The sequence below is a fragment of the Diabrotica virgifera genome, chromosome 4 (assembly GCF_917563875.1).
Source record: "Diabrotica virgifera virgifera chromosome 4, PGI_DIABVI_V3a".
Classification (NCBI taxonomy): Eukaryota; Metazoa; Arthropoda; class Insecta; order Coleoptera; family Chrysomelidae; genus Diabrotica; species Diabrotica virgifera.
Window position 1 is genome coordinate 250,479,687 of NC_065446.1, and position 124,831 is coordinate 250,604,517.

The 124,831-nt window shown below is 32.5% G+C and overlaps 6 protein-coding genes across 10 annotated transcripts; 4 read left to right on the forward strand and 2 right to left on the reverse strand.

Annotated features, from left to right (window-relative positions):
• The first annotated feature begins 2,765 nt into the window (after positions 1-2,765).
• LOC114326872 (protein HEXIM1) lies at positions 2,766-13,727 on the forward strand. 3 transcript variants are annotated; one of them, XR_007697628.1, is made up of 3 exons: positions 2,766-3,500; positions 10,318-13,260; positions 13,315-13,727. XR_007697628.1 is itself a non-coding variant. In XM_028275326.2 (2 exons), exons 1-2 carry the CDS (start codon positions 2,985-2,987, stop codon positions 10,618-10,620), a joined length of 819 nt encoding a protein of 272 aa, XP_028131127.1. In that variant the 5' UTR covers positions 2,766-2,984; the 3' UTR covers positions 10,621-13,727. The 3 variants fall into 3 exon arrangements, 1 of the variants encoding a protein (XP_028131127.1); XR_007697629.1 differs by having other exon boundaries at positions 10,318-13,233; XM_028275326.2 differs by having other exon boundaries at positions 10,318-13,727.
• A 22,125-nt stretch (positions 13,728-35,852) lies between these two features.
• On the reverse strand, positions 35,853-36,451 carry LOC126883370 (jerky protein-like). The gene has a single exon (XM_050648852.1). It carries the CDS (start codon positions 36,374-36,376, stop codon positions 35,906-35,908), a length of 471 nt encoding a protein of 156 aa, XP_050504809.1. The 5' UTR covers positions 36,377-36,451; the 3' UTR covers positions 35,853-35,905.
• Positions 36,452-38,257: 1,806 nt separating this feature from the next.
• On the reverse strand, positions 38,258-47,060 carry LOC114326871 (tRNA-specific adenosine deaminase 2). Of its 2 annotated transcripts, none has more exons than XM_028275325.2 (2): positions 46,748-47,053; positions 38,258-39,516 (listed from the first exon to the last, which is right to left on the reverse strand). In XM_028275325.2, exon 2 carries the CDS (start codon positions 38,953-38,955, stop codon positions 38,416-38,418), a length of 540 nt encoding a protein of 179 aa, XP_028131126.1. In that variant the 5' UTR covers positions 38,956-39,516; positions 46,748-47,053; the 3' UTR covers positions 38,258-38,415. The 2 variants fall into 2 exon arrangements, with proteins under 2 accessions (XP_028131126.1, XP_028131125.1); XM_028275324.2 differs by having other exon boundaries at positions 38,791-39,516; positions 46,071-47,060.
• A 1,438-nt stretch (positions 47,061-48,498) lies between these two features.
• Positions 48,499-58,674, forward strand: LOC114326870 (integrator complex subunit 11). The gene is made up of 3 exons (XM_028275323.2): positions 48,499-49,775; positions 54,769-55,114; positions 58,237-58,674. Exons 1-3 carry the CDS (start codon positions 48,725-48,727, stop codon positions 58,628-58,630), a joined length of 1,791 nt encoding a protein of 596 aa, XP_028131124.1. The 5' UTR covers positions 48,499-48,724; the 3' UTR covers positions 58,631-58,674.
• A 2,896-nt stretch (positions 58,675-61,570) lies between these two features.
• On the forward strand, positions 61,571-108,210 carry LOC114326867 (ATP-dependent RNA helicase Ddx1). Its single transcript, XM_050648846.1, has 13 exons — positions 61,571-61,718; positions 61,777-61,828; positions 69,513-69,697; positions 72,512-72,734; positions 72,816-73,032; positions 73,142-73,321; positions 78,193-78,385; positions 82,243-82,430; positions 84,843-85,062; positions 92,164-92,424; positions 95,916-96,031; positions 96,098-96,205; positions 105,681-108,210. Exons 1-13 carry the CDS (start codon positions 61,703-61,705, stop codon positions 105,924-105,926), a joined length of 2,205 nt encoding a protein of 734 aa, XP_050504803.1. The 5' UTR covers positions 61,571-61,702; the 3' UTR covers positions 105,927-108,210.
• Positions 108,211-111,802: 3,592 nt separating this feature from the next.
• LOC114326869 (uncharacterized) lies at positions 111,803-121,660 on the forward strand. 2 transcript variants are annotated; one of them, XM_028275322.2, is made up of 4 exons: positions 111,803-111,994; positions 112,060-112,454; positions 116,663-116,910; positions 121,246-121,660. In XM_028275322.2, exons 3-4 carry the CDS (start codon positions 116,673-116,675, stop codon positions 121,605-121,607), a joined length of 600 nt encoding a protein of 199 aa, XP_028131123.1. In that variant the 5' UTR covers positions 111,803-111,994; positions 112,060-112,454; positions 116,663-116,672; the 3' UTR covers positions 121,608-121,660. The 2 variants fall into 2 exon arrangements, with proteins under 2 accessions (XP_028131123.1, XP_050504808.1); XM_050648851.1 differs by lacking the exon at positions 111,803-111,994 and adding an exon at positions 114,942-114,978 and having other exon boundaries at positions 112,323-112,454.
• The last annotated feature ends 3,171 nt before the right edge of the window (positions 121,661-124,831 follow it).

Genomic DNA, 124,831 nt, shown 5'->3' on the forward strand with positions numbered 1-124,831 from the left:
GAATGGATCTAATAACCTTCAGTTATTTGCCATTTGCAGTGTTGCCATACTTTAATTGTTTGATTCTTGTATAATTCCAATCAATGGTATAATATACAAGAATAGTAAGATTAATATATAGAGATAGATTTATAATCTAAACAAAACTTATACAGTTTATCTTCATTTATCAGTTGATCTTCCTTTTTATAGCAGTGTTGGTTAACTTTGAATATAATCTACTGAATAATTTAAATTTCAATTAATGTCTTAACAGTAATCATTAATAAAAAGAAATTAAATTATCTTTTGATTTAAAAACATTTATACAGTTGATCTTTATTTATCTTTTTTTGTAACAATTTTAATGAACTTTGATTTAAAATGCCTCTTTTGAGTTTTTTCTATCCAGTATTTACACTGATATTGTACTATTTACTTTTCCAAACTTTATTTTTTTGGTGCTTCAAAACTATTGAAGCAGCTATTTTTAAATGTAACTTTATGTGACGTGGTTATGTTTGTGAAAAAATTGAGGATACGGCAACGGTGTCATATTATGTCAAGCTAGAACCCTGCCTGGCCAATCATAGGATAGGGATTAGATTAACCGTTAGAAGGAAATGTTAGGTTCTATTCATTCTACAAAAGATTATCAACTTTCTAATGCAAACGGAGACAGAGGAACAATTTGTACAGCTAAATACAATACTTCAGCAAAAACCAGATTTTAATCATTGCATAAGTGTTTTTATATAAGGTAGGAACTTAGGTATATTCTTTTATCTACGATTGTAGGTAAAAGAATTATCAAAATTTGGAGGAGAAGGAACATAAAAAGACGTCTTATTGTTTGTTAAACTTTAATAAAAAATTGTTTGATATATAGGTATGATAATAGGTATGTGTTTTTTCATTTTAAATGCAGATTTCATCTTTAAAAATTATGAGTAAATTTATATAAAATAATTTTAGACTTTTTTAACATCGTTTAATAGTAATTAAACGCCATGTTTAAAATTTCTGAAAACATTTTACATAATGCCCTAAAAAGGTTTGGTCGGAGGTTCCAAGGAGGTTTTGGACGACCGTTCCAAGGAGGTTTTAGTCGGACGTCCCCAGGAGAGTTCGGTCGGACGTCCTGGGCACGGATGATTTTGTAACATCGGACGTTCTCGGTACGTATCGAGGATTTCCCAGGACCTAAAACGTACGTCCTCAGGAGGTACGAATGTCCTAGTGGTACATCCCGGGTACGTCCCAGGGATGTACTTGTGCTGTTTGGGAATAATGAGCGGTAAGATCGTATTGACGTGGCTGTAAATGTGAGTGCGAGTAAGATGCACGATTGGACTGCCGGAATGGCATCTCTTTCGCACTCACATTTACAGCCGCGTCAATACGATCTTACCGCTCGTTATATTATTACTTAAAAATAGTAGCTTAGTAATAAAATAATGACAAACATTTCTTCAGGATCTTGTAGGGGGGGCGGGGCTTTAAACTTTGATTTAGTCACTTTCTGACTTTCATAATAATAACTTTTAACCGAGTTGTTAAGCCTTGAAAATCGCCATTTTTAGTTTTTTCAATTTTAAATTGCTTATAACTCGAAAAAGGTCAACTTTAGAAAAAAATTATAAGAGATATTTTTTGTCCTGAATGGTCCAAAAAATTTAAAAAAAATTAGTCCGGACCGACAAATATTAATTTTTGCAATTTGAACAAAAAAAATGTTCAAAAAAATTTGGACCACTTTTCACGTGGGCGACTTCTTGAACCTTATTCTGGGATGTCTCACGAATGTTATTATGCAAAAAAATCTCATGGGAATATTTTTTCCAACGAAATCGCCGTTTTCGCCTTGTCTAACACACATTCTATTTTTTACTATAGTAATAAAAAATAGCTAAAAATATGTTTTTTGTGTGCTTCAATAAAAAATGTTATACTTATAAAAAATAATAATATGATAATTTCTTTAACATTTTTTCCGTGATAAAAATAAACAAGAATGGTATCCCGTTTTGTCCAACTCTCCCCTACTGGTCAGTGGCGGATCTATGAGGGGGGAGAGAATAGGGAAAATTTCCCCCTTAGGAGGTCTAAAATTCATGAAACTTACATCGATAGACAGACAAATCCAATTCAATAAACTCGCTAGTTAGGAAAATTAAGAGAATTGAATCCTTATAAGTTATTATTTTGGTATGTCTTTTATGTAGTTTGGGCTTCTTAAGTCTTTTGGTTATTGGTGTTTCTTTGGAAGTTCCCTCCCCAAGGCAAGTCCCTTCAAATTACATTTCTAGATCCGCCACCGCCACTGCTACTGGTAAGTAAATATTTACACCTACGAAAAGAATGAGGACCGAAATAAGGTATGTTCGGTACAAGTATTTTTTTATACTTTCATACAAGTATAATTTAACAGCATATTTTTGGTATATGTGCATATAATATAAGTGTAATAAGTGCATATTTTAAAGTTTTTTTTAGTGAACATTTTGAAAGCTCTTATAATAGTGATCCGAAATTCGCTTATAAAGAACTGACTACGCCTCTGTAGGTATGTGCATTGTTTTCGTTATGAAAAGATTACATAATGAAACTTTTGAGATAACAATTTATAGGTAACGTTCTAAAAAATTGAAGGGATGCTCGTTTAATTTTTTTAAAGCTTAAACCTATTTATAACATAATAATTTTAGCTGTTTTGAGAGAAATGCATTGCAAATCAAAAATAAATACATAAATCATTTTTTGTGAAGAAATCTTTTCGAGTTATTTCGGTGGGGTTCCGAACCCCTTCCAATTCCTAAAGAGGGGTTCGATTGCAGCGCCCCTGTAGGAAAACAATAAACACTACTGCATTGAATTGAAAATGGCGATTTTGTCCAGGTTGTGTGCATTTCGTTTTCGATTATTACCGAGAGTGTTTCCCGACAACACACCGTAGTGTCTACGTAAAGTGAAAATTTGTGAAAAATCGTGCAACATATGCAAAAATGAGCGAGCTACATCCAAATTTGGTGGAAAATGATTTAGAAGCAAAAAGTGGTAAGCTTTTTCAAGATGACGTCGATCCTCCGAATGAACAGAGCACTGCGTGCGCATCCGATTCGACGACGAAAACAATCGAAGGTGAACTTCCGGCGAAAAAACGGAAAACGCGACGCGGGAAAACCAAACGAAGACATCCATATTTAAAAAATCCAAGAAAATCTAACAAATTAGTTAAACCCGAGGCTCCGCATAACAGCAATCAGTTTTTACTCGAAGATCATGCTATAGTGGACGATTTGGTTAAAAATTTGATGTCTCCAAATACGTTAAGAACAAGGGATTCTAGTTTTAGTGTTGATTCAGAGGGAGATTTTTATTCCTCACCAGATGATGAACAGCAGTTTTTAATTAAAGATTTTGATGACCAGTACGAAAGTTTACAAGCCGAAAGACTTCAAGGCATGTCAAAATCTGACCTAATAGCCGAGTATCTTGCACTTGAAAACAAGCTGGAACAAGTAAGTTACAATCACAAATTTTATCAATTACATACTAAACAGAATATCAGCAGTATCACATAATTATTAACACTTAAATATGTAATGTTTATCTACATATTTCATTGCATCTACAAGATATTATTAGCATGAGTGAATATGCCTTTTTTTGTGGCCCTTTGTGTACCTTTCTTTTTATAATTTATTAATTGAATATCTCATTGTGACAAAAGATTTCTTCATTTGTCATTACTTATTAGGAAATTCAAATTATCAAATAGTTTAGGCCAAAAATTATGCTTACTTATTTAATTTATTTTTTTCCTATTTGGGGGGTAAACACCAAACAATGGAAAAGGGTTGTGTATAGTAATACCAGCTATCTAAGAGACATTAATATTCAGCTCAGTGGGGTGCAATTGTTTGAGGTGTGGAATCTTCATGTTTTATGAACTGATCCCTTGTTTATGTAATTTCACACCTCGGAACAATAGCGCCCCACTGAGCTGAATATTAAGTCTTTTAGATAGATGGTACTACTATAACTGCCTTAAAATTTCAATACTTCTCTTAGGGCGTAGGCGCAAAATTTCGCGCCAATGTGGTTAAATGCATTCATTTTTTTCAAATCCTGAGAAAATAAGTACCTATTTTTGGAAAATTTAAATGCAGCATGAAAGATTGTATTATTACCGAGGGCCGAAAGTACCTGAAAACTTCTATGTTTATTTTAATAAGTTACAGGGGTGAAAAAAAAAGAGAAAATGTAGTGTGCTTTTTAATTTCAAATATCTCATTCAAAAGAAACTTTTTGGTTATTCTAAGGGACTTTCAGCCCTCAGCAATCATGTAATTTTTCATTCTGCATTTAAATTTTTCAAAAATATCTATTAGTTTTCTCAGGTTTCGAAAAAAATGAATGAATTTAAAACACATTGGCGCGAAATTTTGCGCCTATGCCCTTAAATAATTTTTTTCTTATAACATGGCATTTTATTTTGATTTATTTTTATTATTTTATTTCCTCAATGGTTTGATTGATTTTTATTGAGTAGAAGTTTATCTATTATTTTTTTTGTCTTTTCTGTAAAGGTAGTATTTTGTAGTAAATCTTATTTTTAAATTAGCTTATTTATTTTGTGACCATATCTGTTTTATATAGAATATTATAGACTATTTTCAGCCCTCATGAATCTCTGCATGTGGTAATTCTTGCCTAACTTATATTCCCTTTGTTTTTAAGTTTTAGATTTCTTCAATTTTTTATAAATTCATTAAATTAAACTACAATTATAGAACCCACATAGTTGTAATTTAGTTATTTAAAAATTTATTATACAAACATTTTGTTATCAAACTAGTGATTTTGCCTGTCGCCATGCGAAGGGGAATACAATCAATTACAGAAGGGGAATTACAGTCACTGCACTCAATTTTTTGTAACATCTTCCTATTTTATCATATCTCCTTCCAATTTTTTCTAACACCCTTCATTTTTTTCTGATTCCCTCAATTTTTTCTGGCACTCTCTCATTTTGTCTCATTTCTCTTCCTGTTATGTTTACACAATCTAATAACTCCTGAAGCCTCTGGAGACTATCGCATAAGATAACAGTGTCATGTCGTCAGCGTAAGATTATTATCAGTTCACAATTGGTTTTCACTCCAAAGTTTTTATCTTGAAAAACCTGTTCGGAAATTATATCCGAACAGATATTAAATAACAGCGGGAATAGAATGCATCCCTGTCTGACGCCTCTTTAAATGTAACATTCGTCAGTTAATCTCCCATTGACTCTTACGAAGTTTTCTATAATATGTAGATCTCTACCATCAAATTATTCAACCAGGGCTGTTAATTTTGGGACAATACTCTTTCAAACTTCTAAAACTTCGAAGGTAAGTTCAGATATTACAAAGTCAAACTCAACCTTTGCTTTGTCGATGTTGCTATACTTCTGGTTTTTGTATAAAAAGGATTAACACAGCCAATAATATCTACACCAAAAATAGTTGTAAGGAACTAACTATTTGTAAGGATACTGTCTAGTGTCATTTGGTGCCAGTTTCTCCCCATTTTTGCTTTGATGTCGTCTAGCCATCGTTTTTTATTAATTAATTAAATTAAACTACAATTATAGAACCCACATAGTTGTAATTTAGTTATTTAAAAATTTATTATACAAACATTTTATTATCAAACTAGTCTAGTGAAGTTCTTTGAGAAGATATTCGTGGCTAAAAATATATATATTTGTCTTAGCGGCCTACTCTATTTCTATATCCATGAAACCTAGGACAACACTTCACTATGCGTTTTCATTCTCGTCACATGTACGACCAGTTTCAATTCTTATCTGCTATCCCTTCACAATATCCACAGTGATTCCTGTTCGCCTTCTTCTGCAGTCTGTTTGAATCCACTCCTGGACAAAGGCCTCCCCATGAGTTCTCCATTCTTCTCTGTTTTGTGCCATTTGGTGCCAGTTTCTCCCCATTTTTGCTTTAATGTCGTCTAGCCATCGTTTTTTATTAATTAATTAAATTAAACTACAATTATAGAACCCACATAGTTGTAATTTAGTTATTTAAAAATTTATTATACAAACATTTTATTATCAAACTAGTGATTTTGCCTGTCGCCATGCGAAGGGGATTACAATCAATTACAGAAGGGGAATTACAGTCACTGCACTCAATTTTTTGTAACATCTTCCTATTATGTATATCATATCTCCTTCCAATTTTTTCTAACACCCTTCATTTTTTTCTGATTCCCTTAATTTTTTCTGGCACTTTCCATTTTGTCTGATACCTACACTCTCCATTTTTTTTGGCTGTTTTTTTTTTATATATTTCATTTATTTTATAACTCAATAAGGACTGGATTGATTGGGCTACTTTTGATATTGAAATAGTTGTAGAAGTCTAAGGAAGAAGATCTTTACAATATCCCATCAGATATCAAATTTTATTAGTTGTATAGGAAGTATGTAAAAAATGTGCTCCTTGCTCAAAAATATCTCTATTTTTGACAATATCGAACATTAATATACAGAAAATATGCTTATAATTAAAAATGATTTTACATTGTTTAACATTGTTTACTTACAATAATAAAAACTATTTTTCAACATTTTCTTTGTGATAAAGTTGAAAATTCAAGTTTGTGCATTAATGCAATACATTGTAATAATTATAAATTTAATGAAACAATTCTAAATACCATATTTAGATCAAACAAAGTGCCAAAAGCATGGATTTCACGGGGAATGTAAAAAGTAAATAGACCTGCAGTTAGCTGCAGTTTTAATGACGTAAATCTAAAGGAGTATACACCTAATATAACTGTGTATATGATAATTTTGTTCGTCCGCTATAACTTTTCCCATGCATCACGATTCATTTTTAAACAGATTAAGTCAAAACATAAAGTGAAACGTACGCCGATGTGTGTAGTATATAGTATACAGTATACAAAATGTATATACACATCGAAATTCGTTTCACTTTATGTTTTGACTTAATTTGTTTGAAAATGAATGAAGGCATGGGAAAAGTTTTAGCGGAAGAACAATAACATTGTTGTTTTTAGTATTTTCTTTACAATTTCATCATATTTTTTCACCTTTTAAACCTTCCTTGGACTTCTACAAATGTTTTAAAATCAAAATTAGCTAATTTGATTCAGTCATTCTGGAGCTGTTATAAAAAAGATATAACAAAATATCATTAAGAGGATCGGTACGTATTTTCGGCTGCAATGCTATTCAAATGGGGATTCATTTTTTTCAAATCCTGAGAAAACTAATAAGTATTTTTGAAAAATTTAAACGCAGAATGAAAGATTACGTTATTGGCGAGGGCCGAAAGTCCCTGAGAACTTCTATAATGTTTATTTTAATAAGTTACAGGGGTGAAAAAACTAAGAGAAAATTTAGTGTGATTTTTAATTTCAAATATCTCATTCAAAATAAACTTTTTATTTATTCTAAGGGACTTTCGGCCCTCGGTAATAATTTAGTCTTTCATTCTGCGTTTAAATTTTTCAAAAATATTTATTGGTTTTTTCAGGATTTGAAAAAAATGAACACAATGCCGTGGTAATATTTTCCAAATCTGTCTTTGTCTTACAACGCACTCAACCGAATATAATATTGTCAGCATATATTGTCAGTCAGACACTGACAATCAGTGACAATTTTAAATATTTGACATTGCATCGGGAATATTTTGAGAAATTGATTAAATATTATTGATATATAGTGTATTTGATAAATAATTGATTTAAGACGTGAACTTAATAAAAAGTTATTTATTGTGTATTATTTGTGGAAGATCCAAACAGAGAATACATCAGATATATCCTGTGATCCAAGTATTTTGTTGTTAGAGATGTTCAAAATTGTAAGCGTTCCAAACTAACAACATATTAAAAAATCACTTTAACACTTTTCCTCTTTTCTCGATTGATTATTAGTTTTTGTTGTACAAATAAATTATTACAATCACTGAAAACATAGTTAGTGAAAAAATTATCACATTTATTAACTGAATTAATAATTTGCAATTATAAAAATAACACTTATCCAAGAACATTCAAAAGCCATCTCTTTAAATTAATTATGACATTTTCAAGTAGAATGACATTCTAGTAATGTTTACATATCTACGCCAGTGTGAATTTTACTACACGTAATTTGCCGTGTAAAGACAGAAAAAGTAGGGATACACGTAAAATATTTGCGAATTATGTACCCATAGCCTTAAATGTCATTCAATGTTTACATATTGAAACCGCAGAAAATAGTAAATTAAAGCCTTATTCTAATTGGCAGTATCTAAGTCTGTTTACTATTTATTTATAAAAAGTGAAAATTGCTTTGTACAGTTGAACCCGTCATTACAAAAAGGGAATAAATCGCACTTTTTTCAGTATCATTTTTTTGTGCCATTTTATTTCTTGAAGCCTTTTACATGTTTGTCTGTGAAAAGAGCAAATCTTCATATACCACAAGTCAACATAAAAAGCAAACAAAAATTGAAGTCAGCTTGAAAATGGCACTAGTCTTGGACTTAAATACAAGTAAAGTATTTACGTAAAGTGCAACAAATGTTATGACATTCTGGGATATCTTCCTAATGGACCCCACAGAAACCTTATGGGAAATGGCTCTGAAACTTTGGGTTCTGGTAGTCCTTGATGTATAGAACAAAAAACTCAATGGGCACGTAGCTCCAAAAAATCATGGTTTTAAGATATAAGCCTCTAATCTAAAGTTATAGGTACAGTGAGGACATTTGAGTTGGAATAAGTTCATTTTCTCGAGAATGGGCGAGTCTGGAGATAAATTACGAATCAGGTCGATTTTTATTTTTAAATTATAATTTTTTGGCATATATGTCATACTAGTGACGTCATACATCTGGGCGTAATGACGCAATCGATGATTTTTCTAAATAAGAATAGGGGTCGTGTGATATCTCATTTGAAAGGTTATTGAATTCTCTATTCACTAGTATAAACATTAATATAATTATTTATACAGGGTGTCTAAAAATTTTTTTGAATTAAATTAATTGAGACAAAAAGAAGAATGTATATAATTTATTTAATTCAAAATACATTTTACTGCTGTCAGAAAACAGAAAAAGTATTAATTTGAAAAATAAACATCGCTTTTCGCTTAAATTACATATTCAAACTGCTAAGAGGTAGGTGGGTGGCAGCTTTAATATTGAATTTAAGCGAAAAACAATATTTATTTATCAAATAAACATTTTTTCCTGTTTTCAGCCAACAGTAAAATGTATTTCGAATTAAATAAATTATATATATTCTTCTTTTTGTCTCAATTAATTTAATTCAAAAACATTTTTGGGGCACCCTGTATAAATAATTATGTTAATTTTTATATTAGTGAATAGATAATTGAATAACCTTTCAAACGAGCCATCACACTACCCCTATTCTTAATTTAAAAAATCATCGAGTGCATCATCACACCCACATGCAACATAAGGAATCCCACCCAAGTTACTGAAATACTGTAGTTTTAATCTTGCTCGTCCCTTATTCTTTATTTTTCAAAAATCATTACAAACGAGTGAATTCCCTCCCGTTTGGAAAGTTAGTTTTATATCACCGATATTCAAGAATGGAGATAGAAGCGGGGTACAGAGCTACAGACCTATTAGTATCCTTAATACTATACCTAAACTATTCGAGAGTTTAATATGTGACAAAATTAAGCCTACTATACAAAATGTAATCATTGAACAACAGTATGGTTTTGTTATGGGGAGATCAACTGAAATAAACTTGTTAAATTATACCTCCTTCTTAAATGAAGCATTGGAAAGTAAACAACAGGTAGATGCGATTTATACAGATTTTTCCAAGGCATTCGATAGAGTCAACCATACGTTATTGTTACATAAGATCGAACAGTTGGGTTTCTCTGATCCTCTGCTTAGTTGGATTCGAAATTATCTATTAGATAGAAGGCAGATAGTTCGTATTAAGAATTATTTCTCTAATGAAATTATAGTTACATCGGGTGTACCTCAAGGCTTCCACTTAGGACCTATCCTTTTTAATTTATTTATAAATGGCATAAATAAAAGCTTCAATTTTGCTCAATTTCTTCTATTTTCTGATGACCTTAAATTATTTCACATAATTACCTCTGATTTACATAATTACCTCTGATAGGTAGGAGCGAAAGTATACTTAATAAACTAGGTGCTTGATGTCTGCCTTTTATTTCCATAAACATATATTCGAGCATTCAACCATCTCCTATTTTATATTAATTTGTTTTTTAATAATTTGTAGTTAACAAAAAGTCAGCAGAAAGAAGAAGACGATTCAGAAGATTCCAAACCTGATCTTAAGCAAGAAATAGAAAGACTCACCATGGAGAACGAACGTTTAAGGCGGGAGAATGATCTCCTACGAAATAAAGTGAACATAGAGTCTGATTCGGAGGACTCAGAAACTGATTCTAGTGATTCTTGTAGCAGTTCTTCGACATCCAGCAGCAACAGCTCCAGGAGTTCCAGCAGGTCTCGAAGCCCCATCACCAATATTGACTATAAGAAAACAAACGGCTTTACAAAGGAAGAGCCAGTGCCGTAGGTTACAAAACAATTCCCAGTGTTAATTTTGCTCATATTAAGACTTTATCTCTACGTTCAGCTCTTCCACATATGTTTTTATTAAATGTTTTATCTAAAATATTAATATAAATGATTGTTTTCTAAAAAAAATGAATGTCCATAATTTCAAAAATCAATTTTTATTATTCACTGCCAAATTTTAAAACTAAAATCGTTATACCTTGAAAATGGGCCTAGTAAATAATGTGAAAATCAGGATATGAAAAGTAAAACATACATTTACATCACAAGTTCAACATAGTTTTCACCCCTCTCTACGATTGTGACTTGGTCCATTACCTGATTAAAAGAAACCTATTGAAATTTTTTAATTACCACAGTTATGAAGGCGAAGATCTGAACATATAAGATTTAACACAGCGTTATATGCCATGCTTTCAATGAAACGCATAGGTACATATTTTATATTTCGGCAACAATGCTACTTTATTTCGTTAGTAGAGGCTGGGACAAGGTCATACTGAGTTCACCCATTGAGACGAAACGGTTTTCATTAGACTCAATTTTGCAGTTCAGTTCAGAACAATAAAAATGGTATTATCTGTAATATTAAAAAAAATCATTTATCATCAAAAAATATTCTGGTTGCTTTGCGTTTTATTTTGAAAGTTAATCTGGTGCTAATTATACAAAATCATTCAAACCTAAAAAGTAGTGTACCTAAAGATTTTTTAGAACGAAAGGTGCAATTTATGACACTGTTGAAATGAATGAACCACATTCCAGTAGTCAAATAGTTGGGAAAGCGTTACTTGAAGTCCCCTCTCCTTGATTTGCTACCTGAATGACCTTAGTGGATTCAGATATTTCTACACAATAGGGAACTTGCACATTTTTTTTAGTACATAATAATGTTCAGTTTTGTTTAAAAATGAGATTTCCAAAATTTCACGCTTTAAAAACTCATAATAACTTAGAAATACAAATTTAAAGTCTTCTGCGATATTGAAATGGTTCAAACGACCCGTGACGTCACATAGTTTAACTATATGGTTATATTTAGGTATATTCTTCTTCCCCTTCTTTAGTTTATTGGCCTCCACCTACTTGGGTATTTGGCCAGCTCATTGTTGTGGAATAAGGGAAAAATATTTATATTATTTATAATCGTATGTCATTGCATGTCATTTATCGTATGTCATTGTAATAATATATACCAGTTTGTTGAGATCGAAGTTTGATACAGTTTGTGAAGGAAAGGAAAGAAGGTTTACTATGGAAAATAAAACCATTTTGTAAAATTACAAGTTTTCTATGAATAGTTCAAACGATCAAAACACTTGTGACGTCACATAACTAACTCTATTTTCTACTGACGTTTATAATGTCTAGTTTAAAATTATATACAATTTTGTTTACTTTGTTGGTGCAAAATGTAAACATATAATCATATGACGTCACGACGCGTTTTTTGCTAGCTGCTTTAATTTTAATTCAGAATCGTCTTTAGGGGCCAAACGGAACACAAAAACAACTTTTTTATCTTTGATACATGTTTTAAATTATGTTTTATTGTGATTTATAACACTTTTTTCGAATTTAAAATTTTATGCAAGTTCCCTATTCGCGATGAAAAACGAAGTATCTGACCTCTGGTGGAATAAATTTAAACTACTATAAGTGGTATAAACAAACCAAAAAATTGTTGATTTGAATGTAATTTGGTCACTATTTAGAAATTTTTAGTAATTTTCAGCATTCTGACTACATTAAAATATTTTAAATCAAATCGGTATTGTTGTATTCCTCGATGAACGTTTGTTTATACCATTTATATCGGCCATTTTCCTGCATTCGACCTGCTCTCTACATTCCGTTTCAATCGCGAATTGTACCTCAACTAAATGACTTGGTGACCACCTTCTTCTGCCGAATTAAGCCCAATTGCTTTTTTCACGTCAAGTACAAAATGTATGGTGATCTTCAAGAAAGAGCCCAAAATTTAGAAGAACTTAGAGTAAAAATTACTGAAGTTTTGAGATCGATACCGCCAGTTTTAGAAATTCTCTTTACTTATATCGTATTGAAAGATCTTATTTTAGCTGTAACAGCGATCAAAAATTGATAAAGAATGAAATATTTAGTAAATTGAATCAATCTAATAGCGTGATACATTATCCTACTAGCGATAAATTAACAATAAAGTTTTTCCTTGATTTTTGATATTCATAACATGACAGCAGTGACCCTATTTATCAAAATAACAAGTAGGAGTGGCTATACTATGCAGCGTTGCCAAATGTTTATCTTATGTGTTCATTTCTTGGACTTCCAACTTCGTACATCAGGCCCAGGACTTACTGAGTGCTATTTGACACACACAATTATTGTCGTGTGTTGGGAGTTATTCTTCCACATTGACAATTTCTCGTGAATGAGCATATTTTTTATGTAGCTGTGTATAAGTCAAATATGATGTACTTTTTAAATTCAGAAAAAGACTGTTATTTTTATTTGTACTTAATTTTTAACTCGAAAAACTTATCCATTACTATGTATATTAGAAGATGCCACACTGGCGTGATATCAGTCACATGCCACACTGATGTGACATCAGGCAGATGCCACATTGGTGTGACATCAGGCAGATGCCACATTGGTGTGACATCAGGCAGATGCCACACCGGTGCGACATCAGACAGATGCCACACAGGTGTGACATCTTGTGGTTTTTCTCCTTCAGGCACAATACTTTTGCTATTTCTACACCAGCCTTCATTTTAAACTAAAAATATTTCACGTTAGTTATTTTTTTCCTATTTTCTATGCATTTTGTTACAATATATTGCAGATAAAGTACAAAATAATTTAAAATGAACTGTTTTGGAAGTATCAAAGGCAATATGGTTTGTTTAATGTTATAAATCACTGCTAAGTGACGTAATAGAATAGTTATCTTTAGCTGTTAGTGAATGTTTTAAATTTTTGGTATAATTGATATTTAGATGAGATTTCCAAAAATGAAATATTGTTACGTTTTTTATAATTTTTAATTTTTGTACATATTGAATATAAAAATACTTGATTTCTCTATATTAATTAATAAAGTTTTAGTATAATGAATAATGACTAATTATTGTTATACAGTGAGGAGGTTTGGGTTAGCATATTAGGTCTGGATCCCGCGTACCAAAAAAAGTTGATTAATAGCAAGCTGAAAATTTTTTAATAGCTTAACACTGAACACTGAAACAGGGGAAGTTTTAATTGTGGAACAGGTTACCGGTATTGATCATCAGACTACGAAAACGTCCCATGTATTTTGTCTGACAGAACTTCCAATTGATTTGTTACCCTCTCATTAAACTCTCATGCAAAAATCAGACTGCTATTTACCACCAACATAATTCCTGTCATTTGACATGTTCTACGTGTCGGACTTAGTAAAATGCCCAACATATCTGTCGGACAAACATTTTTTCATGTATGTATTATACAGAGTGTCCCAAAAGTAGTGGAACGGTCGAATATTTCGCGAACTAAACATCGGATCGAAAAAATGAAAAATACTTGTTCAATCATTTTCAAAAATCTATCCAATGACACCAAACACCAACCCCCACTACACCCCCTGGAGGTGGGGTGGCGGGTAACTTTAAAATCTCAAATGGAAACCCCTAGTTTTTCTTGCAGATTTGGATTCGTTACGTAAAAGTAAGCAACTTTTATTCAAGACATTTTTTCGAACTGTGGATAGATGGCGCTATAATTGGGAAAAACGATTTATCCTGATACCATAGGTAAATTATACAAACGGTCCAATATCTCGAGAAATACACTTCCAAATGAGAAACCAAAAAAAAAAGTTTTTAATACTTTTCGAAAACCTATCGAATAACACTAAACATGACCCTCCAACCCACCCCCTGGAGGTGGGATTGGGGGTAACTTTAAAATCATAAATAGCAACCCCCACTTTTTATTACAGATTCGGATTCGTAATGAAAAATTAAGCAACATTTATTCGAAACATTTTTTAGAATTGTTGATAGATTGCGCTTTAATTGGAAAAATACGATTTATCAGCGCCATCTATCAGCAATTTTAAAAAATGTTTCGAATAAATGTTGTTTAATTTTTCATGACGAATTCGAATCTGCAATAAAAAGTGGGGGTTGCTATTTAAGATTTTAAATTTACCCCCCACCCCATCTCCAGGGGGTGGGTTAGAGGGTCATGTTTGGTGTTTATCGATAGGTTTTCGAAAACTATTAAAAACCTATTTTTTGGTTTCTGATTTGGAAGTGTATTTCTCGAGATATTAGACCGTTTCTATAATTTACCTATGGTATCAGGAAAAATCGTTTTTTCCAATTGAAGCGCCATCTATCCACAGTTCGAAAAAATGTCTTGAATAAAAGTTGCTGACTTTTACGTAAAGAATCCAAATCTGCAAGAAAAACTAGGGGTTTCCATTTGAGATTTTAAAGTTACCCCCCACCCCACCTTCAGGGGGTGTAGTGGGGGTTGGTGTTTGGTGTCATTGGATAGATTTTTGAAAATGATTAAACACATATTTTTCAGTTTTTCGATACGATGTTTAGTTCGCGAAATATTCGACCGTTCCACTACTTTTGGGACACCCTATATAAAGTTTGCTATTGAATAAACTTAAAAAAACCTGCTAGTTTTCACAATCATAAACTTGTCAGGATGACACATTCCACAATTAAAACTTCCAGTGTTCCCATGCATCAAAGTTTGTCCGACTAGACACCCTTAAGCTATTAACAAATTTTCAGCTTGCTATTAATAAACTTTTTTTGGTACGCGGGATCCAGGCGTATATTGCTTTCTTAAAAAGATACAGCCATACAGTGAGAATTTTCAGAAATCCTTTTTAAAACATGAATAAACATGCAAAAATATTTATGTGTTAACTATAACTATGATCAGGTTTATACAAGCAATAGGTATACCTGATGTTGGTGCTATATTGGATTCCCTAAGCTTGGCAATTATATTGGCGAGTTGTTCACTGCCTTTGACTATATCGAGATAGTTCTTTGGCACTGCATATTTGTTTCCTTCCAATTCCTGTTTTTTTTTTGTGATTTTGATGGCCTTGGCCGAGCCAATTAGCCAGACATTTTGTTATTTTAAAAACAAACAAATTTGTTTTTTCAATCAGAGGAATTTTTTCTGTATTTTTAACTCTAAATACATAACAAACTAACATTACAATTATTATCTAAATAATACACTGTTTTGGTTGTAAATATTTTTTTTGTACATATATTTTTTTTATTTTATAATATCTTTAATTTGTTTTTTTTTTATTATTATTTTTTATTAATTGTTTTTTTTTACTACGCTAAGACATAAACCCGATTCAACATCTCGGAGGTTTACATCTTAGTTTTTTTTTCTTTTTTTTTTTTTGCTTTGTGCCCCTCGATTTAACGTTTCATAATAAGCCGAAGGTTTCTGTATCAGTCAACGAAAATGTCCTAGGTATGAAATTTTTCTTATTAAAATAGTCAATATTAGCTTCGTTGGTCTGCATCACTGTCCAGGTTATTCGAAGCATTATTTTTTGTAACCACATCTCAAATGCCTCTAGGTCATTTGATCAAATATCATAAATTTTGTCTTAAAAGCCTTCATTTTTAGACTCATCTCTCTTCCTGTCATGTTTACACAATCTAATAACTCTTGAAGCCTCTGGAGACTATCGCATAACATAACAGTGTTATTGTAAGCGTAAGACTATTATTATCAGATTATTATCAGTTCACAATTGCTTTTCACTCCAAAGTTTTTATCTTGAAAAGCCTGTTTGGAAATTATATCCGAACAGATATTAAATAACAGCGGGAATAGAATTCATCCCTGTCTGACGCCTCTTTAAATGTAACATTCGTCAGTTAATCTCCCATCGACTCTTGCGAAGTTTTCTATAATATGTAGATCTCTACCATCAAATTATTCAACCAGGGCTGTTAATTTTGGGAGAATACTCTTTCAAACTTCGAAGGTAAGTTCAGATATTACAAAGTCAAACTCAACCTTTGCTTTGTCGATACTTCTGGTTTTTGTATAAGTAGGATTAACACAGCCAATAGTATCTACACCAAAAATAGTGGTGTTTTTGTAAAGAACTAACTATTTGTAAGGATTTTATAGTCTTTGTACTTCGAAGTTCTTTAAGAAGATATTCGTGGCCAAAAATATATACAGAGTGTCCCCGAAAATAGTGCGTTCCTTTAAGGTATGGATATAATACACAATTTAGAACAAAAAAGTCATATAACATTTTGTTCTAAATTTAACCGTTTCCCAGAAAAAAATTACATTGTTCTCCATATAAGTGAATTTTTATTTTCATAAATTTGAATGACATGGCAACGTAGCCTAGAAGAACTTGCTGTGACTGTGGAAATTTAACCTAATAACCCCTTGTTTATTTACTTTGAGGTGTTATTTTTGGGGTTGTTGACATCGTAGGTACCTACCTGCAAAATAATGGATATTTGTTTGGTTGATATTTACATTATTTTACCTACCAGATGCAACTGACCTACAAACCTACTTTTTTAATCCGTAGATTTTTGAGTTGCGCGTTTTTGCCAGACTTAAATTTGCATATCAAAATGTATTTTCGTTTTTTGGTCAAACGAATCAATTTAGAAAAAAATATAAAACTTTACCTTTAAGGAACGCACTATTTTCGGGGACACCCTGTATATTTGTCTTAGCGGCCTACCCTATTTCTATATGCATGAAACCTAGGACAACACTTCACTATGCGTTTTCATTCTCGTCAAATGTACGACCAGTTTCAATTCTTATCTGCCATCCCTTCACAATATCCAGTGATTCCTGTTCTTCTTCTTCTTCAGTCTGTTTGAATCCACTTCTGGACAAAGGCCTCCCCATGAGTTCTCCATTCTTCTCTGTTTTGTGCCAGTTTCTCCCCGTTTGCTTTGATGCCGTCTAGCCATCGTTTTTGTGGTCTTCTACTACGACTGTACTCGCGTGGTCTCCAATATACAATGTTTCTCGTCCACCTTTCGATGTTTTGTCGTGCTACGTGTCCTACCCAGTTCCATTTCATTTGCGCAATTATTCCAATTACATAGCTCCTTACAGAGATACTCCTAACATGGCTCGTTCGACCACCCTCTGTGTCATTCTCAATCTATTAGCTGATACCTCTGTTAGTGCCGAATTTCTGTTCGGGCTGTTATAATTACACCAACATTGGGAATACTTTTCTTTCCATATTATATGCCTCACTGCTCATCAATAGGTTAATGTCTACCTCATTTGACGCAGAGTTTAATGTACTTAACAATTCTTGGACTTCTTTTTGATTGTCAGCACATCATCACCAAGGGGTAGGTGGTTTAATATTTTACTCAGACCAATATCAATCCTCTTTATCGACATTCGTCGACCACGTCTACTCCGAGGTCTTCTTTGATCTTTCTCTCCTGCTCCTACGAAATAGTTCGAACTATTTTTACCAATGCTTTTTCATTTTAGCATCAATTGGTGGCACTCTTAGACTTCCCTTATACAGGGTTGCGAAAAAGTGTGGCAACACGGTAATTTCTCGGAAACCGCTAGAACGATTTTTATAAATTTTGGTGGGTAAAGGTCTTCTAATGCGGCCGATACTATAGTGGTAATTACATTGTTGTCAAATCTTCCGTTTTTCTGGAAATCCAACGAACTTTCTTATTTAAAATGGAACACCCTGTATATTTTTTGCGTTTTAAAATCCTTAAGAAATACTGATTATTTTTCATGTAATATTTCCTATATCTAAATGCCAAAATTTCGGAGTTATTGTAACATTTATTAAAAAAAATTTTTAACAAATTATAAAAATCAATTTTTTCGGCCCGGGTAAACATTATTTTAGGCTCTTTGGATCATTGGGAACAAAAAAGGTCTTTTTTAATTTTCCTCTAAAGTTAATCGTTTCCGAGTTATACACAATTTAAAACTGAAAACAATGGAACAATGACGATTTTCTAGGTTCAAAAACTATTATTTTTGAAACAACGAAGTACCTAAATTCAAGTTAAAGCTTATTTTATCATCTACCGATAAGAAATTTGGTCTAATTTTATTCTAAAACATTGTTTTTTAGTTGTTAATGCAGCCCGATCGCGCGTCCTCACATATGTGCTTCATTAATAATTAAAAAAACAATGTTTTAAAATAAAAAAGGACCAAATTGCTTATCGGTAACTGACAAAATAAGCTTTTATCTTGAATTTAGACACTTCGTAGTTTCAAAAATAATATTTTTTACTTGTGTTTTTGAATCTAGAAAATCGTCTTTAATTTTTTTCAGTTTTAAATTGTTTATAACTCGGAAATGATTAACTTTAGAGGGAAATTAAAAAGACCTTTTTTGTTCCCAATGATCCAGAGAACCTAAAATAATGTCTACCCAGGCCGAAAAAATTGATTTTTATAATTTGTTAAAATTTTTTTTTAATAAATGTAGCAAAAACTTTGAAATTATGGCATAGAGGTATAGGGAATGTAACATGAAAAATAATCAGTATTTCTAAAGGAATTTAAAACGCAAAAAAATATATAGGGTGTTCTATTTAAAATAAGAAAGTTCATTAGATTTCCAGAAAAATGGAAAATTTGACAACAATGTAATTACCACTATAATATCGGCCCTATTTAAAGACCTTACCCAACAAAATTTATAAAAATCGTTCAAGCGGTTTTCGAGAAATTACTGTGTTGCCAGACTTTTTCGCAACCCTGTATACTCATTCTTAATTTTATCCTCTTGTCGTTCCACTCATCCATCTAAACATTCTTAATTACGCTACATGCATTCGTTGTTCCTCTTTCTTTTTAACTGTCCAATATTTCGTTTCATACATCATAGCTGGTCATATCGACTTAATATCCTAGCCGATATGACCAGCTTCTTATAATCATTTCACCAGTCAAACATATTTTTATTTGTATTGGTAAATCCATCTTCAAACGAACATTCCAAATACTCTGTTTTTGCCCTACTAAGTTTTAAACCTTTTTTTCTCAATAGCTTTTCTACACTGTTCGAGTTTTTGTTCTAAATCCCTCTCAGTCTTTCCTACTAATACTACATCACCAGCATACATTATCAAGGAGTGTTGTAGTTCCCCTGTTATCAGACCCCTTGGCCTTTGAGCCCCTTGCTTTCTTGTAGTTCACAAATATTGGATTAGTCGTTTTTGGTTTTTTCTACACGCCTTTTTATAATTAGGCAGTTCTCATTGGAATAATAAGCAGATTTGAAACCTTTTAGCCCTTGTTTTATAATGAATAGAGATATATACCATTAGAGATATTACATTTAGAGAATTTATTATTGACAAGAGTTTGTGGGTTTTGACTTTGGATGTTGTAATTAATGGATCATATTATGGAATAGTGGGTATTTATAGATCGCCAAGTGGTAGTATAAGTGAATTCATTGATGTATTTTTCAAGTGATGGATGATTATTATGAATCACATAGTAGTTGTAGTATAGTCATTGCTGGAGATTTCAACATACATTATGATAAAAATTGTCAGGGTAAAAGTAAATTGAAAGAATATATAGAAAATAATGGAATGCAGCAACTTGTAAATGAATATACAAGAATTTTTAAAGATTCAAAATCTATGATTGATCTTGTCATAAGTAATGACTATACGTTAACTGCTCATGTAGAAAAAAATTACATAATATCTGATCACTGTATTGTCCATGTGCTCAATAATAAAGTAACTAAAAGTGAAGTTATTGAAACAAAACAAATTCGTTCTAAAATAATATATGATAATATGGTAAACATGTTGATTGAAAAAGATTGGGCATATTCTTCGGTAAACATCGATGAAGTTACTGATACTTTCATCAATAATATCGTAGATGTTTTGAATAGAGTGTCACCAGTTAAAACTGTGGAAGTTAAGAACTTTGGTAATAAATGGTTTGACAACACTTGTAAATTGGCAGTTAAGAATAAAAATCTTGCTTATAAAAGATTTTTGTTTACAAACGATTGCGTAGATTGGAATAACTAAAATTGAAAGAAATAACTGTGTTAGAATTTTAAAACAAGTTAAAATTAGATTTTATGAGTCAAATATTGATAGGAATAGGGGTAATTCTAAACAAATGTGGAAACATCTCAAACAGTTAGTAGGAACTAATAAAACTATATCACAATTTCAAAGTCTTGAACATGAAGGTGTAACATATAGTGTAAATTTGGCAAACATATTAAATCAATATTATGTTGATAGTATTAAAGATATTATTGTAAGTTTTGACCAAAATAGTGATATTAATTTAAATTTGCACAGTTGTTTCATCTGATGTAAATTTTGAAACTTTTGAGAGAATATCACTAAACCAACTATATGATATAATCAAATTTCGATATAAAAAAAATAGTACGGATGAAGTAGGTCTTGATATTATCAAAAATCTATTTCATGTGTTAGGTTATCCTTTATTAAATTTAATTAATATGAGTTTAGAGAAGGGCCTGGTGCCCAAGCAATTTAAAATATCAACTATAGTTCCTGTTCCAAAAGTTCCTAATACTAATAAATATGCTCCCATTTTGTGAAAAAGTTTTAGAAATTGTGGTGTACAATCAGCTGATTAAATTTATTACTTCAAATAATATCCTGTATAATTACCAGTCTGGATTTAGAAATTCTCATTCATGTGAGACAGCATTACAATTAGTTGTCTCAGATATGAAAAGTATTTTAGATACGACAGGGGTCGGTATATGCGCAGTTTTTATAGATCTCAAAAGAGCATTTGAAACAATAGATCGTCATATACTTCTTTTGAAATTAAAGAAATATGGTTTTAACGGGACAGTTTTTAATTGGCTGGAAAATTATCTGTCAAATAGGTACCAAAGGACTAAATTAAATAGTGAAATGTCAAATCCACAGTTAAATGATATTGGTGTGCCTCAAGGCAGTGTACTTGGACCTCTACTTTTCATATTATACATTAATGATTTGGGAAACTTATTAAGCATTCATCTTTTTGCTGATGACACATTAATATATTTTTATGGGGAAGATTTTGTTGATGTAGTGGACACGATGAATCGTGAATTGCATTTATTAACTGAAAGATTTAAGTTAAACAAATTGAAAGTCAATGAGTTAAAATCCAAATACATGTTTATTGGTAATAATACTCTTTTCGGGAAATTCTTAAGTTTGGATGTTCACATTAAATTAAATAATGAAAAAATTGAAATGGTTCAGGAAATTAAGTATTTGGGATTCATATTGGATAGGGAACTAACTTTTAGTAAACATGTTGATTACATTTGCAGAAAGATAGGGAAAAAATAGGTTTTTTTCGAAGAGTATCACCATTTTTGACATTTCAAACTAAATTAACAATTTATAATTCGTTAATATTACCTCACTTTTTATATTGTTGTTCATTGATTTATACAGGATGTTCTAATTATTACAGGCTTCAAATTCTCCAAAATAAGGCTATGTGAGTAATATTGAGATGCAATCGATATACTCGAATTCAAGATATGCTGAAAAATTTAAATTGGTTAAAAGTTGAACATTTTATGTATGTCCAATCTATGACATTCTTATTTAAGATGGTAAACCATTTATTGCCTGAGTATTTGAACAGTCAGTTGGTCCCGATAGCAAATGTTCATGAGCATAGCACTAGAGCTGCAAATTCAATAAATTTTTATGTTAGAACAACCAACAAGTCCAGTTCAATGAAAAGCTTGTTTCATAAAGGAATTGTACAGTTCAATAATATACCTTATCACATTAAAAATAGCCATAATGCAACTATCTTTAAGAGATTATTAATCCATTATATTAAAACTAAGACCTAGAAACCAATTGGCAATGTTTGTTGTACTTCCAGTGTTTTTATTTTTATTTTATTTTCTCTTTTTTTTTTTGTTTATATATTGAATGTTTTTGATTAATTTAATTTGTCAATGCTTATTTCTTTATTTGTTTAGTCTCATGTTTTTAATTTTTGTAATACTTTATGATAATTATACAGCGCTCCTTGCCTTGACAATTCTTATGTAATTTGTACAGGTGTGGAGTGCAATGTTTTTGTTTTGTGTATTATCTATTATGATAAATAAATAAAAATATCTATCTATACAAAAGAACAAACGTTTGGGAACATTCATAAACTACGTCGTTGAAAAGGGGGAGGGGGTCTTTGCTTATTACGACAGGGGGGAGGGGGCCATGAGTGCACATCCGACGTCGTTTGATGTTCACGAATATAAAAAATATACCCTATTTTAGAATTAAAAAGAATTAGTAGGTAGGTATATTACTTTTATCGCATACTTTTCATTTCGTTTTTATCACTCACAGCCTTAATAATATTGCCAGCAGTTTTGTACAGAATAACAAACAATAAAACATTGTTCTATGTATTTAAACAAACGCTTCTGTACAGAACAACCTCTGGAAGCAATATTAAACTGTTCATTTATTTACTGAATACTCTGTGTGAAACAATTCTACAAGAATGAATAGAAATAAAATATTCTATTTTATTTAGTTACTTAGTACATTGTATTTATACTTAATAAAAGAAATAGTATTGAAATCAAAACAAAATAAGTATCAAGATTTATATGATGCAGTTGAGAAAGCATAGAAACTCCTATAAAGTATTGTCTTTTGTCCCAATAAAGCTAATTAGTTGTACAGTGAATTGAGAGAAAAAAGTACGCGGATATTAATGAGCTACATAGTAATACTGATTTGGATAAATTCGTAAATAAACTTTGATAGCTAACTTTAAAAAATCCAGAAATAATATGAAATTAAAAAAAAAACTAAAAAGGGGGGTCATGAGTTGCAATTGCGACGTCGGTATGAGGGGGGGTCACATGTAAACGACGCTTTACGACGGAAGGGGGGAGGGTAATAAAAAGTCCAAACATTTTACAACGTAGTTTATGGATGTTCCCTTTCTTATGATTTGTCTATCACCAAGTTCTCAGTGCAATTGTTAAAAAATAATTTAAAAAAGTTAATATATTATACTCAAAGAACGAAATAGATGACAGGAAATTGTTACATGAAATGTTATTGCTTACTAAAATAATAGTATAATTATAAAATTATAGAATTATACACGTAAAATTATAGTATAATTTTAGTCGCCACTGAAATTACTCCTCTTTCTCCTAAAATTTCGTAATGATCCAGGAACTTAGAAATGAATCACTGACAAACTATTTCTTTCTCTGATTATAGTAAGAAATCAAGTATTACTATAACATTTATTTTATTTTTTCATATTGATTTTTAGAAAAATGGACCAAAAATATTTTATCGAATTAAGTACTTAGGTGTTATAAATATTCGAATCGTATTTCTTCTTAAGACTGATTTTTAAAATTTAAAAACTTGTTGATGAATTTTTAGTTATATGTGGAAGACCTGAAATTTTTTATTACCAGTTTGTAAAATCCATTGCTTTCTAGTTGTACACCTAGAATTGCTTAATACATGTGTGGCAAGATAGCGAACAAAGGCAATTGCCATGAAGCTTTATTATTGTTTCGTATTTATGTGAAAATGAACTAAGTATATTATTTTAGGTTGAGATACTTTCAAAGATAACAAAAGTACAAGTCGACAGCAATATCTGACACCGCCAAAGTCAAACCGATCGAAAACTTTGGTTACGCGACGTTGTCAGATCAATCGGGTTTCAATGGTTTTCGGTTCTTCATTTGTTACCTAAACAAGTAAATTGATAGATTAAAAACAGTAAAATTTTTTTTTATTTAGCTAATGCCTCGACAACTAATGGCCATTGGCATGGTATGTACGGTGAATTTTTGCAGTTAGGTACCTACCTAGTGTCATGTGTAGTGTGTACGTTGAGGAAGTGTCTTGTACTTTGCAAAGTCGACGTCATTGTCTTTGGAAAGAGACGCTAATTGTATCCGAACGTCTGCGGTCCCTCCGGTGAGTACCGATCCCACAAGGACAGAAAGATTTTCATTTATTAATTTATAATAAACGAAAAATTTCTGACCCTGGTGAGATTCGAACTCACGACCATTCGGACCTTTCGATCCAAAGGTAGGCGCTCTTACCATTGAGCCACAGAGGGGGGGTTAACAGTAAAATTGATAACAATTCTATAATGCTTTTACATTTTTATTTTGAGTCAAAATATTAGCCATAAGTAACAGTGTATTTTGGTGAAATTCCAGTTGTCAATTATTTCAGTTAAATACTGCTTATTCCTCTTTATAAGAAATTCTGCTTGTTCATTGGCGGAATGATACCTCTATGGAAGGTTGTCACTCCATCTTTTGCGTGGTCGGCCGATATTCTTCTACCGGTTGGTGATTTATCTCTTGCTATTTTGACCACACGTGGTTATTCCATTCTTTTTTTTTCTATTTAGTGTCCATTCGTTTATACACTGTACGTTACATTGTCTTCTCTAATGTCTTCACTCTTCTTTCGACCTTTTAGCGTATTTCCTGTAATTCTTCTCAGTACTCTCATCTTTGCCGTTTCCAGTAGTCTTTGTGTTGTGTTTGTACCGGATCTTGTTTCTGATGCATGTCATTATTGGTCTTACACTGGCTATACTATAAATTCTTTACTTTTATCTCAGTGTTAATTTGACGTTTTTGCCATAATAGTGTTATTAGGGCATCCTGCTAGTACCTAAATTTGCTTTTTGCAATTGATTTCTCACTTCTTTGTCCAGGTCTCCGTAGCTGGACAGTGTAATTTCAAGGTATTTTATTTCCATTACTTGTTCAATCTGATACCATAAATTTCTATTTTACTTAATATGATGGTTCTTTACGGATTACTATTGTTTTGGTTTTCTGGACTATCTTCATCTTGGGCTATCAATACCTATTAGGTTGTCTGCGTAACAGTATTTTTACTTCTTTGTTTTCCATTCTGTATCCTTTTCCTTTGTTGACGCTTTTGATAATTGACACATGGTGAGCAGAGAGGGAATATGGCAAAGCTTGACAAATAAGTAAGTGGATATGGAACTGATCCAGAGTTTGTATTGCAATACCATAAATCAGGTAAGAACAGGCAATCTTATTTCCAGCAAATTTACGAATAACGACGGAGTCAGACAAGGAGGGGTATTGAGCCCCCACGTTTATCTGTGTAATAGACGAAGTAATTAAAAAGTGCTGGCCAAAAACAAAAAAATATACCATAGGATACAGAAACATACAACAAATAAAAATCGAAGCCTGTGTATTTGCAGATGATATTGTTATTGTGGCAAGAACTGAAAGAGCTCTGGAGGAGAACATAAGAATCTGCGACGCAGAATTAAAAAAGTACAATCTAATAATTAATATGGAAAAAACAAAAGTGATGGCAATATCCAGGGGGGACGTTAACCTAAATATTGAAATCCAAGGCAACAAAATAGAACAGGTAGATACATTTAAATACCTTGGAATAATTTTAAATAAGAAGGGGACACAAGAAGATGAAATTGGAAAGAGGATAAAAGCAGCCACAAGAACATATCATTCCCTGTATAAAAACTTCTGAAATAAAAAGGAACAAGGAAAACCAAAATGATAATATTTGAAACAATTTACGTACCTATTACTACATAATATGGAGCAGAGAATTGGGTATTGAACGACAAACAATGAAGATATTAGAAGAGAATTAAAAGTAAAAACATTAAAGGAGAAAATTCATGAAAAGAAATTAAAATGGACTGGGCACTTATTTAGAATGAACGACGGCAGAAAGGTTAAAATGATATGGGAAGCGAGGCCGATAGGGAAAACAGGAGAGGCCGACCAAGGAAAACGTGGAATACAAGTGTGATGGAAATATTGCAGAATAGAGGAAAATCGTGGCAGGAAGCCAAGGAATTAGCTAGGGACCGAAAAAAGTGGCGTAAGTTCGCAGAGAATAACGAGTAAAGAAGACATCTCGACACCTTCCGGTATAAAAGGATCATCGATTATGTATATATGTATGTTTTCCATTCTGTATCCTTTTCCTTTGTTGACGCTTTTGATGATTTCATCCATGATTAAATTGAAGAGCATATGGCTCAATGGGTCTCCCTGTCTTATTCCGCTGCCTATGTCTATAGATTCTGTAAGTTGTCCATCTACTCTGACTTCCATGTTGTTCTTTTGGTAGATGTTTTCAATATAGTCCTGTCGCCAGGGGGGGGTACAACGGCCTCCTTAATTCAGATGGACTTACCCAAGTTTTTTTTTATATATTTTGACCCGCAGAATACGAATTTTTTGGGTAACAGTTGATCCGGATGTCGATAAGATTATTATAGACAAAGAACTTGAGGAATTACATAACAGCGATTTCTCGCAAAACAAAACATCTTTTTGTATTTTTTGGGTCATTTTAAGCAAAAAATATTCCTACAAGTTTTTTCGTAGAATGCATAGTTTTCGAGATAACCGCGGTTGAACTTTCAAAAAATCGAAAAATTGTAATTTTTTAACCCGAATAACTTTTTATTAAAAAATAAAGTAGCAATTCTGCTTACCGCATTTGAAAGTTTAAGTCAAATTATATCGGTTTTGATTATTTGCATTGCTAGAAATTTATTATTTTATTGTTAAACAAAGCTATAAACACCTAGTATGTGAGTGATGTTTTCAATGATTTCTCATTTAAAATCGAACGAGTAGGTAGAGTAGATACGAGTGCAAGCGAGGCAATTTCTACGTAGCATGCGTTAAAACGCATGTATTAGGCACGGGAAACACTATGTGTTTATAGATTAGTTTAACAATAAAAAAATTAATATTTAGCAATGCAAATAATCAAAACCGATATAATTTGACTTAAACTTTCAAATGCGGTAAGCAGAATTGCTACTTTATTTTTTAATCAAAAGTTATTCGGGTTCAAAAATTACAATTTTTCGATTTTTTGAAAGTTCAACCGCGGTTATCTCGAAAACTATGCATTCTACGAAAAAACTTGTAGGAATATTTTTTGCTTAAAATGACCCAAAAAATACAAAAAGATGTTTTGTTTTGCGAGAAATCGCTGTTATGTAATTCCTCAAGTTCTTTGTCTATAACAATCTTATCGACATCCGGATCAACTGTTACCCAAAAAATTCGTATTCTACGGGTCAAAATATATAAAAAAAACTTGGGTAAGTCCATCTGAATTAAGGAGGCCGTTGTACCCCCCCTGGCGACAGGACTAATAGTTTTTATGATATCTAGGGAAACTTCTCTATTATACAGAAGATGGATTACATCTTTGACATAAGTAGAAATACTGATCTAATATACTCTAATAATTTCTTAGTAATTTGCTTTATGACGAATACTGCATCGTTACAAGATCTTCCAGTACGAAAACCCTGTTGTTCATCTGCTAAACTTATCCTCTGATTAATTAGTTCTTGTAAAATTTTAGTAGTAAATTTTAGGGCAGTATTTAACAAGGTGATACCTCTGTAGTTTGCTGGCTGTTATTTATTTCCTTTTTTGAATAATAGAATTGGCTGTACAATTTGTATTTTGCTACTCGTAAGATATTGTATTACGAAATTATTTTTTTATTTTTAGACACTAATTGTTATACGGTTGATTTTAGTATTATTTTTATTAACTTACATTTAAATAAATAGAAGCACTGAATTTATATTCTTTAATTACAAACTTAAATTATCTAATACTTATACGTATTTATCTATTCACGTAGGTATACAATATCTAATACAGTGAACTCTCTCTATTACGAGGTTTCGCTTATAACGAGGTACATTAGGTGTCCCATGAAATTCCTATTGAACTGTAACCCTTTATAACGAGGAAAAACGAAACCGAAGAATATGTTTTTTACCTGTTTTTAGGGCTGTATAATGGCTATAGATAAACACCCCAACTGTCTGTATATAAAAATTCCCAACATCTGTGTTGTGTCGAGGCAAGTGCTGTAATAAACTCGCCGCCTGCAATAAATAAACTTCTTGTTTATCTAGGGACCGATATTGAATATTGTAGGACATTTACTATGGCGAAGTCTCCCCTTATTCAGGTCGACCATCGACACTTAATAAACTACATAAGAGGCATCAACTCGTTTCAGTATTATTATTGTCTGATATAACGAGATCCGCTTGTAACGAGGTAATTAATCCGGCATTTCAGTTCTCGTTATAGAGGAAGTCTACTGTACATTAATTCCACTAACTAAAATATTACAATTTATTTCAATATTACAAAGTTCAATCTATTATTTAACCCGATCGCGTACAACAACAACTGAATACAGTGATGAGCGTGCTAATAACCGGCAAAATAGCACAAAAGATGGAAAACATAATACATTGCGAAACAAAAAGAGATGAAACTAGTGGAGATGGAAATTATTGCTATAAACGTATAAATTAACATTACATTACATAGTTTCCCTTTCCCACCTTTAGACGTATCAGAGGAGTATGACAACTGTCACTGTGACAGTAGAATTTTATAAAATACTCCTGTCACAGACGTCAAAAGGTGGGAAACTATAAGTTTGTAACGATCATTTCCACCTCCACTAGTTTAATCTCTTTTTGTTCCGCAATGTATTATGTTTTCCATCTTTTGCGCTATTTTTCCGGTTATTAGGTGAATCATCACTGTATGTCTCAACGTAAAGCGTGTATTTATATGATTTGTGTCAGCCATTTCGAAAATTCCGCTATATAGGGCTTTTCATTCACAGTCATTTTTTGTTTCGAGCTTCTGTTACATGTATAATTCGTGTATATTAATATTATACACAGATTATACAACATATGACTGAAGCTCGAAACAAATGACAATCGACGAAAAGCCCTATTGGTGAAGCTACGAGACGATGATCTGGCTCCTTGTTGACTGCTAGGCGGGTCAGGGCCGGACTCGAAATTCGTAACAATATCAACTATACAGTATCTCAAAATATTCTTGGCAATTGTTTTTGTGTCGCTTCGATATAATTAAATATATTTTGCGAAGGAGATCCGAACACCAACATTAAATTGGGTAATTTATTAACTTTCTCCGCAAATGGTCTCATTTTAAAGTCACCTTAGTTTTAAGTTTGGAAATTGTACATTTTTATCAACTTTTGACTAATGAATTTATAATATGGAAGTTTCAGAGAAAAATCAATGTACTTACAAGTTTTGGGTCTAGGTTGCTCCTCTACATATGTCTGTGCTACGCATACACAGATATAGAGGACCAAACTTTGAAATCTATTCCAAAATAAAGTACAAGTTAGAAAAGTTGCACCAGACAAATGTACAGCTCGGTTGTTTGCCATTGCCTTCTAAGGGGTGACATGGATAAATTAGTTCCTTTTTTTTTCGTTTTGTTTATTGGAAATCGAACATTTGCACCACAATACGAAAAATCACATCACAATATATTATTTTTCTACTTTGATATTTTCTTTTATTCATTTCTATCTTTGGCAACGCTGTTCTGGCCAAGAGGTACCTACAAAACGAAATGTTGTGGTGGCCCTTCCTCTAGTGACCCTAGTTCTCCCCACCCATATATTTTAACCCGTTTTAAATGTATATATAAATACATGCCTCTTTCTGCTCTCATTAAAGGCGCATACCAACGATAAGAAAATACCCAGTCTGTATGCTATGAAACTGGCTGTTGGAATATTAAATGACCATGGGCACCCATATAAAAATTTTTAGCGGGGGTCAGTCATGAAGGTCTTGCACATTACAATTTGTATACTTTGGATGACAATATATAGTTTAAAAGCACCCGAAAAGCTAGGGGTAGGCACGCCCCACCCCTGCCCATGGGTATGGGCGCCTATGCAAATGATTAACTGTTAAATCTTGCATTTTATCTCTCAATTCGGTTACAGTGTATTATTGGTTAGATGACGTAGAAAAAAATGGAAACACTTTAGAGAGGCCAAAGAATTTACCCAGATATTAAATAACCTAGAGGTCGAACTCCCTATGATCTTATTAAGACAATTGAAGCCGGCTAGAGGGAGCTATTTTTCGGCAGAAAAATAAGGGGGCAAGACATTTGAAAATTAGACTTGATTGAATATAAGAAAATTTTGAAAGATCTCGATTATATTAACTTTATTTATGACTTTTTTCATGAAATAATAAAGTTTAGGACTTTATCAACTTGAACTGGATCTTTCTTTATTTTCCACAACAGTGGAATATGTTGAAGTACCTACTTGGTAAATACCGACTCTGAACAGATTCAACTTTAGGCATTTGTCTGGTACTTAAAACGAAGCATTTTTGTCCAATACTCTTCTGGGTTTATTTTCTTTGGTTGGAAAATACTTGGGACAAATCGTTCAAAGATGGATAGTACAACGTTACGTTTCAATCTAAGCCTGCATAATTTTCTTTAAAATCATCTGGTCTAAAGTGTTTAAAACTTACCTGCCCCACTGTTGTGTGTAGCAAAGAATCCTTTTCTTATTAGAGCTTCTTCCCAGTCATTTTTCTTCTCTTCTGCTATTGAAAACCTGTAAGAATAAATTATATATCTGATCAGTGATCAGTCTCGGGTGAAAACTGAATGAAGTCTTGATTTTGCACATGTATAATATTTACAATAATTTTAATTCACTACATCTGAAAATTATTATGTTTGATAAAGTTGATAAAAATTATGAAAACTCTTTTATAAATGAGTTTGAAAACTGTGTAGGCATTTAAGCTCATATTTATTTGTGTTATAAATTAAGTTTGTTTTTTTTTTTATAATTTTTTTTAGATATGTATTTGCATAAGATATGTCGGTTGTTGTAAGTTTGATTAAATATTAATAGTTTTAATTTGTTTTTATTCTTTCTCATAGATTACCAACATATTAACTACACGCATCGGCACAAAATTCCGCCACTAAAAATTTTTGATTAAGTTTGACAATTTATAACTTTATTGTTTTGTAGCACGACAAATTAACTAATTATAAAAATATACTTTAATGTTAGACATTAATGTTAGATCATAGGCCTGGCAAAATTCGTGCTGCATAACTTTTTGTAATACCTCGGTAGCTACAGTCTCAGAGAATTTAGGGAGCGAGTTTTTAAAATAATATTTGTTATAAAGAAAAAAAATTAATAATAATTGGGCGCCATTAATAAATCAAAATCTGTTGCCATATGCTTACACAAAAATTACATTACAAAACAAAATAATCAAAATGGTATTCCTTTGAATAGAAAACGGTACTTACCATTGATGTCTGAGGTGGTTTGTATTTTCTATTACAATAAGGATCAGAGATAGATGGTGCAAAAAGAATTAAAAGACATATAAGTTTGAAACACAATAATAGTTTATTAATATAGAAAAATTGTTAAAAAGAAATAAAACTGAACTGGTAAAAAAAAAAGGAAAAACATACTAAGTCTTTCGCGTTTTCAAAAGTTCGAAAAAAGAAATAAACAGTTTGTACATATACCTGATGACCTGCGGTGAATGTTCTGTGGGCTGCTGGACTGGTATAGCTCGCTGGAGCTCTGGTAAGGCGGTACGGCGAACTTCACTTACACTTTACAATTTCGGATCTAAAGTACTATTACACAACTTGTTCTTTTTTATACGAAAGATGAAATTCCATAGTCTTGTTTTATATTAAAAAAAGGTAACTGCTTATTTTGATTATTAGTGACATTTTTCATCAACTTGATGATAAAACAAATTTGTTTAGACTATTGGTTATTAGTTAAAAAAAAAATCAGGAGCTACGCCCCGCGAAGATTGAGTTAATTTCTCCTTGCAAAAGGCATACTAAACGCCACTAGGTACTATAACACTATTCCATTTATTTGAACGGAACTACAACACAAAAAACATATACCGGCATGGTATCTACAACAAACACATCGCACTTGCGACTTGCACTACAGAATCTTTCAAGATTCCATTTGAGCCTAACTTGGCACAGACCACAAACATTGGACTTGTTCACTGCATGTCCGCTGAAACTTAATTGTCCTTCCTCAGAACTTTGACTTTCTGTCCCAAGCTCTGTTCCCTCTCCTTTCAATCACCTAATTCTCTTTTTTGACCAATAAAGAAATATCTAAGCCTCCTACACTTATTTATTAACCAATAGGAAAATCGAAACACATTCTAAATCCAACCTCTTCGGTAGGGAATTATACTCTTTGACCAATAGGGTCATTTAGCCATGTCAGCGATCCTTACTTAGCTCTAACATTTTGAAAAAAAGGTTTTTCTGAGTCCTCAATTAACACCCGCGCTTTCTGACATTGATATGAGCACGTATTTGTATCTAGCTACCAGGAAAACTGGAGCCAAAACGGTCATTAGCTACATTGTACCTATTTTTTGTACATACATCACAAACGGAACACAGGGAATCGAATATATATGACCGTAAAATACAATCACGTCTTTCTGTAACAAGACAGATAAACTTCAAATTCTCACTTTTAAATAAATTCCTTACATTCGCTTGGCATATGAAGCTATATTTTTATGTCTACAGGGCGAGACAAAAATATGTTACGATAAATTTACAATTTTTGGTTTCTGCATAAGGCAAAATAATTGCGTTCTTTTGAACCGTTTCAATTTGAACTACGATTTTCAAGATTCATGCATCAGTTTGTAGTTACATTTATTGGTATCGTTTGTTATATTTCAGTAAAAAAATATTTTGCTTATATGGCATATACGGGGCTAAATGGGAGCATTTACGCCAGTCAATGGGAGCAAGAATAGGATATTACCTCCGAATTCTATCCTACTGCATGGATTTTAATGAAATTTTGGGAATAGCCTCCACATATCTCCTAATTTAAAGTCTACCCTATGCCGATGTGTGCTTTTATCTTGGGGGTGGTTTCCACCCCTTCTCAAGGGTGGAAAAATTTTTGGTTAAAATAACTACGGAATTCGCTAGAGAATCTAATTCTAAGCAAAAACGGTTCTATAATTTTTTTTTAAACTCGATACTTTTTGAGTTATTCGTGGTTGAAAATTGGCCATTTTGATTGAAACCTAACAACTTTTCGAACGGTTTTTTGCGAATACTTTAAAAACTATGCATCTAACTAAAAAAACTGTATAAAACATTTTTGTAGGTTATAAAAAAACAAAGAGACACTTACCTTCATAAATCTTCTAGTTATAACACAAAAAGATGTATGGTAGGTGAAAAGAGTTTGTTTTTTTGGTACATGTTCAAATTGGTGTATTCAACTTGAAATAACAGAGAAACGGTCGATTTTAGGTGTATAATGCTCCCAATATCTCTTGTAGTGCTTGAAAAGACCTTTAAAATGAGCAATATTAAAGGTCGATTATGTTCAAACTTGCAAACAAAATTGATAACTAACGTATTTTAAGAAAAAATGAGAAGTAATTTTAACCCTCATACACCAGAATGTAAAAGCATCGTTTTACTTCTACAATACCTTTTATTATAGTGTTAATTATATGTTGAAAAAGTTGGATAGATTTGAAATGAATGGTTTTTGAAAAAATAAGATTAAATTATAGGGCGCATTTTTAAATTTTCTTAAAAAATCTTCCTTTTCCTCCGTGTATCTTGAAAATGACAAGAGGTACAGAAATGAAATATAAAAACGAAATTTTTATCTAAAAAACCCTTTATTTTTGTGTGGTACTCTTATCATTTTCGAGTAACATGGAGAAAAAGGAAGATTTTTAAAAAAATTTAAAAATGTGCTCTCTAATTTGATCTTATTTTTTTTAAAACCATTCATTTTAAACCAGTACAACTTTTGGAACATAGAAATAATACTATAGTAAAAAGTTTTGTAGAAGGAAAACGATGTATTTAAATAATTCCGATGGATGCGGGGTTAAATATACTTCTCATTTCTTTTTAAAATACATTAGTCATCAATTTTTTTGCAGCATATCTCACTTAGTTTGAATGTAATCGACATTTACTATTGCTCATTTTAAAGGTCTTTTCAAGAACTACAAAAGTTATTGGTATCAGTATAGACCTAAAATTGACCGTTTCTATGTTATTTCAAGTTGAATACACAGATTTGAGCATGCACCAAAAAAACAAACTCTTTCACCTACCATATTTGTTTTTGTATTATAACTAGAAGATCTATGAAAGAACGAATCTCTTCTGTTTTTTATAAGCTACAAAAATATTTTATATACAAAAATATAGGTAATTTTTTTGGTTAGATGCATTGTTTTTAAGGTATTCGCCAAAATCCGTCCGAAAAGGTGTCATTTTTCAATGAAAATGGGCAATTTTCAATCGTGAATAACTCAAAAAGTATCGAGTTTTCAAAAAAAAATTATAGAACACTTTTTGCTTAGAATTAGGTTCTCTAGCCCAGTGATTCTTAACCGGTGTTCCGCGAATGTGTTGCAAGTGTTCTGCAAAAGATATACATTAATCTCGCAGACCGACGTGAAATTGTTTCGCTTCCAAGAGATCGGGAAGAATGAAAAATTCGTGGAAGAATGAATATGTGCACGGGTAATTGTACAGATGGGGCACCATCAATGTTAGGCTCTATTAAGGGATTTGCTACACTTGCGAAAACGAGAAACCCAAACATAATAATTACGCATTGTTTCTTGCACAGAGAATCACTAGTATGCAAAACGTTGCCAAATGCTTTAAAACCTGTGTTAGATCAAGTAGTGGGAATGGTCAATTACATAAAATCAAGGCCATTAAAAACACGCCTTTTTAAACAGCTTTGTTCTGCAATGGAAACACAACACGAAGTTTTGCTTTTGCATATTGAAGTTAGGTGGTTAAGCAGAGGAAAAGTCTTGAATCGAGTTTTAGAGCTTAAATGCGAATTGTTAGCATTTTTTCAAGGAGAAGGTGCAGCAACAGATAAATTTGCAATATATTTAGAAAATAATATTTGGCTTGCCAAATTAGGATATTTTACTGACATTTTGAAATACTTCAATAATATTAACACGAGTGTCCAAGGAAAATCTGAAAATATTTTGTCTTGTACTGACAAATTATCAGGGTTTCAAAAGAAAATATCTCTTTGGAAAAATCGCATATTAGAAAAAAGTACATTGGATATGTTTCCTAGTATTAGCGCAAATAGGTACTGAAGAGATGAAATCCGTTATCATTGAACATTTGACGCTATTAGAAGAAAAAATTGATCACTACTTTCCTTGCTAAATACAGTGGAACCTCGTTAACTCGGATTAATCGGGACCGCGGCCGATCCGGGTTAGCCGGAGAAAATGGTAAAAATTAATAAAATATACGGTATACTTACAGATAGTTGGCGTATTCCATGACGCTTTTTCCATCTATCCAGCCAACCTTGACTCGCAGTGAAATTTGGTTCACAATCAGGCAACATTTTATTCAGCTTGAGTGCTGAATCTTGAATAATTGGTCCAGACACTGGTAAACCACGTTCGCGTTCCGCACAAAACCACACATACAAAGCGTCGTCGGGAGTCTCATTTTTAGCTTTATTAACTTTGCACCGATTGTCCAAACTGTCTTTTGTTATCATTTTGAAACAAAATTCTTCGATTTTAGTTCTATTTTTCTTCCAATCCGATACTGTAGATGTACCGACACCATAATATGATGCTGCAATTGTTTTTAAAGATTCGCCTTTATCAATTCTACCTAATGCTTCTAGTTCCTTTTCCATTGTCACTACAACATTTTTACGTTTTGTTGCCATTACGTAGATAAAAAACACGCAACCACAAAATCTGAATAGATTTACGAACGATTACAGAACGGAAGCGAACAATACGACTGTTACTACACACAATACGGTCTCAATCGCAACGATGGTATGTTATTTAATAACAGTGAAGACTAAGACCATTGTTTAAAAAAGAATATTTTAATAGTCTTTTAGTCTTTTTTAAACAGTGCTAAGACAGTTTGAAATAAATAAAAGATACTACAGGTGCCTGTTGTTTCTGATAACACGACAATGAACGTCGTGTGCCATGAGTCATTTTTACTATCGTATATGTATGTAGTTCAAATTACACAAATATCCATTATCTCTCAAATATTATATTACATACATTTTTATTGTTGAAATGTTTGTCTGATAAAAATCGGTCCGGGTTAGCCGGACTTCCGGGTTATCGGGGGCCGACTTATCGGGGTTCCACTGTACAGATAATTACGATTGGATTAGAAATCCTTTTATCTCGACTAATATGTCGAAATACCAGCTATCATTACAAGAGGAAGAAGAGTTAGTAGGCTTGTCAACGGATCGCACCCTGCTGAAACTAAAGTTTTCTGAAATGTCACTTGAAGAATTTTGGATTTCTGTGCAAGCTAAACACACAATTCTTTCTACAAGAGCATTAAAGGTATTACTACAGTTTGCAACTTCATACTTGTGTGAATTAGGTTTTTCAACCTTCACAAACATAAAAACAAAGAAACGTGAAAGACTTGGAAATATTGATGAAGAAATGAGGGTAGCGCTATCGCATATTAGACCGGACATTGTTAAAATTTGCAAAAGTCATCAGGCTCAAGTGTCGCACTAAATTTGTGTAATTTTTATGTTATTATGTTAGTTATGCCCATACATCTATATAATAAAATAAAATGTATTTACTAATCTACATATTTTTTGTTAATTTCTATTTTAGAATATGTTTTTATTCTTATGTTTTTGCAGTTAAAGAACGTGTTTTATTTACATTTGCACCCCTTATTTAGTGTTTCCTATAAAATAACACAATGGTGTTCCGCGACTTTTTCAAAATTTGTCAAGTGTTCCCCAGCTTTGAAAAGGTTAAGAACCACTGCTCTAGCCTATTCCGTGGCTATTTTAATCAAAAACATTTTCACCCCCGAGAAGGGGTGGGAACCACCCCCTAGATAAAAACGCACATCGGCATAGGGTAGACTTTATTTCTTGAGCTATTCGCTACTTACAGTGAAAATATCAAGTAAATCGATATAGTAGGATGGAATTCGGAGCCAAATACCCTCATTGACTGCCCTAATTGTATTTTCTCCTAACTTTAAAAAATTCTGTGGAAAAAATGAAGAGCTGATTTTGTTTCATAGTCCTTTCGTAATATCCCAAAGGCATCACTAATATTTTGTTTTTGAAATTATCCGAATATCTCTTTTCTTGTAAGAGCTGCACAATTTTGTGTAAATAAAAACACTGATCGACTCATAAACATAAATATCTTAGAGGTTGGGTTGATACAATTATAATGACCCGCATTCAGCTCAGATCTCAATCCTATTGAGCATTAATGGGATGAATTGAAAATAGTTATTCGCCGTCTTCTTAGGCCTCCAGAAAATTTGTTACAGTTATGGCCCTGGTAGAGGAATATCGGACTATTCCCCAGGCCAAAGGTGATTGGCCTCACCTGCAAATCCTCCTCCTTTATCTGGGGTTGGGACCAACTGTTCTCTGTGGTTAAGCTACTCAATTCACATAATAGCAGCACTGGCACAGTTGTGTTTTAGGCAAATGCCTAAAATGTTTTCTTTGGTTTTGTTGTCTTTATAAATATGTATTTGTTTGCAAAAAGATACTAAGTCGTAGATACAAGGTCGACAAATGTTTAAGAAACTCGCATTTTATTACAAAAATAAATATTACAAATATAAATTTTTATAACAATTTGCCTTACACGGAATAATATAAAAGTATTAAAATAATATAAAAATATTTAAAGTAGTATGTACTAATAAAATATTGCACAAAACAAAATACTTTTTCTATAAATTTGTAGCTAAACTCGTTTCCTTTTTTGTTTTAACTTTGCTGGGGGGCGCATTTGGGTTTACACCTTTATAAAACTCCTTCAAAAGATCCATGGCCTCCTCGGACCTATAACCCCCTTTAACTTCAGTCACAGGTGTCATTACCCCAGCTACATCGAATACAGTCTGGCCTCCGAACCTATCATTTTTACATCCAAAAATGATCTGTTTAATTTTCAGATCATAGAGAGCTGCAGCACACATAATGCATGGTTCGACAGTGACATACACCGAAGTTTCTTGAAAAACTTGATTATAATCTAAATTGTTTGTCTTGGAGTATTCAACAATGTCTTCTATACAGTTAATTTCGGCATGTCTGGTAGCGTTGCGAGTTTCATTAACGGTATTACGTCCTAAAGCTATGATTTTGTCATTGTATACAAAAACACAACCTACTGGAACTTCTTGGACCGAGAGAGCTTCCTTGGCAAAAAAGAATGCTTTGTCCATGAAAAGACACTCTTTTTCAGACAATATTTCATTCTGTGACATTTTAGCATTTATAAAAGACAGACGTGTAAGAATTGTTTTGAGTATTTTCTGTCTTAATCTTAAAAATATATAACAAAATAAAACTTAACGATAAACCATCAGATAAAACAAACAAAAAATTTAAAATGTGATTGTCAAGCAAAAAATTCTTGGAAGATTTTTAAAATGACCCTACAAAAATCTGTTGTTTACAATATAATATTCAATATTGATAAACACTTCCAAGAAATTTTTAAATGTGTACAATAAAATTAAACAAATAGTCAATGTTTAGGTTTTAAAATGAATACAACAAAATATCTTCTAGGCTTGGAAATATCCTATCAAATTATTATCATCTATAAATTTTTGTGCCTTCTCATGCCAATTTTGATTTCCCACAGACCTTGGACTTGGGTGTGGCATACAAAGAATTTGTATATCATCAATATTATTTGCTTTAAACAGTTCCTTTGTTTTTTTGTCTATATAACCTCCTACAGCTACTATAAATTTTGGTTTAATCAGTTTGATGACTTCAAGGTACCAATTGTTGCAAGCTGCTTCTAAACTTTTACGGACCTAAAACAGAGAAAGCTTTATAAATAAATAATCAATTCATTGTAAAACGAAACAAGAGCTGTCTTATATTTTAGCCTGTTCAGAAAGCATCAAAAGCACCCTAATGCTGGGGCCACAGTAACATCTAATGCCGTTACTCATCGCATTATTTGCCAACTCTGTAATGCAAATAATGCATTAATTAATGGCATTAGACGTTACTGTGGCCCCAGCATAACCGGTTTCAAACCTTATTTAGTCTATGTGGTGAGACCGCTCCCGTCTGGAAAAATTTCTGATTCGGTTTCTTTGTGGATTCCTATTCAAAAATTTCCCCTTTAAACAAATCTGAAGGGTGCCGGGCGGAATTTTTGGGCAGAAATTGTTTAAACAATTTTTTTAAACAAATACAAAAGATCACTTTTTTTGCTCCGGAACATAATATGTTATATTTTTGAGTTTTGTCTATGATTTTGAAAGGTATCTTGTAAATTTTCTCAAAAATTGATAGTTTTCGAGATATAGGTGATTTAAAATCTGAAAAATGCGAAAATACGCATTTTCGAGTCTTAAAAACTCATATTCAAATTAGTATTTTTGAGGTTGCCAGATACTTAAATTGAAGACTAAATATTCAGCTTCCAGATTCTGAAGAGTGATCGCGCCTAACTTTAATTTATACCTTTGTTTTTTAATTGTTAAATATGCGTGTTTATCCGATTTTTTGCCGGTGTGGCGCGCTCCGTTTCAAAAATCTCCTATTTTCCTCCGAAAAATATTTTTTCTACATTCTTTGGGACATTCTAAATAAAATAAGTTTCTTGACATTTTTTTCAAAAGTTAACATGTAGTTTTAAAGTTATAAGCGATTTAAAATCCGAAAATGCGTTATTTTGTCATTTTTCGGATTTTCAATCGCTTATAACTTAAAAACTATTAACTTTTGAGAAAAATGCCAAGAAACTTATTTTATTTAGAATGTCCCAAAGAATCTAGAAAAAATAATTTTTGGATGAAAATAGGAGATTTTTGAAATGGAGCGCGCCGCACCGGCAAAAAAATCGGAAAAACACGCATATTTAACAATTAAAAAACAACGGTATAAATTAAAGTTAGACGCGATCACTCTTCAGAATCTTGAAGCTGAATGTTCAGTCTTCAATCTAAGTATCAGGCAACCTCAAAAATACTAATTTAAATATGAGTTTTTAAGCCTCGAAAATGCGTATTTTCGCATTTTTCAGATTTTAAATCGCCTGTAACTCCAAAACTATCAATTTCTGAGAAAAATTACAAGATATCTTTCTTGTTTAGATTGACCCAAAAAATCTAAAAATATATGTTCCAAAGCAAAAGACATGATCTTTGGTATTTGTTTAAAAAAATTGTTTAAGCAATTTCTGCCCAAAAATTCCGCCCGGCACCGTTCAGATTTGTTTAAAGGTGACATTTTTGAATAGGAATCCACAAAGAAACCGAATCAGAAATTTTTTTCAGACGGGAGCGGTCTTACCACATGGACTAATTGGGTTATCATCAAACAGTGCATATTTGATTATCTCTGATCACACTAAAATTCGGGCTGCCAGTATCGATTCACAACGAAATAACATGATGGTGTGGGCGTTGTAGCGACATCTGCTAAAAACAAGCAAAGATTTTGCTTAATAAAATAATTAAATAATATTAAAAACAAAACATTATTGGAACCAATTTTCTGGTAAAAGCTTCGTGCGTTATAGAATTTTGCAAACCAACGAATTGGGCAAAGAAGGCTGAGGGAGATCTCAGAGCCTCTCATTTCTCGGCTGTCCATCACGTGTGGTGTTGTTGATAATCACCATCATTCTCAACTTTCAAATATAATTTTAAATCATCAGCAAACATTAGAGAAAAAGCAAAGAGGAAACAGGAGGCAATATCATTAACATAGATATTGAATAGAAGGGGTCCCAGGTCTGACCCTTCTGGTACTCTGAAAAGTACCGTAATCTCAAATGATTGAAAACCCTGAACACATACTATTTGTATTCTTTCAGTTAGGTAGGATAACAACCATTCTAAAAGTTCACCCTGGAATGCCTTTGATATCTAGACTTCTCAACTTATTGATTAAAATCCTGTGATTTACCCAATCAAATGCCTTTGTAAAGTCTGTGTAGGTACAGCATGAACCTAGAAGCCATCTTCAAAAAAGTTCCCTAAGGAAGTCGGTAAATATCAATAAATTAAGTTCAGTGGAACGGCTAGAGAGAAATCCATATTGCTGGTCAATAAAACAGCCTTTTAAACTTGCTGACAAATAGTAGCAGACAAGGCTTTCAAAAACTTTGGGAATACAACTTAGAATACTAATAGGCTGGTAGTTGTTCACTTGAGAATTATTTCAAGATTTTAGTATTGGGGTAATAAAGTTTGTTTTCCAGGAGGCTGGGAACATCCCTGTCTTTAATGACAGCTTAAAAATGTGAAAAAGAGTCTAGAAAGTAAAAAGCTAAAGTGTTTAAGAAAAGAAGGTGGAAAACCATCTGGACCTGGCCCCTTGTTGCTATCCAAAATGGAAAGTTTTTCATATACATATAGACAAAATAGAAATGCAAAATTGTAATAGAAAAACTTGTTAATGAAAAAAAAAAAAAAGAATGTGTGTGTACTTTGTACGCACGTAAGAAATTATACTTCTATTATATGATTTCAACGAAATATTTTATATAATTAATAAACTAATTTTGATATTACCACTTTCAAAAATTTTTTATTAAAACAACACCAACAATTAAAAAAAAAAGGATAACAATCGTCTGTGTCAGGATTTGAACCTGGGACCTTCGCATTATGTAGTCGAATGCTCTACCAATAATCCATCAGGGTTTTGTTTTTATGGCTTCTGGGACGTAATTACAAACGACGGTGACAGATAGATCAAGTAAGGTATTAAATATAAAAATGTTTAAAATACTTATTATCTTACTCCCAAGGAACACAAATCCAAAGACACAAAAATTATAATAAATATATTTACTAAAAACACTAATATGTTATTTTCAAACCTTAGTTGCGCTGACACATACATAAATTGGATGATTTTTAGCAACTAACAACATACTGTTGGTGTGCGCATGCGCCAGGGAATGTAAAAATTCACCCTTGTGCCTAAAGGAGTATAACTTGTTTCACCCACATGAAAGTTGTGCTTTCATGTGGGTGAAGCCCGACAGGCCTCACCCGTCTGCTGGACTATTAAATATGTTGAAGGTGCAAAAGATAATAATTTAACCTTTAGTCTCCCCATGGTAATTTTGAATACCACCAAATTCTGGTAAGTACCCTTATACAGGGTGATCAACTTCTGTGACAAAGTCCAATATATCTGTTATTATACAATATATGAAAAAACGTTGTTAATAAAAGTTATAGACACCTTCAATGTACACATTTTAAAATTAGTGAGAAATATACAGGGCCCTCCATAACACAGTGCCTAACCAAAGTTATGTTTTTTTAAATGGAACACCCTGTATTTTATTCAAAATCTGGTTTCTCTACATTTTTCTGATTCTAGAGATATAACAGTTGTCTAGGGTTATACTGAGTGTTTCAAAGTTACGAGCACTTTTATTAAAAAATCATACTGATTTGATCGCCCTGTATGTTTCTAACAGTGTAATATAAACTTATTTTTTTAATGATTTTGACTACCAATATTAAAGTAGTTTTGCAACAATGTACAATTTTTTTATAACTACACAAATTGTATACAGGGTAAGTCAAAATGTAAATACAAGATTTTCTTCATAATTTTAAATGGATCACCCTGTATTTTATATTATTATCGAAAAGTTCTATCACTATACTTACATATCTTTTAAATATTCCCTATACCTAAAGTTATTAGTTTTCGAGATATTTTAGTTTTATTGTCGATAACAACATGTATTACTTAGTTATTAATAACAATACTGTAATTTATTAAAATTTATTAAAAAAACTAAATTAAATAAAAAAAATGTTCAACGTACTTCTTATGTTATAAAAGGTGTTCAAAATGACCTCCCATAATGTCTACATAAGCCTGGAGACGCGTTTGAAAGACCTACTGATGTTTGTAAGCATTTGTTGTGCGACACTTTGAAAGGCATTTTGAATCCTTATTTTCATATCGTCAACTATTGTTGGATGTGTCCTATACACTACGTATTTAATATAACCCAAAAAAAAAGAAGTCAATTTCGTTTAATTCTGGTGATCTGGGTGGCCAGCGAACTGGCCCATCTCTTCCTATCCATCTTTCAGGAAATAGTTCATTGAGTTCACCGCTGACAAGTATGTTGTGGTGAGCAGGGGCTCTGTCGTGAAGGTACCACATATGTTGGCGGATGTTTAATGGTACATTTTCAAGTAAAATAGGTAAATGATTCACTACAAAATTTAAATAAACCTCACCATTTACTGATACCTCAAAGAAAAAAGGACCTATAACGTAATTGCCTATGATTCCACCCCAAACATTTAAGGACCATCTCGTTTGACTATGTGTCTGAGCACAGTATGGATTGGTTGTGGAATAATAATGAAAATTGTGTCTGTTTACACTACCATTTTTGTGGAATGTTGCCTCGTCTCCAAAAAAAAAGAACCAACTCAAAAAAATCTCTCTGTATAACTATTTGTTGTTGTGACCATTGACAAAATTGTACTCTTCGTTCGAAATCATCCCCAACAAGTTCCTGATGTAATTGTATATGATATGGGTGCATGTTGTTTTTCTTGAGTATGTTTTGGATACATCCATAACTTATATCTTGCTCTCTTATAATATTTTGAATACTTGTATGAGGATTTTCTGTAACAGGCAGTAAAACCTTTAATTCATTTTCATGCGTAATAATGAGTTTTGTTTTTTCCTTTGCTTCATAAACAGAACCAGTACGATTAAACATGTCTAATAAGTTGTCAAATGCTCTCTTATTTGGTTGTTGACGCTATGGACACCGTTCCTTATAAATTCTTGTGGCAACTAATGAGTTTTTGAAACACTCTCCTAAAATCCATATCATGTCTGTCATTTCTTCACGACTAAAATTCATTGTTAGGTACCAATTATAACAATATGACAAACAATTATAATCAGTAACAAAAATAAAAACGTACAGATAATTAAAATCTTACATCTGACAGTTCTTGTGTCAATTATTTCAAAGCCACCTTAAACAAGAACTTGCAGCAATTTATAGTTCCCATTTCTTCGCGTAAAATTAATATCATTTTGTTAGTAAATATAAAATTGTCGTTATTGTATAGAATTTACCATAAACTTGGAGAAAAAATGAAATGCAGTCTGATTTTAATTATCATTAACAAATTGATTGGAGGTTTCTAATATTAAGGGTAATTAATTTATTGTAATAAACGTATCTATGAGTTATCAACAATAAAACTAAAATATCTCGAAAACTAATAACTTTAGGTATAGGGAATATTTAAAAGATACGCAAGTATAATGAAAGAACTTTTCGATGGTAATATAAAATACAGGTTGTTCCATTTAAAAATATGAAGAAAATCTTTTATTTGCATTTTGACTTACCCTGTATACAATTTGTGTAGTGATAAAAAAATTGTACGTTTTTGCAAAACTACTTTAATATTGACAGTCAACAGCAGTAAAAAAATAAGTTTATATTATACTGTTAGAATCATACAGGGCGATCAAATCAGCATGATTTTTTGATAAAAGTGCTCATAACTTTGAAACACTCAGTATAACCCTAGACAAGTGTTATATCTTTTTAATCAGAAAAATGTAGAGAAACCAGATTTTGAATAAAATATAGGGTGTTCCATTTAAAAAAACATAACTTTGGTTTGGCACCGTGTTATGGAGGACCCTGTATATTTCTCACTAATTTTAAAATGTGTACATTAAAGGTGTCTATAACTTTTATTAACAACTTTTTTTCATATATTTTATAATAACAGATATATTGGACTTTGTCACAGAAGTTGATCACCCTGTATGTCTTATATCCCAAGTATTATAGTGGAAGTCACATTCAGATGGCAGTGTGTGGATATAGGATGACAGTGTTGCTGATTCTACTGTCATTGTAAATTTTGCTACTTTATTAAAATAAGCAGGCCCAAACTAAACAAAAATTCACAAAAGAGTAGAATTTTTCCATTTTACATTCATAAATATTTTCCAAATTATAATTGTTTTATAGGAGCCGGCCCATAACGTATGATTAAAAACTTTGACAACATTGTAGTTATTTCTGTCATACAGAAAGCACAAGTGTGTCTCTGTAACACTGCCATCTGAATGTGAACTTCAATATAGTGGATCTAATTTGAAAATGTTCTGTTAAATATCATTTATTAGTTGTTATCAGCCGATATTTAATAATTCAAAGTCAGTCAAACCATTTCGTAACACGATTTTATACACAATAAGATTTGTAGGTACTCTAAAGGATTGTTGGAGGACTTGAAAAGTACCGTTGGTAAGTAACTGTCAAAACAAATCTAAACGTTGTGGGAGACTAATCTAAATTTTTATAATAAATGAAATATACCTTAATATCTTTAATATCAGCAGGTGTCACATTGCTTCCATTTGATTTCATTAAAGCAATGGGGCAAAAATTCAAGAGTAATGCATTCTCAAAAAACTTTTCAGGCGAACCACAAAGGTTTTCAAAAAATTCCCACAATCTCTTCCCACTTATTTCTCTACGAGAAGAGCCAAATCCTGTTATGATCCTACTTGGACATTCAACTTCAGGTTTATTTACAATTCCTTCGATTTGTAAAAATTGTCTAACACATATTGGATCTCCAAATGGTATGCCTGTTTGGCACATCCCAAACGGACCTGGGTTCATTCCTATGAATAAAAGTTCCTTTGTAGAAGTGCAGTATTTTCTAATATACTTTTCATATGGATCAAAAGCATAAAGCAGTGGATTATAAACATATTCCACAGGTCCAGTTTTTAAATTCAAACCATTTAGGGAGTTGTTTAACTCCCTTTGTAATTGTAGCAATTGGTCTGCTATGGTTTCTTCAACTTTTGGTATATTTTGAAAATATTGAGATGTTACTATATTGCCTTCGTTATTATTTTCCACTTTAATTTGCTTATTAGTCTCTTCAGTATTTTCCGCAATTGAAATTTTACGCTTAAGCATTTTTAGCAAAGCAAAGCTGGCGTATGTCTATGCTATGTGATTCACAGAATTTTTTTAATTACCTGCTTCTGCTTGGTTGGGAATGTATTGCAATGTTCTATATTTAGTACTTAGTATCAACAATTTAACACTATTTTAAGACTAATTTTAAAACTTTCAAATTGTTAAAACGTAAAACTTAGAAAAACATTTTCACTAATCTAAAAAGTCGTCACTCGTCAGGTGTCGGTGTCACTCTAACAACAATAACAAAAACCAACAACAAAAACAAAACACAAATGAAACACAAAATAAAAAGAGAAATGCAGATTACACAATGAGATAAAGGCATAAAGATAACCAACCGCCAACCACATACGTCAGAAGGACATTGTCCAGAGAAGTTAGCTACAAATGATGACCACAGAACGAAATATTTTGCTAGTGTTGCCATGTCCCAGTTATTATACTTCAAACTTCAAATACAGAGAGAAAGCTTTGAAAGAACAGTGGCGGATCCAGGGGAGGGGGCGATCGGCCCCCCTCTTAAACCAAGTTACATAAAGGTTGTAGAAACATTCATTTATTTTTCATAGAAATTTAGCCAATCGGCCCCTATACAAACGCTCGGTTTCAAAAGTGGACTTTAAATTTTAAGTTGGTACCTTTAAATTGTCAACCTGAACGTTAGTTATGTTCACTTTAAGTTGATAATTGAAACCGGGCGTAAATTTACAATCAAGATGCAGTAGAAATAAACAAACCAAGACACGTTAAATGCTACTATAGGTGCCCTCCCGAATCATAATTTACAATTTTGTATATAAATTGTAAATCTCAAATCATGATTTCCAAAATTTATACGTTGTAAATTATGATTCGGAAGTGCTCCTAGTAGCATTTAACGTGTCTTGGTTTGTTTATTTCTACTGCATCTTGATTGTAAATTTAGTATAGTTTTTCGATACTTGTCATCTAATGTGCTATATAGAAATAGATACCGCAAACCAGATCCTAGGCTAGGCTCAAGGCCGCGTCCCACCATCAAATAATTTGATCAAACTTGACAGTTAGTGACACAAAGTGACAGTTAGTGACGTCACATCCTGAGTGTTCATTGTGGATAATAATGAAAAATTTTAATTTTAAATAAAGTACAAACAAGTTAGACAACTCAATACAAAGAATTTGATCAAACTAGACTGATAGTGACAGCACATATTTTTATAATTTCAAAAAAACTGCAATTGTGACGTCACTTTGACGTACTTCCGGAGTTTGCTCAAACTGTTTGATCAAATTATTTGATGGTGAGACGCGGTCTTCACTCTATGTTATACCTCTATGGCAATAAAGTCAAAACCCTTAAAGGCCGCGTCCCACCATCAAATAATTTGATCAAACAGTTTGAGCAAACTCCGGAAGTACGTAAGTTGTAGTTGCCAGGATTAAACTATCATTGACAATAATTTTTTAAATGCCTTATATATATATATCTTAAAACAGCAGAATTTCACTTATTTTGCACGTTTTAACTTTATTATTTATACTTAAATCTTAGTATTTCGACAAAATTAAAGAACATTTTGTCTCATTATTTTATTCCATGTTTAATAATTTTCCCGATTTATTTTAAGGACATGGCAACACTGCCAAACATCAATATTTCGTTATGTCATTCTTCATTTGTAGCTATCTTCACCGGACCGTATTAAAGACAAACTGGACTACTGGACATTTGAAAGATTTTTGAAATATGAAACATTTTTGAACTTGAACTTTCTTTTCTTTCCCTCATTTCCTCTGCTACTCTGCTTTGTCATCATGGAAAGCATGTCAGCAATGATAAATAACTTGGAAATTCTGATATAATAAAATGGGTTGTATTTTTGTAAACTCGTTTCAAATCAAAATTCTGACAAACAACAAACACCACAAATTTGTTTTTACAGTAACGACTTTAACCAAATAGAAAATTCATTAAAAAAGAAGACTATCTTGTTTTGATCGTTACGTGACCTAACCTCAATTGATTCATATTTTGCTTCCACAAAATTACGATGCCGGAAATTAAAATTACTCCTCTTGGTGCCGGCCAAGATGTAGGAAGAAGTTGCTTACTTTTATCAATGGGAGGAAAAAATATAATGTTGGATTGTGGTATGCATATGGGCTATAACGACGAACGAAGATTTCCGGACTTTACATACATTTGTGAGGGTCCTATATCCGCTTTTATAGACTGTGTTATAATATCTCACTTCCATTTAGACCACTGTGGTGCTTTGCCATACATGTCTGAGATGGTAGGGTACACAGGACCCATCTACATGACTCATCCCACCAAAGCAATAGCTCCCATTTTATTAGAGGATATGAGGAAGGTTTCCGTAGAGAAAAAGGGAGACCTCAATTTTTTCACGTCACAGATGATAAAAGACTGCATGAAAAAAGTAGTAGCTGTTACATTACATCAGTCTGTTATGGTAGATAACGAAATAGAAATTAAGGCATATTACGCAGGACATGTACTCGGAGCAGCTATGTTTTGGGTTAGAGTGGGAAATCAATCTATTGTGTATACAGGAGATTATAATATGACCCCAGATCGACATTTAGGTGCTGCTTGGATAGATAAATGCAGACCAGACTTACTTATTTCGGAATCGACTTATGCTACTACAATAAGAGATTCAAAACGTTGTCGTGAAAAGGACTTCCTGAAAAAAGTACACGAATGTGTAGATAGAGGAGGAAAAGTATTAATTCCAGTATTTGCTCTAGGCAGAGCTCAGGAGCTTTGTATACTTTTAGAAACGTATTGGGAGAGAATGAATCTAAAAGCCCCAATTTACTTTGCGTTGGGATTAACAGAAAAAGCAAATAATTATTATAAGATGTTTATTACATGGACTAACCAAAAAATAAGGAAAACGTTTGTACAAAGAAATATGTTTGATTTTAAACATATAAAACCTTTCGACAGGTCATTCATAGACAATCCAGGTCCTATGGTTGTGTTTGCTACTCCTGGAATGCTTCACGCTGGGTTAAGTCTACACATTTTCAAAAAGTGGGCTCCAAATGAAAATAATATGATCATAATGCCAGGTAAAGTAATCGTTAAATAATGCTTAACACATAGACTGCCAACTATGAGAAAACTTGTAGATAGGACGAAAACTATGAGTTATCCTGTAGTAAATAAAGTGATTAAATAAATTTGAAATTTTAGGCCCGATTTCTTACAATTGCTTTGGAAGTCAATGTGTTAAGTTATATTTGATATAGTTTAAGATCCAGCTGCTTAAATCTGCAGGTATCGGTTTTTTGATGAAACTTAATTCTTCATCAACATTCTCTTTACTATTATCTCTATCTGGGGTTAACTTCTCTAATTGAATTTCTCCATAAGTTTCTATTTTGGGTCATACCAAAATCAATACCTTTTTACCAACATGTCCTGGCCAAGCGTCTCCTCCAGTTCTTCTTTGGTCTTCCTCTCCTGCTTCTTCCAGGAACCCACAATTCTTCATATCGGGTAACATCACCAAACCATCTTAACCTATGCTCCCTCATTTTTACATCAATTCGTGCCACTCCTAGACTTCCCCTAATATACTTGTTCCTAATTTTATTCTTTTTTGTTACTCCACTAATCCATCTAAGCATTCTCATTTCCTTCACATGCCTTCATTGTTCCTGCTCAACATTCAGTTCTGTACATCAAGCAGATCTTATGGATATTTTTTAGAATTTACCCTTTAGCTTCATTGGAATTTTTCTGTGACACAACACACCATTCGCTTCCTTCTGTTTCGTCCATCCGACCCTAATTCTTTTGCATGATCTCCAGATCTCCATTCATTTCACCATCCAAAGATATCATTTTATTTGTAGTAACCCCTTCTTTAAACGAACATTCCAAATACTCTGTCTTTGTCCTACTAAGTTTTAAACCTTTTTTCTCAAAAGCTTGTCTCCACTGTTTTAAGTTTTATTTTAAGTTGCCTTCACTATGTCCCATCAACACAAGCACCAGGAAATGTTACCCTGTAGAGTTGCTGTTATCTGATCTAAAACTAATGAGAATATGTAACGATTAAGCACCGAGTCTTGATGCAATCCTACTTTCACATGAAATCTACGTCTCTCGTCTCTCCTACTCCTAGGTAGTTGTTATTGCTTCATACATATCCCTCGCAATCTTTACATATTCACTGGGGACTTCTTTTTTATTTAGTGCCCCACCACGGAATCTCTCGAGGAACTCTATCATATGCTTTCTCAAGATCAATGAATACCATATCGACCCATGCAACGAATACTATTGTAACTCAATTTTGGTTGAACTGAGATAATCGCATTTGAAAATTTTTCGCAAAAATTCGCTGTAAGAAATTACGATATCTTTGGAACAAATACTCCTTACACACTGACACACTGAAATTTCTGATATATTATATTTAATGGATTTTAAGGGATTTTACAAATCAAACAACAAGAAACACAATTTTTTTGCTAAATTTTGTAGACTTACTATAGTCTTCGTCGAAGCAATTAAGGAAAAAATAATACTTACTCTAGACTTAGTAACATTAAATGACGTTACCTTTGGAAGAAATACGTCATACAAATTTAAATTTCTGTTATATTATGTATAAAATATTTTAAGAGATTTTACAGATCAAACGTAACAAAAAACAGATTTTGTGCTAAATTTTGTAGACTTACTATAGTTTTCGTCAAAACAGTTATCGAAAAAATACTTATTCTAGACTAGACTTACTAGTAACAGATTTATTGAAGCAAAACAGTACTATTTAAAAAATTGTAATAAAAAACGTTTCTATAGTTAATCGGTTGATCGACGATGATCAAAGCACATAGAATACGATACTTGGGGCACATAGAGAGAATGGTAAGTAAACAAATGCCAAAAATAGTACTCTCACGAAGACCAATACAAAAGAGGATGAAAGGCAGGCCAAGGAAAAGATGGAAGGACAGTGTATATGAAGACTTGAAGAAAAGTAACATTGAGAGATGGAAAGAACTAGCATTCGACAGAAGGAGATGGAGAGAGGTGGTGAAGGAGTGTATAAAAAGACTGAAGTGTATTTAAATAAAATTTATAAGTTATGTAAGTTATATTAAGCTATTTATTATATTATTTATGTAATCAGAAATGTAAACATTTTAGCCCTAGGCCTACAAGGTCTGTTGGGCTTAATAAATAAATAGTTAATCGGAATAACTAAAATTAATCAAGTATATTCAAATGGGAAATAAGCCACAATTTTACCTAAAAATGATTTTATTAACGTTTCGACGCCCAAGTCGGGTGTCGTTGTCAAAATACAAAATAATACTAAATAATATTGGCAATATCATTTTAAAGTCGTCTACTTTAAAATGTATAATACGTGTCTGAATTGCCGATATAAATGAGTCAGATTAAATAAATTATTAGAAGAATTTTTTACTAAGCAACAACATTTTTGTTTCTTTAGTATTATTTTGTATTTTGACAACGACACCCGACTTGGGCGTCGAAACGTTAATAAAATCATTTTTAGGTAAAATTGTGGCTTATTTCCCATTTGAATATACTTGATTATAAAAATGCCACAAGAAAATAGCTTCAGAACAAAACTAAAATTAGAGTCTAACTAGAGAAAACTATAGTAAGTCAAACAGTTTAACTCAAACTTGGAATACCTTCCACTGTTTCTTGCAATGAAGATTACAGTAACTCAACTTACTATAGTTTTCGCTTGCAGGAGTGTGGGTCAGTAAACTTACTATTCTCCTTTTCATGAACATTTTTCAGTGCGTCACAAATTATAGAAAAAAAGGTAAGTCCGTGATAATACACATTTATGACATTTATTCTAACGTGACATTTTAGTTAAATCTGACAGTTGTCAAATTTTATTTTCAATTTGGAATAAAACCAAATCAATTGTGTCTATTGCATTTATAAAATGGTATTTTCTTTCATTTGTATAGTCTTATAAATTGTACAGATTATATTGATAATATTATTATTTTATTTAATAAATAATTCTTTTTTGATTATGGCGCCATCTATCGACAACTAGAATAATCACCGAACTAGAATAATTACCGAAGTATTCCCAGACGTGCCTTTTTTTCTGTCACATACAATTTAATGCGTTAGAGAGAAATCGAAAAACTGTGACGCACTGAAAGATGATCATGAGAAAAAGAATATACACATGCAAATGCTTTACTGGTTGCCTTAAAATTCAAAGCTGATTTACCATACTTTTCCACCAAATAAAGCTTAAAAAGAATAATAATACCATTATAGTAAGTCAAATGTAACATTTTTTGAGTTACGATAGTCTTCATTGCATGGGTCGGTATGAGTGTTTGTTTATTTATTCCTGTATTTTGCCATCAACTGCCCTATAATGAAAATTGCATATTATGGTTGATCTGCCCTGCTTAAAGCCGAATTGATTATCAGATACTTCAGTTTCTTCATGTATCAGTCTATCAATTACTCTTTCCCATATGTTCATGGTGTGATAGTAGTTTTATGGCTCTTTAGTTTGTGTGTTGTTGTACATCTCCCTTGTTTTTGTAAATAATACGCCCAGCTTTACGTTGGATAGTCATTTATCACAGGAAGGTCACAGAGAGTTTGTCTGGAAACTAATGGTGAGAGAACACTCTCAGAAGCACTGAATCTCGAGTTGGGGTACCCCAGGGAAGTGTTCTTGGACCTTTTTTATTTCTTGTACATCAATGATCTTGCTGAATTTGTAACAGATGAATCATCTAGCCTTATTAATTTCGCAGACGACTCAAATTATCTGATTTGGACCAAAACTGTTGAAGAGTTGCTCTTAAAAACAGGTGAAAATCTGGAGAGGGCTGGGAGATGGTTTGCTGGGAATAAATTACTGTTGAACTGTGATAAGACTGTCTTCATCTATTTTAGAACCATTCAGTCTCGAGGTCTGATCACGAATATGGTAAATATTCAATCAGACCACATAGAAACCTTCAACTCTGTTAAATTCCTGGGTATCTACATTGACCAATATCTGCAGGGGGATGTACACCTATTGCAGTTATGTAAAAAACTGAACTCTGCATGCTACTCAATAAGAGTGCTTAAAGAGTACTTACAGCAGGATACTCTTGTTACTGTTTATTATGCTATAACTTTTATTCTACACTACGTTATGGAATCATGTTCTGGGGAAATGCAGTGGCATCATCAGAACTTCTTATCATTCAGAAAAAAAGTAATAAGGATTATTCTTGGGATGAAAGTCAAGGACTCATGCAGGGGGAAATTTAAACTACTAAAAATATACTTACTTTTCCAGCCATCTACATTTATGAATGTTTAAAGTTTCTTTTTGAGAACCCCTCATTATTTAACCATTACATCCCCAATCATACCCATCACACAAGAGCTCTAAACCTAACTATCCCTTGACACAGGCTTACTCTAACAGAACGGAGTCCACTATATGCCTGTATCAAATTCCACAACAAGTTACCATCAGCGTTAAAACAAGAGATTCAATTTGGAAGATTTAAAAGAGTTATTTAAATATCTATTTAGTCATTGTAGAACCATATACTGTGGTGGAATACCTGGAGTATTAGTAAGGTGGAATACCTGGTTTGTTTTTGTAACATGTAATGTCTAATTTTTAAGTTTAATTTTAATTATGATAAATGTTCTATGTACTTTAGATTTATACAATCTCTTTTCTTTTTACTTTTACTTTTACTTGACGTTATTTGCTATTTGTTATTATTTATTGCAAATAAAAATTATTCTATTCTATTCTAATATACGGTTTCTCCATTCATCTGGCATTTGTCCAACTTCCACAATTCTATTTAATGAACCTGTTGGCCAACTTGCTCCTGTGTCTCCTAATGCTCTCCACACTTCCCCAAGAATAGCATCTGGTCCAACTGCTTTTCCTTTGCTTCCATTGCTGTTACTGTCTCTGTTAACTCAGCTGGTTTTCTGTCAAAGTACTTTTTCCATGTCTTTTTGATAAAACTTAATTTTTATGAATGATAAATGATAAAAACTATTTTTTAGGATTCTGCGTCCAAGGAACCGTTGGTCATAAAATATTAAATGGAGCAAAAAAAGTAGAAGTTGAAAATAGACAGGTAATTGATGTCAAGATGTCTGTAGAATACATGAGTTTCTCAGCACATGCCGATGCTAAAGGGATCATGCAACTTATTCAACATTGTGAACCAAAAAACGTAATGCTGGTGCATGGAGAAGCTGCAAAAATTGAATTTCTTAAAGAAAAGATTCAACAAGAGTTCAATATTCAATGTTTCAATCCTGCAAATGGGGAGACTTCTGTGATACAAACTTCGGTCAAAATTCCTGTGGATGTCTCTTTGCCTTTACTGAAAGCTGAGGCTAAGAGGTAATTATAATACACTGAGCGTCAGAGAAAACGGGCCACCCACAAAATGGGTCATTTTGGTGTACCAATCAAACTGTGATTTTTCTCAAATTTCGTGTGACCCTGTGGAATATTCTAGCATTCATAAAATACTGAAATTAAAACACAACTATAGCCTCATATTTTTTTAACATTTTGTTTTTTTATTCCTTCTCTTATGTTGGCTAATACAAAAGTTAAGTACTTTAACAACTAGCCTTGTTTTTCATCAATACAGGGTAGTTTTAAATAACTATGGCAAACTTTTAGGGTAATTCTGCATAAAAAAATATTGACAGTCTGCTTTATAAACGTATGCCCGCAAATGCTTCGTTTCCGAGATAGGGGGTGTTGAAATGTTTCTTATAATCTGACGATTTATTCATTGCTATAAAACCGGTTACGATATGCAAATGAAATTTGGTGGGTTTTAAGAGGTAGTTATTGCGCATTTTTTGATATACAAATAGGAATTTAATATCCACTATTGGCACGCATATGGGTAATATGACCCTTATGTGCGCCAATGGTGAACATAAAATTCTTAATTGTATGTCAAAAAATGCACAATAACTACCTCTTAAAACCCACCAAATTTCATTTGCATATCTCGACCCGTTTTAGAGCAATAAATAAATCGTCAGTTTGTAAGAAAAATTTCAACACCCCCTATCTGCGAAACGAAGCATTTGCGGACATAGGTTTATAAAACAACCTGTCATTATTTTTTCATGCAGAACTACCCCATACCCCTACCCAGTTTACCATACTTATTTAAAAACACCCTGTATTAATGAAAAATAAGGCTAGTTGTTAAAGTACCTAACTTTATTATCCAACATAAGCGATTGAATAAAAAAACAGAATGTTAAGAAAATCTGAGGCTATAGTTGGGTTTTAATTTCAGTATTTTATAAATAATAGAATATCCCGCAGGGTTTGGTGAACTTTGAGAAAAAACACAGTTTGATTGGTACACCCGGTATACAATGACAATTTACCTTTCTAACAACAATATTATTACAGCGATATTGTTAAAGAATAAGGTTATACTATGGTTGTCCACTTAAATCGGACAACAGGTTTAGGAAATTCGAGACATAAAAAATGACCCATTGTGTGGGTGGCCCGTTTTCTCTGACGCGAAGTGTATATTTGACATTATTTTACTAGTTTTTTTCGGTAGAGGCCATATTAGGTCTAACTAACATGTTACATTAGAGAGTTGTCCATGGTTTTCAGCTAGTTGGTGTTTAGCATTGCAATATTATGTTCTTTAGCCATGACATCTACTTCCTCTCAAGCCCATAGTGATCCTCCATTTTACCTCTCGTTATAAGCTGAAGAATTCTTTATCATTTTTTTTTTCGATGAACATGCCCTACAAAGCATGAGACAGATTGCCTGCAAAGCAAAGAGAATCACCATTTATACAGATAGTCAGGAAGAGTCTTATCGACAAAAATTAAAATGCATTTTAAAGACGAATAGTCTAAGAGCTAGTGAACCCTCCGACTAACGGTCTTCCTGTAAAGCTAGAAATTTGTATAGTGATAATTCATAGCACACGATGATTCAAAAATCATCGATTACGTCATCACGCCCAGATGGATGACGTCACTAGTATTATATATATATATGCCAAAAAGCCCTAATTTAAGAATAAAAATCGACCTGCCTGAGGATTTCTCTTCAAATTTATGAAATGAATTTATGCAAATTCAAACGTCCTCACTTATACTACAGTATCGGGCCCGCTTGATTAGCAATTAAAAAACAAAGGGGTTTTCGATATTTTATTGCAAAAACTCATCGGGATTTCATTAATCAATGTTTAAATAATATCTACCTACCTTGGCAACACTGAAATTTTTAGTTAAATGTCCGATTTAGGGTTAAAAATTTCCGATTTCGCAATTTTCAAAATTTTTAATCGCTTATATAACAAAAACTATTAACCTAAGAGAAAAGTCACTAAAGAACTTTTCTGTTTGGAATGATTAAAAAAACCTAAAAAAACTTTGATACAAAAAAAAATAATTTTAGGAAAAACCCCTAATCTTTCCCCTCGCCTGACAAGGTCTTATGCTGTTCAGAATCGCCTGGCATTGTACACATTTCTTCTAAATGACTTACTCAAACACATACTTAAATTTAAACTTTACAGGAGAAAGTTTATTTTTCCCCTAAACTATGCACTTTTCGATTCACCTGGTAGATACTCGTGCAGGGCTGATGCCTACCAGGTCATGGTAATTAGCCTTGGTGTGCTATGAATTATCATTATACAAATTTCTAGCCTTACAGGAAGACCGTTAGTCGGAGGGTTCACTAGCTCTTAGACTAGAAGAGTGCACCTTTAATATGCAATTTTTGCATTTTCCCACAAATGAAGTCAGTTTCTATAAAGCTGTTAAATACATAAATGTTGTATGATTTTTGACATTTTTTACCATTATCATAAGATCAATTCAGTTCAGTTCAGAATCAATTCATCAATAGGGCTTTTCATTCACAGTCATTTGTTTCGAGCCTCTGTCATGTGTCATAATATTAAGTTATCTACGTCATATGTCTTTGGTTTGTATCATTGGTATATACGTATCGTATATACCAATAACGTATGACGTAGATATATTAATATTAGACGACACATGACAGAAGCTCGAAACAAATGACAATCGATGAAAGCCATATTCAAGAGAATCAAGATTCCATTTTATGAGTTAGCATACGAGCCCTATTCTCATTTTAAGAAATCATCTATTTTGTCATCACGCCCAGATGGATGACGTCACTAATATGATTATATGCCAAAAAAATCATAATTTAAAATTAAAAATCGACCTGTTTCGGGATTTTTTCGTAAAGTCGCTGGCTTACGAAAAAATGAATTTATTCCTTTCATTTGCACCATACTGTATAATATCAGTCCAGGTATTATATTATTTCTACGGTCTATATAGTGTGAGTTCAACTTCAAGTCTGTGCCGTTTTGTTCCTTTTCTTCTATACCTTTTCCAATGACCCTCCCTTTGAAAGCCTCTATATTTTTGTAGTTTGAAACGTTTAATATTAAGATGACTGATTTCACCCCTTTACAGGTTTAGCAGCATGGTTCCAGATCCAAAAAGAAGACGCACACTTCATGGTGTCCTAGTTATGAAAGACAACGGAATGTGTCTTATGGATGTGGACGAAGCATGCAAAGAAGCTGGAATCAACAGACACGTTGTAAGATTTACCTCTACTGTTCACATTGCCGATACTGGACCGACATTGGGCACAGCGCATAAATTATTGTTATTTATTAAAGACAAATTGCCTATTTGTTCAGTTACGTTCTCAGAAGGTGAGATCTCGGTTGAATCTGTTCTTGTTAAAGTAGAAGGAGATGACGACGATGATCAAAAGAGTGTGTATGTTTCCTGGACGAATCAAGACGAAGAAATTGGTAGCCAGATATTGAATATTATTAACCACATTAAAAAATTTTAGAGTAGTGCTATGATTAATATTTTAGAATATATTTTTTAAAGATAGTGTTTTATTTATAACTGAATCAATTAAAAAATACCACTAGTACCCTAACTAAAATCCTCCCTCTACTCATGTTAGCAACTATACTATAAGTAGATTTACTATAGGTTTGTTCCAACATACAATGTTTATACGGTCCAGAAATCGTCATTTTTTTCGAGCGTCTGTCATATGTTGTATAATCTGTGTAATATTTATTATACAACATATTATGACAGAAGCTTGAAACAAATGACTGTTGTTGAAAAACCCTATCTGTGTATTGAAATTGAAAAGTATTAACTGTTAAAAAAAAAGAAATGATCGTGACAAAACGGTAACTATACACCGTTTGACGTTAAGAATAGAACGTTGCTTAGATATACCAATGTATTTCTTATCGATGATTAGTGTGACCAACTAGCCCGAGAAATCCGGGACATGGCCCGAATTATGAAGTCGTGTGCCGGCGTCCCGGACCAGGCTTCCAGGCCATCCGAATTTTCAGTGTTTTGGTAAAATTCTATTTTGAAATTTTGAATATTCTTCTAAGAATTCATATCAAACTGAATTGGTAGGACAAAAAAAAAGTCGACAATTTCGAAAGTGTAATATTCAGATCAATGCTCGGGGTGAGGCTTATAGATAAAAAAACAAATAAATGGATTAGAAACAAAACCAAAGTAAAAGACGTAGGAGAACATGCTGCCAAATTAAAATAGAGTTTCGCAGGATACAATGCACGACTGAAGAATAAAAGATGGAATCATGAAATACAACAATGGAGACCGTGGTTAGGAAGTAGAAGCGAAAGAAGGCCACAAATGAGATGGGCTGATGACATAAAGAACTTTGGAGGACACAACTGGAAACACGTGGCGCAAAATAGACAACACTGGATTGAATTGGGGGAGGTCTATGTCCAAAGTTGGATTTCTGAAGGCTGAAGAAGAAGAATATTAATACCACATCCAAAACGCTGCATATTGTGGTATTTGGCATGATACTATAAATAAAGAGATAGTATTTTCCCGTAGCTCAAATACGTCCGAGTTCGCGCATTAATTACATAACTGGAGACCGGAAGTTGAATTTGAATTCTTGTTAAAGTTAAATGGGATTTGTATGCATTATGTGATGAAATTATTCAATTAGCAAAATAACATTAAACTTCAATATATTCGAAAAGAATTTAGTGTCGAGATTCCAGTCAAAATAACTGTCAAAGATAAAATATAAAATACAACCGCGAACAATTCAAAGTAATCGGACATTACGAATGATTACGAACTTGCCTGTCTCCAGTTACGTCACGACTTCCGGATGTGCAATATATTATCTTGTTATTTATAGTATCATGGTATTTGGTATTATAGTTCTACAAAAACTCAAACTGTGAACTTTTTTTTCGTTTCTGTATTTTAATGATCGTTATTATCATTACAACCAATTATTGTGGCTTAACCCATTAAAAATATCATTGTCAACATAAAAATGTTTAATAGATAAAATGATGATATTATGAAAGTTCTATATTAAAAAAAATGGCCCGATTTTCATTGGAAAGTCCCAGATTTCAGGTACAGTAGGAAAAATGAAAGAATACCCATGAACGAACATATAAAACACGCTATATTTTCCTGTCACCGTGTCACACAAAAAATTGGCCAGCGCAAGTATATGTAATAATTATTGTTACATGTACTTGCACTGGACAATTTTCTTTGTAACACGGTGATAGGAAAATACAGTGTGTTCTATATGTTTGTTCATGGGTATTCTCTCATTTTTCCGACTGTATTTTTTTCAGCCGTGTCCTGAATTTGACTGAATAGGAATTGGTCACACTATGGATGATAGAAGCGCGCCGATGCCTCGCCGTACTGATTAGAATGCATTGATGTGGTACTACATCTGGTGGCTGAACTATTGTGCCCTAAGTGCGGGATGTATAATAATATACCATTCTCACTATATACATATATTTGAACTTCACAGTGTTCGTTTAAACAATAGTCGCAATGTAAACAATAACTAAGGTATTATTGCTTCATCGTGACTAATCGATTGATCTGAATGTCTCGTCACTTCTCTGGTTCGTTTATATATACAACACTAAATAATAACATAGATAAGTTCAATAGCGGTCAATGCCGATCATATTTACATTAATATAAACTACATTATATTTTATTTCGTAGAGGTTCTTTTCAATGCTAAGGGTTAACGTACCATGTTACAGAATCGTATATCAACAGTCGAGTAGCCACACGTGCACGAGAGGATTGACAACACTGATCTCCTTAAGCGTAACGTTCTATTATTTCCCATAAAAAATACGTAGGTCTATTCTTAACGTGAAACAAAGTATAGACGATCACAATTTTTGTTGGAACATATTGTTTACTGTGCAGATGTGTGACCGTTACAATGACGGTTTTTCGTTGTGTTGGAGAAAACCTTATTATAAAAAAACTGCACTCTTTTACTATTGGGAAATTGACATTTTTGAAAAAAAGCATGTCATATTTCCTTGCTAAAAGTGGACTATTACATTACAGATATCTGCGGATTTAGTAGCTGTAATTCCCGATCATGTGTAGTTGGTTTAGGAACCCCTTTCTCGGATGGTTTCAGCTAGAGCAAAGAATACCTACCTACCTAGTGGTAGATATGTATTCTTTGGCTAGAGTTTGAATGGGAATCCACTCTTGCTCCTAATCGAGTTTATTTATTAGAGGATTGGAAAGGGAACGGTCTATAAAAAAATTAAGCTTGTTCTCGACAAGTCGAGCAATTTTAAAAACTGAAAATATTGTTAATTAAAAGTCCATTTTATGTATATTTCAGAGCCCTATATATTAAAAAGTGTCCGCCTATGGTTTTGCCGGATTGACAAATAAGAAGTTGCTAAGTTCACATCAGTGTCTTGCGACAGTTGACAATTGAGGTTAGGTTTTCCGTTTTAGAGAAGTTTTCAGTTTTCATTAAATTTCTCACTGTAATTAAATTTCTATAAATATTATACAGATTTATAGAATTTTGTGAAAAATGACTGCATTTGAAGGTAAAATACTATATCTTTTAAATAATATTGTTACAGCAATGTTCTTATTTACTTTTAGAATTCGGTGTACTACCGGAAATTTCAAAGGCTTTGGATGAATTGGCTTGGATGTAAGTATTATTGTAAAATTTGTGTTTTATTTATATACATGTTTTGTTTTAGCAAACTGATCTTAGAATTTAAAATTTATAAAACTATAATTACATTGTTGCATATTAAAATTGAAATGTTGCAACTCTTCATGCAATTTGTAACATCTGATCTACTTACAATAAAACCTGGTCCTCTAATTTACTTTCTTTTAACGTGGATAAGACAGTAGCATTATCCTCTAAAGCAGGGGTGGGCAAATACTTTTAAGCGCGGGCCAAAATGAAATTTTCAAAATGTCTCCCGGGCCGGAATAGTATATCACATACGTAAGCTTTTGCACACTCGAATGTTATTGGTGAAGTTTTTCCCTACTTGAGAAAACTACTATGAGTATTATTTTAAAGCATTTGGATAAACAAATTTTACTGTGAATAATAGATAACAGTAATCATAAACAAGAAATTAGACTTCGTAAGTCCTAATTTTTCACCCAACGTGACCGAAAGTAGAACTGAAAGTCGATATTTGAACTCTTCGTATAATGGTGCGTCAATTGATAAACGATTTCACTAATTTCCAGTAATTTTTGACAAACTTTCGGTCATAACTTATCGGAGCTTAGCGGAAATGACGTCAAAACCGGAACTAAAGATTCAATCTCGACTTTTCTAGACTTTTACGGGTTTAGTGATCGACTGTTCAATACCTGTCTATTGATGTATCACATGTACTATTTCTGTGACTATAATATGGCACTTCCGGTTAGAACTTTTTAACCGGAAATTATATAAAAACCAAAAGTGTACATTCGTTCTCATTTTGCTAAGGCACGTCAAATAATATATCGCTCATACTATTTAGGTGACTTTAAAACTGTACTTCCAGCTGCAACTCTAAAAGTGGAAGTCGGAGGTCAAATTTTTCACCTTTAATAGCATCCTTGGATTAGGAGCTTTTTTTTTTTTTTTTTTTTTTTTTTTTTTTATTCCATTTATTAAAATACGTAATAACAATATACAAAAAAAAAATACATTAAAAAACCAAGAGCCGTAGCTATGCTGGTTTTGTGGTAACATAATAAACATAAATATAATGGTAACAGATTACATAACATAAAACTTTTTAGACTACTTTACACTGAAGGTTAAGTTTTCCTATATAGATTCATTAAAGAAATTGTATTAAAGTAAATGATTAAATTATTATTTATTATTAAATTGTTATAGAATTATATTCAATTAAAGCTATCTGTTGTAGTAGTTAGTAAGAAGTAACTCTTTTAATTCAGTTTTAAATCTTTCTAGCCTGCAGTCTTTGATCTTTGTGGGTAACTTATTATACAAAATCAGACCACTTGAGTATATACTTCTTTGTGCACCAGTAGTTCGCATTCTTACGGTTTGAAAACTACCTCCCTGTCTGGTATTATGGTCATGCACATCTTCTATACGTCTTAGAGTAATATTTGTACGTGTTTGAGAAAGCTTAATTTGATGAATGAATATACAAACTTGTAAAATGTATAGCGACTCAATGTTTAGAATTCCTCTCTGATAGTACAGGTCGTCAGTTGGATGAAGTCTTGACAGTTGAAATATATATTTCACAGCCTTGTTCTGTAACACCATGAGAGGATGTAGCTGTTTTTGATTTGTATTACCCCAAACAATAGTTAGATATGACAAATGTGAATTTATTAAAGAGTGATAGATCATTTTACGCTGTGGGATACTTATAAATTTAGCAATTCTTCCAAGCATACCCACTGCTGGAGCTATTTTTTGACACGTGTTCAATATATGCTGTTCCCATGTTAGTCGATTATCTATGTGTAAGCCAAGGTATTTGGTAACATTTTTTTTAACGAATTTGAATTTTCCAAAATTTAACTGTAGCTCTCTGTGTTCTTCAATATTTGAAATTATTGTGTAACTACATTTATTCATATTGAGTGAGAGCTTGTGGTATCTGAGCCAGTCATCTATATCTGTCAGATCTTTTTCTACAACATATTCTAGCTTTTTGGGATCTTTGTCAGCATACAAGAGTCCCGTATCATCAGCATATAAAAATAGCGTTGATTTTAAAGGCAGATTGGAGATGGAGTTTATATAAATAAGGAACAATGTTGGTCCCAATATAGACCCTTGAGGAACTCCACATGTGATGTCTTCTGCTGTACTAAGTACATTATTACAGAGCACTTTTTGTATTCTGCCAGTCAAATAATCCCTGAGCCATACTAAGGACATACCAGTTATACCATATTGTTCAAGCACTGAGATAAGTAACTCATGGTTAACTGTATCAAAAGCTTTTTGTAAATCTAGTGATACAAATACACAGCTTAATCCTTTGTCTAAGTTACTATATATATCTGTAATCAAATCGGTAGCTGCTGACACTGTGCTGGAATTATGTCTGAAACCATATTGTCGATTAAACCAGGCACCAGTTGTATTCAAGAAGTTTACGATTTGAAGATTTACACATGATTCTAATATCTTTGACATAGCTGTTAAGAGAGATATTGGCCGATAACTTCCTGGCTGTTTTGAGTCTCCTCCCTTATAAAGTGGTATCACTATTGCCATTTTCATAGAGCTCGGGATTGTTCCAGTGACAAGAGAAAGGTTAACTAATTTAGTTATAATCGGTAGAAGCTCCTCTTCAAACTCCCTGATAATATCAACACCAAAGCCATCCCAGCCAGGAGATTTGCCTTTTTTTAGTTTTCTTACAACCTCTTGAACATTAATTTCTAAGACTTGTTGCCATTCAAATATATATTCTTTTGGTGATACATTTATTGGAGTGCTTGTTGAAGGTGTTATGTTTTTTGACAGAGATTTTCCTACTTGTGAAAAATATTTGTTTAATTGGTTTGATAGCTCCTCAGATTTATTATATATCGAGTTCTGATAGTGTAGTTCATGTATTGTTATTGTTTTTTTTGTATTTTCGGCATTATGAATAAGGTGATTGATAGTTGCCCATAATTTTTTACTATTGCCTTGTGCATCGGATAATTTATTCGTGAAATAGTCTTTTTTTGCTTTGCCTACTGCTTTCAGTAGTTCATTTTGCACGGACTTATAAACATCTTGTAAGAACTTACTATTAGGGAATTGTCTATGCCTTCTATAATGAAAATCTCTTTTTAAAACAAGGTTATGTAATGTGACATTAAACCATGGTGCACTTTTTTGTCGAAATCGATTTTTAATTGTTTTTGTATTAAGATTATTTAAATAAACACGTAATATTTCATCACATAAAGAATCAGGTTCATTCCAAATCTGATTTTGCAAGCTGTATATTTCATTTTTGAATTTCAGTTTGTTTAAAGTTGTTACTGTATAATACTTGTCAGTGGTTATAAATGATGTGTTTTTTACCTTTAATAGCTGCAGTTGATGATCACCGAAACCTTCATCTACTATATATAACGTTGCATCAAAGTTTAAAGTGTTTGTCATCACATAATCAATACATGTAGCCGAATGATTGGTGATTCTGGTAGGGTTAGTTTTATTTAATATACTAAAACCGTTGGACACAATTGTTTGACAAACTAATTTTTGTGGGATACTCTCTTGAATAAGGTCTATGTTAAAGTCACCTAGTATCCAAACTGGAATTTTTTTATTCACAAATATGTTTAGTGCTGTATCCAGTGCATCAAAAAGTTCATTGCAGTAGAAATCTTGAGGTCGATATACTCCACCCACTATAATACTTCTATCGATCTGTAAAAATAACATTGAACACTTTTTATTATATCTGTAGACTTCTGAGTACTTGTAACAGCTTTTAACAAATAACCCTACACCACCACCTTCTTTATCCCTACAAACAAAAACTGAACTATAACCATTCACATTAAAATATGTTTCTTCACCCACTCTCAGCCAATGTTCGGCCACTACAATTAAATCTGGCATATTTAACTTAACAACTAACGTTTCAAAGTTCAATATCTTATTTCTCAAAGACTGAGCATTCAGGTAGAGTATGTTAAACTCAGTACTATTATCACACTGTACTTTATCCAGTTTAAATTTTATTTGCAATTTACAATCATTATCCATTTTACTAACGTATTTTCCATTTTACTATAATGTTCACACAAATAATATTAAAGAGTTTTGATAATATCCTCATTGTGAATGTAAATTGGCTCAGAATCATCAGATTTTTTTACATATACCCTACCATTTTTTGTCCAACAGTATTTGTATTTCCTTTCCTTTTTTAATTTGTATGCAATGTTAAACAAGTTTCTGTTTGTAAAGGTGAGCTGCTCGTTTATATAGATCTTTGAGGTATTCTCTTTGTTTTTGTTGCAACTCAGCATATTAGATTCCATTTTACGATTTTTTCGTGCTTTGATAAACTTAGTTTTTATATCACGTGATCTCATCTTTGCAACAATTATTGCTCCATTTTTGGTTTCTTGTTTGAAGCAGTCTGACACATCTTGACTATTAAAATTACATGATAAAAGATCATTAGCAATTTCCATTAGAACTTCTTTGGGATCTTCATTTTTGATTTGAGTTCCGTGAATCTCTAGGTTACAGGAAAATTCTTTGATTTCTAGTTCACAGATTCTTTTTTCCAGCTGGCTAACTTTGGTTTTTAATTGGATATTTTCTCTTTTCATATCTCGCAATTCCCGTAATGCATTTTGATTTTCCACTGTAAGAGTATCAAATTTGCTGCTCAGGAATTCCATAGATTCTTCCATTTTCTGAAATAACTTTTGAAACTCTGAGATTTCCTTTGATTTGTTTGAAGAAAAATCGACTTCATCCGACTTAACCTCACTTTTTGCACATTGACCACATTTGATTGTATTTCCTTTCATTGCTCCAGATTTTTCTGCACAACTCTCGTGAAAATAATTTCCCTTACAAATACTGCACATTACAGCATGAACTACCTTTTTTTTGCAGAAAAAACAAAATTTTTCTGTAGAGCTCATTTTTGTAATGTTTACTTGTACTTAACCTTAACCTTATTCTTTCATTCGACACCTCATTTGTCGTTCTATCTGTTCTAATAACGGAGTAGTTGTGTTTACGGACAGACAGACGGACATGGACAATTCAACGTTTTCACATTTTTTCAAAATGGGTGAAAACATTTTGTCTTACTTGGGTGTACATGCGAACAATTTGTGCCCAGTAAAATATGTCACATAATTTTTAAAGAAAAATGGTCCAGATAAAAAATGAAGATATGAATAAGTGGACAAAATGAAATACTTTACTTAGGGTAGAGGTCTGGATCACGGAAGATCTAAATCCGAAATCGGAAATTGTATCAAGAATAGGACAATCAAGAGCAGCTTTTTTGAAGGTGAGAAAATTTCTGAGTAACCAAAGACTCAATCTGCAAATCAGATATAGGATAGTAAAATGTTATCCTTCTCTGTTATGTTAAATGTTAACTGTTAACTATATATTCTTCTTTATGGTGCCGAAGCGTGGGCTGTTAATCTTGACTTAATGAGAAAGCTGGAAGCTTTTGAGAATTGCTTTTTAGGAGAATTTTGAAAATATCACGGACAAATCATATTATGGACGAAATGGTGATGCACAGAATGGGAAGAGACAGATTACTTTTGACCACTATTAAAAGGAAAAAGAGAGCATGTTTGAGACACACACTTAAAAATAATAAGTATGAGTTGTTGCAGCTGAATGTGAAGGATAAAATCGAAGGAAAAAGGGTTCCTTGGAGACAACAAATATCCTGGCTGAAACCAAAACATGTCTGTCTCAAAGAGTGTGAGAAGTGCACATTAAATTCTATGTAGTCAGTAGAATCTTGCTTTGTGAAACTATGTCGCATACTTTAAAGTAGGGATAGGTTTACAGATCTTCGGAATTATAATATTCTTTATTATTTATATATTTAATTATTTATATGAACACCACGCACACTATCGCACTAACACTGTCGATTTCAACATAATTGCATTTACGAGTTTAAAAAAATTGCTTGTGGGATTTTTCAACGGGCCGGATAAAGTAAGCGAAAGGGCCGGATGCGGCCCGCAGGCCGGCTTTTGCCCACCCCTGCTCTAAAGGATCTCTTCAGCCCTTGCTTCTTAATAACAGCCAGATCAGTACCCTTCTGCTTCTCTTGATTCTGTAAAATTTCTTGGAATTTTTATAGATAGTAACCTTAAATGGTCCCTTCATATCGATTTCTTAAGTAAGAAACTAGCCCCATCTTGCTATGTCATAAGATCTGTTTCAAAGGATATCAATTTAGCATCTTCCAAAATAACATATTTTTCTTTGAGTCTTATCTGCAATATGGTCTTCTTTTCTGGGTTCTGATATTATTTTTAACACGTTGACAGACAAAACGTCTATAGATGTCCAAGCAAATTTCCATTGATGTAATGTGACACAACGTCTATAGACAACATTTTTAAAATGAGTTGTGACAAAAATTCGATAGATCTACAGATGCATATGAAATGTCACACAACATCCATAGTCATCGTACATATGTTTACAAAAACTCTTTGTTTCCATAAACTATAAACACTAAAGAAATTCACCAATTTCCTTATTCTACATTGCAAAATACACATAATGTCACAACACTTGCTTATATATACATTTGGTGCACTGTCTGTCAATGTGTTAAATTAAAAAGAGCAATACAGTATCTGTGTGGCTTCAGAGGAACAACACGTTGTAAAAACTACTTAAAAAATCACGGAATTTTAACACTTATCTCTATATATTTTAGAAACTGTTTGCTTAATTCATAAACACCTTCGTGTTTTTCCAGCAAGACCTAATCATAACTACTCCACCAGAAATTCTAACTTTGATGTGTATTTACTGATCCCATCCTCTGAGTTAGTAAAGAAATTTATATTATATTCTGCACAAAAAACTATACAAACATCTTATTTTACAACTTAAATCTGCAACATCTCTCCCCAAGTTCCATAAAATGACAAAAGCCTTTCTGAAAAACCATATTATTTAGTAGAAGAGTTTCTTTTTCTTAACATGTTCTGTGCGGATGGCATACATGTGAGTCACATATGATTGTACACATTTTAAATACAGTGGAACCTCGATTATCCGTCTCTCTATTCACCGTCACCTCTGTTAACCGTCAGGGTTCATACATAAGTTATATTGACTACATAAATAAAAATTTAGTCATCAATTTATTTTGTTTGAGTATTGCGATAATCCAAACGGAATTCGTTGAAATGTACACGTGCAATTATGCCACCAACACATTTTTAATGTAAATATTTTGTTCTTACCGATAATCGAGGTTAAACTGTATGTGTTTTTTTGTCCATTCAGAGTATAAGTCTGAGTATTAAACATCTGCACACAATGTATTAATGAATAACTAAGAATTTACAGTACCTTTGTATACAAGTAACTAAGTAAAGTATTTTTATTCATATTTGGGTGTTGTATGCAGCAACTTAAACTTATTTGTTTCTAAAGTTTTATTATACAATTTGCAATTTATTTAAATTTTTCAATAGATTGTTTTATTTTATTATCTTTTATTTTTTAATGTTGACGATTTATGTAATTTCAGTACATTGTAATTTTTATTGTTATTTTCTGACTCTTTGTAATTTTCAGTAACAATAAATCATAAATATAGTTAGAAGCATAGTTCAAGTTAAAACGTTTTTAGGTTACCTACAGATATTCAAGCTGAAGGGATTCCTCTCGTACTTGGTGGAGGAGATGTACTTATGGCTGCCGAAACTGGTAGTGGAAAAACTGCAGCATTTTGTCTCCCAGTTATCCAGATAGTATGGGAAACTCTAAAGGATATACAGTCTGGAAAATCAGCTAAGGCAGCTAAAGAGAGCATGTGTAAATATCTGTTTTCAATATTTTATGTTCATATAACATTAATGTTTTAACATGGAGATAGATACTAGTACAAAATTTGTGGATGTCTCAGAAGCCAATCGGTGTCACTCACTAAATGTTTGAAATGAGATAATAAAATGTTTGTGAAAACAGTTGCAGAAAAATGAGGAGCCATTAAAAATAAATAAACCACCTTTATTGATAATAATATAAGTATTATATTAATAAATACAAACCAGGAATATTTAGGATATTTAGGGAGAACTTGACTTCTAAAGCATCCATATAACCTTCTTCTCAAGGTGCTGTGCATTTCTGCATAGGGGTCCACCTCACAATGTCTTGTTAGGTGAAATGTTAGATAGTCAGGATTAAATTATTTTGTTTTTAGCAGCATTGCGAAGAATTTCATAGCTGTGGATTCCTGTCCATTGGCAAATATTACCCAGCTATGACATGCTTTTACATCCTAGACCTCTCTTACTCTCTACCTTTCCTTTGAGTACCAGTTGTTATAACCACATAATACGATATTAATTGTTATATCACTGGTACCTATGATTAATGTGATTCCTAATACATTTCCAGTGAAAATAATAACTCTTTGATAAGTGTTGGCGATACAATTTCTTTTTATATGCGTGTCCGCGAAGTTTATAACTCCCAAAATATTTATAACGAAAAGATTTATTTCATAATAGATGCTGACGAAAACAATTATTTCCCTTTCTGTTTCTGTTTCTGCCGACGAAAACAATTATTTCCGAGAACTTTTTAGTAATTATAATTTTCGTGGACCCACAAACAGAAATTATGTTTTTTGCTAATACTCCTCAAAAAATAAATTTTTTCGCAATCACTTTATTAGGGATTATAATTTTCACAATCATATAATCGAAAATACTATTTTTCGCGGCGTTAATTGAAAGTTCTACTTTTAACAGCATTTTTCGGAGATACTTTTCGTAGGCGGCGGCGATATACTCTCCCTCTCTCTCTTCAGTCATGACCCCGTACACTCCGTAATTTGGTAGATCCATTTTGTAGGAGATCTTCCTTTCCTCATGATCTTCGGCCTTCTATTGATTGTTATATAAAATTGTTTCTTATTCTGTCTGTGGTTCAAATTTTTCCATTAAGCTATTTGTATTCTGCACAGTGGTGTGGGGGAGGGGGAATATATTTCTTAACTCAGGCGAGACTCGTTAGTCTCTGGCACTTGCTCATAAGGCCTTTGTATCACACCCTGTTCTTCTCCTTAAACTGTAATAAGTTCTGTGGCATCAACAAAGGCCAACAGTTTTCTTATTGGTAGTTTTAGGATCTCTTCTGGTTCAAACCTCATCTGACCAGTGAATTCCTACCACTGCAATGGCATAGTATGTGTATGGCAGTCTCTTCTTCCATTTCATACTTTCTGCACCATGGTTCATTCACCTTACCTTGTTTATATAGATGATTTCTTAAACCGCAATGTCCATTTCAGTGACTGTTTTGCTCTCTTGTTTATTGAGGTTCATCAAACTGTTCGATAATTTTTTTATCAATATTCTTGATTATTTTTTTAGTCTGGATTTGCCCTTAAGTGGTTCTCCATTTCTTTTGATGATTCTTTATCAGCCATTTCTGAACCACGTTTTTCGTAGCATCTTTAGTAATGCCACAGAAAGGTTCTTAGCCTTCAAAAGTTTCTCTTGAGCCTTGTTTCGCTATCATATCTGCTCATTCGTTCCCATGCACCCCTTCATGACCCGGCACCCATAAAGACACTTTACTGTCTTTTGCCAGGTTGTTGAGGACATCTTTGCAGTTTCTCACCTGTTTCGATTTGGTGAGAGGGTTCTTTACAGCCAGAATAGCCGATTGGCTATCTGTGTAAATGTCTATTCTCTTAGCTTTAGGGTCTTCATCAATGCAGGCCGCCAAAGCAAAAACTTCAGCCTGGAACACCGTTGTGTGTTGGCCTAGGCTGTAAGATTTATTATAGTTGCATGTTTGCCCAAAGCAAACTACCATATCAGTTTTAGATCTATTAGTGAACCATATTAAGTCCGTATTAATATTTGGGGTCGGTCTTGACGGCCCAGTTAGCTGGGGCTCAGTCTATCGACAAGTTTAGTGGATTTGCGATTTGCGGTCGCTGGTTCGAGCCTCAGCTAGGTCATGAAATTTATAAAAGGCCAACGCCGTAGTATAAAACTCAATTGAGTCTACGGCTTGGTCTGGATAAACTGGCGTCGGATCGGCCTATGGAGGAGCGGTACGGCAAGAGATAAGGGCTTGCGGCTTGGTGATACTCCTCCATAGATCCCTACCGAAGGGCGTTGACGCCTAAGAACGGTGTATACATTAATATTTGGGACTTTTTGTTCTCTAGATCTAGATGGTATAATTGTGTTAATCTTCTCAGTGAAGATTAGTTCTGGTGTCATCGTATCTGAGTTCGTCATAAAGATGGATTCCTCAAGTAGTCCCAGTAATGTTTGTATGGCTATTCAATACATAATTCGACCTCACAAGTATTGATTGCTTTGAGTCTCAGGATTGTCATAAAGGCTACCGTCAAAATATATAATTCCAGTGGAGGGAGACCTGTGATAACAAGGTTCCTGTACTCAAGACCTCTAAGAAGCTGTTCCTGTACTATTCAAGGCTCCTGTTATATTTAGAAGCGCTTGTCTTTGTAGAGTGGTGAGAGTGTTCACCTGTATACATAAAACTCCACACATAAAACATTTGTGACATTGTACTGAAACTTAAAATCAGACAGGTAATTTAAAAAGCCTATTTCTATTAAATATCATGTTTCTATAGCTATTCCATGGACAATGTCAACTCTAGACAGAGGAAACGCTATAGCTGTAGCTCCTGACGGTAAAAGGGTGCAATCGAGAGAACAAAAAGACTGGCATGGGGTCAGATGTACAAGAGGAATAAACAGTGGAAAATGGGGATTCGAAGCCACTGTAACAGATGAAGGACTCTGTAGAGTAGGTTGGTCTACGCTGACAGCTAATTTGGATCTTGGTACAGACAGGTAAGCAAAAAATAGTCTGTACTCGTAATTCATTTATATTCATTATATTTGGATTTGTAATACGTATGTATATCTTTTTAGGTTAGGTTTCGGTTTCGGAGGCACAGGGAAGAAGTCGAACAATAGACAATTTGATAACTATGGAGAACCATTCGGCAAGAGCGACGTCATCACTTGTCTATTGGATGCAGACTCTGGAGAAGTAAAATTCTTGAAAAATGGAGTGAATCTTGGTACAGCTTTTACGGCTGATAAACAAATCATTAGTCAGGGAATGTTTCCAGCAGTTGTTCTAAAGGTAAGTCATATTATACAGTGAACACAAAGTCTCTCCTCCTGTGACTAAGTGTAAATAGACAGTAAATGACGTCAAACATATTTAAATTTTTCAATTTTTTTTGTTTCAGAATGCTGAAATGGAGTTTAACTTTGGAAGTACTCCATTTAAGCATAGTTTGCCTGATGGATATAAGCCAATAATCTCAGTACCCCACGATAAAATTTTTAAAAATACAAATGGTCAAAATGATGCAGCTGGTCAAGGTATCAAGCTCATGAACAACGCACCACAGGCAATCATTATTGAGGTATGTACAGTATAAATCTAATTTTTTTACCTTTAAAAATTCACCCCTTTCCACTTCCCGATTTTTCCTTGATAATTTCGCTAGGAGTGGTGAAAAAAGAAAAACGCCAGATAATGTTGCGAACACCGTACCATCAGTCTAATGTGCCACATACTAAAAGTACCTATTTCTAAAGATTATTCATCATAGAATATATAAAAAGTTAGGACAAGACATTGGGCAAACTCAATTCGGATTTAGAAATGCTCAAGGAACCAGAGAAGCATTATATTATGCAGTAAATGTGCTAATACTGAGATGTTTAAATGTAAACCAGGACATCTATGCCTGCTTCCTAGATTATAACAAGGCATTCGATGCAGTGAAATATAATCTGTTAATAAAACTACTGAGGACAAAGTACATCGACACACGGGATATAAGAATAATAAATAATCTGTATTATGAACAAGAAGCTGTCATAAGAATAAATAATTTAACAACTAATAAAATAAAAATCAAAAGAGATGTTAGACAGGGCTGTGTCTTGTCACCATCACTGTTTAATGCATACTCAGGAAATATTCAAAAAAGCATTAGAAGATGAAGTAGCAGGCATAAAAGTAAATGACCTAACCATATGTGAAATTAGATGTGCTGATGATACAATACTAATAGCAGAAACTATTACAGATCTACAAAGAATTTTAGATAAGGTTGTTGCAATGAGTGAAGAATTTGGTCTGTCACTAAACATAAAGAAAACAAAATTCATGGTTATATCGAAGTAAAATATTAGAAACATCGATCTGTATGTAAATAATCAGCCCTGTGATGGATGATCGAAGTTATCTTTAACGTTTGAGTTAAAGTTAAGATAACTCTCAGGAATAACGATGCTCATAACTATTTACGTAAATTCGGTGTGATGTATCCGTCACCGTTACGAGATAGTTATTTCTTATATGTTAAAAGAGAAATAACATTTGAGTAATAAAGTTTGAAGTAACAAAGAGAACCTTATGTAGAAATAGTACAGGTTGGAGTGAGCGCGAGAGATTGTTCGGAACATGCTGCAGGATGGGTAGATAGCCGTAAAAGTAAATTCCCATCGTCGGCCACCACCAATGACCGAACAGTGGTGTATCAAAAAGTAGATAGAAACAGGGTTGCCAGATTGGGGTATTTTCCCACAATTTTGGGGTAATTTGAAAGCGTCTATGTACATAGAACGGTTAGACCGATCAAATAAAAATACAATGCATGTAATTCAAAATATAATTCCGTACAGGTTGGAATAAATTTTTTATCAAAGTTTAGGTCAAAATAAAAGATATTTTCAAGAAAGTATATGATTCAAATGAGGGGATCATTGTTTAAATATGTAATTAAAAATTGGCAATTTTTGCTCAAAATTTACTTTTTGAAGTGCTGCGGTAATTCATGTTCATATTAAGGTTTTTACATTTTTTTTTCTGCAAAGCTGAAGAAACAATCTTTTATTTAAGACTTGCTAAATTAAATTTCACCTTTAATTCATTTAAATAATTGTACATAAATCAAAATTGAAAAACAAGTTTCCAAAAAAATATTATTTGCATTATAAATAAGCAATATCAAACATTTTGTTTTACAGAAAAAGTTGCGCTATGGTATCAAAAAATATATAAGGTATAAACTGAAAAAAAAAATTGGTTGATAAATATTAAGTAGTTTATGAGATATTTAATTTGTTTATAAAAAATTACCATTTTTTCAATTGCAAAAACGCGGTTGTTGCCGATAGAGTATACAAGTTTTAAGGATTTCATTTTTTTGCTTTTATGTATATTTTCGATAAATGTATTGACAAATAAAAATTTCAATTAAACACTCCTCAAAAATGACGTTTGACAATTAGTGTAATTTGTTTAAAATTTGTTTTTTTTTAATAACATCGCCGGAATTAAAAATTTTTAAATTATTTTTCGATATTCGTGCTTCTGTTGGTTTTTACACATTAACAAAAGAAAAAAAAATCTAGAACCATTTTTTGCCGAGATAGCTTTTCCAAGTTTAAAAATTCATAATTTGTTTATTTATCAATATTAACATTTAAAAGTGCGTAATAACAATGCCATTTATACACATAATAAAAATTCTAGAATATTTTGAAAAATAATGATTTTCATAGCACCTTCAATGAAAACTTTTTGCCTGAAAATTGGCGGAGAAGTAGTTTGCGATATCTCCGTTAATAATGGGCCAATTTAAATGTTTTTTTTTTAATTTGGGGTAGCATATAAAACTAATAACATCTGCATGACCCTTTTTGTATTAAATATTCATTAATTTGTTATAAACAATATTTTTTTCTAAATTTTTTTTTGTCTCTAATATTGTGATAAATAAAAATTGACAACAAAGATAACCACAAAACAGTATTAAAACAAATTTTTATTTTAAAAACCTAACAAAATAGTAAAATTTTGTTAAAGCAACATAAAAACTTTTTTCTTTGTACAAATCGTTATCAAAATCTCACAAAGTTAATGTGAATACAAAACAAAATATATAAAAGAATGGAGGACAACCTCTATTATAAATCTATTATGTATATAAGTGAATAAAAATTAACAAATATAAGTATACACAATTTTTAGTGTACTACCTGTTAAGATTGTAAAATTAAATGTAAAATACAACATATATATTTTAATATTGTACAAAGAAAAAAGTCTTTAACAAATTTTTAATGCTAATTCAGTATTATCTTGTTAATTTTTTTATAAAAATTTTTTTGTGACAATTTTTGTTTATTACAAATTGACGAATATTTACTGTAAAAAGTGTCACTTAGACGTTATTATTTTTATATGCTACCCTAAACTCAAAAAAAAACATTGAAATTGGTCCATTATTAATGAAGATATTGCAAAGTACTACTGCACCACTCTTCATGCAAAAAATTTTCATTTAAAGTCGCTACGAATATCATTATTTTTTAAAATACTCTAAAATTTTAACACTATATGTATAAATGACATTGTTGAGTAGTAGGGTTGATGGATGTACTCACGCACTTTAAAATGTTAATATTGATAAATAAACAAAATATGAATTTTTAAAGTTGGAAAGGCTGTCTCGGCAAAAAATGGATCTAGAATTTTTTTTCTTTTGTAAGTATGTCAAAAACTACCAGGAACACGAATAGCGAAAAATAATTTCAAAATTTTATTTCATGGCGATGTTATTAAAAAAAGAAGTTTTTAACAAATTACACCAATTTTTAAACACCATTTTGGAGGGGTGTTAATTTGAAATTTTGATTTGTCAATACATCTGTCGAAAATATACATAAAAGCAAAAAAATGAGACCTTAAAAACTTGTATACTTCACCGGCAACAACCACGTTTTTGCAATTAAAAAAATGGTAATTTTTTATAAACAAATTAAATATCTCTTTATTTAATTAAAAACTACTTAATATTTATTAACCAATTTTTTTTTCGGTTTATACTGGTACCACAACGCAACTTTTTCTGCAAAACAAAATGTTTTATAGTGTTTATTTATAATGCAAATAATATTTTTTGGAAATTTGTTTTTCAATTTTGATTTACAATTATTTAAATAAATTAAGGGTCAAATTTAATTCAGTTAAGTCTTATATAAAAGATTGTTTCTTCAGCTTTGCAGAAAAAAATTATAAAAACCTTAATAAAAACACGAATTTCCGCATCAGTTAAAAAAGTAAATTTTGTGCAAATATTACCCATTTTTATTTAAACAATGATCCCCTCAAATGAATCATATACTTTCTTGAAAATATCTTTTGTTTAGACCTAAACTTTGATAAAAAATTTATTCCAACCTGTACGGAATTACATTTCGATTTTATTTTATTTTATTGGGCTATGTATATTATGCTCCCATATAATGGAAGACGATAGGAACTATGAATTATTTCCAGGGCCCTCGTTGATAAGTAGTATAATTTTGGTTTACTGTTCTCTTCATTTGACTACTAATTTATTAAAATGCGGCAAAAATTTAAATTTGGGGGATTTTAGCTTCAATTTGAGGGAATTTAAGTTTCTAAGTGGGGGATTTATAAAATTTCATCTGGCAACTCTGGATAGAAAGAGCAGTACGTACTTAAAATAAAATCCCTATGTCAATACAATTTCAACTTTCTCGATTTGATTTTTGTATAATTTTTAAAATTGTATGACCCTTCTATTCTTAATTATTAGCTACTAAATTCACTTGATTTCTGTCTAAAAACAAGTCAAAATATAAAATAACTTTACAATCCTTAACATAACTATCTAACTAGAGTTATCTCATAACTTGAGGTTTAACGTCGCGTTACAAAGTGACAGTTGATATTATATCAGATAATTCAAGAACTGTCAAGAAATAACGCAAGTAGTTAAGTTAAATATGATACATCACACCAATTCGAGAATTATAACTTAACTACAGGATAACTTTACGTTATATTTAACGTGAGTGATTCATCACACGGCTGAATAAGTCTATTTAGGGACAAATATTAACGAAACAAACGATTTTACCAAAGAAATCAGAGTTAGAATAGAAAAGGTTGTGCATTCAATAATATGAAACAAACATTATATAGTAGAGACCTCACCCTAAATCTTAGAAAACGAGTACTAAAGTGTTATGTATTTTCTATTCTTTTGTATTGTGTGGAGACGTGGACTCTTAATAAACAATGTCTGAATAGATTTGAGATGTGGACATATCGAAGAATGCTGAGAATCTCAGGGTTTTTGCGAATATTTACGGTTGAGTTACAATATGATTTCCTATTAAGTTTATTCAACATTCAACCATATCCCTATTTTTTTTTTCGATTTAGTAAAACTTATATATATATTTTCAGCCATCTAGAGAATTGGCCGAACAGACCAGTGAACAGATTAAAAAGTTCAAGAAATATCTAAGTGATCCTGTCATCCGAGAACTTCTTGTCATAGGTGGAATTAATATTAAAACGCAAATCTCCCATCTTCAGAATGTTGGAGCTGATATTATTGTTGGAACACCTGGAAGATTGGAGGATCTGATTACAGGAGGTAATGAGGTTGTTCATATAGTTTGTATTTTTTGTCAAAATATTGGCTTGCTTTAGCAGTGTTCAATATTTAATATTCTCTATTTGGTTAAGGCCATCGGTACATAATTCGCAAATATTTTACGGGTATCCCTACTTTTTCTGTCTTTACACGGCAAATTACGTGTAGTAAAATTCACACTGGTATGGATATGTAAACATTACTAGAATGTCATTCTACTTGAAAATGTCATCATTAATTTAAAGAGATGGCTTTTGAATGTTCTTGAATAACTGTTATTTTTATAATTGCAAATTATTAATTCAGTTAATAAATGTGATAATTTTTTCACTAACTATGTATTCAGTGATTGTAATAATTTATATGTACAACAAAAACTAATACTCAATCGAGAAAAGAGGAAAAGTGTTTAAGTGATTTTTTAATAATATATTGTTACTATGGAACGGTTACAATTTTGAACATCTTTAACAACAAAATACTTGAATCACAGAATATATTATCCTGATGTATTCTCTGCTTGGATCTTCCACAAATAATACACAATAAATAATCTTTTTATTAAGTTCACGTCTTAAATCAATTATTTATCAAATACACTATACGCTGCGAGCTCGTACGTAGAGGGGATATTTACAAATTCGCGAGCGCCAGTAGTGACAAGTCTGTAAACGTTTACCGGAAATTTGACATAAATATCAAAGTGATTAATTTAAAATGAAAATTAAAAACATTAATTATAAAAAATATTAGTTGGTCAAAGCTGTGGTATATATTTTTACCTTAAATATACTTACGTTTTAAATACTGAATTTAAGTTTTTTTAATGTTCCGTAATATGTAATTATAAATTAATCTATTAATCTTAGCGCCATCTACACGATAATTGTGAACGTATCCGAAGTAAGAAATTCATATTTTATCAATAGAACGTCAAGATGATTAGCAAAATCTTAAAAAAATCGATTACAATTTAATTACTTTTTTGCGTTGTAAATATTAAGCGATAACAATTAAATAATAAATTAAAAAATTACCGGTGAAAGTTGAATTAGTAATCCGCTAGGAGCGCCACCAGCGAAGCTCAGAGCGTATATATCAATATTATTTAATCAACAACTCAAAATATTCCCGATGCCATGTCAAATATTTAAAATTGTCACTGATTGTCACTGTCTGACTGACATTATGCTGACAATATTCTATTCGACTGAGTGCGTTGTATGACAAAGATAGATTTGGAAATATTACCACGGACATTATGTTCATTTTTTTCGAATCCTGAAAAAACCAATAAATATTTTTGAAAAATTTAAACGCAGAATGAAAGACTATATTATTACCGAGGGCCGAAAGTCCCTTAGAATAAATAAAAAGTTTATTTTGAATATGATATTTTAAATTATATATCACACTAAATTTTCTCTTAGTTTTTCACCCCTGTAACTTATTAAAATAAACATAGAAGTTCTTAGACACTTTCGGCCCTCGCTAATAACGTAATCTTTCATTCTGCGTTTAAATTTTTCAAAAATATTTATTAGTTTTCTCAGGATTCGAAAAAAATGAATCCCCATTTGAATAACATTGCAGCCGAAAATACGTACTCATGCTCTTAATATAGATTACTTTAATAATTACTTCCTATTCATAAATCAGGCGACAGGAGTAATATAAGTAACTACAGACCAATAATTATTCATAAGCATTCCTAAAATTCTAGAGAATATAATACTCGACTCTATTAAAACACCTGTATGCCATGTACTAATTGAAGAACAACATGGTTTTCTTTCTGGTAGATCTACTTCGCCAAATCTTTTACTTTTCACACAATACACATCTGACGCTTTGGAAAGGAGACTACAGATAGATGCTATTTATACCGATTACTTCAAAGCATTTGGCACCGTGAATGGCGTGAATCATAAATTGTTGTGTAACAAACTTAAATCTATTGGATTTACAGACAATCTGTATAACTGGTTGTGTAGTTACCTAACTAACAGAATACAATTTGTTAAGATTAAACACTTTCAATCTAGTGAAATTTCCATAACATCTGGTGTTCCACAAGGAATCCACTTAGGACCTTTCCTTTTTAATATATTTGTTAATGACATTAAATCTCAAATACAGTGGAACCTCAATAACTCGGATTAATCGGGACCGCGACCGATCCGGGTTATCGAAAATCCTGGTTAGCCGGAGAATATGGTAAAAATTAATAAAATACGGTATACTTACAGATAACCTCCATTATAATTACAAAAACATGAAACACATATGCACAGTACACATCTAAATTACGTATAGTTGTATAGAGTGTAGAGTTTTGTTCATTTCTTGGTAAAAAACTCAGGCATACTGTAGAGATGTACCGACACCCCATATGATGCTGCAATAAATTGATTTTAAAGATTCGTCTTTATCAATCCTACCTAATGTTTCTAGTTTCTTTTCCATTGTCACTAAACATTTTTACGTTTTGTTACCATTACGTAGACAAAAATCACGCAAACACAATCTGAAGCACGATTACAGAACGGAAGTGATTAATACGACTGTACTACACACAATACGGTCACAAGGAACAATGTTGTTATTTAAGAACAGACTAAGACCATTGTTTTAAAAAAGAATTTTTAAATAGTCACGTCTATTTTAAACAATGCTAAGACAGTTTGACATAAATAAAGGAAAACGAATACAGACAGGTGCCTGTTCTTTCCGATAAGCCGAGACGATCGCTCTGCCGCCGTGTGCATGAATCATTTTTACTATTGTATATGTAGTTCAAATTACACAAATACACATTATCTCTCAAATATTATTTTGCCTACATACATTTTTATTTGATAAAATTGTTAAATTGCTTATTTGTTAAATTTTTGTCTGATGAAAATCGGTCCCGGTTAGCCGGACTTCCGGGTTATCGGGGGCCGACTTATCGGGGTTCCACTGTAGTTAAATCTAAATTTCTGCTATTTGCTGACGATTTAAAAATCTATAGAATTGTCGAATCCGTCTCAGATTGTCCAATACCAAATATTCAGAATTAATATCCGATATTGAACAGTATATTTTTATCACCCCGTTCATCACACGAACCAATTTGTTATCATATTTAAACATGTGCGGGATATTTCATTTGTTTAATTGTTGCAATTTATAAACAATATTTTGGCAATGGATATTTAATTTAGCTGACTAAGTAAAACTTTTGTTCTTTTGTCGTGTGGGCTATGACGCAATAATGTTGCCAACAAGAGATAATACATCATTCCTACTCAGTAATTAGAAACACATTAAACCTTCCTAAGTTATCTTCCAGACGGATTTATGCTGATATTTTGTTCCTACATAAACGACTGAATTTAAAAACAAATTGCAATGATCTGCTGTATCTAATTGATTTTAATGTTCCCTCTAGAGTCACTAGATCAACTCAAAATTTTACAATTAAATTTCATCGCATCAACTTTGGTAGGCATTCATTGTAGGCAAATTTCATCATGTGATCCAATGCATGCAAGATATGGTTGACTACAGTATTTGCAGCTCAAGTCTCCATGAAACAATCCCATTGTATTGTATGCAGATGATCCCTAACTGGCGCATGTCCAGTAAGGAGGCCTGTTATGACTGTACCGATTCTTGATTGTTTTCCGCAGTAATTCAGCCCTGGATGATATGGCTTAAATTTGGAAAACTACTGTTATACGGATTTTTAGGAGAGTGATTTTTACATCAGAACAAGGTTTTGGCTAAATGACCTGTTTGGATGCTCGATTGTTAATCCTTTTAATAATTGTACACTTTTTCAATCATACTACATAATTAAAATTTTGTTACAGGTTACTTGTCTCTAGCGAACTGCCGATTTTTTATTCTTGATGAGGCTGATGGTTTACTTAAACAAGGATATACTAATTTGATCGAAACACTACATAAACAAATGCCAAAAGTTACATCAGATGGCAAACGGTTACAGATGATCGTGTGTAGTGCCACATTGCATGCTTTTGAAGTTAAGAAAATGGCTGTAAGTATTGGCATATAAATGGCTGCAACAATTTTTTCCATTTTCAACGAAAACTTTTCGTTTATAAATTCGCAAAGTCTGTGTGTTATTGCGTCGCCGCTCCTGCAATACTTAAAGTAGATTTATCGATGGATTTTTATGTAGTTTTGTCTTCTGAATCCAAATCTGAAAACGACATTTCGATATCTCTAACCGTCTTCGAGATAATCGACCTCAAAGTCTAAAATGTGACGTCACAAGCCTTTTATTTTCCGCCGATACACTAAACGTCAGCTGAAATCGTTACTAGTAAGTAGGCTAGTTTTTTTAATCTGAATTTGCATAGATTATTTACATTATTTGAATTTGACACATCGTGAATGTCAAACTAAATCTTAAATAAAGTATTAATAAAATATCAATGACATTTGATAGTGAATTTAATTATTATATACAATAAATACGGTGTTCACAAATACAATTTGAGTATATTTTGAAAGCAATACTTTATTAACAATTTTAAAAGGTTTATACGAGTATACGGCCTCCCTTTAATGGGAGTACCTAATGATAAATGAACCGTTCCATTTGTTATGCAATGAAAATTGTTATTATAGTCGGTTCGCTAAACTCAGACACAACTGGCTAGTGATTTTAGTTTTTAGTAGGTAATTTTTTTGTTTTTTGCCAATTTTGCCAAAATTGACAAGATTACTAATTATTAACTACATATTTAGTAATTTTTTTTTGTCAAATTGGTAAAATTACTGACTAAAATCACTAGCCAGTTGTGTCTGAGTTTAGAGAACCGACTATATGAAATGTTGTTTGGAATAAAAAATTATGGTCTGATATGTGCAATTACGTCCTTCTATGTTGTTCTGAAGCTATTTACTATGGAATATCTAACGCGAGAATTTCAGTAGCACCGTTGCATTTGGTTGTCTTTTTAAAGACAGATCACATGCTATGATTTTTTGTGGCGGATATTCTTGAGTTGGGATTGATTTCATGTAATCGAATGAACTATCTTTTAGTAAAGTCGTCCCAGGAACGCAACTCATCAATATTGGCAATATCATTTTAAAGTCGTCTACTTTAAAATGTATAATACGTGTCTGAATTGCCGATATAAATGAGTCAGATTAAATAAATTATTAGAAGAATTTTTTACTAAGCAACAACATTTTTATTTATTTAGTATTATTTTGTATTTTGACAACGACACCCGACTTGGGCGTCGAAACGTTAATAAAATCATTTTTAGGTAAAATTGTGGCTTATTTCCCATTTGAATATACTTGATTACATCCTTCTAATGGAAAAAAATATTTGAAGATTTTTCTCAAATTATGGATACCAACAACATTTTCATTTATAACTCTTTTATTTTTTAATTTGACGAAGAAAAGTTATTCTTCATAAAAAGCTCTTCATGGTCTAAGATTTATGATGCAACCATAATATATCAAATTTTATTAATTTTATACGAGATATATAAAAAATATGAATTTCGATCAAGAGTAAAGTGTACCTTTATAGTTCACAACATTTAAATTAGAATGATATAATTGCACATTAAAACATAATTATTAATTCTACACAACTTTTCATAATAGCAATTTTCCATATTATGAATTAAAATACGTAAATAAACAAAGTTTTCGTTATGATAATGCTCGCATTTTCAGCTTGTTTCATTTTAGATCTTACAATGACTAACCGTAGCATATTTCTGAAGCACTGGCAGTGACGTAATGTTTTAACTACACCTTCCAGTAATATTTTAAGTCAGGCATATGTTTTAGCGGGCTCGTACACCAAAGCCATATCCAAACGCAACATGAAACACTCGGTGCCACACCAGATGCGACACTCAGTGCATATCTTTCCTCAATGTATTTATACAAGTGTACAGACGGAATTTATCTTATAGACTAACTTTATTCTAATAACATCCTGCTATTTATAGTGAACAGGTTCTTTTCTAGAAATGTCTGCCCATCTCTAGCTCTCGCACACGTGCCGTACATTCTGGAACACTCTTTATCCCTCATAACACCGCCTCGATCCTTCGATAGCTACATTCCAACACGTTTCGAGGTGTGAACCGTTACACGGGGGTCGGTCATAAGTTTTCTTTTGTTACAGTATGTTATATGCGATTCCGTAGGATATGACATTGGTGTACGAACCCTTCTTCTTCTTAACGTACCCTATCAAGTCCCCTTGACGTTGGCGATTAACATGGCGAAACTGTCTCTGTCTCGAGCTATTCTAAATAGAGCCCGCTTATGTTTTTTTTTCTCAAAAATATGTCTCTACTGTTCCAGTCTTTTCTGTTTACTTTTCCTGTTATCTTCGAAGTATTTCAATTACTTTATCTGTAATAATAACTCCACCCTCATTATATATTTATTTATATATTTATAGGAAAAATTGATGTATTTTCCTACATGGGTCGATCTGAAAGGAGAAGATGCCGTCCCAGAAACAGTTCACCATGTTGTAGTAACAGTAGATCCCCAAAAGGATAAGTCATGGGGTAATTTAAGAAGACACATTAATACAGATGGCGTGCACAATGAAGACAACGTTAGACCTGGCAATAATAGTCCCGAAACATTGAGTGAAGCCGTCAAATTATTAAAAGGTATGTAAAGCATTTAAATTTTTTTTGTTTAATGTTTATTTTGCAATCTGTTACAAAAAATACCCATAATACATGTTGGTTGATACAATGTCGTGTAGACTAAGAGCCGCTATAGGTGAAATTTCTTAATCATTTTAGGCACGACGGGACCCTATAACTTAAATAGTAGAACCTAAAGGAAAACGTTTGAGCACTGTGCCGTCACTTTTCAGTGGCACATGCGTCTACAGTGGCGCATCAAACTTTCCACTTATGGACGGGATACATAAATTAAAAAATACCCTCCCTCATTACCAGAATTTAATTTTTTTCATTTTTTTAAGTTCTATGTGATTAAGACATAAGATTCATCGTAATTTTAACTCACCACCCCCTTCTCCCTGCCTCCACCATCAAAAACTTTATTTTTCGATTTTTTTTTTGGTGGGATGCAATCAATTTTAAAATTTCAAAAAATTTACACGCATAATTAAGGCTTTTATAAAACACGTCTATTTTTTATAGACCTGTAGGTTGAGTGAACATAACCTCAAAAAAATTTAAAAATTTTTTTTTTGAAAAAAACTATATAACTTTTTTTTTGGGATAGCTGCAGATCTAATTTTTTCTTAGTCTTGTGTATTTTATCAAACACTATATTTCTAATTTTTCAGATTTTTCTGTAACGCTGGTCACCTTCAAAAATCCAAAAAACTGTTTTTAATGGGGTTTTGGGGGGTTTGAACGTGTTTTTCTGATTTTTAAATATTCTAAAGGACTCAGTTACTTCAAGTTACATATAACCTATAAAAACAAAATTGATTTGATATATTATGAAGTCTATAAAATAGGGAAAATCCCCCAAAACCCCCCAAAAAACAGTTTTTCGGATTTTTGAAGGTGGGAAGCCTTACGAAAAAATCTGAAAAAAATTAAAAATATAGTGTTTGATAAAACACACAAGATTAAGAAAAAATTAGACCTGCAGCTATTCCTCAAAAAAAGTTATACCCTTTTTTGAAAAAAAAAAAATTTCTTTTAATTTTTTGAGGTTATGTACACTCTACCTATAGGTCTATAAAAAATAGGCATGTTTTATAAAAGCCTTAGCTAAGCGTGTGAATTTTTTGAAATTTTAAAATTGATTGCATCCCACCAAAAAAAAAAAATAAAAACGAAAAATGAATTTCTTGATGGTGGGGGCAGGGGGAAGGGGGTGGTGTGTTAAAATTACGCTGAATCCTATGTGTTAATCACATAGAACTTAAAAAAATAAAAAAATTTTAATTCTGTTAGTAAGGGAGGGTAACTTTTAATTTATTTATCCCCTCCATAAGTGGAAAGTCTGATGCGCCACTGTCGACGCATGTGCCACTGAAAAGTGACGGCACAGTGTTCAAACGTTTTCTTTTAGGTTCTACTATTTAAATTATAAGGTCCCATCGTGCCTAAAATGATTAAGAAATTTCACCTATAGCGGCTCTTAGTCTAGTGAAATAGAGTTTGTCCAATATTAGTGTAGGAAACAGAGGTTGAATCTCGCAAAATGTACACAAATCCGGTTTTATTTTTTTCTGGTATATCAAGGGGTGCTTATTATGAGACTAACTTTTTCTTAAAAAATTTCTCCCCGGAACCCCCCTTTCCATCCCTTTAAAGGGGGTAATTTGTAGTTTTTGCGAAACGTAGCCCTTCCTGTACGTTTTGCAAAAAATTTACTTAATAGTAAAATGAAGAGGACTATATTTCCTATTATTTATTTCCCGACAGCATATGTCTATCACCCACCCTTTAGCGCGGGTGGCGCCCCAAAGTTGACAAGTTTTTAAAAAAGATTTAAAAAAAATATTTTTCCCTAACTGTAATGGAAATCAAGAAGAAACCCTGCGGCAATTAATCACAAATAAGTGGCCGATTTTTTGGTATAGGTTTCATTTAAGGGTAATTGCCTATTTGTTAATTACAGGGTGTTACATTTTAAAAAACCCCTTTTTATACCATCTGAACCGCCTATGCTAGAGTAAAAAAACTTTCAGCAATTATCCGTGTACTTGTGTTATTTACAAATTTGTATAATGCACCCCCATTTTTCCCCGGAACCACCCCAAAAAAAGAAGAATTAATAAAGAAAGTGATTTTCTTGGAATCATTCACACACCATGTCTTTTATTAAAATGCTTCATATTATATCATTTTGTGCACGTTCTTATTACCCATGCAAGGACACCAAAAGCGATTTCTTGATGCAACCCCTGTAGCCAAGAAAAAAAAATAAAATGGGGAGTTGAATTTTTTTTTCTTTTTGTCCCATATGGGCATATGCTCCATCAATAGGGTTTTTCATAAATATTATTGTGTTTTCAATTTATCAATCAAAAGCAAAATGAAAATTAAATTAAATTTTTTTTTAAATAACGCGGGCACATAAATTTGATACACCCTGTATATTGAGCTGTAAATATTTATTAGAATTTAGTTTGGATGTAAGTGGATTTCTCTTTTTAATGAGCTTTCCGATGAACCATTAAAGACTTTTGTGAATAATTAATGTGAAAAGGACGATGTATTTAGGTTTAAAATGGAGAAAATTTGTTTACTACGGAAACTATAGAATCCACAGCTGGATGTAATTATCATTTTCGAGAAAAGTGGATTTAAAAGAAAGTTTGGAATTTTATTATCTTTGTTCAACACGAGTAAATGTTGTATAGTTCTCCGAAAGTAATTAGGATGGTCGGAATAATTTTGAAAATGACTGTTTGTTTGCCGAATGGAAAAGTCGATGTTTCTGATTCTTGGCAATGTGGAAGGGGAAAAGTGGATTGGATGATTGAGAGAGTTTGAAAAAGAAGTCATTATGTTTTTGGCATCGCTGAGGAGCAGTTCGACGTTTTCGTGAATAGATAGTTAGCAAGTACCAGTGGTTTGTTTGATAGTGGAGAATAGTGTTGAAAAGTGGAACGAGAGACAGATCAAATTGAGACGAAATACCTCTTTGATTCTGTATTATTGTGAGAAGGAGAGCAGAGAATTTTTGGAGTTTTGTTTGAATCGAGTACGTGTCAAAAGAGGCCCGGCTTGTTGGAGATTTGGTGCTGGTATGCTGATAGATTTGAAGCTGGAGAACGGAGAGGGCTTTGATGAGTAGCCTTTAACATAGTCAACGAGGGAGAGCTGTTTTGGGGCACGAGAAGACATCAGAGTGAGTGAAGGCAAAAGGTCAGTCAACTTATGTGAAAGATATTTTTATGTTCGGAAACTAAAGTTTTGAGTAAAAGGCATATGAATTAAAATTCCAATATTTCTAAAAGTAAATAGGAAGTATAGCTGACTTTGCGAATACATAAATTTGTTTGTTTAGTTTGTTTTACCAAAGTCATCGGGAACAAACCGATAAATTGTTTTTTTTAACTATAATAAATTTAAGTGGTAAAGATTTCATTCGGACATCTGTGTCCACAGGTTTTAGATTTGATAGATTTTAGAGTATTGATTTTGACAAATAAAAGACAATTCTGTATGTTTATTTTAATATTTTGCTTTATTTCTTTTCCCTATTTTATCCCGATTAGGATCAACTAAGAGATACTGAACCCACGAGAGAAGATAAGTATAACGTGAGATAATTTAGATTTTTTTTTAATAGTATAAAAAGGCACCCTGAGATTTTTTATTCATTTTTATGTATGATTTGCGACAATTAAATAATTAATCAGATAAATAATAATTAATATAAAATTAATAAAAAGCAGATCATAACAATATATATATATGGTTATTGCAACATCCCTGCGGAAACTACCCCTATCCTTAAAAATAAACTGCAGAAACTACCCCTATCCCTTGACTAGCTTGTTTTTACGATTTTCTCATTATCTACGCATTTTTTTGAAACAAAACTTATACAGAATTAAAGACCACTATTTTCTCTACAAATAAGGTCCTATGCATTTTTTTCGTATAAGCAACCGTTACGGCACAGTGGCGCCGTAAACCTCAGAAATTCTTTGGCGGGCTCCAGTTTTTGTTTTTTTTCGTCACCTATTAATTTTATTGATAACGTACTTATGGAAAATAAAAGAACACACTGTCTGCTACACATTGTGGCTTATGCTTATTTTACTTTCTTTGTACCCTAAAGCCACAGTGGTGGCCCAAAATCAATTTTTGATTATTTTCTTTATTGATTCTCCTTTTTTTTGGGGGTGGTTCCGGGGAAAATATGGGGGTGCATTATACAAATTTGTAAATAATACTTGTACATGGGTAATCGCTGAAAGTTTTATTACTCTAGCATAAGCGGTTCAGATGGTATAAAAAGGGTTTTTTTTTAATGTAACACCCTGTAATTAAAAAATGGGCAATTGCCCTTAAATGAAGCCGATACCAGAAAATCAGCCACTTTTGTGATTAATTGCCGCAGGGTTTCTTCTTGATTTCCATTACAGTTGGGAAAAATAATTTTTTTTAAAAACATCTTTTTTAAAAACTTGTCAACTTTGTGGCGCCACCCCCGCTAAACGGTGGGTGATAGACATATGCTGTCGGGAAATAAATAGTAGGAAATAGAGTCCTCTTCATTTTACTATTAAGCAAATTTTTTGCAAAACGTACAGGATGGGCTACGTTTCGCCAAAACCACAAATTACCCCCTTTAAATGGATGGAAAGGGGGTTCCGGGGAGAAATTTTTTAAGAAAAAGTTAGTCTCATAATAAGCACCCCTTGATATACCAAAAAAAAAATAAAACCGGACTTGTGTCAATTTTGCGAGGTTCAACCTAAGTTTCCTACACTATATTCCACTCTCTGTATGCATTGTTACATAACATTTATATTAAAATGAATAATTTATAACATCACATTATTACATTGATATTAAAAGAATAAAATTATAACGATTTAAAATTAACTTCGTATGTACAATTGCTGTTAGAATGATAGATCCAATGTGTTCTTAGTTGAGTCTGAGCTAAGCAATTTCTTCGCGGACATGAAAAGTCTGTTTACGGAGAATCAGCGATTTTCTATTGGCGAAAAAGAATGGTGATGGATCAGTAGGATGTCCTAATCATGATTCTCTCGCTACCCGATTGGTAGGGAAATGTTTTGAATGATCATTATTGGACAGAGTAGGTGATGGCTGTCAGAATGGGAGGAAGGCTTCTGATGTTGAGAAGGCGTTGATTTTGGAAATAGTTTTTTTGAGGGGATCGAGTTAAGGCTCGGGGGAGAGCTCCTTCTAAGCCGTGAAGCAGGAGAGTTCTGTTAAGGAGTTAGCCTCGGGAGGTGTGCAGTGTTGCAGTACCTGAAAGGTTAAGTTACCAGTTTAGTTTGTGTAAGGTGAAGTTATTGTGCAATCTTGCTGCAGAAGCCTGTGTGTTGGTGTTCTAGTAAGGCTGTCATCGAGTTTAATTCAAGAGAGAGAGCGATCGACAAGTTAAGATCTTGCCGGTTGCCTCGGGCCGCGATATGCGGCTACCGGCAAAAATTAGCAGTGCAGTTCCAGCTAAGTTTTGCAAGTGTATTGCAGAAGTTTTTTTTGTTTAGTTCGTGTTGGTCCCATCATGGTCTAAGCAAAGCGTAGACTACCGCGTTCTCGCTGTTTTCAAGCGAATCGTCGATATGATTTCATACCACTTTTGGTATTAAATATTTTTTTTATGCAGTCAGATCCGGAAGTAGGAGTTAGAAGTTTCATTTTGCATTACTAAGTTTAACATTACAGTCAAATCATGAAGTATATTAATATATTTCATTTTGATCCCGTTTAATATTCAAAAGGACTATTGAGTTCTAAAATATTTTTATTCGAGTAGAAAGCTGAATTTTTCTATAAAAACTTTTTTATATAAACTATGGATAAACCTTATGTACTGTTGCTGTACCTGTAAATATTGTGAAATGACTTTCGCGTAGTGAAATAGCGTCTGGGACTTACAAACCAACCAACAACCAGAAGAAAATAGGACAGTGATACGTAATGGTATTATTTTTATGTTTGTAGAACTTTTTGTTTATTTTTTTTTTGATTTGATAATCTGGATCTCAATCTGTAACACCGAGAGATCAGAAATTCATTTTCTTTGTTTTTTTTTAATAAATAATGTTTGATTTGCAAAATACAAATCTTATTATTTCCTTTCCTTCTCTTGCATCGTAAGAACAATAAAGAAATTGGCTAAGTATAAAATATTGAGTATAGAGTATTGAGTATAAAATATTAAGTATAAAATATTGAGTATAGAGTAAATAAAGTAAGTTACGTTATAGTATTTTGTATTTTATATATATTTTCTGAGTGACTATTTATTTTGATTTAGCTATCTATTTTTCTTTTAATATTTGTTTTTTGTATAAATTTTGGTTCCTTAAGGTAACCAGTGGCGCCCAATATTTTATTTTTGTATTTTTTTATTTTCTATTTTACATCCTTATTTCGATTTTTCTATCTTTTTAATTTTTCTAAGCTAATAAGAGCATATCATAACACCTTTTAAGAATCCATCCCTTTTTAAAGCTCTGAGACAGTAGCGACCGTGGCCATGTTCTTCATTATGTAACATCCCCCTATATGACTTATCAACATCTTGTCAAATTTCAAAAAATGACACCCTTTCGTGGGACGGTTACAAAGTGCCGCCCACCGTTTAGGCTTTTGTTTTCATTTAATGTTACAAAGTAGTGTCAGTTGATTTTCATCAGTAGTTGAGAGGGTCCACGTTTCACATCCATGTGTGACCACTGGTCTAATTACATACTGAATACTGTTTTGTAGATTCTAAGCTTAGACTCACGATTCAGTAACTTCTTTTCATTAAGTATTTGTATGCATAAAAACACTTATTACCGCTAAGAATCCGTGCTTGTATTCCTTTCCTGGTGTTGTTGTTGTCATTTATTATTGAGCCTAGGCAGGGAAAATTCGAGGCATATTCGTAAGTATGGTTGTCTACCTTCAGATTCTCATGTTGATTCGACATTCTGCACTCCATATATTTTGTTTTACTTTCATTTCAATTACAATTACAAATACATATGTAAATGAGATTTCTACTTCTTTTAATACTTAACTATATCTTCTTATTTCTGTCAAATGACCATAAAATATGAATAATTTTAGGTGAATACTGCATTCGAGCCATAGACAAACATAACATGGACCGAGCTATTATTTTCTGTCGTACAAAACTGGACTGTGACAATTTGGAAAAGTATATGAAGATGATCGATAGAAATCATTACTCCTGTGTGTGCTTACACGGTGATAGAAGACCCCAAGAAAGAAAAGCTAACTTGGAAGCTTTCAAAAACAATAAAGTCAAATTTTTGATTTGTACTGATGTTGCAGCTAGAGGGCTCGATATAACTGGTCTACCGTTTAGTAAGTATTAAGAAAATTCCTTTATTTTTCAGTTAAAGGGTTAATGAAAATTGCTGTTAAGCGAATTTCTCATACAATACGTTTAGTTTTGAATCAGGTATTGGCCACTGAAAGACGCGCTAAAATCGGCAACATTGCAACCACTGTAGAATGATGAATGAAGGCAAAGGACGGAGCAACGGAGTTAGAATCGGCCAGGGTTGCCAGATTGGTGTATTTTCCCCTTAGAGGATGGAAAAATTTTTTACCCTCTCAGGAGATACCGCAACGGTAATAAAACTGAAGCCAAAAACAAGTGAGAACCAAACACGAGTGTCAGTGGCGTATCGCGTAGGCCAGAGGAAACTATATAAAACTACATAATTAAATAATATTGCTCGTAGGTTTAGTTCAATTTTCTATTTTTATTAATTACATAATATTATGCATGACTTACATAGAAAGATTTAAACAAAAAACAGTATTTTAGTATGTTGAACTTTTATACCCACTCAAAATAAAACAGGATTAGGAATTAGGGGATGTGACGAAAGAAAACTTTTTGAATTATTGATTTATGATAGATATCTTTATTTCACATAGGTAACCTAGTATACAAAAAAAAAATTAACTTAAGGGGATAGGCGCAAAATTTCGGCTCCAATACTATATTTAAATGGGATTTATTTTTTCGAATTCTGAGAAAAAAGTTACAGGGGTGAAAAACTAAGAGACAATTTAGTGTGATTTTTATTTTCAAAGATCTCATTCAAAAGAAACTTTGTATTTATTCTAAGGGACTTTCAGCCCTCGGTAATAATTTAGTCTTTCATTCTGCGTTTAAATTTTTCAAAAGTATTACTTTTTTCAGTATAGGGCTTTTCATTCACAGTCATTTGTTTCGAGCTTCTGTCATGTGTCACATAATATTAATATATCTACGTCATACGTTATTGGTATATAACAATGATACAAACTAGAGAAGTATGACGTAGATATATTAATATTATGTGACACATGACAAGCTCGAAACAAATGGCAATCGATGAAAAGCCTTATAGGGCTTTTCATTCACAGTCATTTGTTTCAGGCTTCTGTTATGTCTCACATAATATTAATATATCTACGACATACGTTATTGGTATATACAATAATACAAACCAAAGACGTATGATGTAGATATATTAATATTATGTGACACATGACAGAAGCTCGAAACAAATGACAATCGATGAAAAGCCCTATTGGAAAAAAATGAACACCATGTCAGTGGTAATATTTTCCAAATTGAACATTCATCATTTGTCGTACAACGCACTCAGTCGAACAGAATCTGCTGACAAGACAGCGACAATTTTAGATATTTGACACGGCTTTAGGAATAATAATAACGTTTGATCCAAAATTATTGTCACCATAGGTGGCTCTCAACGACAGAGATGTCTATTCATGTGTGTACAGTGCATGTCTATTCTTAATTCAGATATACTACTTTCCAGTTTACGTCAACTTTGTAGTGCACGTCAACTTAACAAGAAAAGTTAGGTTATGTAGATATGTTGGTGGTGGACATATACAGCATCTTGTTTGATTTTATTTATTATTGTTACTTATAATTGTGTTATTTTCTTTTTATTTTAGATTAAAGTTTTGGGTTAAAGTTTTGACTGATTTTTTATGTTTTATAACGTTAATCAAAGTTAATTGATGAAAATTCAGATTAAAACAAGACATACCTATACATAAAACAAGAATTTTTTGCACAGCTAGCTTTGATCCCAATAACGGTGTATCGCTCGTTATCTTGAGTTGTTTATTAAATAATATTGATAGTGTATTGGCTAAATAATTAAGACGTGAAATTAATAAAAAGTTATTTATTGTTTATTATTTATGGAAGATCCCAAGCAGAGACTACACCAGGATATATATTGTGATATAAGCATTTTGTTGTTAAAGATATTCAAAATTTATCTAAGCGTTCCATAGTAACAATATATGTATTATTAAAAAAATCACTTTTCCTCTTTTCTCGATTAAATATTCTCTTTTATGGCATAGTATATAAATTATTATAATCACTGAATACATAGTTAGTGAAAAAATTATCATATTTATTAACTGAATTAATAATTTAAGCGATGATACAAGTAATAGTTATCCAAGAACATTCAAAAGTCACCTCTAAGTTAATGGTGACAATGTCATTGTCAAGTAATGTTTATGTACGTATCCATACCAGTGAAAACTTTACTACATATAATTTGCCGTGTAAAAAAAGAAAAAGTAGAGATAGCCGTAAAATATTTGCACCTGTGCTCTTAAATAAATTTTTTACATATAAACAAAATAAAATCAAGCAATAAAATGTTTAACAACAAAAAAAGTCAATAATAATAACAATATACGCTATTAATTCCATTTTCGAAATTGCCACAATATATTTTATAATTTCATTTATTTCGTACCGTTTCGTACCTACACCACTGGTAAAATGGTGATTGTTTATGTTACTTTTAATTTTACATGTAAATTTTTCTCATTTTATAACTTAACCATGTAATTTTAATTATGTAATAAGGTACATTGAAGTGTTAATTTTCAAATTATTAAACCTTTAAGAGGCAATATCTAAGAATATAGGAGTATTTATTGAATATTCATCTACGCACACATAACAGAAATATTTATTTACCTGTAAAATGTAACTCCCACTTCTTTCCTTCTGCTGTCGCTTTTACAACCGTAAGCCGAACACATCACCACTGTAAAGAGTTAAAAAAAATTGCTAGTTTTCTCTCAGAAATGGTACAAAAATCGCTAATAAAACAAGTGGTGTCAAACCTCAATGAGAACCAACCGTATTAAAATAAAGCTTCACTTTCGTTCAAAGAACAGATGGCGCGTTAGATCTCCAGAGAGAAAAAAATTTTTCATCCTCTAAGATTTTCCCACAATTTTGGAATAATTTGAAAAAGTCTAGGGGAATTTTTCTAAGCAGAAATGGTTGGGGAAATTTTTTGGGGAAGGGGGGGAATTGTGGTGGGTTTTAATGGGTCATGGTAATTATGGTAAAGTGGTTAAATTTGCGAATAAACATAGAACTTATACTATATACTCTCATATAATCGAAGCCGATAGAACCTATGCATTAATTCCAGGGCCCTCTGTTGATAAGTAGTATAATTTTGGTTTACTGTTCACTACATTTGACTACTAATTTATTAAAATGCGACAAAAATTTAAATTTGGGAGATTTGAGCTGCAATTTGTGGGAATTTCACTTTCTAAGTGGGGGATTTATTAAATCACATCTGGCAACTCTGGAATCGGCTGATATAGGTGCATTACCTTGGAAGTGGGGACCGTCTCGTACTCGACGGTGTGCAGTGTTGCAATTTATAGGGTGTATATCTAATTTAAAACTAAACATTCTGTATTTGTTCATCCTTTATTCACTGGATATATTAGATTGTTACCAAATTTCACTAAAACTACATTTTCGTTTTCAGCAATCAATGTAACATTGCCAGATGAAAAATCCAACTATGTTCACAGAATTGGACGTGTAGGAAGAGCTGAAAGAATGGGTCTTGCCATAAGTTTAGTTAGTACAGTACCAGAAAAAGTACGTATTAGAAGATAGCATTTAAAAGTCTCTCGATTTGCTATGAACATTTTATGTATATTTTAGGTGTGGTACCACGGTGAATGGTGTTCATCGAGAGGAAAAAACTGCCGGAATACCAACTTAACCGATAACCATCCTAAGGGATGCTGTATATGGTACAATGAACCACAGGTATTGCTTTTTGGAAGTATATGACTATATGATTGGGTCTTTGGGCAGTTTATATCTTTTGTCATTTTAAGCAATGATATTATTTTCAGGAAAAATTTTTGATTTCAAACTTAGCAATTTTTGGAAGAAAGTAAAGGGGTTGTTTAATATTTATTGCGACATATTCAATGAAAAGGCAATCGACTACTACTTGAGCAATATTCTGAGTAAAATCATTTCTCAAATCCCTGTCTGTATCAGATCAGAGTAATGGTGGGAATATTTTCTGATTCTAGATTAATGACTCAATGTGTTGTATTTGTCATATTATTATCTTCTTGGTATTTTTGATACAATTATTTGTAAAAAGTGTCCACTATCTCAAGAATTTCTTCTCTATTTGTTATTTTGCATCTACAAACATGAGCCATTTTTGCCTAAGGACTTTTAAACTTTTATTCTATTTTATTGAATTTATACTTCTTTAGGCATGAGGGTGAATTTTTACATTCCCCGGCGCATGCGCACACCGACATTATGGTATTAGTCGCTACATCTGTATGTAGCGCAAATAAGGTGTGCGTGAATAGAATATATTATCAGTGTTTTTAGTAAATATATTTATTATAATTTTTGTCTCTTTGGATTTGTCTTCCTGTTGAATAAGATATTTTATAATAATAGTAAGTATATTTAAGTATTTTTGTATACTTCACTTGGTCTATTAAATTTGTCAGTATGTATGAGAAATCTTGTAACCTGTCAAAGCAAAGGGTGTATAGCTCAGTGGTAGAGCGTGTGACCGGAGATCGAGAGGTCCCGGTTCGAATCCGTGTGTTTTCTATTTTTTTTATTTTTGGTATTGTTTTAATAAAAATTTTTGTAAAGTAGTAAGTAAAAATTAGTTTAATCTTATATAGTAAAAGTATATTTGAAAGTATATTTATTTCGTTGAAATCATATACTAGAAGTATAACTTCTTACGTGCGTACAAAGTACACACACATTCTTTTTTTATATTGATGGCCCATTTTTTATTATAAAGACGCAAATACTCTACTCTACCAAGCTTACGATGTGTGCTTTGCCGTGATTATCGTGAACCTCAAAGATAGGTTACGTAAGAGGAGTAGGACTAAAACCTTTTCGCGTAGGTTTGAATACTATCTAGAAAGTAATGATCATACTCAACAGAATAAGCTATGATAGCCAGTTCTTCATCTACTCTAAGGGTAAGAACAGAACAAGTGGGTCGCGGTGGAGGTGGAGGTGTAGGTCGCGGTCGATGTCGATATCCATGTAAAACAAACACATTGTAGTGAATGGAAGAGAACAGAGCAGGTAAGTCGCGGTGGAGGTTTAGCGCGATGCCATCCAGGAGGTTTACATCGATGCTTTTGAAAATAAAATGAGTTTGTTTTACATGGATGTCTACTGCGCGGCCTACAAGGATGCTTCCCTGTGATTGATCCGTTCGAAGCTAAGTTGTCATTACCTGCGCTATCTGAGTTGATACTTTTTATATAATCCCTTTTTTGTATTCAGTTTATTTTTGAATTTCTAGAGTAATGAAATTCAGTAAATTTTTGAAATATGAAGGAGGATCTGATTATTTACAGCTGACATTTCATCAGTATCATCACTTGACTGACACAACATCGCAAAAGCACAGTTTTTTTGTCATTCAAATTTAATTAAACTACTTCACTTGCTAGTGGTTCTAGGTCGACTGACAGCGCAGGTGACCTCCTTGCTATGTGCTGTCGACATCGACCGCGACTTAACTAGTAGCATCCACCGCGACCTACACCTCCACCTCGACCCACTTGTTCGGTTCTTACCCTAACTGCGGCTTTTGAACCCTGCAAGAGTCTATAAACATAGTATATGCTATGTCAATAAACATAGGTGTGTAGTGTTCATAAGCTTTTCTTTCTTCGTTCTTAGTATGAATACAGGGTGAGTCATGAGGAACTGTACATACTCCTACCTCGTATAGAGGCTCCTATGGGGAATAACAAATGACCATTAAAAAGTGTCTGCTCCCCTTGTTTAATAATATACAGGGCGAGTTTCGCATTTTGACAGAAATTTGTATTCGTCATAATTTTTTAACGGTCAGATCGATGTGTCTCTTATTTTGTTATTTATTCAAACTAGAAAAAGATCAGGTCCGGCTTTAAAAAATTAGTTCGTTTGGGTCTTAGAAAATATTTCACCCTGTATACGCTTTTTGAAAACTCTAATATGAATTTTACAAATGAGACAAATAGGCAATTAAAATATCATATTTATTTTTTTCCCCACACGATTACTTATTTTTTTATTAAAAAATCAAATTTGTCAAAATCGGAATTTTAACCTAAAAATGAAAAAAAAAAGATGAAATCACGGTTTAACTCGCTTCAACGTTCCATTTCAATTTTTTTTTCTGAAATTTTTACAGCACATATCTCTTACCATTGTGAAGACTATGACAATTGTTGTAGACTTTCAGTCTTCCTCTCGTAAAAGTTATAAATTTTTAAAAATAAAAGGTGCAGCTTCGTGAATTGCAAAGTTAGATCGCAAAAATTAAGTGAAAAAATTTAAAATTTATCTATTTGATCACGTCTATGTTAAACTATAGAGTCCAAAGAGAAGTGTTATGGGGAGTTTTAGATCTAGACGTGTTATAGAAAAAAAAAATGGTGAAACTTTTAATTTTAAGAAAAACGTTGTTTAATTTTTTTATTTTTATGGTAAAATTGCGATTTTGACAAATTTGATTTTTTAATAAAAAATTAAGTAATCGTGTTGGGAAAAAAATAAATATGCCATTTTAATTGCCTATTTGTCTAATTTGTAAAATTCATATTAGAGTTTTCAAAAAGCGTATACAGGGTGAAATTTTTTCTAAGACCCAAACGAACTAATTTTTTAAAGCCGGACCTGATTTTTTTCTGGTTTGAATAAATCAGTTGATTGACCAAAATAAATCGATCTGACCGTTCAAAAATTATGACGAATATAAATTTCTGTCAAAATGCGAAACTCGCCCTGTATATTATTAAACAATGGGAGCAGACACTTTTTAATGCTCATTTGTTATTCCCCATACGAGGTAGGAGTATGTACAGTTCCTCATGACTCACCCTGTATATTGTCTGTAGTGGCTCTATTTGGTTTAAATCCATTTTGATAATCACCGATTATATTCTCGGAGTATTCTAACAATCAATTCGCTGGTACCTATGATTAATGTGATTCCTAATACATTTCCAGTGAAAATAATAACTCTTTGATAAGCGTTGGCGATGCAATTTGTTTTTATATGCGTGTCCGCGAAGATTATAACTCCCAAAATATTTATGACGAAAATATTTAGTCCATAATAGATGTCGACGAAAACAATTATTTCCCTTTCTGTTTCTGCCGACAAAAACAATTATTTCTAAGAACTTTTCAGTGATTATAATTTTCGTGGACCCACAAACAGAATGTTATGTTTTTTGCTGATTCTGCTCAAAAAATAAATTCTTTCGTTAACACTTTATTAGGGATTATAATTTTCACAATCATATAATCGAAAATAATATTTTTCGCGGCGTTCATTGAAAGTTCTATTCTTAACGGCATCTTTCGGAGTTATACTATATTCATCATTCTCTTTGCCTTATCCCTCTGCGGGGTCGGCTTCCCTAATTGCATTTCTCCACACAATTCTATCCTGGGTCATATCAATATTAATCCCCTTTACCAACATGTCCTGTCCAATCGTCTCCCCCCACGTCTTCTTTGGTCTTCCTCTCCTACTCCTTTCAGGAATCTGAACTTCAGCTACTCTTCGTATTAGATGATTAACGTCTCGACGTTGAACATGACCAAACCATCTCAACCTATGCTCTCTCATTTTGGCATCAATTGGTGCCACACCTAGACTTCCCCTAATATACTCATTTTTAATTTTATCTTTTCTTGTCACTCCACTCATCCATCTAAGCATTCTCATCTCCGCCACATGCATTCGTTGTTCCTCTTTCTTTTTCACTGCCCAACGTTCAGTTCCGTACATCATAGCCGGTCTTATGGCTGTTTTATAGAATTTTCCCTTCAACTTCATTGGAATTTTCCTGTCACACAGCATACCACTCGCTTCCTTCCACTTCATCCATCCAGCCCTAATTCTGCTGCATGCATCTCCATCTATTTCTCCATTACTCTGTAATACCGATCCCAGGTACTTAAAACTATTGCTTTTCACAATCATTTCACCATCCCAAGATACCATTTTATTTGTAGCAACTCCATCTTGAAATGAACATTCCAAATACTCTGTTTTTGTCCTACTAAGTTTTAAACCTTTTTCCTCCAGAGCTTGCCTCCACTGTTCCAGTTTTTGTTCTAAGTCTCTTTCACTATTTCCTACTAACACGACATCATCAGCATACATTAAGCACCATGGAATGTTACCCTGTAGTTTCGCTGTTATCTGGTCCAAAACTAATGAGAATAAATACGGACTAAGCACCGAGCCTTGGTGCAATCCTACTTTCACATGAAATTTATCAGTCTCTCCCACACCTGTCGTAACACTAGTCGTTACTCCGTCATACATATCCCTCTTAATCTTTACATATGCACCAGGGACTCCTTTCTTATTGAGTGCCCACCACAGAATCTCTCGAGGAACTCTATCATATGCTTTCTCAAGATCAATGAATACCATATGAGCATTTGTTTCTTTACTCCTGTATTTTTCCATCAACTGCCTTATAATGAAAATTGCGTCTGTTGTTGATCTGCCCTGCATAAAGCCAAATTGATTCTCGGATATGTCGGTCTCTTCACGTATCCGTCTATCAATTACTCTCTCCCATATTTTCATGGTGTGGCTAAGCAGTTTTATAGCCCTGTAGTTTGTACACTGCTGTATATCTCCCTTGTTTTTGTAGACAGGTACTAGTTTACTGCTTCTCCATTCGTCTGGCATTTGTCCAACTTCCATAATTCTATTAAATAAACCTGCTAGCCACCTTGTTCCTGTCTCTCCCAATGCTTTCCATACTTCCCCAGGAATATCATCTGGTCCTACCGCTTTTCCTTTCTTGATTTTTTTGAAGCGCTTGAGCCACTTCCTCGTTTGTTATTTTGGTGACCATTGCTGCTACTGTCTCCGTTGACTCCACAAGCTGTCTGTCAAATTCTTCATTTAATAAGCTGTCAAAGTACTTTCTCCATCTCTTTTTGACATCCTTTTCGTGAACTAGTATTTTATTATTTTCATCTCGGGTACATCTAATCTGATTAAAATCTTTTGCTTTCTTTGCTCTCTGTTTGGCTATTTTATATATCTTCGTTTCGCCTTCCCTGGTATCAAGTTGTTCATATAGGTTTGAATACGCTTCTGCTTTAGCTTTTTCTACTGCTACTTTGGCTTCCTTTTTCGCGACCATATAGTTTTGAAGATCTGTGTTGGATCTGGTTTCTTGCCACTTTTTATATAATTTTCTCTTCTCTTTTATTTTTCCTTGTACTTCGTTTGACCACCACCAAGTCTCTTTATCCTCAAATTTTTTTCCTGACGTTTTCCCCAGTATTTCAATAGCAGTCTCTCTAATACTACTGGCCATTTTTCTCCAAATTGTAGTAGGGCTTCCTTTCATGTTCCAACATATTTTCTCTACTATTCTTTCCCTGAATAGACCTTCTTTCTCATCTTTAGCATCCACCACTTGATTTTTTGTGGTCCTCTTCGATCTTTTGGTTTAGTTTCACTTTTTACTTCGATGTCCAGAACAAGCAGCTTATGTTGTTGGCTTACTGTCTCACTAACTATTACCTTGCAGTCCTTGCATTCACGTATGTCTTCTTTCCTTATCATGACATTTAGCAATATAACGACCCAATAATTCTGGTATTTCCTCTTATCTCATATCCTGTATATTGGCTGTATAAGGCCAATTGTCCATTCCTCCGGCATGTGCTCCTTGGTCCATAATATTAATTCTATTAGATAATGAATTCTTTCTTGAGTTCGGATCCTCCATATTTTAATAATTCTGCTCAAATTCCGTTCTACCCTGGCGCTTTATTGTTTTTTAGTTTCTTTATTATCTGAACCACTTCTTCATAACTCGAATTTTCAATGAGCTGCTCCCTCGTATAATATATTGTCTCGTTTCGTTCATTGTCTGCGTTTAAGTTTCCTTTGAAGTACCGGGTGTCTACTTATATTTTCCCCCATTTTAACTGCCTATAACTTCTAAACGGCTCAAGATAGAAATATGCGGTTTTCACTGAAATGTTTTGTTTTAGTAAAAGTTTTGTCTGAATGGATTGAATTTTTTATATCGCTTTCAAATACGAAAAAAAAATGGCGGATTTTTTAAAAAAACGTTGTTGACTTTTTTTTAATGGAACACCCAGTATATTTTTTTATAAATTGAAAGAATTGTCATTTACCTATCCAGCAATATAAAGTTTTTCAAAATCACGTGGATATCACATACCTAAATAACATAGCTAAGCAAAATGATATTATGTGAAGTGATTTCCACATTGCATCTCATTTTAAAAATTAATTGCTCAGTCATTTCACAACCGATTTTAAAATTTTTTATATCGCTGGATAGGTAAATGACCGTTTTTTCAAGTTACAAAAAAATATACTGGGTGTTTTAATAAAAAAAGTCAACAACGTTTTTTTTTCAAAAATCCGCCATTTTTTATTTAAAAACGATATAGAAAATAGACATTTACATAAAAACTTGAAAAAACGGTCATTTACCTAACCAGCGATATAAAATTTTTTAAAATCGGTTGTCAAATGACAGAAATTAATTTTTAAAATGAGAGATGCAATGTGAAAATCACATAACATAATATCAATTTGCTTAGTTATGTTATTTAGGTATGTGATATCCATGTTGCACCTCTCATTTTAAAAATTAATTACTCAGTGATTTGACAACCGATTTTGAAAAACTTTATATCGCTGGATAGGTGAATGACCTTTCTTTCAACTTACAAAAAAATATACTGGGTGTTCCATTAAAAAAAAGTCAACAACGTTTTTTTCAAAAATCCGCCATTTTTTTTCGTATTTGAAAGCGATATAAAAAAATTCAATCCATTCAGACAAAACTTTTACTAAAATAAAACATTTCAGCGAAAACCGCATATTTCTATCTTTAGCCGTTTAGAAGTTATAGGCAGTTAAAATGGGGAAAATATAAGTGGACACCCGGTATTATTTCCACCTCCTTACAATTTTTTGCTTCTCTGTTAGTAGTTCTCCGTCCTTGTATTTGCACATCGTGTCGCGTTGGGTCCTTACGGGACGGAAAGGGAGCCAACTCTCGAACTTAGGGTTTTTTATCATCATCATCATCATCTTGGTGCTACAGCCCTTAGAGAGCATCGACCTTCTCAAGCTTTCTACGCCATTCTGTTCTGTCCCTTGCTTGCATTTTCCAGTTGCCGACTCCGATCTTCTCGGCATCTTGTGTTACCCCGTCCATCCACCTCACCTTTAGTCTACCCCGTCTTCTCATTTCCACGGGTTGCGCTGTTAGAATCTTTTTTATCATGTTCGATTCAGGGGCTCGGGCTACATGTCCTGCCCACTGCAGGCGGTTTCCCTTAATTATAGTGATATCTTTTCCACCAAACGTATGCTTGTAGATATTCTGCAGTTCAAAGTTATATCTACGCCTCCATATTCCGTTCTCACAGACCGCTCCGAATATCTTACGTAGCACCTTTCTTTCAAAAATCGATAGAGCGGTTTCATCTGTTTTAGTTAGCGTCCATGCCTCTGATCCATATGTGAGAACGGGGACTATCAACGTTCTATACAGCCTTAAACGAGTTTTTTGAGACAGACGTTTGTTAGCTAAGTAATAACACCTGTTTGCAATTATTATTCGTATTTTTATTTCCCCTGATGTGTTATTATTGGGGTTAACCGATGTCCCTAGATATATGAACTCTTTGACCGCTTCGAAGTTTTGGTCATTGATGATTAGATCTGCGTCAACATTTCCAGCTCTTGTGTTTGTGTTAGTCGCCATGAATTTGGTTTTATCTCGATTTATATGTAACCCCATTCGTTCTGCTGCTGCTACCAGCTCGGTTAGGATTTCCGCAGTTCTCGCTCTGGTTCTTGTTATAATGTCAACGTCGTCTGCATATGCTAGAATTTGGACAGATCTATTGAATATTGTTCCCTGCCATCTATATTAGCGTCTCGTACGACCTTTTCTAATGCTACATTAAAAAGTTGACACGCCAGCGCATCTCCCTGCCTTAACCCCCTATGTATTTCAAATGGGGTTGACGAGTCGTTTTGAATTTTTACTGCTGATATCATCTTCGCCATTGTCACTTTTATGATACATATTGAGTTTTTTTGGAATTGCTAACTCATTCATAGCGTTGTAGAGACTTGGTCTTAAGATACTGTCATATGCAGCTTTAAAATCGACAAAAATATGGTACATATCTATGTTAAACTCTTGCGCTTTTTCCAGGATCTGTCGTAGTGTATAGATCTGGTTAATGGTTGAACGTCCACGCCTGAATCCTGCCTGATATTCTCCTAGAAACGTTTCGGTATAAAGCTTCAATCTCTCGTGCAAAATGTTTGACAATATCTTGTATGCTGTATTTAGGAGAGTTATTCCGCGGGCATTGTGTAGCGGGCATATTAAGCCTAAGCTCCATTCTTCAGGCATTTGCTCCTCAGACCAAATTTTACAAACCGGGCTTTTTATATCTTTCCTTATTTTGGACTTTGAAAGTAAGCGGTACGTGAGTATCGTTTCTTATTCGCAAGGTTACCCAAACAAACTCCATCAATCAACCTTCGCTTTGTTTGTTATTACAGAAACAACACCTTCTTTAACGACCTACTTATGCCTAAATTATATACATTTTTGGATACATATTACATTATACAGTAAGGGTTTTTTCCCTTACTGTACAATCGTCAATTTTGATCTAAATCACTATTTGCTTTTTTATCCTTTCATAGAATTTTCTGCTTTCGTGTCTGTTGTTATGGATTTCTTGTACTTGTTTTTTAAAGCCTCTTCTTTTTCTGCATATGCTAGTCGCTTGTATTCTCTTCTCGTTATAAATGTCCGTGATATTTCTGGTGTTTCTTTGAAGTTGTCGTATTTTACTGTATCTGATTAAAATCATTAAGAATCCTTATCGGATTCTTAATCATTGGCCGAGTTACTTATTTTAGTGTACTTTTATACCACTTATGTTGTCGTCCATTTAAGATATCTTTTATTAGGTTTGTTCGTAGTACGATCCAATCGATCAGCAACCGTTGCCAACCATCAGACGCATGCGCAGTTAACAGTTAGCGCTGCGCAGTTAACAGTTCGAGTTCGTAGACTACGAACGCGCTTGCGTCTGACGGTTGGCAACGGTTGCTGCTCGTTCTACGAACAAACCTATTATCTGTCTTTTTTGCGTCAGATTCTAATTGATTTGTTTTTAGTTCATTGGCGACATTGAAGAACATTTGAACATCACCATTCAGCAAATCGGACCTGACATGGAGGTACCACAAGATGAATTCGAGGGCAAAGTTATTTATGGAGAAAAACGAAGAAATATGGGCTCGCTGTATGAAAACCACACCGCGCAGATGGCGCCCATTGTCAGAGAACTGTCTAAGTTGGAAAGCAGTGCCCAAACACTGTATGTCCAGAGACATCTAACTAAGTTAACTAGAATTTGCTAAGGCTTAACAGATGATTAATTTGCTATTAAAGGAGTTCTAAAGAAAATAAGGAGAAATGGGCCATGTTAAACAAAAAGCAACCAACCCTCAATTTGTAAATTAAGAGAAAATTAACTTTTTATGTTTTTCTAAATATTTAATTTTCCGTCGTATTTTTTAAACGATAACTTCACTAATCAATAGTTTAATTTTAGAGCAATTTTATCATAGTAGTATCAAAATTATCCTAATAAATTTTTACAAAAAAAATAGCCATATTGAGGGTTGGTTTCTTTTTGCTGTTGAAAATATATCTAATAAAATGCAATCTGCAAAATCCAACCAACCCACAAAATCCATGAATAAAACCGAATAATTTCAGTCAACTCAGTAATACAATACAGTACAATTTCTACTATTAAACATAATATCAATACAAATAAAAAATATGCGATAATCAGTCAAAACAACAAACCATAATATTTAAAAAGTAAGATAAACATAGCCTTAATCCTAAAACTTACCATTTTCTGCAATTTCGCGAGCCGCTTTAATTATTTTAACAGTTCTTAATTTAAACATATTTTTCGCATTAAATATTCAAAGATTTCTTCATAATATAATAGATATAACACAACAAATATTTTAATATTTAAGCACTAACTACTATTGATCAGTACCTTCACGTAAAAACAAAAAGATGCAACATTCCAGGAACCGTAATCGGCATAACAATATCAACCCACTTGGCTGGTACTTTTCGACAGTGCAATGTAATAGAATGTTCAGTCACACAAACAATCCAAGTGGGTTGGTTGTCTTATGCGAAATCTTAAGTGAACTATTATTAAACAGAAATAATTTGGAGTAGTATTTTTCATGGTTTAATATTTAGAATGGCTTGGTTGCTTTTTACACAATATAGAATACACATTTTTAAATCGATATGTGACATTATCTTGTTTTCCTCAAAAATGTGGGTTGGTTGCTTTTTGCATAAAGGCCCAAATAATGTTCTTCATTTTGCAAACGTAATTAATAAACTAGTTAATTATACAGTAATCTCCACGCTACTAGATTCATAGGTAGATACCTAGTTGCTATACCCTATTCCACGAACATACGCCTCTTTTGGATTACTTCGACAACGAATATTTTACTGTGCAAAATAAGAAGAACGAAAGTGAATTGCAAATTACATTGTTGTTTATTGGAATAATTATTAGCGCCATTTACTTTCGTACTTCTTATGTTGCACAGTAAAATATTCGTTGTGGAAGTAATCCAAAACAGGCGTATGTTCGTGGAATGGCCCATATGCTTATAGGCTAATCCGGTCCGTTCTCAGATGTTAATTTCATCCCTGTCATGTGACTGTCGAGACACTATTCAAAATAACTTTATTCAAACACCAAGAATATTACAATACTTTAAAACTTTTACAACTTTAACAAAATGACGACTTTAAACGTCAAATACTGCTGATCTATTGTTTGTCAACTTTCTATATTAATATTCAGTTTCTATTGGGACCGTGCAAGTTCGGAAAAGCGACACCTGGTTTCATAGCTCCGTAACATTTTTAGCACTTTTAATTATATTGGCCAATTATATTAGTCCTGGTTACTGGATAATTGTCAAGGCCATAGCCCAAAAAAGAATAAGAAGAAAAGGTAAGGTTGAGGTTATGTTATTAAAAGGTAAATATTGTAGGTATGTAGTAAATAAAATTAATTATAATGCAGTACTACAAGCAAAATACAATTAATTAAATTCACTTTAATAATTGCATATCATATCAATATTGTGGAGCAAAATTATAACCCAACATTTGCGAAATCCCATTTTCTTCAGTGACAGAAATATACGTCAATTTGACAATATAAATTATTTAAGAAATATGTTAGTTGCAAGATTTCTCCGTTACTCTCCCACGAACGTTTCTCGTATCGCCTCCAAGTACTTGCACACAGCGAATACATTTTCTGGCGTTCTAAACGTCACTAGACATAAAAATAAACATTGCAACAAGTGAAGGGTCCAGGACTGTAATAGCTCGATGTTCCTATGTATCTAGTAGGGTGGCGGTTACTGTATATTAAAGTATTTATCTCTATTTAAATTTTTATCTAGAGTTTGATACACATAAATACCAAGAGCAAATCAACAAACATTTTTTGTTGTATTCATCTAAAATATTTCCAAACTAAATTAAAATGTGTGTTTTTTAAATGTATTGTATAACTTGTAACAATTAATAATTCAGTTTTATTTATATATTTCTTAAATATACCGCTAGAAATAACGTATAGTTCTTTTCATTTTTTTCCTAAAGCCCGCTTTAAGGCTTGGACATACCTGTTATGCAGCCTTTCTACTCCTTTAGCCAGATTAACAGAAAATGTGCTCATCGGCAGAGTATTTTAACTAATTATGGGATCAGAAATAAGCATCTCCAGAAAACTTAGAAATGGTCTGTCACAAGGCTCGGTACTCGTACCACTGCTTTTTAGCATTTACATCGCAGACTTTTCGGCATCAAAATCAACAAAGTTTGGCTATGCCGATGATTGGGCTTTATTAATACAAACAAAATCCTTAGAAGAAGCTGGAAATATTCTAGAAGTTGTGACAAGTTACTTTTAAAAATGGAGACTGTCCCCAACGCTTCTAAAACCGAAGGACCTGCTTCCAACTAAACAACAATTTGGCGCCAAGACCATTTAACGTTCAATTAGATAATACATGATTCAATCACGTTAAATATTCAAAATACCTAGGCGTGACTATGGACCTAGAATACCTAGCAGTTAAGCTTTAGAGAACAAAGAAAGACTAAGTTTTCAATCTGATAGCACATAGAACAATATTTAAAATATTATCTTACATCTTATCAGATTGAAAACAATGGAAATCTTCTCTGGCTACACCATCCGAGGCTTCTAAAAATGCAAGCCATACGGATGCTGAGACTAAAGAAAGATGAGGGAATTTTACAATTTATAATTCACATCCCATCTGCTCAGCGCGGTAAATTTCCAACGAGAATGTGGTTCCCTTCGTACTCCAAATAGAGTAAATATATAAATTAAAAATGAATAACCATTTTCAATTTCGTTGCAACCCGAAACTGCAGCCGTATCATATTCTAGTTCAATCGGAGAGTACAGCAAGTATCTCTACTGAGCCCCTCATCAGGAGACACATAATATGCTCTTCTCTATGACTGAACCAAGATAAACTTCCGCCTGCAGTTGCAGTCACGGTCACGGATTGCAACGAGCGAAATGGCAGGGATACCCTAGCGACATCTGCTAGAAAAAAGACTGAGTTTTCAATCTAATAGCACATAGGAAAATATTTAAAATATGATCTTACATCCTACCAGATTGAAAACAATGGAAACCTCTGGTTACAACATCCAAGGCTTCTAAAACTGCGAGCCATACGGATGCTGAGATTAAGAAAGGTTAGTTAATTTTATAATGACAGCACATTTACATAAGTATAGTTGTCGAGAAATTAAAAACCAGAAATGGCATCATTCAGAAGTTCTGCGGCACAACATTGGGGCATCGGCATCCACAGTCAGGTCTTCAGGCGTAGCTCTCGTTTATTCTGTAGCCGAATATGGCGCACCAATATGGACCAACAGTGCTCACGTTAAAAATATTGATGTCCAGCCAGCTAAGTAATACCACGAGAATCATCGCTGGAGTAATCAAATCCACACCAACCCATTCGCTACCAGTGCTGAGTGACATTCCACCACCACAACTTAGCCGACTCGATCTTCAGCCAATATCGTGATATTGACTACGACGGAAGAACCATCTTCCTCGATTCCTTATGACTCATAATTATTAATGTCGTTTGTGCTACCTACATAAAAACTCAGATTGTCAAGTATGTTTTAAATATATTTTATTTTTAGTTTTTTCTGTTTATTTTGCAATAACTTTTTTATTTGTAAACATTTTTGAATTTAGAAAATCTCATTTTAAAGAGGAAGTATTTTCAAGAAAGTCGTCTGTTGAACGTTTTCATCTACAATGCGTAGTTTTTTCACAATATTGAAATGAATGAAAAAAGTAGCTTTTTTGCTTAAGGGCCAAACCAGACGGGCCACTCTGCAGCGCTACTCTGTGGCGCCACAAAGTGGCTGAAACAGGCGATTTTCTAGCGCCGGCTACTACGTTGCGAAGTGGATCGTTTGGAAGGGTGCGGCGTTTAATGTAATGAGTGAGAAAAAAAAGTAAGCTTGTTCAAATTATTAAAAACTTGCCGGCTAATAATCTTTCAAAAAGGTGTGTTCATCAAAATCAGTCAAAAGTGTTTGTAATGTCCATAGTTTTAAATATTTTATAAAATTTCAACGCTTTTGAAAAAATACCAATAAACTCCATAAATGGAATTAAGAAGAACCAGACAAACCAGCTATATCACAGAAAGAAGCACATAAAAAATCAACCAGTACATTTGGTATCCTACAGGCGTAAAATAGTTTGATACAACCTGACAACTGAGTGAAAGTGATAAACATGTTAGCTTGCAACCCCCTTTTAACTGATATCTTATCGTTTAGTTTTCAACAACAAACAATAAAACCTTTTTTGACCTAGGATGGGACCCCACTATTTAACATAAATAAACAAACAAGATTGTAAGTATTTGTTTTGTTCAGTTCAAACGCATCCAATGTATAATAAAATGTAAATACAGTCGACTCGCGTTAATTCAAACCTGCGATAATTCGAATCTCTCTATAATTCAAAGTTATCACGAGTTCCCTACAAAATCTCTTTATATTTCGAACTAAATCAATATATTTTTATACACTTGGTAAGTCGAACGAAAAATATTGCTATATAACAAAACGACGCATTAATTCGAACTCATCGGTGTCCAACACTCGAAAATTCAAAGTTGCAGAGTGTGTGTGTGTTTGTGTTTTATTGGCACTGGTTTTAGCAACAAAAAAGTTGCAGACAGAAAGAGGCATTGTAGTAAGTACAGTTTTCCATTCAGAACCATTAGTTGACATCAGCGGTGTGAGTTTTTCTGACTTTGCTCAAGTGGATGAAGATGTTGCTGTCTCAGATTCACTAACCGATGGCGAAATTTTATCTGCGACAGATACGAATGAAAAAAGTAACGATGAAGATGAGTACGATGCATCAGAACCTTTGGCAGAGGTGTCAGTTAAGGAAGCAAGATCCTCATTCGATACCTTACAAACCTTCTGACTACAAAACGAAAGTGATGAAAAAGCATTTCAGGCACTTTTTTCTCTTAAAAAAAATTACTGAGCAGTCTGAGCAGCAGCAATGTGATTTGAAGCAAACCAGTATAATACAGTTCTTTCCAAAGATTGATTAATTCACATTAGGAATACAAAGAAGTATGTATGTACACGAATGTACCTCTAAACTTTTGTCAACGTTATAGAATATGTAGCAGTTAATAAATAATCAACACTTAATAATTCGAAGTTTTATTTATTTTCTCTCACAAATTTCGAACCATTTGATATTTCAAACACTCAATTATTCGTAATATTTTAAGAGTTCCTAGAGTTTCGAATTAACGAGAGTCGACTGTATAAATAGAGAAAACATTGCTTATGGGATTTATTCTTTTCGATAGGGCTACCTTCTTTAAAATCAGAAACAAATAATTCAAAGATGACGTCCCACGCTTTTCCTTTTAATGCCCTATAAATATGCCCTGGGGTTCTTGTAGCACATATATCCGGTATGTTTAGCACTTCAATCAAAAACTGTTCCGAATCGAAATTCATTTTAGGTGCTCACCCTATAAATTCTCGTAAACATCTGCGCAGCTACAAAAGTGGTCCGTCTGAATGGCGTTTGCCACTAGTGGACGCCACTAGTAGTGAGGCTCGGCGACTGTGGCTGGCCACAGTCGCTCGTCTGGGGTGCGACGTCCACTTCACATAAAAATCCACGGTAAATCATCGGAAGCTGCTTTGTGGATCCACAGAGTAGCGCAGCAGAGTGGCCCGTCTGATTTTGGCCTAAAGTTAATAAAAACCACAATGCAGTCAAAATTTCGATACCCACGGGATGGTACTGCTTATCTATTGAGATATTCCAGTTAAAAAATAGCGACCACTAATTTTTTTTATTTTTAGATGCTTCGTTTCCTGGGCTCAAATGTATACTAATAATAATTAAATAATAAACTTCCATAATTTTTTGATGAGCCACCCGTGCCAGATTCTGTTTTAAAACTTCGCTTATAAGATAAAATCTATACTTGCATAAAGTCTACCTTTAAGTAGCGCGCCAAGTTCCGTGTTGTAAAGTTCATTAATCATTATCGCCACATGGCAAAATGCAAGTTCAATGCCGAAGTAGTTTAAAAAAAGCACATATTATAAAACTCTCTAAAAATAGTTCCAAAATAAATATATGATTCTATTAGTGTTCAAAGAAAAAATTATAACTACCTATTGCATTTATTGGATAAGGTGCTTTTGTGGAGTGTCGTGTAATTTAGTCAAACAGGAAAACAGTGTAAAAAGAGGTAAGTGTAAGTTTTATGTATTATTTTAAATTGATAAATTTTCTCATTTTTTCTTGACAATTATTTCTAATGTCGAATAAATAATGCCCTAACTGTGTGTGTGTGTGTGTGAGAGAGAGAATATGGCTTGGAAACAGGTCAGTTAACCAGATAGTATTTGTTTTCTTACCGTGATCTATGAGTCTTGTTGTATTTATACCTGTTTCATTAAATTGTGAATATTTATTTCTTTCAAGTAGTTAATTAGTAAATTAATTATTTCATGGAAACTTAGTAAATACTCATATACTAATTGGAAAATACATACACTTGTGTTTGTTTTAGTCTGTAATACAGTCGGAAAAATTAAAGAATACCCATGAACGAACATATAAAACACGCTGTATTTTCCTGTCGCCGCCGTGTCAAAAAGAAAATTGCCAGGGCAAGTACATGTAATGATAATTATTACATGTACTTGCGCTGGCCAATTTTTTGTGTGACACGGTGACAGGAAAATACAGCGTGTTTTATATATTCGTTCATGGGTATTCTTTCATTTTTCCTACTGTATATATTTTTTATTTAGCTTATACGCCTCGACAACTAATAGGGCAGTCAATGAGGGTCTTTGGCTCCGAATTCCATCCTACTACATCGATTTACTTGATATTTTCACAGTAAGTAGGGAATAGCTCAAGAAACAAAGTCTACCCTATGCTAATGTGCGCTTTTATCTTGGGGGTGGTTCCCACCACTTCTCGGGGGTGAAAAATGTTTTGGTTAAAATAGCCACGGAAGAGGCTAGAGAACCTAATTTTAAATAAAAACTGTTCTATAATTTTTTTTTTGAAAACTCAATACTTTTTGAGGTATTCATGGTTGAATATTGGCCATTTTCATTGAAAAATGACACCTTTTCGGACGGATTTTTGCGAATACCTTAAAAACTATGCATCTAACAAAAAAAATATTTCTGTAGGTTATAAAAAAACAAAGAGATTCGATATGGTAGGTAAGAAGAGTTTGTTTTTTTTGCTGCATGCTCAAATCGGTGTATTCAACTTGAAATAACAGAGAAACTGACGATTTTAGGTGTATAATGATACTAATTAATAACTTTTGTAGTACTTGAAAAGACCTTTAAAATGATCAATACTTAAATGTCGATTATATTCAAACTAAGCGAGATATTCTGCAAAAAAGTTGATGACTAATGTATTTTAAGAAGAAATGAGAAGTATGTTTAACCCCTCATCCATCAGAATTTAAATACATCATTTTCCTTCTACAATACTTTTTATTATAGTGTTATTTCTATGTTCAAAAAGTTGGACTGGATTAAAATGAATGGTTTTTGAAAAAAAAATAAGATAAAATTATAGAGCGCATTTTTAAATTTTCTTAAAAATCTTCCTTTTCCTCAATGTAACTCGAAAAATATAAGATATACGAAAAAAAGATACCACACAAAAATGTAGGACTTTTTCAGATAAAAACTTCCTTTTTTTCATTGCTGTATCTCTTATCATTTTCAAGTTACATGGAGAATAAGGAAGATTTTTAAGACAATTTAAAAATGCTCTCTATAATTTGATCTTTTTTTCCAAAACCATTCATTTTAAACCCGTCCAACTTTTTGAACATAAAAATAACACTATAATAAAAGGTATTGTGGGACGAAAACGATGCATTTACATTTTAGTGGATGGGGGTTAAAATTACTTCTCATTTTTTCTTAAAATACATTAGTTATCAATTTTGTTTGCAGCATATCTCGCTTAGTTTTAATGTAATGGATCTTTAATATAGCGCATTTTAAAGGTCTTTTCAAACACTACAAAAGGTATTAGTAGCATTATACACCTAAAATCGACCGTTTCTCTGTTATTTCAAGTTGAATACACCAATTTGAAAATGAACCAAAAAACAAACTATTTTCATCTATCATATCTCTTTTTGTATTATAACTAGAAGATTTATGAAGGCAAGTGTCTCTTTGTTTTTTATAACCTACAAAAATGTTTAATATAGTTTTTTTCATGAGATGCATAGTTTTTAAGGTATTCGCAAAAAACCGTTCGAAAAGGTATTATTATGTTTCAATGAAAATGGCCAATTTTCAACCACAAATATCTCAAAAAGTATTGAGTTTTCAAAAAAAAATTATAGAACAGTTTTTGCTTAGAATTAGGTTCTCTAGCGAATTCCGTGGTAATTTTAACCAAAAATGTTTCCACCCCTAAGAAGGGGTGGGAACCACCCCCAAGATAAAAGCACACATCCGCATAGGGTAGACTTTGAATTAGGAGATAAGTAGAGGCTAGGCCCAAAATGTCATTAAAATCCATGCAGTATGATAGAATTCGGAGGTAATATCCTATTCTTGCTCCCATTGACTGGCGTACATTGGCATGGTACAGTTGAAAGCAGATTATAGTGTAATATGTAGTGTGTGTTAAGTAAATGTCTTGTTACTTAGTAAAGTCAATTTCACTGTATTTACAGAAACGCTAATTTTATCAAAGTGTCTGCGATCCCTCAGGTGAGTACCTCATCTAATGAATAACCAAAAAATAAAAACCTTATCTTGTAAAAGGTATATTTAAAATCCCTAAAAAGGGTAATATCACAACAAAACGTTTTCGTAATCAATATTCCATCATCAGTGTTATCACAGGTTTACATGCTTTACGCCACCAAATTATACGGGTAAATGCCCTTGAGTTGTTTTAGACAGCTAAGGTTAAATTATATTGTCAGATTTTTAAAGGATGTTAAAAATATTTCCAGGTTAACCCCTGGCATCACATGACACCAACCATATTGGTTGGAAAATTTGAAGGTAGGACCTTACATGGCAGAGTAAACTCTGCCATGTAAGGTTTATTTTATTTAATATGCTCTACAGGCCTTGTAGGCCTAGGACTTTACAATTACAACTTTACAAAATTTTACATAATACAAATGATAGTATATACATATACTAATGTCTTATATATGATTTTATTTAATGTCTATATAAAAATTGCTGCAGTTATGGTTCTCCACTGTATCCTATTTTTCGCCTTCTCTGTCCAGTCTGTAATTTCCATCGATCCTACATCTTCCTGAAACTTTTCTTGCCATCTTTTTCTTGGTCTACCTCGTCTCCTTGTCCCAACTGGTCTTCTTAGCAGTACCTTATTTGGCATTCTTACTCTATCCATTATTTGTGCCTTTGTGTATCTTGTTATACTTGCTTCGTTGTAAAGCATCCTTAATTCTTGATTGGTTCTTCTCTGCCAACCATCTTCTGTATTTCCCCCCCGAAAAGAGCTCTCAGTTCCTACCGTTCCCATCTCTCTATCATTTCTTCTTCTGTTTTTTTTTAGCACCCATGTCTCACATCCGTAGGTGACTGTTGCTCTTCTGAGCAACAACACGAGCCATGTAATGTCCTACCTTCAAATTTTCCAACCAATATAGTTGATGTCATGTGATGCCGGGGGTTAATCTGGAAATATTTTTAACATCCTTTAAAAATCTGACAATATAATGTAACCTAACTTTTTAAAACAACTCAAGGGTATTTACCCGTATATTTTGGTGGCATAAAGCATGTAAGCCTGTGATAACACTGATGATGGAATATTGATTCCGAAAACGTTTTGTTGTGATATTACGCGTTTTAAGGATTTTAAATATACCTTTTACAAGATAAGGTTTTTATTTTTTGTGATTTATGGTATACAGCCAGTTACAGGAATTTTTCCATGTGATATTTTTAATGAATAAACCTCTTTTACTCCTTATCATATATGAAAAGTATAAAAACTAGAAAACTGGAATATTTGGGTCACATTACCAGAGGAGAAAAATATGAGTTGCTGAGAATTATTATGCAAGGAAGGATCCAAGGAAGAAGAGGCATAGGAAGAAGACGCATCTCCTGGCTGAGGAACCTTAGAGAATGGTTTAACTGTAGTTCATTACAACTATTCAGAGCAGCAGCCAACAAAGTGACCATAGCCATTATGATATCCAACCTCCGATAGGAGAGGGAACTTTAAGAAGAAGACTCCTTATCACTTCGGAGTTAACAATTTGCACTGTGATATTGGTTTGTCTCTTGCTGTATTTGATAAAAAGAATGTATTTTTGTTAATAAGAAGTCGAGTATTCAATCTTTTGATTAACCAAATTAGGAATATCTGTACAATATCTAATATTTTAATATTCTATTTTAGAGTTACCTAAATGGGGGATAATTTCGTAGAAACTGTAATAGAACTTCACAGATCGAAGTCTTGGAAAGAGATTTTAAACCTAAATACACATTCTGATAACCAAAATGCGTTGAAATTATTATGGGTGTGGCCTGAAATCAAAAACATAAGATATATCAAAAATTTAGTAAAAGATCTCGGATATAAAGGAATAATATCTTTAGGTTGTGGATGTGGTCTTCTAGAATGGATTATAAGCGAAGCTACAGGTAATTTTTACAATGAACTATTTAATGGAAGTCTTCTTCTTCAGCCTGTTTGCATCCACTCCTGGAGAAAGATCTCCCCATGAGTTCTCCACTCTTCTGTGTTTTGTGCTATTTCTCCAGTTTTTCCCCACTTTTGTTTGATGTCGTCTAGCCATCGTTTTTGTGGTCTTCCTCTATTACGACTGTGTTCGCGCAATGTACAAGATTTCTCGTCCATCTGCCGTTGTTTTGCCGTGCCACGTGTCCTACCCAGTTCCATTTCATTTGCGCAATTCTCCCAATTACATCTTCCACCTTCGTCCTGCTTCACACGTCCTTGTTTCGTATATGTTCTCTCAGAGATACTACCAATATAGCTCGTTCGATGGCCCTCTGTGTTGTTCTTAATCTAATGGCTGACAACTCTGTAAGTGGTACGCTTTTCATTTCATAAGTCATAACTGGTAGAATACAACTCTTGAATACCCTTTTCTTTAGATTTATTGGAATCTTTTTGTTTTTTAACACATCACTGTTGTTTATTAGGTGTGGATAATCCAAGGGTATCTCCATTTTCAACCTCACGATCCTCTTTAGCGATTTTTTGACGCTGTGACGATAAAGTGACACCTATAAACATTATTTAATATATAAACTTTTTTCTCGTATTCGATTATTTCATATCTTTTTATAACATCACCTCTTTTTATATTTTATTTTAAGTTTGCAAAACAATAATATACAGGGTGTCCCGGAAAATAGTACGTTCCTTAAAGGCATAGGTAGAGCAGGGCACCATGTAAAACAAAAAACTCTTATAAAATTTTTTCTAAATGGTACCGTTTGACCAAAAAATTAAAATACATTTTGGTATGCAAATTAAAATCTGGCAACTCTGTGAGGTACGAAAATTTAAACGTAGACAGTCCCATGTTTAGTAAACAGATAGTTTGGAAGAATTCTGTTTAGTGTCACAATACCTAAAATGTTTTCGAATCGTGAGTTCATTACCTATTATGTTATGTTGATTATTTATGGCAGCTCACTAGAGACATACTATAATTTCTTTCAAAATGTTTTGCCGGTATTTCTCGTCGTGTGAATGTATGTATTCGTGAAAGTGAGTTACTTATACTTTGAACATTTATTGGGTATAATAATTATTTTCAAGTAAGTACAACTTTTATACGCCCGGTTTCCGAAAGGATGATCATCTCAAAAATTATATGTAATCGACGATTAACAATAGATTAAATGCGTCAGAAACGTCAAACAAACTAGTTTTAACAACAGTCGATCACCTGACAAAAGATTAATCGTTAGTTAACAGCCGATCATGAGTGTTTTGAGTCTGCTAAAGGTCGATTAACCAGTTTCGCTTGTCAAACGGCGGTAAAAATGGACTGTTACCTAATCTGCGACTATCCGTCGATTAACGGGCTGTTAAGAGTTTTTTTAGTTTTTTAATTACTGCAATTAACAAATTCCGGGAAAAAATTGTCAAATAACACATATGTAAATGATATAAATCATATTATTCAATAAAAATAAGATTTTTTTATGGAAGAAATAATTTAAAATATTTATTTAACTTGCAGAACATGGATATCTCGGACATTTTTTATATTTGATTATATAATTTATATTTATTTTCTTTTAACAATGTAAGGTAACAAGGATGCTAGACTCGTGGAGCTATTTTTTGAGAGGCCAGAGCTCTAAAAAGCAGAACATAATGATTATAGCGATGTAAATAAGAGGGAAATCGTGTGAGAAATTATATCAGCTAACTTTGAAGACAATAAAACAGCCGGTAAATAAATTAAAAATAAATATAAAAAGTAAATATATAGACCAAAAATAAAAATAAGATTATAAAATATTATAGATCATAAATAAACTGTTTTATATCTCCAACTTTCGTCACAATACCTAGCCTCATTTTTAAAATGCTCTCGTTCAATTCTTGCTCCAAACAAAAGTGACAGTACGTAAGAGAGAATGCACCTTTAGAATCTAAAGATACAAGTTTGGATTTAGAGGTTAATATAATTGAAATTTTGAAGGATAACAGCCAATTGTGACAGTATTGCTACCAAATCGTATGTCAGATCATCGATTACATGATCTATGATCATGCAATTTTACAATAATTGGCGTTTGAGAAACCCATCACAGGTTAACAGTTGATCAAATCTGACAGCCGATTAGATGATCGGAGATTTGAATAACGTTTCGGAAACCGGCTGGTGTATTTAATTTCCACTTTAAGCTATGTTAAAGCTCTCAGCATTCAACACATTTAAGGCTTACTAAATACATAATACTAGTTCAGTTAAAAGATGTGTTTTTATGTTAAAAGATGTATAATTCGTTTAAAATTATGCAATAAGTATTTCAATAGATTAAAAAATAATAATTATAGTAAACAAATAACAAAAAAAAAAACAAATAATAGTAAATACATAAGTAGGTACTATTAGGTTGGATTATTTTAATTTCCACTTTAAGCTATGTTAAAGCTCTCAGCATTCAACACATTTAAGGCTTACTAAATACATAATACTAGTTCAGTTAAAAGATGTGTTTTTATGTTAAAAGATGTATAATTCGTTTAAAATTATGCAATAAGTATTTCAATACATTAAAAAATAATAATTATAGTAAACAAATAACAAAAAAAAAACAAATAATAGTAAATACATAAGTAGGTACTATTAGGTTGGATTATTTTAAATATATGTAGGTACTGTAACAAATCACAAACGAGTTCCTATTATCTGTTATTATTCCGTAGTGCGTACGATGTTGCCAGGCTATTTAAATTTCTAAACATTAAAATACATGTATGTGGAAAACAATGTAATCTTTTTTTTTGGAAACAGTTAGCTTTAGAAAAAAATGTTACTGGACTTTTTTACCTTTTTGTTCTAAATTGTGTATTCTATCCATACCTTAAAGGAACGCACAATTTTCCGGGACACCCTGTATATTTTTTAATATAAATGCACAATCAATTTACCTGCCAAAGCAGCTACTTGTTCTTGTACCTTGGATTACTCAATAAGAAGTGCATTTCCTTCTGCTTCCTGTTGCGTAAATTTTAAAATAGAGTAGGTATATCATTTCACGAACATGTACACTCAGCATCCGATTTAGTACGGTACTTACGTTATTCATTTTAATAAAAAATTATTTCACCTCTTAGTGTCTTATAGAAAATTCAACAAACAAGTATTTCACGAATTACGAAGTTATCTGACAACGCATGCAAACCCTCTAAAATTGTGTCTAATGTTAACTAAATACTAAATGTATATTTACGCCTCCCTTACTATCATATGCTATCATAGAACTGAGTATTTGCTCGTCGATATCTGACCATGGAAGTTTCAGCTATCCGTGTCGATATAATATACAGTGAGCACGTAAAGGTTGGAATAAATTCATTTTCTCGAGAATGAACAATTTTGGAAAAAAATCCCGAAACAGGGCAATTTTTATTTTAAAATTACGACTTTTTGGCATACATATCATACTTGTGACGTCATCCATCTGGGCGTGATGACGTCATCGATGATTTTTTTAAATGGGAATAGGGGTCGTGTGATAGCTCATTTGAAAGGTAATTTAATTCTCTATTCAGTAATATAAACATTTACATAATTATTTATACAGGGTGTCCAAGAAAACATTTTTTTTAATTTAATTTATTGACATAAAAAGAAGAATGCATGTAATTTATTTAATCCAAAATACATTTTACTGCTCTCAGAAAACAGAAAAAAATGTTTATTTGAAAAATATTCAATACTTTTCGCTTAAACTAAATGTTCAAACCGTCCAGAGGAAGGTGGGTGGCGGCTTTGATATTGAATTTAAGCAAAAAACAATATTTATTTGTCAAATAAACATTATTTCCTGTTTTCTGATAGCAGTAAAATGTATTGTGAGTTAAATAAATTACACACATTCTTCTTTTTGTCAATAAATTTAATTCAAAAAAATTTTTTTTGGACACTCTGTATAAATGGATATGTTAATGTTTACATTACTGAATAGAGAATTAAATTACCTTTCAAATGGGCTATCACACGACCCCTATTCTCATTTAAAAATTTTTACAAAAATTTAAAAAATTTCATCACGCCCAGATGGGTGACGTCACTAGTATTATACATATGCCAAAAAGTCGTAATTTAAAAATAAAAATTGACCTGTTTTGGGATTTTTTCCAAAATCGTCCATTCTCGAGAAAATGAATGTATTACAACCTTTACGTGCTCACTGTATACTCTTAACTGTATTATTTCATATTTTTCACATGCCTTGAATAACCAATTTTAAAATTTGCAGGTTTGCCAGTGTTGGGATACGAAATAAACCCAGAATGGTGGGAGAGTAAATATTCCAATTACAAATTTATTAATCTACACTACGTAGACAGCATTTCCGAAAAAACGTTAGATTCAAACTACGCATTATTGTTCTGTTACTTTAATGACAGAGAGGCATTCCAAAAATATGTAGAGAACTACAGGGGCAATTTGATTTTCATAATCGGACCTGGAGATGAGACGTGCAGACATACAGACCCTGAGCCCTTTAGCGCTGACTTTGGAAGTTCTGAATGGAAATTGTACTGCTTCCAAGAGGTTAAGAGTAGTGGAGATTATATAGCGGCGTATGTTAGAGAAGAACGAAGTTTATTTATGTGATTCCAATTGTTTTAAACATAGTAAAAAGGAGATGTAATATATCAATAGTAAAACATGTGACTTTCAATCTCATCAAAATGGCAACAGGAATCACATAGGAGGGGGGGGTTACGGTTTGAAAATTTTGAAATCTTCGATTTAAATGAAAGTATATAACTTCAAGAATACTGTCGGAAAATATCACACATGTCACATGTCTGTCAGGAGTATTTTATAAAATTTTCCTGTCACAGTGATAGTTGTCATACTCCCCCGATACGTCTAAAGGTGGTAAACTATGTAATGTAATGTTAATTTATACGTTTATATCGATAATTTCCAACTCTACTAGTTTAATCTCTTTTTACTTCACAATGTATTATGCTTTCCATCTTTTGCATTATTTTGCCGGTTATTAGCGCGCCCATCACTGTATCAAAAAATATAAAGTTTTCAAAATTCTGTAGATGGCTCGTTTTCTCCGACACGCAGTGTATACAGTGCGGTGGAATAGTGTTGCCCCCCCTGTTAACTTGTTTATTTTAAGAATATAGGCAAAACGCTCGGACAGGTCGATTTTTAAACTAACCATAGTATATTATAGCATCAACGTTTCGAACTTTACGCGATCCCTCTTCAGGTGACAGCCATAACTTTGATTTTTTTAAACTATACTATACCGGGTGGTGAATTGGAAAACGGGCCATAGGAAACTCAATGTAAAATTCTAAACTGTTGAATTCCTGCTTCCCTAATTATTTTACATCAAAAGTCATAAGAAACTATTTGTAGAGAATTAAAATCTGTATTGAAAACAACTGTTAATTTTGTTCTACAAACAATAATTATGTAAAATTTTGTAAAAATATAATACAATTTTCAGAGTAATACGCCAAAGTGAGACAACACACAGTGCAATAATGTGTATAAGGTTGCATTTGGTGACAACGAAGTTATTATATTAACAATTTGAACTGTCAGTTTTTTTATTTATTTCATCATTTATTGTTTAAAACGCAATAAAGTTGATAAGATACCCTCAGTTAATGAGAAAGTATTAATAATAAAGATATTTTCTTTAGTCAATAGTGTGCTCACTGTCAGTTAAATAGTAACGTGCGACCTAACATGCCCACACATACCTACTGCGGTAAATACATTATATTTTTCAAAATTTTGGACTCTGTTTAAATCGTAGAACAATTGTAACTTCTGTTTTTAATACAGATTTCAATCCTCTACAAATAACTTCTCATGACTTTTGATGTAACATAATTAGGGAAGCAGGAATTCAACATTTTAGAATTTTACATTGAGTTTCCTATGGCCCGTTCTCCGATTCACCACCCTGTATATTTAAACTATAACTATATACTATGATTAGTTTAAAAATCGACCTATCCGAGCGTTTTGCTTATATTCTTATATACAAGTTAAAATAAACAAGTTAACAGGGGGAGGGGGCAACACTTATTCCACCGCACTGTATATAGGCTATTGATTATGTATTTTAGAAAGGAACTACAACGTTAACAGGGTTTTATTGTTTCATACAGTCAATGGACCTCTAAATATGAAAAGCCCGCGGAGTGCTACCATTTAAAGGGGTGCGTTTTTGAGAAAGGGGTAAATTAGTCCCTAGGCACACGGCGAATTAGGGTGGGTTCTATGCACTTTTGGTACAAACACGTCTACAGGAAAATTGTTCCAGGTTAAATTTACTATCGAAACGTCACATTCTAAAGTTAAAAATATTTTTGTTTACAAAAATATATTCAAAAGAAAAGCAAAAAAAAAACACAAAAGATAGATTTTGTTTTTTGCTCCATAACTTTTTTTCCACGGATATAGGTATAGGTATTGCTTCACAGAAAAAAAACTTCCATCCTTCGTCTTTAAAAATGACGTTTGGTAGAAGTCTCTATGATTTGTAGTTTCCAAAATATGATTTTTCAAAATTCGCCACTCACAGCGATTTTGGCCCATTTCCCTTGTTACTTCTCAAAAATTGATCTGTAACTTTTTTCTACGTAGCTTTAGGTATATGCAATAATAAGGTATTATTATATATTTAGGTATATGCTTTAGGTAACGTTTAATAGGAAGAACAGTCAATTATCTTTAGAATGGTCTATTGTAGAAGGCTGTATGACTATTTTTAAGCAAGATATGGTTGTTCAAAGTTTTATACTTTTAATGAATTTTGATATATTTTACGATTATTTTTAAATTTCTCATTATAACTTTTTTATTGTGTATTTAGCTATATACATTGTAGGATGAAAAAGAAAGCTTATTTTCTTTACTTTAAAATGGTGTATCGTAAAAAATTCTAGGACTAATTTTAAACAAGATATGCTCTTTCAAAATGTGACATATAGAGGTACACATGTAATAGGTCCCACTAAGCTGGAACCATATGGAAAACTTTTTTATTATCAACTTTATGAGAAAAAATGTCTCTTTATAAAATGCTCTACATAGTCTAAAATCTAAGATGCAGTCATCAGATATAAAATTTTATCAATAGTGTACGAGGTAAGTATGTAAACAAATATGAATTTCGCTCAAGAGTAAAGTACCTTTATATTTCACAATATCGAAAAGTGTTATTAAAAAAATTATTTGGAATTAAAAATTATGTTATAATATGCAATTATATTCTTCTAATTGAAAAAAATAAAAAAAATTTAAATTTTTTCTCAAATTACGGATACTTTTGGATATCCTACGAATATCTTGTTTAAAAATAGTCCTAAGTTTTTTAACTGTTAATAGTTACCTAAGCTAATATGTAGTTATTTACTATTTTAAAGTAAAGAAAATAGTTTTTTGTATTCCACAATGTATATACCTAAATATATAAGAAAGAAAGTCATAATGAGAAATTTAAAAAATTATCATTAAAAATATCAAAAATCATTAAAAGTATAAAACCTTGAAAAAGCATAACTTGCTTAAAAAGAGCCGCATAACCTTATACGATATACCATTTTAAAGGTAATTAACTTCTCTTTCTACTAAATCAACCATTGCATATACCTAGAAATGCATAGAAAACAGTTATTTACACAACAATGTTTGCGAAATAATGGGGAAAATGGCCTAAAAATGCTGTGAGCGGCGAACTTTGAACAATCTTGTTTCGGAAACTTTAAATCGTACAGACTTTTAACAAACTTCATTTTAAAGAGGGAATATGGATGCTATTTTTCGCTGAAGCAATGCCTATACCTATATCCCTG

Bases quoted from the DNA above. Each gene is read 5' to 3' on its own strand.
- LOC114326872 (XM_028275326.2), top strand. From the start codon at position 2,985: ATGAGCGAGCTACATCCAAATTTGGTGGAAAATGATTTAGAAGCAAAA. The intron at 3,501-10,317 runs GTAAGTTACAAT...AATAATTTGTAG, and splicing joins TTGAAAACAAGCTGGAACAA to TTAACAAAAAGTCAGCAGAA.
- LOC126883370 (XM_050648852.1), bottom strand. From the start codon at position 36,376: ATGGCAACAAAACGTAAAAATGTTGTAGTGACAATGGAAAAGGAACTA.
- LOC114326871 (XM_028275324.2), bottom strand. From the start codon at position 46,685: ATGCTTAAGCGTAAAATTTCAATTGCGGAAAATACTGAAGAGACTAAT. The intron at 39,517-46,070 runs GTATATTTCATT...TCTCTGTTTTAG, and splicing joins CTGATATTAAAGATATTAAG to GTCCGTAAAAGTTTAGAAGC.
- LOC114326870 (XM_028275323.2), top strand. From the start codon at position 48,725: ATGCCGGAAATTAAAATTACTCCTCTTGGTGCCGGCCAAGATGTAGGA. The intron at 49,776-54,768 runs GTAAAGTAATCG...ACTATTTTTTAG, and splicing joins TAATATGATCATAATGCCAG to GATTCTGCGTCCAAGGAACC. The intron at 55,115-58,236 runs GTAATTATAATA...ACCCCTTTACAG, and splicing joins CTGAAAGCTGAGGCTAAGAG to GTTTAGCAGCATGGTTCCAG.
- LOC114326867 (XM_050648846.1), top strand. The intron at 78,386-82,242 runs GTAATGAGGTTG...ATTTTGTTACAG, and splicing joins GGAGGATCTGATTACAGGAG to GTTACTTGTCTCTAGCGAAC. The intron at 92,425-95,915 runs GTAAGTATTAAG...TTTCGTTTTCAG, and splicing joins TATAACTGGTCTACCGTTTA to CAATCAATGTAACATTGCCA.
- LOC114326869 (XM_028275322.2), top strand. From the start codon at position 116,673: ATGGGGGATAATTTCGTAGAAACTGTAATAGAACTTCACAGATCGAAG. The intron at 116,911-121,245 runs GTAATTTTTACA...TAAAATTTGCAG, and splicing joins GATTATAAGCGAAGCTACAG to GTTTGCCAGTGTTGGGATAC.